Source organism: Triticum aestivum, chromosome 2A (assembly GCF_018294505.1).
Source record: "Triticum aestivum cultivar Chinese Spring chromosome 2A, IWGSC CS RefSeq v2.1, whole genome shotgun sequence".
NCBI lineage: Eukaryota > Viridiplantae > Streptophyta > Magnoliopsida > Poales > Poaceae > Triticum > Triticum aestivum.
Window position 1 is genome coordinate 339,978,782 of NC_057797.1, and position 144,179 is coordinate 340,122,960.

Here is a 144,179-nt window from a genome sequence, read left to right on the forward strand (position 1 = left end):
CCGCAAGCTCCTGGAGTTCTACGGCCTCCAGCTGCATAACTTTACTCCCACCTCCACATTACACATCGCTGGCTACGTTTCCCTTTGCGAGCTGTTTTTCGGCTGCGAAGCTCATTTCGAGCTATGGAAGAGGCTATTCTGCCTCGTACCCCGTACACGGGAGGGGTCAATATATCAAGTGGGCGGAGCCGAGATATGGCGCATCGCCGGGACCAGATACCTGTCCAGTACTCCGAAGAAGACATCCAAAGACTGGCCTTCGGAGTGGTTTTATATGGAGGACGTCCCCCTTCCGGACCCTATTCGGATGGGCCTTCCTGAGTTCGATAACGCCCCTTTGAAGAAACGCCGCAGCTGGTGCCCTCGGAGCCCCCAGGAGGAAGATAACAAGGAGGTCCTTTACCTGATGCACCGGATAAAAACGCTGGCCAAATCAGGATTGACAATAATCGAGGTTATGTAAATATGTATAATGCGGGGGGTGCAGCCACTTCAATATCGGGGACAACCCATGTGACACTTTAATGGAGAAGACGATGCCACCCGCTGCGGTCGTAAGGGACCGGACTCCGTCACTGCTCTAGAGAAAATACTGTCTGATCTATATAAAGGAGAGGAAGAGGAGTTCATCCGCATTAAGCCACGGGATGGATTCTCCATGTACAACCCCCCAAACTGGGTGAGCTGCTACTTTCTACTCCAGACCTTCCCGCATTCTTCGTCATAAGTATTTACCTTTCCATTTCATAGCAGGAACTTCGAAAAGCTGTGAGGGAGGTCCACAGCCTGTCTTCACAACCAGAGGACCCTGACCGGGCCCTCGACCCCGGACTCAAAGAGGATCCGGACACATTTGTGGAGCTCATCGACAGGACGTTCTAGTCAGTTAAGCTGTGACGGTGCCTTGGTGGCCATCATAGCTGACTATCCTGGACTGCTCCCTGCATCGCATGTAAGTAAAATCGGAGTACCAACTTCCGAGAAGGATCCCTATTTTTCGCACTTCACCTACCGCACACATATGGTGTCTTACAGGGAAGGCCCTCGGGACGCCATGCCGAACCCGCAGTGACTCACCAACAAGGGGCACCGAAGCCGGGTAGGCTTAAAAGGAAGGCGGTTAGGACTGAGACGCCATCGGAGAGGTATGAAAAAGAACCCTGCTCCGTGGTTGTCGTCTTTTAAAATATAATAACGTCCATGGTTCCTGGTAGGAAAAACACTCGCCGGACCATATCCGGAGAGCCTGCTGGCCAAGCCTCCACCAGCCGGACTCCAGAGCCAGACTTAGATGCAGATGCTAACGTGGGGCCAACACCAGATGTTCCTCCTACAGAGGATGCTGATAGACTGTCCGCTACGAATTCCGAAGTGGAGAGTGCCATGAATCACAGGCGTCACCGGGCCGTACTCCGCGACGCTTGTTTCTCTCAAGAGGCGTTCGATGCCTTCAACTCAGGAGACGCGTACATCCGAGCTGCTCAAAATGGTCTTGCCCGAGCCACAGACCAGTATGTGAAGTATATACGGGTAAGAAAATCTAATAATTATGTATATCAGTAGCCCCTGAGACTTGAAACAGTTGGTACAACTGATTTAAGGATCATTGTTTCCGTAGGTTCTTACGGAGAAGAATACCCAGTTTTCTCAAGAGATGGAGGAGTGCAAAGCCCAGCTACGGGCCGCAGTTGCCGCAATGAAGGAGTCCGAGAAGGCCCCATATGGTAAAACTTGTTTCTATCTAAAAGATTGACGTGTACCAGTTAGTATTTGGCATGCATGCAAATCTAACAATAGATTCTGCAGATGATCCCAGAGTGAATCCGGAGGTCGCGCGAGGGGATGAGCAACATGCTCAATGATAGTTAAAGGCTGGCGAGCGCGTGCTTACGCAGGTTAGGCGGGAGAAAAATGATCTCCAAGATGTCACCCGGCTGGGCGTTGAACTGAAAGATGTTCGGGCCCAGCTTGCTGACTCTGTAAAGGAGAATAAGAGGCTGTGACGCGGCATTTTTAGTAAGTGCTTGAACGAACTTTTATAGAGTTCGACAAAGAAAACGGCTAACAGAGTTATATCTGTAGGTATGCTTACGGGTCGTCCCGTAGAGGAGATGCCCGGGTTTGCAGATGATCTTCTGCTAGAGCTCTCACAGCTGCACGAACAAGTTCGACAGGTGATGTAGGGCATTGCCCAAGCCTTGTGGCCATCCGCCTCCCTGCCAGGAGGCATAGGGGAGCTTGTAGAGATGCTCAAGGGGGCGCGGCGGCGCTTCCAATTATGGAAGATATCAGCCTGGTGACAAGGTGCAAGGGAAGCCTGGGTCATGGTGAAGACGCGATATACCAAGGCTGACCCAAACCACATGGCCGAGGTTGGACCTGTGGGGTCTGATGGGAAAGAGATCCTCGTCAGTTTGGTGTATGACCAGGTGAAATTAGCCGCAAAGTATTCCCAATAGGATTGTAGGCTAGACAGCCTGTTGGATGGTATAGAAGAAGAATTTAGTCAGTCTAAGTGACTGTGTACTTCAAGTGACATATATTGTCCGTAGCCGGATTGTAAATCATTTGTCATGGCGGACCTTTTCGCTTCAACCTCTAGACCCTACAGTCCAGAGTGTATCCGAATACCTGCTCAGTTATGTAAAAACCGGGGTACGCGTGGAAACCAGGCGTAGGGGTCACAAGTGCTTGAATAGACAAGTACCCAACTATCTATGTTATATTGCATGGATAGTAAGAAACATCTTCCAGGGAGAATATTTCCGTTAAGGGTTCCTTTCCCTGGGTACGCGTGCATTAATGTGCATGTCCAAACTGCGAGAAGAGACACATGATATAAACATCTGGGGTCATGTATTACAATAAATAAAAGTCATCTTTTGTTCACCGACCGAATATTCCCTTAAGAACGCTAGCTTTCGGCTTCACCTAGTCTGAGGTACACATCCGGCTGACCCGGCAGTAACAATCGTAGAGGTGCTCCCCTTATGCCCTAGCCGAATTAACGGGAATGTAGGGCATAAACACAAGAGCCAGGCAACCCAGCTTGGCCAAAACATAAGTCATATTGATGCATATAATGGCGAAGAAAAGGTACATGTGGAAAAATAACACATGTGCGAGGGGCATAGAGCCCGGAACATAGTTATATTAAGCTTCTGTATAAGAAGCCACCAGGTATAATGAGCATGCCTAGCGTGTCAAGATTGTGTAGTCAAGACACATTTTAACCTTTTAAGGCCGTGAGGAAACAGGGAAGAAGAAAAGAAATAAAAGATAGATAACAAATATATAAACAATTGACGGAGGTAAGGAGATGAACACAGAGTCCGGCACTAGGCGTAGAACCTTCGGAGTCTAGCTGCGTTCCACAGGTTTCGCTCGAGTCGATTGTCCGATGCATCCCGCAGACGGTACGCTCCATCGGTCAGAACTTTGTCAATAACGAAGGGACCTTCCCATTTGGGCTTGAGCTTGTCCTTTTTCTTCTCCAGTAGGCGTAGAACAAGTTTGCCAACGTTATAAGTTTTGGCCCGTACTTCTCTGCTTTTATACCGCCGAGCCTGTTGCTGATAGAATGCGGAGCGGGCTTTTGCCACGTCACGCTCCTCCTCCAGGACGTCCAAACTATCCTGCCGATCAAGCTCGGCTTCTTTCTCTTCGTACATGCGCACTCGAGGTGAGTCATGAATGATGTCACAGGGAAGTACCGCCTCTGCGCCATACACCATAAAGAACGGTGTGTATCCGGCAGTGCGATTCGACGTGGTCCGCAACCCCCATAGTATGGAGTCAAGCTCCTCCACCCAGTGCGTATCTGATTCCTTCAAGGATCGCACTAATATGGGTTTAATCCCGCTCATGATAAGACCATTTGCTCACTCGACTTGACAGTTAGTTTGCGGGTGATAGACAGAGGCATAATCGAGCTTAATGCCCATGTTGCTACACCAAGTTTTTACATCGTCGGCTGTAAAGTTCGAGCCATTATCGGTGATGATGCTCTGAGGGACGCTGTAACGGTGTACAACCCCGGATATGAAGTATACACTGGTTCGGACTCGGCCATTTTAACTGGTCTGGCTTCTATCCATTTGGTGAATTTATCCACCATGACCAATAGATATTTTTTCTTATGGCTTCCCCCTTGTGACGCCCCAAGACCGGAGCTTCAGATGCCTTCCTTGATTTCCGGGTTTCGTCGTGTGATTTGTTTGGTTCATTGCATTCGTCATTGCATCATGTCATCATGCCATCATGTCATTTTTTTAACTCAACTAAATAAATGGCATGGATCCTTGATCCATTTAAACCGAGGGAAATGCACATGATGATTCTCTTTATAACATATCCTCCCGATATTAGGGAGCTATATTGAATATTCCATTTTCGGAATCACCCATGAACACACTTGCAAATAATCACATGTCTTTTCTGCTTCGAGTTTGCTCCACAAACTTCGCCCATAAATTCTTTTATCTTTTTCCGGAGGTCTACCAAAAATCTCAACATTTTTGGGACCTTTCTAACGCCCACTTCTTTTTCGAACTCATTTGAATTTAATTCAAACGAGTTCCAATCCAAACTTTGTACACATGCCCATTTATATTTTTCTTGGATCGAGATCATTTTTGTGAGTTTGGGAAAATTATCCCCATGCCCAAATTGTTGTCCACTCATTTATTTTTCTCTCCCTTTCTTTCTTTCTTTGCTTTTTTGCTTTTAAAAGAGAGTAGCGGAGGGAAAGAGAGGCCCAGCCTAGCCTGCCACTTAGGCCCATCCAGCCGGCCCACCTAACTGATCTAAACCTAGCCCGACTCCCCCATCTCCCTCGCAGCCTCGCTCCCTCTTTTCCTCGTTCCCATCGCCGCCGCCAGAAGCCATGGCCCTTGATCCCCTCCTTCTTCCTTGCATCGCCAGGGGGAGGAGCGAGGCCCCGCACCCGCAGTCGTCGTCCTCCCTGGTCCACGGCGCAACTACCTCTTTCCCTCTCCCTCTCGTCCTCCCTACCTGCCCTCCTTTCTCCAACCCGGTCACCTCGAGCTCCCGATCAGCAGGCCTGCGACGCCTCCCCACCATCCTCCGCGACCCGGACGACCGGCCAGAGCAGCCCATCTCCCTGTGCTCGTCTCCCTTTCCTTCCTTGCAGGCTCCCTTTGTCGCCTTGCCTCGTCGCCGGCCCTTGCCCCACCTCATCACGCCACTCTGCCCTTCGCCCGAGCCTCCCGACCGCAGCTCCCTCACCCCACTCGATCTGGACGCGGGATCCCGAGCCCTACTGCCGCTGCCCCATCTGCAACGCCGCCGTCTGCGACCAGCAGGAGGCCGCCGCTCGTGTCGCAGCCCCTGCTACCGGCGACCTCGCCTTGACCCGGCAAGTTCACCGGAGTCCCTCTGCTGCAGCCCCGCGTCGACTTCCGCTGCTCAGTAGCAACTCGTCATCTCCAGCGCTGCCCCTGCCCGAGTCAAGTACCACCGCCCCGAGTGTTTTCCTTGCTTCGTTTTGGATTGAAGACCGAGACGAGACTGCCAAGATGCATCTTCGTGTCACCGAAGACACGTGAACATCTACACGACGGCCGCCGAGTACCTCTTCGCGAGTACCACTACCATCGCGTGGATCTGCCAAGACCGTGAAGTAAACAAACAAGTACCCTTACGCGTGAAGACACCAAGACCATTTCGGGATTCACCAAGTACCACTATGGCCGGAGACCTCGACGCCCGACGCCTAAAACGATCACCGAACCGGAAATAACGCCAAGTACTAGGACGTCGAGGACCCACCAAGTTCATCTACGTGCGTGTACGACTACTTCCGTCTCCGAAGAACCGGGTAACGGAACTGTCAAGTTCGTCTACCGCCTACATGTACAACTACCCTCGCCGTGGTCCAATTGTACAACTACTTCCTCTACTTCCCTCGACGAACCCGAACCATCCCGATTGCATGCTTCGAAGGTATAACCCCGAGACGACGTCCATGAACGAATGCTTGTGATGTTTGGGATGCTCATGTTTGCACCATGTCCAAATTGTCACTCATTTCCTTGTCGCCACCTCGTGGGACACCCGGAACCCGGGATTGCCCCACCATATTTTGCACGCATCCGCACACTTCCCCTTTGCATCGGTATCTCAAAAGTACCAGAACCGGAATGTTGCCGTGGCACCGTTATTGTTATCGTTGTCATGGCACCCCTTTTTCTTTCTACCACGGTGACAAATGCTTCATAATGCTCTTGTCAAGTTTTAATAAAAATTGCATAAACTTGTTCATGTCATCCGCACCATGATAACAACAATTAAAATGTTTAAATTGTTGTTGCAATAAATTACTAAGGCATATGGGGATTTACCGGATTTGTTGTTTGTTATATCCGGCCCCATTTAAAATTGTTTAGATAGATAATTCCTTTATGTTTCACCTCTTGACATGCTTAACAACATTTAATATTGTTGGGTACATAACTGAGAGAGAACTAAATAAGTCATGTGGTGTTCCGTCAATATGCAACTCGTTGCATGTTGAGCTGCACTTAATTTGTAGTATTGTTTGTGCACTTTGCCATGCCATGCATATTTAAACCGGACATGCATCATACTTGTTTGTGCATCATGCCATGTTATGTGATGGTTGTTTACTATGTTGTGTGTTTCTTTCTGGTGTTGCTTCTTAGGGTTGGTTCCGATAACGTCACGTTTGTGAGGACCCGTTCTTCTACGTCTGTTTGTTTTCTTCATGGACTCGTTCTTCTTCCTTGCGGGATTTCAGGCAAGATGACCATACCCTCGAAATCACTTCTATCTTTGCTTGCTAGATGCTCGCTCTTTTGCTATGCCTATGCTGCGATGCCTACCACTTGCTTATCAGGCCTCCTATACTGTTGAACCAAGCCTCTAACCCACCTTGTCCTAGCAAACTGTTGATTGGCTATGTTACCGCTTTGCTCAGCCCCTCTTATAGCATTGTTAGTTGCAGGTGAAGATTGAAGTTTGTTCCTTGTTGGAACATGGAGATGTTGTTCCTTGTTGGAACATGTTTACTTGTTGGGATATCACAATATATCTTATTTAATTAATGCATCTATATACTTGGTAAAGGGTGGAAGGCTCGGCCTTATGCCTGGTGTTTTGTTCCACTCTTGCCGCCCTAGTTTCCGTCATATCGATGTTATGTTCTCGGATTTTGCGTTCCTTATGCGGTTGGGCTATAATGGGAACCCCTTGATAGTTCGTCTTGAATAAAACTCCTCCAGCAATGCCCAACATTGGTTTTACCATTCGCCACCTAGCCTCTTTTTCCCTTGGGTTTCGCGGACTCAAGGGTCATCTTTATTTTAACCCCCCGGACCAGTGCTCCTCTGAGTGTTGGTCCGAACTGAGCTGCCTGCGGGGCCACCTCGGGGCAACTTGAGGTTTGGTTTTACTCATAGCTAGTCTCATCTGAGTGTGCCCTGAGAACGAGATATGTGCAGCTCCTATCGGGATTTGTCGGCACAATCGGGCGGTGTTGTTGGATTTGTTTTAACTTGTCGAAGTTGTCTTGTAGAACCGGGATACCGAGTCTGATCGGAATGTCTCGGGAGAAGGTATATCCTTCATTGACCGTGAGAGCTTGTGATGGGCTAAGTTGGGACACCCCTGCAGGGATTTGAACTTTCGAAAGCCGTGCCCGCGGTTATGGGCAGATGAGAATTTGTTAACATCCGGTTGTAGAAAACCTGAAGTTGACCTTAACTAAAATACATCAACCGCATGTGTTACCATGATGGTGTCTTCTCGGCGGGGTCCGGGAAGTGAACACGGTGTTGGAGTTATGCTTGACGTAGGTTGTTCTAGGATCACTTCTTGATCATACTTTTATCGACCGTGCTTTGCCTTCTCTTCTCACTCTCATTTGCGTATGTTAGCCACCATATATGCTAGTCGCTTGCTGCAGCTCCACCTCATACCTTTTACCCTTCCTATAAGCTTAAATAGTCCTGATCGCGAGGGTGTGAGATTGCTGAGTCCCCGTGACACACAGATACTTCCAAAACCAGCTTGCAGGTGCCGTTGAACCGGGCAGATGATGCAACCGAGCTCAAGGAGGAGCTCAATGAAGATCTTGTCCTTTGTGTTGTTTCATTCTAGTTGATCAATAGTGGAGCCCAGTCGGGACGATCGGGGATCTGTGTAGCATTTGGGGTAGTCTTCTTTTATTTTGGTTCCGTAGTCGGACCTTGTGTGTATCTGGATGATGTAATGATTTATTCATGTATTGTGTGAAGTGGCGATTGTAAGCCAACTATGTATCTCTTTCCCTTATGTGTTACATGGGTTGTGTGAAGATTACCTCACTTGCGACATTGCTTTCAATGCGGTTATGCCTCTAAGTCATGCTTTGACACGTGGGAGATATAGCTGCATCGAGGGCGTTACAAGTTGGTAATCAGAGCCTTCCCCGACCTTAGGAGCCCCATTGCTTGATCGAATTAGCGGACGAGTTGAGTCTAGAAAAATGTTTTGAGTCATTTAGGAATTATATATCGGAGAGTTTAGGAATTCTTTTTACTCCCAGTCCCTTCATCGCTCTGGTAAGGAATCCTGACGTAGAGTTTTGACTCTTCTCTTCTCAAATTTCACTATTTTTTTAGGATCACACGGGTATCTTGGAATCGTTCCGATCGATTTGTGACGAGAACATTGTTCTTGGTGCCTCCTGTCATTTAGGGGTTGTGGCAGTGTCCCGGGGAGTTGAGCTCCGAGGTGTTGTCGTCACAATTTTATCGTTGCAGTTCTGGAATACCTGAGTTTAGTTCGCCGACATCGAAAATCTCTTTTATGCAGTTGTTGGTGAGATAACCTCGAGGCCACCAAGTACCGGGGCGGGAGTTCGGGAGTATTGCCATAACTCGTATAACGGTTGCTTTTCAAAGGTTGAGGTAGATGATTTCCGAAGGTTTCTTGGTTATGTGTTGAAGGATGGATACAGCTGGATGTAGGATTTGTTAGTTTGGGTGAGATATTATGCTTCCCCTCTATCCCCAACACCTGATTGCATAACTGGGAAAATTTCGGGAGTTTATAAGTGGGAATTCAAGTAGCTCTTAAGATATCTTTCTGTCAGATGTATGATATGAAATTGGGGTTTGACGTCTAGTGGTCCGCCTATTCACGATTGGTTTTACAGTGGTCTCGTTGTGTCTTAAAGAGTTCTTGGCTATGCCGACTCGGGGACGCTTCATATGTCATGTGCACTGCCTTGTACATGATGGTGTTGTACGATCGAGCCCGTGTAGGCCCCACCACGAAAACTTCGGACGAAATCTCTATCATATGTTTGTTCCGGCTTATTTTCCAAGCCAATCCTTTGTTTTTTTTTCAGTTGTGGTATTCGAGTTGCTTCGGAGTCAAGAGTTGATTCCATACCTTTCCTAAGTGGTGTACTCATACTCCTATGTGAATACTAAACCTTCTTGATAATCGAGATTGTCATATCAATCCTTTTCAACTGGTGTGTTTATCTCTTCAAACGGATTCGTTCATTTTCAACATCCGCAAGTTTCAATCTCAGCTTTCTCAACGGTGTTCGTTTCATCCATCCCAAGTTGTCTTTGTTGTCCCTCCCACCCAACCCTTGTTTCTTCAAGGACTCAGATTTCTTAATCAAGTATCCATTTTATACATGTGAAGTCTCTTCTTTCTTTTCTTTCAATATTCTTATCCGGTGATTCTCATGAAGATTCTAACGGAGCTTCTAGTTCATCATTCTTCGTTCTTTTTCTTCTCCGGTGGTTTCAATTCAATCTTTTGGTATCGATCATATCTTTTCCTTGTTTCAATGCTTACTTATGCCAGTGCACCTCTTAATCTTCCCCGCTTTCCATTCAATTGTTACGGAGTGCTCAAGATATCTCGAAGATTCGTGTTTCCACTCTGCTTTCGTAATCCTTTCAAGCTCTTTCGAGGTTGTTATCTCATACTGGCCATTTAATTCAACCGGTGCTTTCTCTCTTTTAAATCATTCTATGGTGTATCTTTTCAGTGGGCCCTAACCCATAGGTCTTTTCCCAGGATCTTACCTGACTCTTCTTATTTTCCCGGAGCTATCCTCAAATTTCTTTTTGAAGTTTGACGTAAGTATGATTTATCATCAGTCAAATGTGTTTTTCCTCCAAGATCTTTCAAATTCTTTTCATCATTGTTTCAACTTTTCCAATTTTTATTCCGGAGTACCTCTATAATTCATGGTGGTGTTTCTCTTTGCCATTCTCAACTTTTGAAGACCGAAGAAGAATTTTTCCTCCATATCTTGTTCCATTCTCTTCAAGATTCGTGATTCTAGCTTGGTGTCATCCTCCCATAATTGTTTCATCTATGAGAATTTCTTTTCACCCATCCGGAGTAATTCAGAGTATTTTCAGTTTGATTCTCCGAAGGCCATCATCTCGGGATTATTCATTCTAGCCTTCAGCTCTCATCCTTCTAATTTTAACGGTGCATCGATCAAATATCCTCTAATCAGTGCATGATCTCTTCGTTCTCTCATATATAAATTCTCTCAAGCATCTTCTTTCATTTGCTAATTCTTCCCGGTGTTTCTTTATCTTCACTTTGTTCATTTCCAATTCTTACGGTGGTTCATTCAAGAGTTCTCTTCCTTGGTTATCATATCAATTCATTCGTGCTTTTCCAAATGCTAACGGTGGTTCGTTGAAGTCTTTTCTCAAGTTTGTGCTATATCTATCTTAATCCTTTCTACGAGAATAAGTAGTATGCCAAATCTGCTGCTTGTCATCAATTTAAATTGGTGAAGGATGAGCATAACATAATTCTTATTCTTGATTCACCCAAATGATTAATTCCCTATTCTGGTGGCTCATCAAATTCTTGGGTTCAATAGCTCATCTTTCTTTTCCGGAGTTCCAAGCTCTAATTATCATGGAGATCCATCTAAATCATTGCAAGGTTTCACCTTGTGTTTTCAATTTCTCTTTCTTTTCATTCCTTTGTTACCGGAGTTCTTCATGGAGGCTCGACATGATGGTTCACCAAGGATTAAATTCCTTCTCAAAGTACTCATCAAGATTATTTTCAGAGGAGCTCAAGTTTTCTTCATCTTGCAATCCGGAGTGCAATTCTTTCTAACTTATCTTTTGAGATGGTGTTATGTCACTCTTGACAATTTCCCTTCGTGTTTCACTTTTCACAAATTGTCCGGAATGACATATGTTAAACCCATCTTTTAAATTTTGTTCATAAGATCCTTTGCAATCCATCAATCTCTTCATTGGAGTTATCTTGGGTCATATTTCACCTAAAGCCTTCCATTGGGAATGTTGCTCTTTGTGGTGATTACCTATGATCCAAGTTTTATCCTTATCACCTCGGTGGAAGAAGCTTTCTATTCTTTTCTAGCTCTCAATCAAATCTATTGTATCCGCTAGTGGCGGAATTTCACCTCATAGTTTTGAGATGTTCTCCATAAGCCCACTACAAGCTTACTCTTTTTGTTGTTGGTTTTCCAACAACTACGTTCGACCCTATTCCTAAAGATGCCTTTTCAAGCTCTTTTGTGGCAGAGGTTGGCCTTTTCTTCTCCATTCTCCTATTTCAATTATCTATCTTCTATTCTTTTGTTCCGGAGGCATTGTCATGTTGCTCTTTTCAACCCATCATCTCGTTTTGTCAAAGATCATGTTCATGCCTATCCATTTAACCGGAGGGTTGTGCCTTTTGCTCAAGTGCTTTTCACCTTATCAAGCCTTGCATCTCTTTTCAACCGGAGTGCTGTCTGAGACCTTTCTTACCCCTTGCTCCATTCATTCAATAGTTCCGGAGGCAGTGTGCTGTCATTTCATCAAGCATCTTCTCACCTTACCAAGTCTTATTCAATTCCTTTTTCTTTTCAATCGGAGTGCTGCCCGAAGTTGTTCTTCCTTGTCCCTCTTTTCTAACGGAGTGTTTTCTAATTTTTCATCTTCGTTATTCTTTTCTCGAAATGGCTTAACCTTTTCAAGGTTCTTTGGTCTCACTCGTTAAAGAAGCAACTTAGTTTTACCTCTTCTCTTTCTCTTCCATTTTTCCCTCCGGTGCCATTCTAGATCTCGGGACGAGATCCTCTCGTAGTGGTGGAGTGTTGTGACACCCCAAGACCGGAGCTTCAGATGCCTTCCTTGATTTCCGGGTTTCGTCGTGTGATTTGTTTGGTTCATTGCATTCATCATTGCATCATGTCATCATGCCATCATGTCATTTTTTACTCAACTAAATAAATGGCATGGATCCTTGATCCATTTAAACCGAGGGAAATGCACATGATGATTCTCTTTATAACATATCCTCCCGATATTAGGGAGCTATATTGAATATTCCATTTTTGGAATCACCCATGAACACACTTGCAAATAATCACATGTCTTTTCTGCTTCAAGTTTGCTCCTCAAACTTCGCCCATAAATTCTTTTATCTTTTTCCGGAGGTCTACCAAAAATCTCAACATTTTTGGGACCTTTCTAACACCCACTTCTTTTTCGAACTCATTTGAATTTAATTCAAACGAGTTCCAATCCAAACTTTGTACACATGTCCATTTATATTTTTCTTGGATCAAGATCATTTTTGTGAGTTCGGGAAAATTATCCCCATGCCCAAATTGTTGTCCACTCATTTATTTTTCTGTCCCTTTCTCTCTTTGCTTTTCTGCTTTTAAAAGAGAGTAGCGGAGGGAAAAGAGAGGCCCAGCCTAGCCGGCCACTTAGGCCCATCCAGCCGGCCCACCTAACTGATCTAAACCTAGCCCGACTCCCCCATCTCCCTCGCAGCCTCACTCCCTCTTTTCCTCGTTCCCATCGCCGCCACCAGAAGCCATCGCCCTCGATCCCCTCCTTCTTCCTTGCATCGCCAGGGGGAGGAGCGAGGCCCCACGCCCGCAGTCGTCGTCCTCCCTGGTCCACAGCGTAGCTACCTCTTTCCCTCTCCCCCTCGTCCTCCCTACCTGGCCTCCTTTCTCCAACCTGGTCACCTCGAGCTCCCGATCAGCAGGCCTGCGACGCCTCCCCACCGTCCTCCGCGACCCGAACGACCGGCCAGAGCCGCCCATCTCCTTGTGCTCGTCTGCCTTTCCTTCCTCGCAGGCTCCCATCGTCGCCTTTCCTCACGCCGGCCCTTTCCCCGCCTTGTCACGCCTCTCTGCCCTTCGCCCGAGCCTCCCGACCGCAGCCCCCTCACGCCGCTCGATCTGGACGCGGGATCCCGAGCCCTGCTGCTGCTGCCCCTTCTGCAACGCCGCCATCCGTGACCCGCAGGAGGCCGCCACTCGTGTCGCAGCCCCTGCTGCCGGCGACCTTGCCTTGACCCGGCAAGTTCACCGGAGTCCCTCTGCTGCAGCCCCGCGTCGACTTCCCCTGCTCAGCAGCAACTCGTCATCTCCAGCGCTGCCCCTGCCCGAGTCAAGTACCACCACCCCGAGTTTTTGCCTTGCTTTGTTTTGGATTGAAGACCAAGACGAGACCGCCAAGATGCATCTTGGTGTCGCCGAAGACACGTGAACATCTACACAATGACCGCCGAGTACCTCTTCGCGAGTACCACTACCATCGTGTGGATCTGCCAAGACTGTGAAGTAAACGAACAAGTACCCCTATGCGCGAAGACGCCAAGACCGTTTCGGGATTCACCAAGTACCACTACGGCCGGAGACCTCGACGCCCGACGCCTAAAACGATCACCGAACCGGAAATAACGCCAAGTACTAGGACGTCGAGGACCTGCCAAGTTCATCTACGTGCGTGTACGAATACTTCCATCTCCGAAGAACCGGGTAACGGAACCGTCAAGTTCGTCTACCACCTACATGTACAACTACCCTCGCCGTGGTCCAATTGTACAACTACTTCCTCTACTTCCCTCGACGAACCCGAACCATCCCGATTGCACGCTTCGAAGGTATAACCCCGAGACGACGTCCGTGAACGAATGCTTGCGATGTTTGGGATGCTCATGTTTGCACCGTGTCCAAATTGTCACTCATTTCCTTGTCGCCACCTCATGGGACACCCAGAACCCGGGAGCGCCCCACCATATTTTGCACGCATCCGCATACTTCCCCTTTTTATCGGTATCTCAATCAAGTACCGGAACCGAAACGTTGTCGTGGCACCGTTATTGTTATCGTTGTCGTGGCACCCCTTTTTATTTCCACCACGGTGACAAATGCTTCATAATGCTCTTGTCAAGTTTTAATAAAAATAGCATAAACTTGTTCATGTCATCCACATCATGATAACAACAATTAAGATGTTTAAATTGTTGTTGCAATAAATTACTAAGGCATATGGGGATTTACCGGATTTTTGTTTGTTATATCCGGCCCCATTTAAAATTGTTTAGATAGATAATTCCTTTATGTTTCACCTCTTGACATGCTTAACAACATTTAATATTGTTGGGTACATAACTGAGAGAGAACTAAATAAGTCATGTGGTGTTCCGTCAATATGCAACTCGTTGCATGTTGAGCTCCACTTAATTTGTAGTATTGTTTGTGTACTTTGCCATGCCATGCATATTTAAACCGGACATGCATCATACTTGTTTGCGCATCATGCCATGTTATGTGATGGTTGTTTACTATGTTGTGTGTTTTTTCCGGTGTCGCTTCTTCGGGTTGGTTCCGATAACGTCGCGTTTGTGAGGACCCGTTCGTCTACGTCCGTTTGTTTTCTTCATGGACTCGTTCTTTATCCTTGCGGGATTTCAGGCAAGATGACCATACCCTCGAAATCACTTCTATCTTCGCTTGCTAGATGCTAGCTCTTTTGCTATGCCTATTGTAGGATCTAGAAGTAGATGTGTCTAGAGGGGGGTGATTAGACACTTAATGCTAAAGTTGCAATTTTTAAGCTTTTTCGGTTTGAGTGGAGTTTAGGCACAATTTCAACACACACAATACATATCAAGCAAGCATGCAAAGAGTATATGAGCAGCGGAATGTAAAGCATGCAACTTGCAAGAATGTAAAGGGAAGGGTTTGGAGAAATCAAATGCAATTGGAGACACGGATGTGTTTCCCGTGGTTCGGATAGGTGGTGCTATCCTACATCCACGTTGATGGAGACTTCAACCCACAAAGGGTAACGGTTGCGAGAGTCCACACAGGGCTCCACCCACAAAGGGTAAAGGTTGCGCGAGTCCACACAGGGCTCCACCCACGAAGGGTCCACGAAGAAGCAACCACCCACAAAGGGTCCACGAAGAAGCAACCACCCACAAAGGGTCCACCAAGAAGCAACCTTGTCTATCCCACCATGGCCATCACCCACACAGGACTTGCCTCACTAGCGGTAGATCTTCACGAAGTAGGCGATCTCCTTGCCCTTACAAACTCCTTGGTTCAACTCCACAATCTTGTCGGAGGCTCCCAAGTGACACCTAGCCAATCTAGGAGACACCACTCTCCAAGAAGTAACAAATGGTGTGTAGGTAATGAACTCCTTGCTCTTGTGCTTCAGATGATAGTCTCCCCAACACTCAACTCTCTCTCATAGGATTTGGATTTTGTGGAAAGAAGATTTGAGTGGAAAGCAACTTGGAGAGGCTAGAGATCAAGATTCATATGGTAGGAATGGAATATCTTGGTCTCAACACATGAGTAGGTGGTTCTCTCTCAGAACATATGAGTTGGAATGGTGTATGCGTTCTGATGGCTCTCTCTTCGAATGAAGAGGAGGTGGAGGGGTATATATAGCCTCCACACAAAATCCAACCGTTACACACAGTTTTCCAATCTCGGTGGGACCGAATCAACAAACTCGGTCGGACCGAAAATGTAAACCTAGTGACCGTTAGAGATTTTCGGTGGGACTGACATGCAACTCGGTAGGACCGATATGGTTAGGGTTTGGGCATAACGTAATCTCGGTGAGACCGATTACACAACCTTGGTGAGACCGAATTTGGTAATTAGCTAACCAGAGAGTTGGTCAGGCAAACTCGGTGGGACCGATTTGCTCTTTCGGTGAGACCGAAAAGTTACAAAGGGGAAACACTGAATTTACATTGCAATCTCGGTGGGACCGATTCGCTCTTTCGGTGAGACCGAAAAGTTATGAAAGGGAAACAGAGAGTTTGCAATCCCATCCCGGTGAGACCGAGATCCCAATCGGTAGAACCGAATTGCTAGGGTTTGGCAGTGGCTTATGACAAGTGAAACTCGGTGGCGCCGAATAGGAAGAATCGGTAGGACCGAGTTTGGCTTAGGGTTTAGGTCATATGTGGAAGTGGGAAAGTAGCTGAGGGTTTTGGAGCATATCACTAAGCACATGAAGCAAGAGGCTCATTAAGCAACACCTCATCCCTCCTTGATAGTATTGGCTTTTCCTAAAGACTCAATGTGATCTTGGATCACTAAAATGTAAAATGAGGAGTCTTGATCTTGAAGCTTTAGCCAATCCTTTGTCCTTAGCACCTTGAAGGAGTTCCCACAACCTTTAGTCCATGCCACTCCATTGTTGAACTTATCTGAAACATGCTAGATCGAAATGTTAGTCCAACAAGAGATATGTTGTCATCAATTATCAAAACCACCTAGGGAGCACTTGTGCTTTAAATCTCCCCCTTTTTGGTAATTGATGGCAAAATACATCAAAGCTTTAGATAAAGATATAAAGAGCAGCAAGTAAAGCTTTGGAAGGACATGTAACAAGCATAGGCTCCCCCTACATGTATGCACTCATGTAAATATGAAATATAGAGGCATGTGAGAGCATAACCATGATAGAGTAGGCAATGAGTTACATGCATCTTGGCCATATGCATCAAAACAAAAGATTATCAAGGAAAATACCTTCATGCTCATGAGTCCTTCTTGCAAACAGTATGTACATAAGCAAGAACTCCTCATACTCATGATTTTGATGCATATACTTACCTTGTGGTCTTGAGTTGGCTTAGGATGGAATGAACCTGCACAAACAAGGTTAGATAACACAGGTACATCCACTAGCCAGAGCAAACAAAAGAAACCACAGGAATACCAAGACTGGGATGACATGTAGAGAGTGAGTACAATGTACCACATTGAATTCAACATGTCCCCAAAAATAAAGATATGCAATGAATTTGACTGATTTCTTTCCCTTAGGTGTCTTGCTCCCCCTGAATCTTACATGGGATATTGGGAGAAGATAGGGAACAGAAAATCAGAGCTGAAAGATACAAGTGGAACTTAATTCAAATGAGTACTTATGAACATGTCTTTCCCCCAAAAGGACATGTGGTATCTCTCCTCTTGAACATCAAGCATCTGGGATCCTTGAGTATTCTCTCCCCCTGGAGATTTCTCTCTCTCTCTTAATAATATCTGGGATCCTTGAGACTTTCTCTCCCCCTTGAGCTTTGATGTGATCTCTTTCTCCCCCTTTGACATCAATTTCCAAGAAGGTTTTTCCTGGAATCCGTCGACTAGGTTTGGTCCTTGAGATTCAGCACAAAGCAGAGGATAAAATTGTGATGCTTGTAGAAGACAAGATTCATTGAGTGGAGCTGGATCAGAAGAAATGTAGAACAAGTGGCAATCTGTTTTTCTGATTGCAAAGTCGGTGGCACCGAGTGGCACATTTCGGTGGTACCGAAAAGATTCGGTTGGACCGAAAATTGCAAGTCGGTGAAACCGAGTTTACACAGAGAAAAACACTTGTCACCTCAGCTCACTAGACATGTAGGATCTCACAAAGATTTGCAATGAATTTCCTGAAGGATTTGCAAGGAATTCAGTGCAGAAAATGCAGAACAAAAACAAAGAGAAAAGAGAAGAAACTTAAGGATCTAGATGAAGTTCTTTTTGAAAAAGGAGAGTGGAAATAAACATGCATGAGACAAATGCAATAACACAATGAAAGAACACAAGAGAGCTTCATCTAGAGTTGGGCGGTGACATAGTCACCTATGTTAGAGTATATTGACTTAGGAGTCAAGTGGGAACACTTGATCATAGGTCATACTCATCGTTTAAGCTCAAAATGGGGTTACCATCTTTCGTTTAAGCATCTTTATGTATTCACATCTTGTTGAGTTGCTTTGACTCATGTCTTGGAGTAAAGCTTCTCTAAGATGGAATAACATACCTTGGGTGGTGGTGTGGTTCTTGCTCATGTAGTTGAACTTGTGTGGGTGCTCAAGGTTGATGTAGCTCATCAAGAGTTGGGAGCACCACTTGGAGTTTGAGTTCATCTACCTACATGGGTTAGTTCTTGCAAGGAAGAGCACTTGTGTATCCAAAAATGACAATCATGAAGCTTAACATAGAATTTGTCAAAGGATATGTTTGAATGGTTTTGTGCTTCCTTGTCTTCAACCACTATTGTGTAGAGTCTTGGTCTTGTAGAGATTGCTCAAGATGTGAGTGAGTCGCAATCTCATGGAATTAGATTCAACCAAGCACCTACATGGGTTAGACAACATGCAAGGTGCAAATATATCCAAGACATAAGATAGTTGTCATAAGAGATATATCATGGATTAGTCATAAGCTCATGTGTTGCATGTATCCAATGGAGTTTCTACTCCAAGTTCGAAGCATCAATGATGTTCAATTCTCCTCTCAACCTGCAAAACACTTTCTCATCAAGTGGTTTAGTGAATATATCTGCTAATTGCTTATCGGTGCGAACATGCTTAAGATTGATGTCACCCTTAGCAACATGATCTCGAATGAAATGATGACGAACTTCAATATGCTTAGTTTGAGAATGTTGTATAGGATTATGACCAATTTTGATAGCACTTTCATTGTCACAAAGCAGTGGAACATGTTTCACATAAATCCCATAATCTTTAAGAGTTTGGGTCATCCAAAGTAATTGAGCACAACATGAACCAGCGGCAATGTATTCCGCTTCGGCGGTGGATAAGGATACCGAGTTTTGTTTCTTGGAAGACCAAGACACAAGAGATCTACCAAGAAATTGACAAATACCTGAAGTGGACTTTCTATCAACCTTGTCTCCGGCATAATCCGAGTCAGAATAGCCAACAAGATCAAAAGAAGACCTCTTAGGATACCAAATGCCAAAATTTGGTGTATGGATTAAATATCTCACTATCCTTTTCACAGCCTTAAGATGACAATCTTTAGGAGCAGCTTGATATCGTGCACACATGCACACACTTAGCATAATATCGGGACGTGAAGAACATAGGTATAACAATGAACCAATCATAGAGCGATAAACCTTTTGATCAACCGGTTCACCATCTTTGGTTAAATCATTATGTCCACTAGTAGGCATGGGTGTAGACATACCTTTGCATTCTTGCATATTGAACTTCTTGAATAAGTCCTTGGTGTACTTTGTTTGAGAGACAAATGTACCTTCTTTAGTTTGCTTGATTTGCAACCCGAGAAAGAATTTGAGTTCACTCATCATAGACATCTCAAACTTCTCTGACATTAGCTTTCCAAACTTTTCACTGAAGAGAGGGTTAGTTGAACCAAATATGATATCATCAACATAAATTTGGCATACAAATAGTTCTCCATTAACCTTTTTAGTAAAAAGAGTAGAATCGATTTTACCGATTTCAAAACCACTTGTAGTAAGGAACTTGGTCAAGCATTTATACCATGCTCTAGGAGCTTGTTTAAGACCATAAAGAGCTTTGTGAAGTTTGTAAACATGATTTGGTTTCTTAGGATTAATAAAGCCGGGAGGTTGTTTGACATAAACTTCCTCCTCTATTTCACCATTTAGAAAAGCACTTTTAATGTCCATTTGGTACAAGGTGATATTATGGTGATTAGCATAGGCAAGTAAGATGCAAATGGACTCAATTCTAGCAACGGGAGCATACGTCTCACCATAGTCCATACCTTCGACTTGTGTGTACCCTTGGGCGATGAGACATGCTTTGTTGCGAACCACTTGTCCATCTTCATCTTGCTTGTTGCGAAACACCCATTTGGTACCAATGATGTTGTGGTTGTTGTCGGGCTTCTCGACCAATGTCCAAACTTGGTTTCTCTCAAAATTATGTAGCTCTTCATGCATAGCGTTTATCCAATCCGGATCTTCCAATGCTTCTTCAACCTTCATGGGTTCAATGCTAGAGATGAATGAATAGTTTTCACAAAAGTTAGCAAAACAAGTTTTTGAGCGAGTGATTCTCCCGGTTTGTATATCATTGAGGATTTTCTCGACGGGATGATCTTTGGCAATTCTTGCTCGAACTCGTGAGAGCTTTTGCTTGGGTCTTCGTTGAACATCTTCTTCATCTTGTTCTTCTTCTTGGCCTTCTTCATTGTTGACGTCTTCGTTCTCTTGTCGTGGTGGAGAAGGAGGTTGTTGATGTTCGTCTTGACGTATTTCCTTGTTTTCTTCATCTTGGTGTGTCCCACTTGTGGATGCTTCCGTGTCAATTCTTGGTTCACCTTGTCGTGAAGTAGAAGCTTCCACTTGGACAGATGAAGTACTCTCCTTCACCTCCGTTGGGCGAATTTTACCAATGGACAAGTCCTGAATTGCTTCTGAAGGGTCTTTGTCTCCTACATCAATTGGCAATTGCTCTACTTGCGAGCCATTAGATTCATCAAACTTCACATCTACCGTCTCTTCAACCTTTCAGGTGAAATTGTTGTAGACATGGTAAGTGTGAGAGTTTGAGCCATAACCAAGTAGAAAACCTTCATGAGATTTAGGAGCAAACTTTGAACGACGATGCTTGTCAAGAATGTAGCACTTTGAGACGAATACTCGAAAGTATCCAACTTGGGGTTTGTTACTGGTGAGAAGCTCGTATGCCGTCTTGCCGAGTAGCTTGTGAAGATATAAGCAATTTGTTGCGTGACAAATTGTCTCAACCGCTTCTGCCCAAAAGTGCTTTGGCGTCTTGTATTCATCAAGCATCGTTCTTGCCATTTCGATGAGCGTCCGGTTCTTTCTCTCAACAACTCCATTTTGTTGAGGTGTGTACGTAGCCGAGAACTCGTGTGAAATCCCTTCTTCGTCAAGAAAGGTGTCCACATTTGCGTTCTTGAACTCCGTTCCGTTGTCACTCCGAACCTTCTTGATCTTCACATCAAACTGATTTTGGGCCTTCCTAGCGAAGTTTCTGAAGATCTTCTGGACCTGTGACTTGTCATTAAGAAAGAACACCCACGTAAATCTTGAAAAATCATCAACTATAACTAGACCAAAAGAATTTCCACCGAGACTCTTGTAGGCGTTGGGACCAAAAAGATCCATATGTGGTAGCTCGAGTGGCCTCCTTGTGGTCATGATGTTCTTCACGGGATGTCTTCCTCCAACCTATTTACCTGCTTGACAAGCACTGCAAAGTCTATCCTTATCAAATATGACATCGTTAACTCCAAGGATATGATTTCCTTTAATAAGCTTGTCAAGGTTTCTCATGCCAACGTGACCTAGTCGTCTATGCCACAACCAACCTTTTGAGGATTTAGCAACAAAGCAAGTTTTAGGTTGTGCCTTTTTAGAGAAATAGACAATGTAAAGATCACCTCTACGCATACCCGTAAAGACCATTTTATGATTGTCTCGATGAAATACTTGGCAATCTACCTCAGTAAATAGGACATTCAAACCGAAATCAGCAAGTCTAGATACTGAAAGTAAGTTGTAGCCAAGAGATTCAATGAGCATGACATTTTGAATGGAACTATCATGTGAGATGGCCACCTTACCAAGGCCAACCACTTTACCCTTTGAATTATCACCAAAGGTGACATATTTTCGAGGGTCGTCATTTTCAGCAAGCTCACGAAACATCTCTTCATCTCCGGTCATATGATCAGTACATCCACTATCAAGAACCCATTCCTTTCCTCCTGATTCATATCCCCGAAGATTTGCCATAAGACCAAAATTTCTCATTGCATCATCAAGATCGAAGTCACTATCATCATCATCATCATATTCATGTTCATCATGATCTTGTGACTCATCATTTCCCAGAGAGGGTAATTCATTAGATAAATGATCATCAAAGTGGTCACTTTTATGAATTCTTATAGCTTTGAATATGATATCATTAATGATTCCAACATCTCCTTTAGCATGCTTAAGATTGGTAAGTTCAAATAGACAATTACCAAAACTAGGATCACTAGAGTTCATCTTACTCAAAGCAATAGATTTATGGAGAATTTCATCCAAAGTTTTCAAGGAATGATCGGTAAATCGTTCCTCAAGAAATTTCCATATAGTATAGGCACAATTTTGAGTAGGCAAACTAGCAATCAAGTTTTTGGGCAATCCTCTAATGATGAGCTCAATAGTTCTAAGATTGCGAATCATGTCAATATCTTCATCTAGGGTAGGATGCAAAGGATCAATATGAGGTGCACAAGGGCTAGCAATATACTTGTCCAAATGATATTGATTGAAGATTACAAGCATCTCATTTTTCCACTCATGAAAATACTCTCCATCAAGAATAGGCACTCTATGTCTAAGACTCCCTACTGTAGACACATCCATCTTCCTCCAATGGTGATGAAACCAAGGCAATGGAGACCAAAGCTCTGATACCACTTGTAGGATCTAGAAGTAGATGTGTCTAGAGGGGGGTGATTAGACACTTAATGCTAAAGTTGCAATTTTTAAGCCTTTTCGGTTTGAGTGGAGTTTAGGCACAATTTCAACACACACAATACATATCAAGCAAGCATGCAAAGAGTATATGAGCAGTGGAATGTAAAGCATGCAACTTGCAAGAATGTAAAGGGAAGGGTTTGGAGAAATCAAACGCAATTGGAGACACGGATGTTTTTCCCGTGGTTCGGATAGGTGGTGCTATCCTACATCCACGTTGATGGAGACTTCAACCCACAAAGGGTAACGGTTGCGAGAGTCCACACAGGGCTCCACCCACAAAGGGTAAAGGTTGCGCGAGTCCACACAGGGCTCCACCCACGAAGGGTCCACGAAGAAGCAACCACCCACAAAGGGTCCACGAAGAAGCAACCACCCACAAAGGGTCCACGAAGAAGCAACCTTGTCTATCCCACCATGGCCATCGCCCACACAGGACTTGCCTCACTAGCAGTAGATCTTCACGAAGTAGGCGATCTCCTTGCCCTTACAAACTCCTTGGTTCAACTCCACAATCTTGTCGGAGGCTCCCAAGTGACACCTAGCGAATCTAGGAGACACCACTCTCCAAGAAGTAACAAATGGTGTGTAGGTAATGAACTCCTTGCTCTTGTGCTTCAAATGATAGTCTCCCCAACACTCAACTCTCTCTCATAGGATTTGGATTTTGTGGAAAGAAGATTTGAGTGCAAAGAAACTTGGAGAGGCTAGAGATCAAGATTCATATGGTAGGAATGGAGTATCTTGGTCTCAACACATGAGTAGGTGGTTCTCTCTCAGAACATATGAGTTGGAATGGTGTATGCGTTCTGATGGCTCTCTCTTCGAATGAAGAGGAGGTGGAGGGGTATATATAGCCTCCACACAAAATCCAACCGTTACACATAGTTTTCCAATCTCGGTGGGACCGAATCAACAAACTCGGTCGGACCGAAAATGTAAACCTAGTGACCGTTAGAGATTTTCGGTGGGACTGACATGCAACTCGGTAGGACCGATATGGTTAGGGTTTGGGCGTAACGTAATCTCGGTGAGACCGATTCCACAAACTCAGTGAGACCGAATTTGGTAATTAGCTAACCAGAGAGTTGGTCAGGCAAACTCGGTGGGACCGATTTTCTCTTTCAGTGAGACCGAAAAGTTACAAAGGGGAAACACTGAATTTACATTGCAATCTCGGTGGGACCGATTCGCTCTTTCGGTGTGACCAAAAAGTTATGAAAGGGAAACAGAGAGTTTGCAATCCCATCTCGGTGAGACCGAGATCCCTATCGGTAGAACCGAATTGCTAGGGTTTGGCAGTGGCTTATGACAAGTGAAACTCGGTGGCGCCGGATAGGAAGAATCGGTAGGACCGAGTTTGGCTTAGGGTTTAGGTCATATGTGGAAGTGGGAAAGTAGCTGAGGGTTTTGGAGCATATCACTAAGCACAAGAAGCAAGAGGCTTATTAAGCAACACCTCATCCCTCCTTGATAGTATTGGCTTTTCCTAAAGACTCAATGTGATCTTGGATCACTAAAATGTAAAATGAGGAGTCTTGAGCTTGAAGCTTTAGCCAATCCTTTGTCCTTAGCACCTTGAAGGAGTTCCCACAACCTTTAGTCCATGCCACTCCATTGCTGAACTTATCTGAAACATGCTAGATCGAAATGTTAGTCCAACAAGAGATATGTTGTCATCAATTATCAAAACCGCCTAGGGAGCACTTGTGCTTTCAATCTCCCCCTTTTTGGTAATTGATGGCAACATACATCAAAGCTTTAGATAAAGATATAAAGAGCAGCAAGTAAAGCTTTGGAAGGACATGTAACAAGCATAGGCTCCCCCTACATGTATGCACTCATGTAAATATGAAATATAGAGGCATGTGAGAGCATAACCATGACAGAGTAGGCAATGTGTTACATGCATCTTGGCCATATGCATCAGAGCAAAAGATTATCAAGGAAAATACCTTCATGCTCATGAGTCCTTCTTGCAAACAGTATGTACATAAGCAAGAACTCCTCATACTCATGATTTTGATGCATATACTTACCTTGTGGTCTTGAGTTGGCTTAGGATTGAATGAACCTGCACAAACAAGGTTAGATAACACAGGTACATCCACTAGCCAGAGCAAACAAAAGAAACCACCAGAATACCAAGACTGGGATGACATGTAGAGAGTGAGTACAATGTACCACATTGAATTCAACATGTCCCCAAAAATAAAGATATGCAATGAATTTGACTGATTTCTTTCCCTTAAGTGTCTTGCTCCCCCTGAATCTTACATGGGATATTGGGAGAAGATTGGGAACACAAAATCAGAGCTGAAAGATACAAATGGAACTTAATTCAAATGAGTACATATGAACATGTATTTCCCCCAAAAGGACATGTGGTATCTCTCCTCTTGAACATCAAGCATCTGGGATCCTTGAGTATTCTCTCCCCCTGGAGATTTCTCTCTCTCTCTCTTAATAATATCTGGGATCCTTGAGACTTTCTCTCCCCCTTGAGCTTTGATGTGATCTCTTTCTCCCCCTTTGACATCAATTTCCAAGAAGGTTTTTCCTGGAATCCGTCGACTAGGTTTGGTCCTTGAGATTCAGCACAAAGCAGAGGATAAAATTGTGTTGCTTGTAGAGGACAAGATTCATTGAGTGGAGCTGTATCAGAAGAAATGTAGAACAAGTGGCAATCTATTTTTCTGATTGCAAAGTCGGTGGCACCGAGTGGCACATTTCGGTGGTACCGAAAAGATTCAGTTGGACCAAAAATTGCAAGTCGGTGAAACCGAGTTTACACAGAGAAAAACACTTGTCACCTCAGCTCACTAGACATGTAGGATCTCATAAAGATTTGCAATGAATTTCCTGAAGGATTTGCAAGGAATTAGGTGCAGAAAATGCAGAACAAAAACAAAGAGAAAAGAGAAGAAACTGAAGGATCTAGATGAAGTTTTTTTTTGAAAAGGGAGAGAGGAAATAAACATGCATGAGACAAATGCAATAACACAATGAAAGAACACAAGAGAGCTTCATCTAGAGTTGGGCGGTGACATAGTCACCTATGTTAGAGTATATTGACTTAGGAGTCAAGTGGGAACACTTGATCATAGGTCATACTCATCGTTTAAGCTCAAAATGGGGTTACCATCTTTCGTTTAAGCATCTTGATGTATTCACATCTTGTTGAGTTGCTTTGACTCATGTCTTGGAGTATAGCTTGTCTAAGATGGAATAACATACCTTCGGTGGTGGTGTGGTTCTTGCTCATGTAGTTGAACTTGTGTGGGTGCTCAAGGTTGATGTAGCTCATCAAGAGTTGGGAGCACCACTTGGAGTTTGAGTTCATCTACCTACATGGGTTAGTTCTTGCAAGGAAGAGCACTTGTGTATCCAAAAATGACAATCATGAAGCTTAACATAGAATTTGTCAAAGGATATGTTTGAATGGTTTTGTGCTTCCTTGTCTTCAACCACTATTGTGTAGAGTCTTGGTCTTGTAGAGATTGCTCAAGATGTAAGTGAGTCGCAATCTCATGGAATTAGATTCAAACAAGCACCTACATGGGTTAGACAACATGCAAGGTGCAAATATATCCAAGACATAAGATAGTTGTCATAAGAGATATATCATGGATTAGTCATAAGCTCATGTCTTGCATGTATCCAATGGAGTTTCTACTCCAAGTTTGAAGCATCAATGATGTTCAATTCTCCTCTCAACCTGCAAAACACTTTCTCATCAAGTGGTTTAGTGAATATATCCGCTAATTGCTTATCGGTGCGAACATGCTTAAGATTGATGTCACCCTTAGCAACATGATCTTGAATGAAATGATGACAAACTTCAATATGCTTAGTTCAAGAATGTTGTACAGGATTATGGCCAATTTTGATAGCACTTTCATTGTCACAAAGCAGTGGAACATTCTTCGCATAAATCCGATAATCTTTAAGACTTTGGGTCATCCAAAGTAATTGAGCACAACATGAACCAGCGGCAATGTATTCCGCTTCGGCGGTGGATAAGGATACCGAGTTTTGTTTCTTGGAAGACCAAGACACAAGAGATCTACCAAGAAATTGACAAGTACCCGAAGTGGACTTTCTATCAACCTTGTCTCCGGCATAATCCGAGTCAGAATAGCCAACAAGATCAAAAGAAGACCTCTTAGGATACCAAATGCGAAAATTTGGTGTATGGATTAAATATCTCACTATCCTTTTCACAGCCTTAAGATGACAATCTTTAGGAGCAGCTTGATATCGTGCACACATGCACACACTTAGCATAATATCGGGACGTGAAGCACATAGGTATAACAATGAACCAATCATTGAGCGATAAACCTTTTGATCAACCGGTTCACCATCTTTGGTTAAATCATTATGTCCACTAGTAGGCATGGGTGTAGACATACCTTTGCATTCTTGCATATTGAACTTCTTTAATAAGTCCTTGGTGTACTTTGTTTGAGAGACAAATGTACCTTCTTTAGTTTGCTTGATTTGCAACCCGAGAAAGAATTTGAGTTCACTCATCATAGACATCTCAAACTTCTCTGACATTAGCTTTCCAAACTTTTCACTGAAGAGAGGGTTAGTTGAACCAAATATGATATCATCAACATAAATTTGGCATACAAATAGTTCTCCATTAACCTTTTCAGTAAAAAGAGTAGTATCAATTTTACCGATTTCAAAACCACTTGTAGTAAGGAACTTGGTCAAGCATTTATACCATGCTCTAGGAGCTTGTTTAAGACCATAAAGAGCTTTGTGAAGTTTGTAAACATGATTTGGTTTCTTAGGATTGATAAAGCCGGGAGGTTCTTTGACATAAACTTCCTCCTCTATTTCACCATTTAGAAAAGCACTTTTAATGTCCATTTGGTACAAGGTGATATTATGGTGATTAGCATAGGCAAGTAAGATGAGAATGGACTCAATTCTAGCAACGGGAGCATACGTCTCACCATAGTCCATACCTTCGACTTGTGTGTACCCTTGGGCGACGAGACGTGCTTTGTTGCGAACCACTTGTCCATCTTCATCTTGCTTGTTGCGAAACACCCATTTGGTACCAATGATGTTGTGGTTGTTGTCGGGCTTCTCGACCAATGTCCAAACTTGGTTTCTCTCAAAATTATGGAGCTCTTCATGCATAGCGTTTATCCAATCCGGATCTTCCAATGCTTCTTCAACCTTCATGGGTTCAATGCTAGAGATGAATGAATAGTTTTCACAAAAGTTAGCAAAACAAGTTTTTGAGCGAGTGATTCTCCCGGTTTGTATATCATTGAGGATTTTCTCGACGGGATGATCTTTGGCAATTCTTGCTCGAACTCGTGAGAGCTTTTGCTTGGGTCTTCGTTGAACATCTTCTTCATCTTGTTCTTCTTCTTGGCCTTCTTCATTGTTGACGTCTTCGTTCTCTTGTCGTGGTGGAGAAGGAGGTTGTTGATGTTCGTCTTGACGTATTTCCTTGTTTTCTTCATCTTGGTGTGTCCCACTTGTGGATGCTTCCGTGTCAATTCTTGGTTCACCTTGTCGTGAAGTAGAAGCTTCCACTTGGACAGATGAAGTACTCTCCTTCACCTCCATTGGGCGAATTTTACCAATGGACAAGTCCTGAATTGCTTCTGAAGGGTCTTTGTCTCCTACATCAATTGGCAATTGCTCTACTTGCGAGCCATTAGATTCATCAAACTTCACATCTACCGTCTCTTCAACCTTTCGGGTGAAATTGTTGTAGACACGGTAAGTGTGAGAGTTTGAGCCATAACCAAGTAGAAAACCTTCATGAGATTTAGGAGCAAACTTTGAACGACGATGCTTGTCAAGAATGTAGCACTTTGAGCCGAATACTCGAAAGTATCCAACTTGGGGTTTGTTACTGGTGAGAAGCTCGTATGCCGTCTTGCCGAGTAGCTTGTGAAGATATAAGTGATTTGTTGCGTGACAAGCTGTCTCAACCGCTTCTGCCCAAAAGTGCTTTGGCGTCTTGTATTCATCAAGCATCGTTCTTGCCATTTCGATGAGCATCCGGTTCTTTCTCTCAACAACTCCATTTTGTTGAGGTGTGTACGTAGCCGAGAACTCGTGTGAAATCCCTTCTTCGTCAAGAAAGGTGTCCACATTTGCGTTCTTGAACTCCGTTCCGTTGTCACTCCGAACCTTCTTGATCTTCACATCAAACTGATTTTGGGCCTTCCTAGCGAAGTTTCTGAAGATCTTCTGGACCTGCGACTTGTCATTAAGAAAGAACACCCATGTAAATCTTGAAAAATCATCAACTATAACTAGACCAAAAGAATTTCCACCGAGACTCTTGTAGGCGTTGGGACCAAAAAGATCCATGTGTAGTAGCTCGAGTGGCCTCCTTGTGGTCATGATGTTCTTCACGGGATGTCTTCCTCCAACCTGTTTACCTGCTTGACAAGCACTGCAAAGTCTATCCTTATCAAATATGACATCGTTAACTCCATGGATATGATTTCCTTTAATAAGCTTGTCAAGGTTTCTCATGCCAACGTGACCTAGTCGTCTATGCCACAACCAACCTTTTGTTGATTTAGCAACAAAGCAAGTTTTAGGTTGTGCCTTTTTATAGAAATCGACAATGTAAAGATCACCTCTACGCATACCCGTAAAGACCATTTTATGATTGTCTCGACGAAATACTTGGCAATCTACCTCAGTAAATAGGACATTCAAGCCGAAATCAGCAAGTCTAGATACTGAAAGTAAGTTGTAGCCAAGAGATTCAATGAGCATGACATTTTGAATGGAACTATCATGTGAGATGGCCACCTTACCAAGGCCAACCACTTTACCCTTTGAATTATCACCAAAGGTGACATATTTTCGAGGGTCGTCATTTTCAGCAAGCTCACGAAACATCTCTTCATCTCCGGTCATATGATCAGTACATCCACTATCAAGAACCCATTCCTTTCCTCCTGATTCATATCCCCGAAGATTTGCCATAAGACCAAAATTTCTCATTGCATCATCAAGATCGAAGTCACTATCATCATCATCATCATATTCATGTTCATCATGATCTTGTGACTCATCATTTCCCAGAGAGGGTAATTCATTAGATAAATGATCATCAAAGTGGTCACTTTTATGAATTCTTATAGCTTTGAATATGATATCATTAATGATTCCAACATCTCCTTTAGCATGCTTAAGATTGGTAAGTTCAAATAGACAATTACCAAAACTAGGATCACTAGAGTTCATCTTACTCAAAGCAATAGATTTATGGAGAATTTCATCCAAAGTTTTCAAGGAATGATCGGTAAATCGTTCCTCAAGAAATTTCCATATAGTATAGGCACAATTTTGAGTAGGCAAACTAGCAATCAAGTTTTTGGGCAATCCTCTAATGATGAGCTCAATAGTTCTAAGATTGCGAATCATGTCAATATCTTCATCTAGGGTAGGATGCAAAGGATCAATATGAGGTGCACAAGGGCTAGCAATATACTTGTCCAAATGATATTGATTGAAGATTACAAGCATCTCATTTTTCCACTCATGAAAATACTCTCCATCAAGAATAGGCACTCTATGTCTAAGACTCCCTAATGTAGACACATCCATCTTCCTCCAATGGTGATGAAACCAAGGCAATGGAGACCAAAGCTCTGATACCACTTGTAGGATCTAGAAGTAGATGTGTCTAGAGGGGGTTGATTAGACACTTAATGCTAAAGTTGCAATTTTTAAGCTTTTTCGGTTTGAGTGGAGTTTAGGCACAATTTCAACACACACAATACATATCAAGCAAGCATGCAAAGAGTATATGAGCAGCGGAATGTAAAGCATGCAACTTGCAAGAATGTAAAGGGAAGGGTTTGGAGAAATCAAATGCAATTGGAGACACGGATGTGTTTCCCGTGGTTCGGATAGGTGGTGCTATCCTACATCCACGTTGATGGAGACTTCAACCCACAAAGGGTAACGGTTGCGAGAGTCCACACAGGGCTCCACCCACAAAGGGTAAAGGTTGCGCGAGTCCACACAGGGCTCCACCCACGAAGGGTCCACGAAGAAGCAACCACCCACAAAGGGTCCACGAAGAAGCAACCACCCACAAAGGGTCCACGAAGAAGCAACCTTGTCTATCCCACCATGGCCATCGCCCACACAGGACTTGCCTCACTAGCGGTAGATCTTCACGAAGTAGGCGATCTCCTTGCCCTTACAAACTCCTTGGTTCAACTCCACAATCTTGTCGGAGGCTCCCAAGTGAAACCTAGCCAATCTAGGAGACACCACTCTCCAAGAAGTAACAAATGGTGTGTAGGTAATGAACTCCTTGCTCTTGTGCTTCAAATGATAGTCTCCCCAACACTCAACTCTCTCTCGTAGGATTTGGATTTTGTGGAAAGAAGATTTGAGTGCAAAGCAACTTGGAGAGGCTAGAGATCAAGATTCCTATGGTAGGAATGGAATATCTTGGTCTCAACACACGAGTAGGTGGTTCTCTCTCAGAACATATGAGTTGGAATGGTGTATGCGTTCTGATGGCTCTCTCTTCGAATGAAGAGGAGGTGGAGGGGTATATATAGCCTCCACACAAAATCCAACCATTACACACAGTTTTCCAATCTCGGTGGGACCGAATCAACAAACTCGGTCGGACCGAAAATGTAAACCTAGTGACCGTTAGAGATTTTCGGTGGGACTGACATGCAACTCGGTAGGACCGATATGGTTAGGGTTTGGGCGTAACGTAATCTCGGTGAGACCGATTCCACAAACTCAGTGAGACCGAATTTGGTAATTAGCTAACCAGAGAGTTGGTCAGGCAAACTCGGTGGGACCGATTTTCTCTTTCAGTGAGACCGAAAAGTTACAAAGGGGAAACACTGAATTTACATTGCAATCTCGGTGGGACCGATTCGCTCTTTCGGTGTGACCAAAAAGTTACGAAAGGGAAACAGAGAGTTTGCAATCCCATCTCGGTGAGACCGAGATCCCTATCGATAGAACCGAATTGCTAGGGTTTGGCAGTGGCTTATGACAAGTGAAACTCGGTGGCGCCGGATAGGATGAATCGATAGGACCGAGTTTGGCTTAGGGTGTAGGTCATATGTGGAAGTGGGAAAGTAGCTGAGGGTTTTGGAGCATATCACTAAGCACATGAAGCAAGATGCTCATTAAGCAACACCTCATCCCTCCTTGATAGTATTGGATTTTCCTAAAGACTCAATGTGATCTTGGATCACTAAAATGTAAAATGAGGAGTCTTGAGCTTGAAGCTTTAGCCAATCCTTTGTCCTTAGCACCTTGAAGGAGTTCCCACAACCTTTAGTCCATGCCACTCCATTGTTGAACTTATCTGAAACATGCTAGATCGAAATGTTAGTCCAACAAGAGATATGTTGTCATCAATTATCGAAACCACCTAGGGAGCACTTGTGCTTTCAATCTCCCCCTTTTTGGTAATTGATGGCAACATACATCAAAGCTTTAGATAAAGATATAAAGAGCAGCAAGTAAAGCTTTGGAAGGACATGTAACAAGCATAGGCTCCCCCTACATGTATGCACTCATGTAAATATGAAATATAGAGGCATGTGAGAGCATAACCATGACAGAGTAGGCAATGTGTTACATGCATCTTGGCCATATGCATCAGAGCAAAAGATTATCAAGGAAAATACCTTCATGCTCATGAGTCCTTCTTGCAAACAGTATGTACATAAGCAAGAACTCCTCATACTCATGATTTTGATGCATATACTTACCTTGTGGTCTTGAGTTGGCTTAGGATTGAATGAACCTGCACAAACAAGGTTAGATAACACAGGTACATCCACTAGCCAGAGCAAACAAAAGAAACCACCAGAATATCAAGACTGGGATGACATGTAGAGAGTGAGTACAATGTACCACATTGAATTCAACATGTCCCCAAAAATAAAGATATGCAATGAATTTGACTGATTTCTTTCCCTTAGGTGTCTTGCTCCCCCTGAATCTTACATGGGATATTGGGAGAAGATAGGGAACAGAAAATTAGAGCTGAAAGATACAAATGGAACTTAATTCAAATGAGTACATATGAACATGTCTTTCCCCCAAAAGGACATGTGGTATCTCTCCTCTTGAACATCAAGCATCTGGGATCCTTGAGTATTCTCTCCCCCTGGAGATTTCTCTCTCTCTCTTAATAATATCTGGGATCCTTGAGACTTTCTCTCCCCCTTGAGCTTTGATGTGATCTCTTTCTCCCCCTTTGACATCAATTTCCAAGAAGGTTTTTCCTGGAATCCGTCGACTAGGTTTGGTCCTTGAGATTCAGCACAAAGCAGAGGATAAAATTGTGATGCTTGTAGAGGACAAGATTCATTGAGTGGAGTTGTATCAGAAGAAATGTCGAACAAGTGGCAATCTATTTTTCTGATTGCAAAGTCGGTGGCACCGAGTGGCACATTTCGGTGGTACCGAAAAGATTCGGTTGGACCGAAAATTGCAAGTCGGTGAAACCGAGTTTACACAGAGAAAAACACTTGTCACCTCAGCTCACTAGACATGTAGGATCTCACAAAGATTTGCAATGAATTTCCTGAAGGATTTGCAAGGAATTAAGTGCAGAAAATGCAGAACAAAAACAAAGAGAAAAGAGAAGAAACTGAAGGATCTAGATGAAGTTTTTTTTTGAAAAAGGAGAGAGGAAATAAACATGCATGAGAGAAATGCAATAACACAATGAAAGAACACAAGAGAGCTTCATCTAGAGTTGGGCGGTGACATAGTCACCTATGTTAGAGTATATTGACATAGGAGTCAAGTGGGAACACTTGATCATAGGTCATACTGATCGTTTAAGCTCAAAATGGGGTTACCATCTTTCGTTTAAGCATCTTGATGTATTCACATCTTGTTGAGTTGCTTTGACTCATGTCTTGAAGTAAAGCTTCTCTAAGATGGAATAACATACCTTGGGTGGTGGTGTGGTTCTTGCTCATGTAGTTGAACTTGTGTGGGTGCTCAAGGTTGATGTAGCTCATCAAGAGTTGGGAGCACCACTTGGAGTTTGAGTTCATCTACCTACATGGGTTAATTCTTGCAAGGAAGAGCACTTGTGTATCCAAAAATGACAATCATGAAGCTTAACATAGAATTTGTCAAAGGATATGTTTGAATGGTTTTGTGCTTCCTTGTCTTCAACCACTATTGTGTAGAGTCTTGGTCTTGTAGAGATTGCTCAAGATGTGAGTGAGTCGCAATCTCATGGAATTAGATTCAACCAAGCATCCTACATGGGTTAGACAACATGCAAGGTCCAAATATATCCAAGACATAAGATAGTTGTCACAAGAGATATATCATGGATTAGTCATAAGCTCATGTGTTGCATGTATCCAATGGAGTTTCTACTCCAAGTTCGAAGCATCAATGATGTTCAATTCTCCTCTCAACCTGCAAAACACTTTCTCATCAAGTGGTTTAGTGAATATATCTGCTAATTGCTTATCGGTGCGAACATGCTTAAGATTGATGTCACCCTTAGCAACATGATCTCGAATGAAATGATGACGAACTTCAATATGCTTAGTTTGAGAATGTTGTATAGGATTATGACCAATTTTGATAGCACTTTCATTGTCACAAAGCAGTGGAACATGTTTCACATAAATCCCATAATCTTTAAGAGTTTGGTTCATCCAAAGTAATTGAGCACAACATGAACCAGCGGCAATGTATTCCGCTTCGGCGGTGGATAAGGATACCGAGTTTTGTTTCTTGGAAGACCAAGACACAAGAGATCTACCAAGAAATTGACAAATACCTGAAGTGGACTTTCTATCAACCTTGTCTCCGGCATAATCCGAGTCAGAATAGCCAACAAGATCAAAAGAAGACCTCTTAGGATACCAAATGCCAAAATTTGGTGTATGGATTAAATATCTCACTATCCTTTTCACAGCCTTAAGATGACAATCTTTAGGAGCAGCTTGATATCGTGCACACATGCACACACTTAGCATAATATCGGGACGTGAAGCACATAGGTATAACAATGAACGAATCATAGAGCGATAAACCTTTTGATCAACCGGTTCACCATCTTTGGTTAAATCATTATGTCCACCAGTAGGCATGGGTGTAGACATACCTTTGCATTCTTGCATATTGAACTTCTTGAATAAGTCCTTGGTGTACTTTGTTTGAGAGACAAATGTACCTTCTTTAGTTTGCTTGATTTACAACCCGAGAAAGAATTTGAGTTCACTCATCATAGACATCTCAAACTTCTCTGACATTAGCCTTCCAAACTTTTCAATGAAGAGAGGGTTAGTTGAACCAAATATGATATCATCAACATAAATTTGGCATACAAATAGTTCTCCATTAACCTTTTTAGTAAAAAGAGTAGAATCAATTTTACCGATTTCAAAACCACTTGTAGTAAGGAACTTGGTCAAGCATTTATACCATGCTCTAGGAGCTTGTTTAAGACCATAAAGAGCTTTGTGAAGTTTGTAAACATGATTTGGTTTCTTAGGATTGATAAAGCCGGGAGGTTCTTTGACATAAACTTCCTCCTCTATTTCACCATTTAGAAAAGCACTTTTAATGTCCATTTGGTACAAGGTGATATTATGGTGATTAGCATAGGCAAGTAAGATGCGAATGGACTCAAGTCTAGCAACGGGAGCATACGTCTCACCATAGTCCATACCTTCGAATTGTGTGTACCCTTGGGCGATGAGACGTGCTTTATTGCGAACCACTTGTCCATCTTCATCTTGCTTGTTGGGAAACACCCATTTGGTACCAATGATGTTGTGGTTGTTGTCGGGCTTCTCGACCAATGTCCAAACTTGGTTTCTCCCAAAATTATGTAGCTCTTCATGCATAGCGTTTATCCAATCCGGATCTTCCAATGCTTCTTCAACATTCATGGGTTTAATGCTAGAGATGAATGAATAGTTTTCACAAAAGTTAGCTAAACGAGTTTTTGAGCGAGTGATTCTCCCGGTTTGTATATCATTGAGGATTTGCTCGACGGGATGATCTTTGGCAATTCTTGCTCGAACTCGTGAGAGCTTTTGCTTGGGTCTTCGTTGAACATATTCTTCATCTTGTTCTTCTTCTTGGCCTTCTTAATTGTTGACGTCGGCGTTCTCTTGTCGTGGTGGAGAAGGAGGTTGTTGATGTTCGTCTTGACGTATTTCCTTGTTTTCTTCATCTTGGTGTGTCCCACTTGTGGATGCTTCCGTGTCGATTCTTGGTTCACCTTGTCGTGAAGTAGAAGCTTCCACTTGGACGGATGAAGTACTCTCCTTCACCTCCGTTGGGCGAATTTTACTAATGGACAAGTCCTGAATTGCTTCTGAAGGGTCTTTGTCTCCTACATCAATTGGCAATTGCTCTACTTGCGAGCCATTAGATTCATCAAACTTCACATCTACCGTCTCTTCAACCTTTCGGGTGAAATTGTTGTAGATACGGTAAGTGTGAGAGTTTGAGCCATAACCAAGTAGAAAACCTTCATGAGATTTAGGAGCAAACTTTGAACGAGGATGCTTGTCAAGAATGTAGCACTTTGAGCCGAATACTCGAAAGTATCCAACTTGGGGTTTGTTACCGGTGAGAAGCTCGTATGCCGTCTTGCTGAGTAGCTTGTGAAGATATAAGCGATTTGTTGCGTGACAAGCTGTCTCAACCGCTTCTGCCCAAAAGTGCTTTGGCGTCTTGTATTCATCAAGCATCGTTCTTGCCATTTCGATGAGCGTCCGGTTCTTTCTCTCAACAACTCCATTTTGTTGAGGTGTGTACGTAGCCGAGAACTCGTGTGAAATCCCTTCTTCGTCAAGAAAGGTGTCCACATTTGCGTTCTTGAACTCCGTTCCGTTGTCACTCCGAACCTTCTTGATCTTCACATCAAACTGATTTTGGGCCTTCCTAGCGAAGTTTCTGAAGATCTTCTAGACCTGCGACTTGTCATTAAGAAAGAACACCCACGTAAATCTTGAAAAATCATCAACTATAACTAGACCAAAAGAATTTCCACCGAGACTCTTGTAGGCGTTGGGACCAAAAAGATCCATGTGTAGTAGCTCGAGTGGCCTCCTTGTGGTCATGATGTTCTTCACGGGCTGTCTTCTTCCAACCTGTTTACCTGCTTGACAAGCACTTCAAAGTCTATCCTTATCAAATATGACATCGTTAACTCCAAGGATATGATTTCCTTTAATAAGCTTGTCAAGGTTTCTCATGCCAACGTGACCTAGTCGTCTATGCCACAACCAACCTTTTGAGGATTTAGCAACAAAGCAAGTTTTAGGTTGTGCCTTCTTAGAGAAATCGACAATGTGAAGATCACCTCTACGCATACCCGTAAAGACCATTTTATGATTGTCTCGACGAAATACTTGGCAATCTACCTCAGTAAATAGGACATTCAAACCGAAATCAGCAAGTCTAGATACTGAAAGTAAGTTGTAGCCAAGAGATTCAATGATCATGACATTTTGAATGGAACTATCATGTGAGATGGCCACCTTACCAAGGCCAACCACTTTACCCTTTGAATTATCACCAAAGGTGACATATTTTTGAGGGTCGTCATTTTCAGCAAGCTCACGAAACATCTCTTCATCTCCGGTCATATGATCAGTACATCCACTATCAAGAACCCATTCCTTTCCTCCTGATTCATATCCCCGAAGATTTGCCATAAGACCAAAATGTCTCATTGCATCATCAAGATCGAAGTCACTATCATCATCATCATAATATTCATGTTCATCATGATCTTGTGACTCATCATTTCCTAGAGAGGGTAATTCATTAGATAAATGATCATCAAAGTGGTCACTTTTATGAATTCTTATAGCTTTGAGTATGATATCATTAATGATTCCAACATCTCCATTAGCATCCTTAAGATTGGTAAGTTCAAATAGACAATTAGCAAAACTAGGATCACTAGAGTTCATCTTACTCAAGGCAATAGATTTATGGAGAATTTCATCCAAAGTTTTCAAGGAATGATCGGAAAATCGTTCCTCAAGAAATTTCCATATAGTATAGGCACAATTTTGAGTAGGCAAACTAGCAATCAAATTTTTGGGCAATCCTCTAATGTAGAGCTCAATAGTTCTAAGATTGCGAATCATGTCAATATCTTCATCTAGGGTAGGATGCAAAGGATCAATATGAGGTGCACAAGGGCTAGCAATATACTTGTTCAAATGATATTGATTGAAGATTACAAGCATCTCATTTTTCCACTCATGAAAATACTCTCCATCAAGAATAGGCACTCTATGTCTAAGACTCCCTAATGTAGACACATCCATCTTCCTCCAATGGTGATGAAACCAAGGCAATGGAGACCAAAGCTCTGATACCACTTGTAGGATCTAGAAGTAGATGTGTCAAGAGGGGGGTGATTAGACACTTAATGCTAAAGTTGCAATTTTTAAGCTTTTTCGGTTTGAGTGGAGTTTAGGCACAATTTCAACACACACAATACATATCAAGCAAGCATGCAAAGAGTATATGAGCAGCGGAATGTAAAGCATGCAACTTGCAAGAATGTAAAGGGAAGGGTTTGGAGAAATCAAACGCAATTGGAGACACGGATGTTTTTCCCGTGGTTCGGATAGGTGGTGCTATCCTACATCCACGTTGATGGAGACTTCAACCCACAAAGGGTAACGGTTGCGAGAGTCCACACAGGGCTCCACCCACAAAGGGAAAAGGTTGCGCGAGTCCACACAGGGCTCCACCCATGAAGGGTCCACGAAGAAGCAACCACCCACAAAGGGTCCACGAAGAAGCAACCACCCACAAAGGGTCCACGAAGAAGCAACCTTGTCTATCCCACCATGGCCATCGCCCACACAGGACTTGCCTCACTAGCGGTAGATCTTCACGAAGTAGGCGATCTCCTTGCCCTTACAAACTCCTTGGTTCAACTCCACAATCTTGTCGGAGGCTCCCAAGTGACACCTAGCCAATCTAGGAGACACCACTCTCCAAGAAGTAACAAATGGTGTGTAGGTAATGAACTCCTTGCTCTTGTGCTTCAAATGATAGTCTCCCCAACACTCAACTCTCTGTCAAAGGATTTGGATTTTGTGGAAAGAAGATTTGAGTGGAAAGCAACTTGGAGAGGCTAGAGATCAAGATTCATATGGTAGGAATGGAATATCTTAGTCTCAACACATGAGTAGATGGTTCTCTCTCAGAACATATGAGTTGGAATGGTGTATGCGTTCTGATGGCTCTCTCTTCGAATGAAGAGGAGGTGGAGGGGTATATATAGCCTCCACACAAAATCCAACCGTTACACACAGTTTTCCAATCTCGGTGGGACCGAATCAACAAACTCGGTCGGACCGAAAATGTAAACCTAGTGACCATTAGAGATTTTCGGTGGGACTGACATGCAACTCGGTAGGACCGATATGGTTAGGGTTTGGGCATAACGTAATCTCGGTGAGACCGATTACACAAACTCGGTGAGACCAAATTTGGAGCTAACCAGAGAGTTGGTTAGGCAAACTCGGTGGGACCGATTTGCTCTTTCGGTGAGACCGAAAAGTTACAAAGGGGAAACACTGAATTTACATTGCAATCTCGGTGGGACCATTCGCTCTTTCGATGAGACCGAAAAGTTACGAAAGGGAAACAGAGAGTTTGCAATCCCATCTCGGTGAGACCGAGATCCCTATCGGTAGAACCGAATTGCTAAGGTTTGGCAGTGGCTTATGACAAGTGAAACTCGGTGGCGCCGGATAGGAAGAATCGGTAGGACCGAGTTTGGCTTAGGGTCCAACCATGTCAAGCCCCCAGACCGCAAAGGGCCAAGTAATGGGGATTGTTTGGAGAGCGGTAGGTGGCATATGGCTTTGGTTTGCAAAAAAACTGGCAACCGACGCAACATTGGACGAGGTCCTGTGCGTCTGCTCGGGCCGTTGGCTAGTAAAAACCTGTACGAAAGGCCTTACTTACAAGGGCCCGAGCTGCGGCGTGGTGGCTGCCAAGTCCAGCATGAATTTCTGCCAAAAGTTGACGTCCTTCCTCTTCGGAGATGCACCTTTGAAGTACTTCGGTAGCGCTTTTCTTATAAATCTCTCCCTCGTGGACCTTGTAGGCTTTAGACCACCGCACAATGCAGCATGCCTCGTTTGGGTCATCAGGGAGTTCTTGCCTCGTTAGGTAAGCCAAGAAGGGTTCTGTCCACGGGGCGATGACAGCCATAATCACGTGAGCCGAAGATGTTTTTCGGTGGCAGAGCCTCCAATTACGCCAGAGTGTTCGGGGTCTGGTGTTGTGACCGGATCCAGACTATTTTTGCCAGTCTCCCCTTCCCACACGACGGATGGCTTAAACAGCCTTTCCAAGAAGATATTAGGTGGGACAGGGTCGCGCTTAGCACCGATGCGGGCGAGGATATCCGCCGCTTGATTGTTTTCTCGGACCACATGGTGGAATTCGAGGCCCTCGAACCGAGCTGACATTTTGAGGACGGCGTTGCGGTAAGCCGCCATTTTTGGGTCCTTGGCGTCAAAGTCCCCATTTATTTGTGATATTGCGAGGTTCAGATCCCCCCGCACCTCTAGGCATTGAATGCCATGGAAACTGCCATCCGGAGACCATGCAACAGGGCCTCATACTCTGCTTCATTGTTGGAGTCTGTGTGTAGTATTTGGAGTACGTATTGGACTGAATCTCCGGTGGGGGATGTCAGGATGACGCCCGCACCCAGACCAGCCAACATCTTAGAGCCGTCAAAGTGCATGATCCAATTGGAGTACGCGCTGTACTCTTTAGGGAGTTCGGTTTCCGTCCATTCGGCATGAAATCAACCAGTACTTGCGACTTAATGACTCGTCGTGGTTTATATGTTATGTCGAACGGGAGGAGCTCGATAGCCCATTTAGCAATCCGGCCCGTGGCATCGCGATTATTTATTATGTCGTTGGTGGTACTTCGGAGGACACCGTAATTGAACACTCTTGAAAGTAGTGGCGTAGTTTCCGGGATGCCATGAAGACCGCGTATGCTATCTTTTGATAATGTGGGTCCCGTGATTTGCATGGAGTGAGGACGGTGGATACATAGTATACCGGCTTTTGAAGAGGGAACTTATGTCCGTCCGTCTCTCATTCGACGGCGAGCACTGCGCTTACAACTTCGTGTGTTGCCGCTATATATAACAGCATTGGTTCGCCGACATTTGGCGCGACCAAGATTGGGTTGGTGGCCAATAGAGCCTTTATTTCTTCCAATCCGGCCGTGGCCGCATCGGTCCACTTGAAGTGTTCGGTGCGTCGAAGAAGGCGATAAAGAGGTGGTGCCTTTTCTCCTAATCGGTAGATAAAGCGGCTTAAGGCAGCCACACATCCAGTTAACTTCTTGATTTGCTTGAGGTCTGTTGGGATAGCCAACTGTGACAAAGCTCGGATTTTAGCCGGATTTGATTCAATTCCTCTATTGGAGATGATGAAGCCCAAGAGCTTTCCGGCGGGCACACCGAAAACGCATTTTTCCGGATTGAGCTTGATGTCATATGTTCGGAGATTGTCGAACGTGAGCCTCAAGTCGTCTATTAAGGATTCGACGTGTCTTGTTTTAATGACCACATCGTCTATGTATGCCTCCACTGTTTTGCCGAATTGTGTTTCCAGGCATGTCTGAATCATGCGTTGATAGGTTGCAACGGCGTTTTTGAGCCCGAAAGGCATGGTGTTAAAACAGAAGGGGCCGTATGGAGTGATGGATGCCGTTGCGGCTTGATCGGGCTCCGCCGTCTTAATTTTATGGTATCCGGAGTATGCATCGAGGAAGCACAATGAGTCGTGTCCTGCTGTAGCGTCGATAATTCGATCGATGCGGGGGAGGGGGAAGGGATCCTTGGGGCAAGCCTTGTTGAGGTCCTTGAAATCGACACATAGGCGCCAGGATTTGTCCTTCTTTGGTACAAACACCAGGTTTGCTAGCCAGTCCGGATGTTTTATTTCTCTAATGAATCCGGCCTCGAGTAACTTGGCTAGCTCTTCTCCCATGGCTTGTCGCTTAGGCTCAATGAAACGCCGAACAGTCTGTTTGACCGGCTTGAACCCCTTTAGAATGCTAAAGCTATGCTCGGCCAGCCTGCTTGGGATTCCTGGCATGTCTGAAGGATGCCAGGCGAAGATGTCCCAATTCTCGCGCAAGAACTCCCGCAGTGCGGCGTCTGTTGTGGGGTTCAGTTGTGCCCCGATGGATGCTGTTTTTGTAGGGTCCGTTGGGTGGACCTGGAATTTGACTATTTCGTCCGCTGGTTTAGAAGAGGTGGACTTGGGTCTTTTGTCGAGTATCACGTCGTCCCTGTCCACCATGGAGCGCACTGCAGTTAGTTCTTCGGCCGCAAGGGCTTCAGATAACGCCTTGAGGGCTAGTGCGGCGGTTTTATTTTTGGCGCGGAGTGCTATGTCCGGATCACTAGGCAGAGTGATGATTCCATTGGGCCCAGGCATTTTGAGCTTCATCTACCCGTAATGGGGTATAGCTTGGAAGATCGTGAATGCCTCCCGCCCTAAAAGGGCGTGGTATCCACTACTGAACGGGGCCACTTGGAATGTGATTTCTTCGGACCTATAATTCTCCGGCGTGCCGAATACCACATCTAGTGTGATTTTTCCCGCACATCATGCCTCCCAACTAGGGATGATTCCTCTGAAGGTCGTGCTACTTTGCTCAATGCGGCTCTTGTCTATTTCCATTTTGTTGAGAGTTTCCTCGTAGATGAGGTTTAATCCGCTGCCACCGTCCATGAGCACTTTAGTAAGCCGGAAGCCGTCCACAATTGTACTAAGGACCAAAGCGGCTGGTGCTCGGGCTGTTCGGAATTGAGGTTCGTCACTGGCATTGAAGGTTATGGCCGTGTCATTCCATGGATTTATTGCTGCAACATGGCAGGCTTCGGCAAGGCTGCAGAGTGTTTGTTTGCGCCTATTATTTGAGGCAAAGGTCTCGAAGACTGTCAATACTGTATTGTTATTTTCCGCGGGATGGTACTTTGTTGTATTGTTGATGAGGATATCCTCGTCGCTCTTGGCCACCTGTCGGAGTATCCAACATGCTCTAAGGCTATGTGTTGGCATGGTATCCACTGTACTGTGAATTTTGCATGGCCCATTGAGCCATCCCTCCAATATAGTTCTATGCCCTGTAGTGGGCTTTTGTTTCTTTGTAATTGGATCGGGTGACTTACGAGAGTACACCCTTTTAGTTCAGACGGGGGGTTTAGTGAGAGCCGGAGGGTCCCAGAATTTGGTTTGGGTTTTCCAGGTGCTTTCCATCGCACAATACTTCTGTACTATGGCCACTAAGTCAGCAAAGTGTGCTTTGTCACGGCGACTTATGGCGTTGAGGATTCCCTTGTCCGTGCAATTTTTGCAAAAGAATGAAATTGCATCCTCCTCGCGACAGTCCTTGACCTTGCTCATTACAAGGAGGAATCTGGCCCAATAGTGATGTACTGTCTCTTGGGGCTCTTGTCTAATGTGGGAAAAATCACATGAATCTGGGTGGGTGGGTAGATTTAGGTCCAAACCCTGACCCGATCTGAGACCCAGGGGCGGAGGAGTTTCCGAGCTTGACAGTTCGGACTCCGGGATGTTGCCCAATAGTTCTGGCCCGCTGTTTGATTCTAGGTTCGAAGCTTGGGCCATGTCCTCTCGTGGACGGTTATCCGGCTCGGAGAGCTCGGGAATCCGGACATAGTTTGTCCTCAAAATAGAGGAAGAATTGCTACATTGCTCCTCCACCACCGCTATTTGATGGGTGACCGGCGGAGAGTTAATCTCCCTTTGGTCGGGTTTAAGTCCGACCAGATCATAGTCCATTGCGACTCCCAGGGCGGCGATGCGATCCAAGAGCTTGTTCAGAGAAGAGATCTCTATTGGATCCATCTTCTCGGAGAATCCCGAGCCGATATGGAGGCTGTATTTGATGACCCGAGAAGTCATCGTCGGCGCGACGACCAAACGGGCGGTCATGACGAAGCCGCCTAGTCGGAGAGTTTGGCCTACAGCCAGGGATCCCCCCGAGGTAATGTTGTCCTTGACAACAAGATGAGCCATCATGCCTTATCGTGGCGGCACAGTGGAGCTCTCAATGAAAGCACCAATGTCGGTGTCAAAACCGGCAGATCTCGGGTAGGGGGTCCCGAACTGTGCGTCTAAGGCGGATGGTAACATGAGGTAGGGGACACAATGTTTACCCAGGTTCGGGCCCTCTCGATGGAGGTAATACCCTACTTCCTGCTTGATTGATCTTGATGATATGAGTATTACAAGAGTTGATCTACCACGTGATCATAGAGGCTAAATCCTAGAAGCTAGCCTATGATTATGATTGTTGTTGTCCTACGGACTAAACCCTCCGGTTTATATAGACACCGGAGGGGGCTAGGGTTACACAGAGTCGGTTACAAGGGAGGAGATCTACATATCTGAATTACCAAGCTTGCCTTCCACGCAAAGGAGAGTCCCACCCGGACACGGGACGATGTCTTCAATTTTGTATCTTCATAACCCAACAGTCCGGCCGAAGGATATAGTCCGGCTATCCGAGGACCCCCTAATCCAGGACTCCCTCAACAAGCGCGCACTAAGGGACGTTTATGTGATAGAGCCAGTCGCCCCAAAATTCAATCCATGGTCATCATGCCCAATCACTTTTGATCGTCGAGATCATCCGACCAGTATCCGGCATGGCGGATCAGCCGCACTAGTCCTGGACCCAATCATTGATGGATTCCACCTAACGCGACTCCTCATGGACGGTGGTAGTAGCCTCAATCTACTCTATCAAGACACAGTGCACAAAATGGACATTAATCCATCAAGGATCAAGCCAACGAAGACTACCTTCAAAGGAGTCATACCAGGTGTAGAGGCCCGCTGTACGGGCTTAATCACAATAGAGGTTGTCTTTGGATCTCCCGACAACTTCCGAAGCGAGGAGTTAATCTTCGACATCGTCCCATTCCACAGTGGGTATCATGCACTGCTTGGACGGACTGCATTCGCTCGGTTCAATGCGGTCCCGCACTATGCTTATCTTAAGCTTAAGATGCCTGGTCCACGCGGCGTCATAACGGTCAACGGAAACACGGAATGCTCCCTCCGCACAGAGGAGCACACAACCGCCCTAGCATCAGAAGTACAGAGCCGCCTTCTCAAGAAGAACCGTAATCCGACTGCCGAGCCCCTGGACATCATAAAGAGGGTCCGGACTACGCTGCAACAGGATAGCTCGGCTCATCAAGAGCTTGATTAGCAATTGGCCTCCATCCAAGCCCCGATCAGGTAGTGGCATTCATACCACGCGTGCATAATTACACACTAGAAATCCCATGGGCATCGACGAAGGCACAGTTAGGTTGTGATCCACAGTTCGGCTCGACCGATCCCGGACACACATATACTCTCACTATTTCCTTTTTCCTTTTTCGGGTTTATTTTACATAGGCCTTCTTTGACGGCCCGACTACCGGTCCTGTCAAAGGATAAAAATACCAGGATGGCAAGAAGCACATACGTATAGGGGAAGCTCTAGAGGTCAATTCAATGACCACCCTACCTGTTGTCAGGACCCACACGCAGCTCGCCTTTGGTCATGGCGTGTTAAATAGCCGGTCGCTTGTCGCACTATTTGTATTAATGCGCTTTCACGCATTAACCCAATTATAATGGAAGCAGTTTGTGGCCCAAGTTTAAGGGCCCCACATATTACCTTTGCTCTCTTTCTGTTTTCCTTTCCCCATTGATAACTTATGTTCTAGCACTCGTACACTTTGGTACATTTCATATTTGCCAGGGGCTCCCCAGCACCCCACAATATGGCAACAAAGTCCGAACACTTTTTATAGTATAGTTCGGCACCCCGAATTTAGCATTATATGCATTGGCTCTGAATCATGTCTTTGGTCAATAGTTGGGTTGCCCGACTCCTATGCTTTCTACCTTAGGTTCCGCTATATCGGCTAAGGTAGTAAAGGGAGAACTACTACGATTGTGCCTTGGTTTATCCAAACGAGCACCTTAGTAGAGAAAGCTGAAAACTGACTATCATGATGCGGTGAGAGCCGGTCAGCTGTTCGAAGGTTGCAAATCGTTAGAGATTTCTTCTGCATTACGTGAAGGATTAGTACTTCCCGGTCAAATGCTTATAGCACTCTAGTTCGGATACTAGGGGCTGCGCCCATGTTTTTATTGTCGAACTCCTATGGCTAAGTGAGGGCGCTACAGCCGCATAGTGTGGTTTCCTGGTTCGTTGCGCTAAACAACTCCTTCAAGGACCATCTAATTGGATCAAGATTGTTTAGATTCCATCTCGAACACCCCCGTACTACCTACGTGGGGGCAGAAGCCGACGACTGGTTAACCCTCAGATTTCATACAACACGGCCGCACATGAAGTAGAAATTTAAAAACATAACAAGCATTATATTGCACAATCACTTTGTTTTATCATACAAGGTAGAGGGAGCTCGAATACATTCATTCAAAGATAGTGTCTTTCGCACAATGATCCGCAACAATGCGGGACCCCTCCAAGACATCGCTGAAGTATCGCTCGGGTGTGCGGTGCTCCCTGCCCTCCGGTGGCCCCTCAGTCGCTAACTTGACAGCGTCCAGCTTCACCTACCAAACCTTGCAATAGGAGAAGGCCAGACGCGCGCCCTCGATGCAGACAGACCGCTTGATGACGTCCAGACGAGGACAGGCATCCACCAGCTTCATCACGAGGCCGAAATAGCTGCTGGGTATAGCTTCGGATTGCCACAACCGGATTATCATATCCTTCATGGCCAGTTTGGCCGCCCTGTGCAGTTCGACCAGCTGTTTCAGCTGATAGCCGAAGCGCACCGGATGTTCTGGTGCGAGATATTGCGACCAGAATAGCTTCTCTGTGGAACTCCCTTCTTTGGCTCGGAAGAACTCGGCGGCGTCGGTGACACTGCATGGCAGATCAACAAAAGCCCGTGGAGAACTCCGAATACGGGTTAGTAAAAGATATTTTCTCTTCACATTCTTGCTTTGCATACTGAATGCCTTACCCGCAACGATCTTCGTGGCCTCTTGGATCTCCTGGAGGGCGCCCTAGGCCTCAATCTGGGCTGTCTCCGCACTCTGACGAGCCTTGGCGAGTTCGGTCTCTTGAACCGACGCATCACGCTCCAAGGTCTCACACTTCTTCACCGCGTCCTGGGGCTCCTGTTGGACCTCATTGACCCGGGCCTTGAGCTTCTTCCGGGTAGCCTGCTCCTTGACAGCCTTCCCCTCGGCTTCGGCCAGGGCCTTTCTCAGGGCCTCGACCTCGGTTGTCGCTTCTGTACATATCATGACACTTTGGTCAAATGCATCTCATTTTTTCTTTTTCCAAATACATACAACAGGTTATTACATACCTTGTTTTTCTTGGAGCTGCCTCTTCAACTGGCCAAGCTCCTCCTTGGCCTCCGCCAGTCTCTGCTTCAGTCCGGAGACTTCGGCAGCATGCGAGGCCGCGGCCAACAGCGACGCCTGTGTATTCATTTTAGACAAAATTAGTTAGCTTCCTGCAATAAAGGATTGATCCTCTGTCCGGCTTTTTCTTTCCGAACACCGGACAGTGTCTCAGGGGCTACTGGTCATATGGGGATTTTCTCCTTTTGTCCATCGCTTACCTCAAAACCCGTCAGCAGGCTGCTGCAAGCTTCGATTAGTCCGCTCTTGGCAGACTGAACCCTTTCAATTACCGTGCCCATAAGAGCACGGTGCTCATCCATAATGGTAGCGCCTCGCAGCGCTTCGAGCAGATTATCCGGTGCCCTTGGTTGGAAAGGGGTCACCGGCGGAATAGGCATACCCCCTTCTTTTGAAAAAGGTTGCATGCCGGATTCCGGAGCCGCATCGGTCTCCGGAATCGAGTCCGGCTGAGGGCCGAACTGAATACGGCCCTCCTCACCATCAATCTCCATGGAGATCAGCTCCCCCTGGTGTCCGACGACGGAGGCATCGCCTTCTGGCGCCTCCTGAGCCTCTCCCCAGCCTGGGAAAGTCCTTCGGGAGATCACCTCCACGTCGTCCTTGGCCTTGGGGGAGTGAGCGGCCGGCGGTAACTCGCTGGCCATCGCCTTTGACTCCAACGAACCTCCTAACGAGGATCGCTGGGGGCGGTCGTGGGCCGGACTGTAGTAACATAACCAATCATGTCAGTACAATGAGGAGGTGAGACTTGATTTATAGGCAGACAAGAGGCTTAGCTCTTACGATGCAGCCCGAGGCTTAGTGTGGGGGTGTTGCCGGACTGCTCTCGACGTCCCAGGCAGAGCTGCCCATGAGTGGCCCTTTCCCCTTCTTGGGCGCCTCCGCCTCCAGAATTGTGGAGGCCGCCCTCTTCTTCATCCCCCCATCAGGGGGAGAATCGCTTTCCTCGCCCTCCTCATCATCGTCGTCTTCGGCGACGGAGGAGTGGGTCTTGTCTTCGGACGTCATGTTCGAAGCACCCTTACAGCGGGGGCCACTCCGGACCCCCTTGGCCTTTCCCGTGGCCTTCTTCTCTGGCGCCTTATAGGGCGCCGGCTCCGGCATCTTCGCTAAACACGGGGTGACTGGTTCTTCAGGCAGCGGAGCCAGACATCGGATCTGCTTCGCCCTCTTCAGCCAGTTCTGAAGAAGCAACGATAATAAAAGCTTAGATATCATCCTTGAAACAAGCAAGTAGGGGATGTGTTGAAGATAACATACCTCGTTGGGGAGGTGGTTAATGTCGTGCCCGCGGTCCGAATCCGTGGCCGGCGGTATCTTGTTGCCCTTGAAGAGCAACCTCTAGGCATCTTCATGAGTCGTTTCGAAGAGCCTCTCCAGGGTATGGTGCTTCTTCGGATTGAACTCCCATAGAGGGCGGCTCTAGTTTTGGTAGGGGAGGATCCGGCGCACCAGCATCACTTGGATTACGTCGACGAGCTTGATGGAGTGGAAACCCTAGCCCACGGAGGAAATGAGGGATGAATACTACCCTCTCGTTGGGCTTCGGCGTGGGGACGATTTGTCCCTGGGCTGGAAGGCGGTGGGCGATTTCCTTCACCAAGTAACCGGCCGCCCGAAGCTCGGCAATGTCCTCCTCTATCACAGCCATCCACTTGCCTTGACCTCTAGATCCGGACATGGTTGAGGCTTGCTCGAGTGTGAAATAGATGGGAACTTGGGCGCTGGAGCTCAAGAGTGGAAAGGCAGAGGAAGAGAGAATGTGTGGGAGAAGAAAGGGGAATCTTGTCTCCTTATAAGGGCAGTGAATATTCAACGCCTCCCCACTCGCCTTAAAATTCGCATACTCCCAAGGGTTGTGTAAATGGCACGGTTGGGTTACCCACGCCCGTATTGATGAGAATCCCGCAATAAGGGGACACGATCTTTGCTTCGACAAGACATGCCAATAGCAACCGCGCCTCGAGACGTGGGGCAGCAGACGAAAAATGGTTTGAAATTATGACCGGACAGACGTGATGTCATGTTGTAAAAAGTTGTCAGCGGATTGGACTCGTGGATTATTATATTCTCTCTGCGGTTGTGTGTGGGGTGTGTGTTACAGGTCCGGACACGAGCAATACGTCTGAAGACTATCTTGGAGTTTGGAAGGAGGAACCCGCCTTGCAATGCCGAAGACAGATCTACGCGCCGGATACCTTGTCATTGAAGCCAGGTTCAGGGGCTACTGAGGGTGTCCTGGACTAAGGGGTCCTCGGGCGTCCGGCCTGTTAGCCATGGACCGGACTGATGGGCTATGAAGATACGAAGACCGAGGACTCACCCTGTATGGATGGGACTCTCCTTGGCGTGGAAGGCAAGCTTGGCGACCGGATATGTAGATTCCTTTCTTTGTAACCGACCTTGTGTAACCCTAGATCCTCCTGGTGCTTATATAAAGCAGAGGACTTAGTCCGGAGGGAGAGATACTCATTGCCATAGCCATACAGGCTAGACTTCTAGGGTTTAGCCATTACGGTCTCGTGGTAGATCAACTCTTGTAATACTCGTATCCATCAAGATCAATCAAGCAGGAAGTAGGGTATTACCTCCATAGAGGGGGCCCGAACCTGGATAAACATCGTGTCCCCTGTCTCCTGTTACCATCGATCTTAGACGCATAGTTCGGGACCCCTACCCAAGATCCGCCGGTTTTGACATCGACATCTACCTACATGGGTTAGTCTTGCAAGGAAGAGCACTTGTGTATCCAATTTGACAATCATGAATTCGATACCAAATGAAATTTGATATATAGAAGTAGTCACAGGATATGTTGAAAGGTTTCGTCCTTCCTTGTCTACAACCACCATATTGTAGAGACTTGGTGATGTAGAGATTGCTCAATATGTGAGTGAGTTCCAATCTCATGGATTTAGATTCATCCAAGTACAAATGTATCCAAGACATATGATCATGATCATAAGAGAAGAAGTCAAGGATTAGTCAAAGGCTTATGACTTGCATGTATCCAAATGGAGTTCCAACTCCAAGTTTGAAGTCTCAATGATGTTCAATTCACCTCTCAAACGGCAAAAGACTTTCTCATCAAGCGGTTTGGTGAATATATCCGCCAATTGATTATCGGTACGAACATGCTTAAGATCAATGTCCCCTTTAGCAACATGATCTCAAATGAAATGATGACGAACTTCAATATGCTTAGTTCGAGAATGTTGCACGAGATTGTGAGCAATCTTAATAGCACTCTCATTGTCACAAAGCAATAGAACATGTTTCACATAGGTCCCATAATCCTTAAGAGGGTCATCCAAAGTAATTGAGCACAACATGAACCGGCAGCAATGTATTCCGCTTCAACGGTGGATAAGGATACCAAGTTTTGTTTCTTGGAGGACCAAGATACAAGATATCTACCAAGAAATTGACAAGTACCCGAAGTGGACTTTCTATCAACCTTGTCTCCGGCGTAGTCCGAATCGGAGTAGCCAACAAGATCAAAATAAGACCTCTTAGGATACCAAATGCCAAAATTTGGTGTATGTATTAAGTATCTCACTATCCTTTTCACAACCTTAAGATGACATTCTTTGGGGGCTGCTAGATATTGTGCAGACATGCACATACTTAGCATAATGTCGGGATAGGAGGCACATAGATATAAAAATGATCCAATCATTAATCGGTAAACCTTTTGGTCAACCGATTTTCCATCCTTGGTCAAGTCAAGATGTCCACTTGTAGGCATGGGAGTTTTCATACCTTTGCTTTCTTGCATGTTGAACTTCTTGAATAAGTCCTTGGTGTACTTTGTTTGAGAAACGATGGTGCCTTCCTTAGTTTGCTTGATTTGCAAACCAAGAAAGAACTTGAGTTCACTCATCATAGACATCTCGAATTTCTTCGACATTAGCTTTCCAAACTTTTCACTAAAATGAGGGTTAGTCGAACCAAATATGATATCATCAACATAAATTTGGCACACAAATAATTCACCATTAACCCTTTTAGTAAAAAGAGTAGAATCTATTTTTCTAATCTCAAAGCCTTTCTCAATAAGGAACTTGGTCAAGCATTTATACCACGCTCTAGGAGCTTGTTTAAGACCATAAATAGCTTTGTGAAGTTTGTAAACATGGTCAGGTTTCTTAGGATTGACAAAGCCGGGAGGTTGTTTAACATAAACTTCCTCCTCAATTTCACCATTTAGAAAAGCACTTTTAATATCCATTTGGTACAAGGAGATATCATGGTGATTAGCATACACAAGTAAGATGTGGATGGACTCAAGTCTAGCAACGGGGACATATGTCTCACCGTAGTCCATACCTTCAACTTGAGTGTAGCCTTGGGCAACGAGACGTGCTTTGTTGCGGACGACTTGACCATCTTCATCTTGCTTGTTGCGAAACACCCATTTGGTACCAATGATGTTGTGGTTGTTGTCGGGCTTCTCGACCAATGTCCACACTTGGTTTCTCTCAAAGTTGTGTAGCTCTTCGTGCATGGCATTTATCCAATCCGGATCTTCCAATGCTTCTTCAACCTTCATAGGTTCAATGCTAGAGATGAATGAATAATGTTCACAAAAATTAGCCAAACGAGTTTTAGAGCGAGTGATTCTCCTAGTTTGAATATCATTGAAGATTGGTTCAATGGGATGGTCTCGTGAAACTCTTGCTCGAACTCGTGGGAGCTTTTGTTTGGATCGGGGTGGAGCATCTTCTTCATCATCTCGTTCTTCTTCTTGGCCTTCTTCATTGTTGGCTTTGTTGTTCTCTTGTCTTGGTGGAGAAGGAGATTGATGAGGTTCATCTTGGTGTACTTGCTCGTTTTCTTCATCTTGGCGTGTCCCACTAGTGGATGCTTCCATGTTAACTCTTGGTTCACCTTGTCGTGAGGTAGAAGCTTCCAGTTGGACGGGTGAGGTACTCTCCTTCACCTCCATTGGACGAATCTTTCCAATAGACAAGTCTTGGATTGCTTCCGAAGGGTCTTTGTGTCCTACATCAATTGGCAATTGCTCTACTTGCGAGCTGTTAGATTCATCAAACTTCACATCTACCGTCTCTTCAACCTTTCGGGTGAAATTGTTGTAGACATGATAAGTGTGAGAGTTTGAGCCATAACCGAGTAGGAAACCCTCATGAGATTTAGGAGCAAATTTAGAACGACGATGCTTATCAAGAAGGAAATACTTTGAGACAAACACTCGAAAGTATCCAACTTGGGGTTTGTTACCGATGAGAAGCTCCTATGCCATCTTGCCGAGTAGCTTGTGAAGGTACACGCGATTTTTTGCATGACAAGCTCTCTCAAACGCTTCCACCCAAAAGTGTTTTGGCGTCTTGTACTCATCAAGCATTGTTCTCGCCATCTCAATAAGAGTTCAGTTCTTCCTCTCAACAACTCCATTTTGTTGAGGCGTGTACGTAGCCGAGAACTCGTGTGAAATCCCTTCTTCGTCGAGAAAGGTATCCACATTTGCGTTCTTGAACTCCGTTCCATTGTCGCAGCGAACCCTCTTGTTCTTCACTTCAAATTGATTTTGGGCCTTCCTAACGAAGTTTTGGAAGATCTTTTGGACATGCGATTTATCATCAAGAAAGAACACCCACATAAATCTTGAAAAATCATCGACTATAACTAGACCAAATGAGTTTCCACTGAGACTTTTGTAGGCACTGGGACCAAAGAGATCCATGTGAAGTAGCTCGAGGTGGCTTCACGGGGTGGCTTCCTCCAACTTGTTTTCCTGCTTGACAAGCACTGCACAATCTATCCTTGTCAAATATAACATATTTTACTCCAAGGATGTGATCACCTTTAATAAGCTTATCAAGATTTCGCATGCCCACATGACCTAATATCCTATGCCACAACCAACCTTTAGAAGACTTAGCAATTCAGCAAGTTCTAGGTTGAGCCTTTTTAGTGCAATCAACAATATATAGATCACCTCTATGTATACCAGTAAAGACCATTTTATGATTATCTCTACGAAACACTTGGCAATCTACTTCAGTAAATAGGACATTGAAACCAAAGTCAGCAAGCCTAGATACAGAAAGTAAATTGTAGCCAAGAGATTCAACGAGCATAACATTTTGTATGGAGCTATCATGTGAGATGGCCACCTTACCAAGGCCAACCAACTTACCCTTTGAGTTATCACCAAAAGTGATGTACTTCCGAGGGCCGTCGTTTTCAGCAAGCTCACGAAACATATCCTTGTCTCCGGTCATGTGATCGGTACACCCACTATCAAGAACCCATTCCTTTCCTCCAGCCATGTAGCCGTGAAGATTTTCCATAAGACCAAAGTGTCTCATAGACTCGTCGAGATCAAAGTCACTATCATCATTCTCATCATAGTACCCATGTTCAACATCGTCTTGTGATGGATCAATTCCTAGAGGGGGCAATTCATTGGATAAATGGTCATCACAATAGTCATCTTTATGAATTCTAATGGCTTCGGAGATAATATTGCTAATGATTCCAACATCTCCTTTGGCAATCGTAAGATTAGTAAGCTCAAACAGACAATCACCAAATTTGGGATCATTGGAACTCATCTTACTCAAGGCAATAGACTTATGAAGAATTTCATATAATTTTTGCAAGTAATAGTTTGGATATCGTTCCTCAAGAAATCTCCATATGGTGTAGGCACAATCAAGAGCAGGCAAGCTAGCAAGCAGGTTTCTAGGAAAACCTCTAGTGATTAAATTGGCAATTCTAAGATTACGGATCATGTCAATAGACTCATCAAGGGTAGGATGCAAAGGATCAACATGTGGTGCACAAGGGCTAGTAATGTACTTGTTCAAATGATATTCATTGAAAATCTCAAGCATCACAATTTTCCACTCATGAAAGAACTCACCATCAAGTATAGGCACTCTACATCTAAGACTCCCCAATGTAGACTCATCCATCTTCCTCCAAAGGTGTTTAAACCAAAGCAATGGAGACCAATGCTCTAATACCAATTGAAAGGATCGAGAAGAGGTGTCTAGAGGGGGGTGAATAGACTCCTAATAAAGAAAAGTTGTAGTTTTTACTTTCTTCAATTTAACGTAGAGTTTTAGCACAAGTTTAAACATCCACAATACACTCAAGCAAGCATGGCAAGAGTATATGAGCAGCGGAAAGTAAAGCATGTAGTTTGCAAGAAAGTAAAGGGATGGGATTGGAGTGTGCAAACGCAATTGGAGACACGGAGATTTTTGGCGTGGTTCCGATAGGTGGTGCTATCGTACATCCACGTTGATGGAGACTTCAACCCACAAATGTTAACGGTTGCGCGGGTCCGTGGAGGGCTCCACCCACGAAGGGTCCACGAAGAAGCAACCTTGTCTATCCCACCATGGCTATCGCCCATGAAGGACTTGCCTCACTATGGTAGATCTTCACAAAGTAGGCGATCTCCTTGCCTATACAAACTCCTTGGTTCAACTCCACAATCTCGGCGGAGGCTCCCAAGTGACACCTAACCAATCTAGGAGACACCACTCTCCAAAAGGTAATAGACAGTGTGTTGATGATGAACTCCTTGCTCTTGTGCTTCAAATGATAGTCTCCCCAACACTCAACTCTCTCTCACAGATTTGGATTTGGCGGAAAGATGATTTGAGTGGAAAGCAAGTTGGAGAAGGCTAGAGATCAAGATTCATATGGTTGGAATGGAATATCTTGACCTCAACACATGAGTAGGTGGTTCTCTCTCACAAAATGTATGCTGGAAGTGTAGGCATGTTCTGATGGCTCTCTGCTTGAATGAAGAGTGGGTGGAGGGGTATATGTAGCCTCCACACAAAATCTAACCGTTACACACGAATCACAAAACCCGGTGGGATCGAATAATGAAACTCGGTTGGACCGATTTAGTTCAAAATGTGACCGTTATACATTTCGGTGGGACCGATATGATCAACTCGGTGGGAGCGATGTGCTAGGGTTAGGGTAAAATCTCATCTTGGTTTGACCGATTACACAAATTCGGTGAGACCGATTTTGGTAATAAGCAAAAGAGAGAGTTGGTAAAGTAAACTCGGTGGGACCGAAATTATTGCAATAGGTAACAGAGAGTTTGCTAGCCCATCTCGGTGAGACCGAGATCCCATCGGTGAGACCGAATTGATTAGGGTTTGTGGCAGTGGCTATGTCAATAAAACTCGGTGGCACCGGATAGAAAGTTTCGGTGGGGCCGAGTTTGAATTTTTAGTTTGGGACATATGTGGATATGGGAAAGTGGTTGAGGGTTTTGGAGCATATCACTAAGCATTTTGAGCAAGCAAGCCATTAAGCAACACCTCACCCCCTTTTAATAGTATGGGCTTTCCTATGGACTCAATGTGATCTTGAATCACTAAAAGTAAAATGTAGAGTCTTGAGCTTTTGAGCTTGAGCCAATCCTTTGTCCTTAGCATCTTGAAAGGGTTCCATATCCTCTTGTCCACGCCACTCCATCTTTTGAACTTGTCTGAAATATACTAGATGAAAACATTAGTCCAACAAGAGATATGTTGACATTAATTACCAAAACCACCCAGGGAGCACTTGTGCTTTAAGCTCCATCTCAATAAGAGGAGGATGATGAGGACATCAATGCCATTGTTACAACCATAGCCCCTGCTGCTATACATACCGTACCAATTACTAGAGCTCGTGCACGCCAATTGAATTACCAGGTACTTTCGTTTCTTGGTAAAGATTCTGCTGTTCATGAGAATATGATGTTGCCTAAATTGGATACATTTGTTTTTCTTACAAATCGAGGGCCTAGCTTGGATAAGAAAGATGAACCTTGGAGCAAGTTCAAGCATGGAGATGATGGTATGCGCAAGGGGAACAAGAACTGAGTTACAAGTGATGATTCCAGGGCTTTGAAGCCACCATAATGAGTGCCTAAAGCCTTGGACGAAATATACAAGATACCACTTCATAAATTTCATCCAGAGGCTATTCCTGGTGCCGCATCACCTTATTTTTGGGCCAGGCCCATGTAATTTCGAAATACTTGATTATAGGTTGTTTTTAGAGTCAGTATGTGTGGGGAAACAAGTATTAGGGTTGGTTTTGGACCCCTCCTCCAAGGGCCACGAAATTCCCCCATATCTCCTCCATATATACAGCCCTTAGGGCATTGTTTAGACTTTGAGTTTTGTTTAGATTACAAGTTCGCCATAGCTGCAACTTCGCGTACTTCGTTTGTGTTCAACGACCAGACAAAGGCGTCATAGAACCCCACCTTCATTAATAAAGCTTTCCTTATATTCGCAATATCCATATTGCAATCTCTGATTTTTGCTTGTTCTTCGTTTGCTCGCAGGAAACAAACCCTCGTGGTCAGGTTGATCGTGCTACGGTGTGGTCAGTAACGCCTCAGAAGTTCGTTTAGCGATTGCTAAGGCGCGCCGTCTCGCACGTTCGTAGTCGGATCGTCAAGGTCGACTCCCACAGAAAACAATAGCCACCATCTCATCGAAACATCGGGACACCTTCGCCTCTATCACAAGCCCGACGAGGTGCCACCTAAACGCCGACGTCATCGGCGCCGCTCACGATCTCGTCGGGAAAATGATAGCAATATTGGCACCGGAGATAACAACACCCCGGATGATGCCGAAGACCCCGACCACCCCGTCGAGCCTGCGTCCGAGTAGGATGAGTGGGAGGAGGGACAAGTTAACCCCAACGAACATGCTGATCATGAGGATTCAGAAGATGGTAATTATCTACCAGCCTCTGAGGAGGACGTTAGCCTCGGTAACAAAGATTTCATCGTGCCAGAGGAACCCCTCGAATAAGAACGCTTTAAGCGACAACTCATCGCCACTACGAGGAGTCGGAAAAAGAAACACCAACAGCTTCAAGCCGAACAAGGTACACTCAACGACAGATGGACTAAGGTCCTGGCTGTCGAAGAATACGTCCTTGAACGCCCAATAAAGAGCTCCCCAAAGCGCAGGCTGCTACTACAATTCGACGACGAGGCCCTTGAGCCAATTCCGTCAAGATACAATGAAAGGATCGAGAAGAGGTGTCTAGAGGGGGGGTGATTAGACCCTCAACAAAGAAAAGTAGTAGTTTTTAAGTTCTTTAAGTTAAGGTGGAGTTTTAGCACAAGTTTAAGCATTCACAATACATTTTGAGCAAGCAAGGCAAGAGTATATGCGCAGCGGAAAGTAAAGCATGCAAGTTCCAAGAACGTAAAGGGATGGGATTGGAGTGTGCAAACGCAACTGGAGACACGGAGATTTTTGGTGTGGTTCTGATAGGTGGTGCTATCATACATTCACGTTGATGGAGACTTCAACCCACGAAGGGTAACAGTTGCGCATGTCCATGGAGGGATCCACCCACGAAGGGTCCACGAAGAAGCAACCTTGTAAATCCCACCATGGACATCGCCCATGAAGGACTTGTCTCACTTGGTTAGATCTTCACGAAGTAGGCGATCTCCTTGCCCTTACAAACTGCTTGGTTTAACTCCACAATCTTGACAGAGGCCCCCAAGTGATACCTAACCAATCTAGGAGACACCGCTCGCCAAAATGTAATAGACAGTGTGTTGATGATGAACTCCTTGCTCTTGTGCTTCAAATGATAGTCTCCCCAACACTCAAATCTCTCTCACAGATTTGGATTTGGTGGAAAGATGATTTGAGTGGAAAGCAAGTTGGAGAAGGCTAGAGATCAAGATTCATATGGTTGGAATAGAATATCTTGACCTCAACACATGAGTAGGTGGTTCTCTCTCAGAAAATGTATGCTGGAAGTGTAGGCTTGTTCTGAAGGCTCTCTGCTTGAATGCAGAGTGGATGGAGGGGTATATATAGCCTCCGCACAAAATATAACCATTACACACAAATCACCAAACTCGGTGGGACCGAATAATGAAACTCGGTTGGACCGATTTAGTTCAAAATGTGACCGTTAGACATTTCAGCGGGATCGATATCATCAAATCGGTGGGACCGATGTGCTAGGGTTAGGGTAAAATCTCGTCTCGGTTTGACCGAGTACACAAATTCGGTGAGACCGATTTTGGTAATAAAGCAAAACAGAGAGTTGGTCAAGCAAACTTGGTGGGACCAAAATTATTGCAATAGGTAACAGAGAGTTTGCAAGCCCATCTCGGTGAGACCGAATTGATTAGGGTTTGTGGCAGTGGCTATGTCAAGAAAACTCGGTGGCGCCGGATAGAAAGTTTCGGTGGGGCCGAGTTTGACTTTTTTGTTTGGGAGATATGTGGATATGGGAAAGTGGTTGAGGGTTTTGGAGCATATCACTAAGCATTTTGAGCAAGCAAGCCATTAAGCAACACCTCATCCCCTTTTAATAGTATTGGCTTTCCTATGGACTCAATGTGATCTTGGATCACTAAAAGTAAAATGTAGAATCTTGAGATTTTGAGCTTGAGCCAATCCTTTGTCCTTAGCATCTTGAGAGGGTTCCATATCGTCTTGTCCATGCCACTCCATCTGTTGAACTCGTCTGAAATATACTAGATGAAAACATTAGTCCAACAAGAGATATGTTGACATTAATTGCCAAAAACACCCAGGGAGTACTTGTTCTTTCAGCTTCCGTCGAGGACGACTTCATTTCAAGAAGGGGAGGACGACGAGGACATCAATACCATTGTTACACCAACAGTCCCTGCTGCTATACATACTGGACCAATTACTAGAGCTCACGCACGCCAATTGAATTACCAGGTAACGATTCTAATGTTCATGAGAATATGATGCTGCCTAAATTGGATACATTTGTTTTCCTTACAAATGGAGGGCCTAGCTTGGACAAGAAAGATGAACCTTGGAGCAAGTTCAAGCATGGAGATGATGGTATATGCAAGGGGAACAAGAAGTGAGTTACAAGTGATTTTTCCAGGTGTTTGAAGCCATCATAATGAGTGCCTAAAGCCTTGGACGAAATATACAAGATGCCACTTTATAAATTTCGTCCAGAGGCTATGCTAGGTGCCGCATCACCTTATTTTTGGGCCAGGCCCATGTAATTTCGAAATACTTGATTATAGGTTGTTTTTAGAGTCTGTATGTGTGGGGAAGCAAGAGTTAGGGTTGGTTTTGGACCCCTCCTCCAAGGGCCACGAAATTCCCCCCTCTCTCCTCCATATATACAGCCCTTAGTGCATCGTTTAGACTTTGGGTTTTGTTTAGATTATAAGTTCACCATAGCTGCAACTTCGCGTACTTCGTTTGTGTTCAACGACCAGACAAAGGCGTCACATAACTCCACCTTCATTAATAAAGCTTTCCTTATATTCGCAATATCCAGATTGCAATCTCTTTTTTCTTCTTGTTCTTTGTTTGCTCGCAGGAAACAAACCCTTGTGGTCAGGTTGATCGTGCTCTGGTGTGGTCAGTAACCCCTCGGAATTTGGTTTAGCGATTGCTATGGCGCGACGTCTTGCACGTTCGTACTCGGATCGTCAAGGTCGACTCCCAAAGAAAACGATAGCCACCATCTCATTGAAACATCAGGACACCTTCGCCTCTATCACAAGCCCGATGAGGCGCCACCTAAACGCCGACGTCAGCGGCGCTGCTCACGATCTTGTCGGGAAAATGATAGCAATATTGGCACCAGAGATAACAACACCCCAGATGATGCCGATGACCCAGACTACCCCGTCGAGCCTGCGTCCGAGTAGGATGAGTGGGAGGAGGGAAAAGTTAACCCCAATGAACTTGCTGATCATGAGGATTCAGAAGATGGTAATTATCTACCAACCTTCGAGGAGGACGTTAGCCTCGGTAACGAAGATTTCATCGTGCCAGAGGAACCCCTAGAATAAGAACGTTTTAAGGGACAACTGATCGCCACTGCGAGGAGTCTGAAAAAGAAACAACAACAGCTTCAAGCCGAACATGATACGCTCAACGACAGATGGACTAAGGTCTTTGATGAGGACATCAATACAATTGTTACACCCACAGCCCCTGCTGCTATACATACTGGACCAATTACTAGAGCTCGTGCACGCCAACTAAATTACCAGGTACTTTCGTTTCTTGGTAATGATTCTAATGTTCATGAGAATATGATGCTGCCTAAATTGGATACATTTGTTTTGCTTACAAATGAAGGGCCTAGCTTGGAGAAGGATGAACATTGGAGCAAGAACAAGCATGGAGATGCTGCCATGCGCAAGGGGAACAAGAACGGAGTTACAAGTGATGATTTCAGGACTTTGAAGCCACCATAATGGGTGCATGAAGCCTTGGACGAAATATACAAGATGCCACTTCATAAATTTCGTCCCGAGGCTATTTTAGGTGCTGCGTCGCCTTATTATTGGGCCAGGCCCATGTAATTTCGAAATACATAAGTATAGGCTATTTTTAGAGTCCGTATGTGTGGGGAAACAAGAGATAGGGTTGATTTCGGACCCCTCCACCAAGGGCCACGAAATCCCCCCCTCTTCCTCCATATATACAGCCCTTAGGGCATCGTTTAGACTTTGGGTTTTGTTTAGATTAAAAGTTCGCCATAGCTGCAACTTCGCGTACTTCGTATGTGTTCAATGACCAGACAAAGGCGTCACAGAACCCCACCTTGATCAATAAAGCTTTCATCTTATATTCGCAATATCCAGATTGCAATCTTAGTTTCTTGCTTGTTCTTCGTTTGCTCGCAGGAAACAGACCCTCGTGGTCAGGTTGATCGTGCTCCGGCGTGGTCAATAACCTCTCGGAGTTGGTTTAGCGATTGCTAAGGCGCGACGTCCTCGCACGTTCGTAGTCGGATCGTCAAAGTCGACTTCCACCAAAGCGATATCCATCATCTCATCGAAAGACGGGACACCTTTGCCTCTATCAAGTGGTATCAGATTTCCAGGTTGCTCGGTGAGATTTTACAGTTTTTCGTAGTTTAGATCGAGTCTGTTTTTCATACCTACAGTCCACGAAAAAGCCACAAAAAAATTAGGGTTAGTTCATCATATCCGAACCAATCTGAGCCTTTGCATGATCTTTTTAGGGTTTTGCTTTGTTGAATTTGCGGTTGCATCGTCGGTCTAGTTGCTGGTCTTAGAGTCTAGTCTTTTAGAGTTTCGAGTTCTGGTCATAAGTTGTCACGCCGCCGCCGCACCATCATCATCGCCCTTGCCATCTACCACCACCGCTCTGAATCCGTATCCATATACCACCACCAATCCGTGTCCATATACCACCACCGATCCATATCCATATACTACCACCGCTACCACCACCGCTGCCATATACCACCACCATATATCCACCACCAATCCGAGTTCCTTGCTTATTAGGTTTGTTTTCGAGATCCATCTAGTTTCCGATTCGTGTTTCCTTGCCGGAGTAGGTTTCGGAAAAAAAAAGAGTCGGGTAGCCACGCTCCGTTTAGGCCCAAAACTTTTCGAAAACGCATTTTTCAAAAAAATTTCTGGCTATCCTATTTTTAGGTGTTTCTGAGTGTTTTGAGACAGGTGCCATTATAGGAAGTTTTTTTTGACCCGTTTCCAGTTTTTGGGTCCGGGCAGTCGAAAAAAAAAATTGGTCGAAAAAAAAAATTTCGTGCCCATCCTGTCAGTTTGACCTAGGAAGAGTTTTGAGACACTCGCCATTATAGTGATTTTTCGCAAAAAAAGAACGATTTTTTTTCAGAGTGTGCTTTTCCCTTGTTTACGTGCCGCGCCGTGATTTTGTTGGTGTTCTAGGCTCGCGTCTCTAGCACAGTCTAGCCTAGGACCAGCACAGTACCGTCGTTGAGCGTTTATTCAACTTTGCATCTCTGAATTGATTATTGCTGACCCTTTTTGCTACCATACTATAAGCCTTCCCAGCTCCACATACATCTACGTCATGTGTTTGACTCTCCCTGGTAATCGCTCTATCCAAGCTTTGAGAGTTTTTGACTACAACGGTTGCCGATCACCGCCTGCTGCTGGGTAAGAACTAGTAAGAATTTGAGATTTGCTTGACGGATTTGTGATATACCACCACCACTTCTTAGTAGTCTGTAGGATCATATTCTTGTGTGTTTCTATTGCTGCTAACCATGCCAGGATCACAAGCCGACGAGATTGACTGGGAGAACTTATCGAACAAGGAGCTTCATGATAAGTTTCAGCAAATGATGACTGAACAGGTACAAGATGTGCTGAACATTTTTGAAGAGGCCATGGAGAAGATCACTGGCCTTGAGAAGACGTTCGAAACAAAGCTCGATAACAGATTTAATGAACTGCTTGCGCGTCTTCCACCACCCGCTGCACCTGTCGCACCTCTGCAACAACAAAAACTACGCCCCCTTCCGAATCAGTATGGACGAGCACAGCGTGTTCCTATTGAGCCAGGACAAAATTCTGGTGCCGCTGCTACTGCTGTTGGTGCTTCTTTGGCTCCTGCTACTGCTGCTGCTGGTACCCAGGAGGATGATGAGTATGCGGGCGATTATGAGGATGAGGTTGATCAAAATCAGATCTACGAGCAGCCACCAGCACCACCACCGGCAGGTCGACCTCAGGTATATATTCGTAATGGTAGGCCTGCACCACCACCTCAGGTACGAGATGATGTCCATATTCCTAAACTGAAATTGAATATTCCACCATTTGAGGGTAGATATGTTCCTGATATATATCTTACTTGGGAGTTAGAAACTGAACAACGTTTTACATGTTTACAATATCCTGAGGAGAGACGAGTTGCTGCTGCTGTTTGTGCTTTCACTAGTTTTGCATGTGTATGGTGGTCTGAACATTGTAGATTATATCCTATTCCAACTACTTGGGATGCTTTGAAAACTGCTATGCGTACGCGTTGGGTTCCACCATATTATCAATGTGAATTGCTTCAAAAATTGCAGCGTTTAAGACAAGGGAAAAATTCTGTAGAAGAATATTATCAGGAATTACAAACTGGCATGATTAGATGTGGTATTGTTGAGGAGAATGAAGCTATGCTTGCACGTTTTCTGGGTGGATTAAATAGAGTGATTCAGACCATTCTAGACTATAAGGAGTATACTAATATCACTCATTTATTCCATCTTGCTTGTAAAGCTGAACGTGAAGTGCAGGATCGACAAGCATTGGGGCGAACTAACTTTTCTGCAGGCCGACCTTCATCATGGACACCACGTGCATCTTCTACTTCAACTGCACCAGCACCTCCATCCGGTGCCACCTCCAGCCATGATACAAGAAAACAGGCACAACCACCATTATCTGCCAAGAGCGCACCTGCGGGGCCTGCACCGCGTTCTTCTTCTTCCATGGCATCAACAGGGCACACAAGTGATATTATTTGTCGTCGTTGTAAGGGAGGAGGTCATTATGCGAGGGAATGCAAATCTCCGCGTGTGATGATTGCTACCGCGGATGGTGGATATGAGTCCGCTAGTGACTATGATGAGGAGACATTGGCTCTTATTACACGTGAAGAACATGGTGGAGATGATTCTGATCATGAGACGCAATACATGGCTCCTGAAGACGCTGGCAGGTATGAATGTTTAGTTGCTCAACGTGTTTTGAGTGTGCAGGTCACACAAGCTGAGCAAAATCAGAGGCACAATTTGTTCCATACCAAGGGAGTTGTGAAAGAACGTTCTGTGCGCGTCATCATAGATGGAGGGAGCTGCAACAACTTGGCTAGCATGGAGATGGTGGAGAAGCTTTCTCTCACCACAAGACCACATCCACATCCTTACTACATCCAATGGTTCAACAACAGCGGCAAGGTTAAGGTAACACGTACTGTTCGTGTGCATTTTAGTATCTCTACATATGCTGATTATGTTGATTGTGATGTGGTACCTATGCAAGCATGTTCCTTATTACTTGGTAGACCATGGCAATTTGATAAAAATTCTGTACACCATGGTAGAAACAATCACTATACTCTTGTTCATAAGGATAAAAATATTACTTTGCTTCCTATGACTCCTGATTCCATTTTGAAAGATGATACTAATAGAGCTAATAAAGCAAAACAGGAGACGAATAAGAGTGAAAATCAGATTGTGGCAAAAGAATTTGAGCAACAAATGAAGCCTAATAATAAACCATCTAGTGTTGCTTCTGAAATTAAATTGAAAAGTGCATGTTTATTTGCCACCAAATCTGATATTGATGAGCTAGATTTCAGCAAATCTGTTTGCTATGCTTTTGTGTGCAAAGAGGCATTATTTTCATTCGAGGACGTGCCTTCCTCTTTGCCTCCTGCTGTCATTAACATTTTGCAGGAGTTCGCTGACGTCTTTCCACAAGACGTGCCACCGGGATTACCGCCTATTCGAGGGATTGAGCATCAGATTGACTTAATTCCCGGTGCTTCACTGCCAAACCGTGCACCATACCGTACCAATCCAGAGGAGACGAAGGAGATTATGCGTCAAGTACAAGAGCTTCTCGACAAAGGTTATATACGCGAATCCCTTAGTGATGAGGACATCAATACAATTCTTACACCCACAGCCCCTACTGCTATACATACTGGACCAATTACTAGAGCTCGTGCACGCCAACTAAATTACCAGGTACTTTCGTTTCTTGGTAATGATTCTAATGTTCATGAGAATATGATGCTGCCTAAATGAAGGGCCTAGCTTGGAGAAGGATGAACATTGGAGCAAGAACAAGCATGGAGATGATGGCATGCGCAAGGGGAACAAGAACGGAGTTACAAGTGATGATTTCAGGACTTTGAAGCCACCATAATGGGTGCATGCAGCCTTGGACGAAATATACAAGATGCCACTTCATAAATTTCGTCCCGAGGCTATTTTAGGTGCTGCGTCACCTTATTATTGGGCCAGGCCCATGTAATTTCGAAATACATAAGTATAGGCTATTTTTAGAGTCCGTATGTGTGGGGAAACAAGAGATAGGGTTGATTTCGGACCCCTCCACCAAGGGCCACGAAATTCCCCCCTCTTCCTCCATATATACAGCCCTTAGGGCATCGTTTAGACTTTGGGTTTTGTTTAGATTAGAAGTTCGCCATAGCTGCAACTTCGCGTACTTCGTTTGTGTTCAACGACCAGACAAAGGCGTCACAGAACCCCACCTTGATCAATAAAGCTTTCATCTTATATTCGCAATATCCAGATTGCAATCTCAGTTTCTTGCTTGTTCTTCGTTTGCTCGCAGGAAACAGACCCTCGTGGTCAGGTTGATCGTGCTCCGGCGTGGTCAATAACCTCTCGGAGTTGGTTTAGCGATTGCTAAGGCGCGACGTCCTCGCACGTTCGTAGTCGGATCGTCAAAGTCGACTTCCACCAAAGCGAAATCCACTATCTCATCGAAAGACGGGACACCTTTGCCTCTATCAAGAAGCTTTCTCTCACCACAAGACCACATCCACATCCTTACTACATCCAATGGTTCAACAACAGCGGCAAGGTTAAGGTAACACGTACTGTTCGTGTGCATTTTAGTATCTCTACATATGCTGATTATGTTGATTGTGATGTGGTACCTATGCAAGCATGTTCCTTATTACTTGGTAGACCATGGCAATTTGATAAAAATTCTGTACACCATGGTAGAAACAATCACTATACTCTTGTTCATAGGGATAAAAATATTACTTTGCTTCCTATGACTCCTGATTCCATTTTGAAAGATGATATTAATAGAGCTAATAAAGCAAAACAGGAGACGAATAAGAGTGAAAATCAGATTGTGGCAAAAGAATTTGAGCAACAAATGAAGCCTAATAATAAACCATCTAGTGTTGCTTCTGAAATTAAATTGAAAAGTGCATGTTTATTTGCCACCAAATCTGATATTGATGAGCTAGATTTCAGCAAATCTGTTTGCTATGCTTTTGTGTGCAAAGAGGCATTATTTTTATTCGAGGATGTGCCTTCCTCTTTGCCTCCTGCTGTCACTAACATTTTGCAGGAGTTCGCTGACGTCTTTCCACAAGACGTGCCACCGGGATTACCGCCTATTCGAGGGATTGAGCATCAGATTGACTTAATTTCTGGTGCTTCACTGCCAAACCGTGCAGCATACCGTACCAATCCAGATGAGACGAAGGAGATTATGCGTCAAGTACAAGAGCTTCTCGACAAAGGTTATATACGAGAATCCCTTAGTCCTTGTGCTGTTCCTATTATTCTAGTGCCGAAAAAGGATGGTACATCACGTATGTGTGTTGATTGTAGAGGCATTAATAATATTACTATTCATTATCGTCATCCTATTCCTAGGCTAGATGATATGCTTGATGAATTGAGTGGCTCTACAATATTCTCCAAAGTTGATTTGCGTAGTGGATACCATCAAATTCGTATGAAATTGGGAGATGAATGGAAAACAGCATTTAAAACTAAGTTTGGATTATATGAGTGGTTAGTCATGCCTTTTGGGTTAACTAATGCACCTAGTACTTTCATGAGATTAATGAACGAAGTTTTACGTGCTTTCATTGGATGATTTGTGGTAGTTTACTTTGATGATATATTGATTTATAGCAGATCTTTGGAAGAACATTTGGAACATTTACGTGCTGTTTTTATTGCTTTACGTGATGCACGTTTGTTTGGTAACCTTGGGAAGTGCACCTTTTGCACCGACCGAGTATCTTTTCTTGGCTATGTTGTTACTCCACAGGGAATTGAAGTTGATAAAGCCAAGATTGAAGCTATTGAGAGTTGGCCGCAGCCCAAAACGGTCACACACGTGAGGAGTTTTCTTGCCCTCGCTGGATTCTATAGGCGTTTTGTGAGAGATTTCAGCACCATTGCTGCACCTCTCAATGAGCTTACAAAGAAAGATGTGCCTTTTCTTTGGGGTACCGCACAGGAAGAAGCCTTCTCGGTATTGAAAGATAAGTTGACACATGCTCCTTTACTCCAACTTCCTGATTTTAATAAGACTTTTGAGCTTGAATGTGATGCTAGTGGAATTGGATTAGGAGGTGTGTTATTACAAGATGGCAAACCTGTTGCATACTTTTCTGAAAAATTGAGTGGGCCTAGTCTGAATTATTCTACTTATGATAAAGAATTATATGCTCTTGTTCGGACTTTAGAAACATGGCAACATTATTTATGGCCCAAAGAATTTGTTATACATTCTGATCATGAATCTTTGAAACATATTAAAAGTCAAGCTAAACTGAATCGTAGACATGCTAAATGGGTTGAATTCATTGAGACTTTCCCTTATGTCATTAAACACAAGAAGGGAAAAGAAAATGTTATTGCTGATGCATTGTCTCGTCGCTATACTATGTGATGAGGACATCAATACAATTGTTACACCCACAGCCCCTGCTGCTATACATACTGGACCAATTACTAGAGCTCGTGCACGCCAACTAAATTACCAGGTACTTTCGTTTCTTGGTAATGATTATAATGTTCATGAGAATATGATGCTGCCTAAATTGGATACATTTGTTTTGCTTACAAATGAAGGGCCTAGCTTGGAGAAGGATGAACATTGGAGCAAGAACAAGCATGGAGATGATGGCATGCGCAAGGGAAACAAGAACGGAGTTACAAGTGATGATTTCAGGACTTTGAAGCCACCATAATGGGTGCATGAAGCCTTGGACGAAATATACAAGACGCCACTTCATAAATTTCGTCCCGAGGCTATTTTAGGTGCTGCGTCACCTTATTATTGGGCCAGGCCCATGTAATTTCGAAATACATAAGTATAGGCTATTTTTAGAGTCCGTATGTGTGGGGAAACAAGAGATAGGGTTGATTTCGGACCCCTCCACCAAGGGCCACGAAATTCTCCCCCTCTTCCTCCATATATACAGCCCTTAGGGCATCGTTTAGACTTTGGGTTTTGTTTAGATTAAAAGTTCACCATAGCTGCAACTTCGCGTACTTCGTTTGTGTTCAACGACCAGACAAAGGCGTCACAGAACCCCACCTTGATCAATAAAGCTTTCATCTTATATTCGCAATATCCAGATTGCAATCTTAGTTTCTTGCTTGTTCTTCGTTTGCTCGCAGGAAACAGACCCTCGTGGTCAGGTTGATCGTGCTCCGGCGTGGTCAATAACCTCTCGGAGTTGGTTTAGCGATTGCTAAGGCGCGACGTCCTCGCACGTTCGTAGTCGGATCGTCAAAGTCGACTTCCACCAAAGCGAAATCCACCATCTCATCGAAAGACGGGACACCTTTGCCTCTATCACTCTTTGCCTCCTGCTGTCACTAACATTTTGCAGGAGTTCGCTGACGTTTTTCCACAAGACGTGCCACCGGGATTACCGCCTATTCGAGGGATTGAGCATCAGATTGACTTAATTCCCGGTGCTTCACTGCCAAACCGTGCACCATACCATACCAATCCAGAGGAGACGAAGGAGATTATGCGTCAAGTACAAGAGCTTCTCGACAAAGGTTATATACGCGAATCCCTTAGTCCTTGTGCTGTTCCTATTATTCTAGTGCCGAAAAAGGATGGTACATCACGTATGTGTGTTGATTGTAGAGGCATTAATAATATTACTATTCGTTATCGTCATCCTATTCCTAGGCTAGATGATATGCTTGATGAATTGAGTGGCTCTACAATATTCTCCAAAGTTGATTTGCGTAGTGGCTACCATCAAATTCGTATGAAATTGGGAGATGAATGGAAAACAGCATTTAAAACTAAGTTTGGATTATATGAGTGGTTAGTCATGCCTTTTGGGTTAACTAATGCACCTAGTACTTTCATGAGATTAATGAACGAAGTTTTACGTGCTTTCATTGGACGATTTGTGGTAGTTTACTTTGATGACATACTGATTTATAGCAGATCTTTGGAAAAACATTTGGAACATTTACGTGCTGTTTTTATTGCTCTACGTGATGCACGTTTGTTTGGTAACCTTGGGAAGTGCACCTTTTGCACCGACCGAGTATCTTTTCTTGGCTATGTTGTTACTCCACAGGGAATTGAAGTTGACAAAGCCAAGATTGAAGCTATTGAGAGTTGGCCGCAGCCCAAAACGGTCACACAAGTGAGGAGTTTTCTTGGCCTCGCTGGATTCTATAGGCGTTTTGTGAGAGATTTCAGCACCATTGCTGCACCTCTCAACGAGCTTACAAAGAAGGATGTGCCTTTTGTTTGGGGTACCGCACAGGAAGAAGCCTTCACGGTATTGAAAGATAAGTTGACACATGCTCCTTTACTCCAACTTCCTGATTTTAATAAGACTTTTGAGCTTGAATGTGATGCGAGTGGAATTGGATTAGGAGGTGTGTTATTACAAGATGGCAAACCTGTTGCATACTTTTCTGAAAAATTGAGTGGGCCTAGTCTGAATTATTCTACTTATGATAAAGAATTATATGCTCTTGTTCGGACTTTAGAAACATGGCAACATTATTTATGGCCCAAAGAATTTGTTATACATTCTGATCATGAATCTTTGAAACATATTAAAAGTCAAGCTAAACTGAATCGTAGACATGCTAAATGGGTTGAATTCATTGAGACTTTCCCTTATGTCATTAAACACAAGAAGGGAAAAGAAAATGTTATTGCTGATGCATTGTCTCGTCACTATACTATGCTTTCACAACTTGACTTCAAAATATTTGGTTTGGAGACCATCAAAGATCAATATGTGCATGATGCTGATTTTAAAGATGTAATGCAGAATTACAAAGAAGGAAGAATGTGGAACAAGTTTGTCGTTAACGATGGATTTGTGTTTCGTGCTAACAAGCTATGCATTCCAGCTAGCTCCGTTCGTCTTTTGTTGTTGCAGGAGGCGCATGGAGGAGGATTAATGGGACACTTTGGCGTGAAGAAGATGGAGGACGTACTTGCTACACATTTCTTTTGGCCAAAGATGAGACGGGATGTTGAGCGTTTTATTGCTCGCTGCACTACATGTCAAAAAGCTAAGTCACGACTCAATCCTCATGGTTTATATATGCCTTTGCCTGTACCTAGTATTCCTTGGGAGGATATATCTATGGACTTTGTTTTAGGTTTACCTCGAACAAAGAAGGGGAGGGATAGCATATTTGTTGTCGTGGATAGATTCTCGAAAATGGCACACTTTATACCATGTCATAAAAGCGATGATGCTGTTAATGTTGCTGATTTGTTCTTTCGTGAAATTATTCGTTTGCATGGTGTGCCAAATACTATTGTTTCAGATCGTGATACTAAATTTCTTAGCCACTTTTGGAGATGTTTATGGGCTAAGTTGGGGACTAAACTGCTTTTTAGTACTACTTGTCATCCCCAAACTGATGGACAAACTGAAGTAGTCAATAGAACGTTGTCTACTATGCTTAGGGCTGTTTTGAAGAATAATAAGAAAATGTGGGAGGAATGCTTGCCTCATATTGAATTTTCTTATAATCGTTCATTGCATTCTACTACTAAGATGTGCCCTTTTGAAGTTGTGTATGGTTTCCTACCTCGTGCACCTATTGATTTGTTGCCTCTTCCATCTTCGGAGAAGGTTAATTTTGATGCTAAACAACGTGCTGAATTGATTTTAAAAATGCATGAGTTAACTAAGGAAAACATTGAGCGCATGAATGCTAAATATAAACTTGCTGGAGATAAGGGTAGAAAACATGTTGTGTTTGCACCTGGAGATCTTGTTTGGTTACATTTGCGTAAGGATAGATTTCCTGATTTGCGCAAATCAAAGTTAATGCCACGTGCTGATGGTCCCTTTAAGGTGTTAGAGAAAATAAATGATAATGCATATAAACTTGAGCTGCCTGCAGATTTTGGGGTTAGTCCTACTTTTAACATTGCAGATTTGAAGCCTTATTTGGGTGAGGAAGATGAACTTCCGTCGAGGACGACTTCATTTCAAGAAGGGGAGGATGATGAGAACATCAATACAATTGTTACACCCACAGCCCCTGCTGCTATACATACTGGACCAACTACTAGAGCTCGTGCACGCCAACTAAATTACCAGGTACTTTCGTTTCTTGGTAATGATTCTAATGTTCATGAGAATATGATGCTTCCTAAATTGGATACATTTGTTTTGCTTACAAATGAAGGGCCTAGCTTGGAGAAGGATGAACATTGGAGCAAGAACAAGCATGGAGATGATGCCATGCGCAAGGGGAACAAGAACGGAGTTACAAGTGATGATTTCAGGACTTTGAAGCCACCATAATGGGTGCATGAAGCCTTGGACGAAATATACAAGATGCCACTTCATAAATTTCGTCCCGAGGCTATTTTAGGTGCTGCGTCACCTTATTATTGGGCCAGGCCCATGTAATTTCGAAATACATAAGTATAGGCTATTTTTAGAGTCCGTATGTGTGGGAAAACAAGAGATAGGGTTGATTTCGGACCCCTCCACCAAGGGCCACGAAATTCCCCCCTCTTCCTCCATATATACAGCCCTTAGGGCATCGTTTAGACTTTGGGTTTTGTTTACATTAAAAGTTCGCCATAGCTGCAACTTCGCGTACTTCGTTTGTGTTCAACGACCAGACAAAGGCGTCACAGAACCCCACCTTGATCAATAAAGCTTTCATCTTATATTCGCAATATCTAGATTGCAATCTTAGTTTCTTGCTTGTTCTTCGTTTGCTCGCAGGAAACAGACCCTCGTGGTCAGGTTGATCGTGCTCCAGCGTGGTCAATAACCTCTCGGAGTTGGTTTGGCGATTGCTAAGGCGCGACGTCCTCGCACGTTCGTAATCGGATCGTCAAAGTCGACTTCCACCAAAGCGATATCCATCATCTCATCGAAAGACGGGACACCTTTGCCTCTATCAGTCTTGGTTGTCGAAGAGTACGGCCTTGAACGCCCTATAAAGAGCTACAGAAAGCGCAAGCTGCTACCACAATTCGATGACGAGGCCCTTGAGCCAATTCCGTCAAGATACAATGAAAGGATCGAGAAGAGGTGTCTAGAGGGGGTGATTAGACCCTCAACAAAGAAAAGTAGTAGTTTTTAAGTTCTTTCAGTTAAGGTGGAGTTTTAGCACAAGTTTAAGCATTCACAATACATTTCGAGCAAGCATGCCAAGAGTATATGAGCAGCAGAAAGTAAAGTATGCAAGTTGCAAGAAAGTAAAGGGATGGGATTGGAGTTTGCAAACGCAATTGGAGACATGGAGTTTTTTGGTGTGGTTCTGATAGGTGATGCTATCATACATTCACGTTGATGGAGACTTCAACACATGAAGGGTAACAGTTGCGCAAGTCCATGGAGGGCTCCACCCACGAAGGGTCCATGAAGAAGCAACCTTGTCTATCCCACCATGGCCATCACCCATGAAGAACTTGTCTCACTTGGGTAGATCTTCATGAAGTAGGCGATCTCCTTGCCCATACAAACTCCTTGGTTCAACTCCACAATCTTGACGAAGGCTCCCAAGTGACACCTAACCAATCTAGGAGACACCACTCTCCAAAAGGTAATAGATGGTGTGTTGATGATGAACTCCTTACTCTCGTGCTTCAAATGATAGTCTCCCCAACACTCAACTCTCTCTCTAACAGATTTGGATATGGTGGAAAGATGATTTGAGTGGAAAGCAACTTGGGGAAGGCTAGAGATCAAGATTCTTGTGGTTGGATTGGAATGTCTTGGTCTCAACACATGAGTAGGTGATTCTTTGTCAAGAAATGAAAGCTGGAAGTGTAGGCACGTTCTGATAGCTCTCTCTATGAATGGAGATGGGGGTGGAGGGGTATATATAGCCTCCACACAAAATCTAACCGTTACACACAATTTACCAAACTCGGTGGGACCGAATAGTGAAACTCAGCCAGACCGACTTGGTTCAAAATGTGAATATTAGGCTTTTCGGTGGGACCGATATGATCAACTTAGTGGGGCCGACTTGCAAGGGTTAGGGTAAAACCTCAACTCGGTTTGATGGATTACACAAACTCGGTGGGACGGATTTTGGTAATAGGAAAACAGAGAGTTGGCCAGGCAAACTCGGTGAGACCGACTGCGTATCTTGATGAGACCGAAATAATTGCAACAAGCAACAGAGAGTTTGCAAGCCCATCTCGGTGAGACCGAGATCCCATCGGTGAGACTGAATTGATTATGGTTTGTGGCAGTGGCTATGTCAAGAAAACTCGGTGGCGCCGGATAGAAAGTTTTGGTGGGGCCGAGTTTGACTTTTTGGTTTGGGACATATGTGTATATGGGAAAATGGTTGAGGGATTTTTGAGCATATCACTAAGCATTTTGAGCAAGCAAGCCATTAAGCAACACCTCGTCCCCTTTTAATAGTATTGGCTTTTACTATGGACTCAATGTGATCTTGGATCACTAAAATGAAAATGTAGAGTCTTGAGCTTTTGCCCATCTTTGTCCTTAGCTTCTTGAAGGGGTTCCACATCCTCTTGTCCATGCCATGCCTTTGTTGAACTTTTATAAAATATACTAGATAAAAATATTAGTCCGACAAGAGATATGTCGACATTAATTACCAAAATCACCCAGGGAGCACTTATGCTTTCAATCTCCCCCTCTTTGGTAATTGATGACAACATACATCAACGCTTTAGATAAAGATATGAAGAATAACAAGTAAAGCTTTGGAAGGACATGTAACATGCATAGGCTCCCCCTACATGTATGCAATCTTGTGAATATGGAATATAAGAGCATGTGAATGCATAAGCATGCCAGAGCAAGCAATGAGTTACATGTATCTTGGCTATATGCATCAGAGCAAATGATGTAATTAGGAAATGTACCTCCATGTTCATGATTCCTTCTTGCAAACAATATGTACAGTAGCAAGAAATCATCATGCACATGAATGTGATGCATGTACTTACCTTCTTGTCTTGAGCTGGCTTTGGAAGAGATGAACCTGAGAAAACAAGGTTAGATAACACATGAACACCTACTAGACAAAGTAAGAACAAGAAACCACAAGAGTACCAAGATTGGGATGACATGTAGAGAGTGAGTACTTAGTACTCTATTTGGATATAGACATGTCCCCAAAGAGTAAAGATATGAAACAAATTCGAAGATTTCCTTTCGTTATATGTCTCTCCTGCCCCCTGGATCGTATATTGGATAATGGGAGAAGGTAGGGCAAAAGTAAATCAGAGCAAAATCAATCATAATAAACATAACACAAACTAACATGTCTTTCCCCTCTTGAAGACATGTGACTTCTCTCCTCTATGGACAATAAGCATCTAGAGAAGCTTAAGGTGTGCATTCTCTCTTCTGTGATAAGCTTTGATGTTCTCTCTCTCTCTCTCTACCTCTTTGACAGCAATTTCCAAGAAGGGATCTTCTGGAGCATGAGTCAAGTAGGTTTGGTCCTTTAGTCACATTACAAAGTAACATGTAATAAGAGATGCTGGTAGAGGACAATAATCATCGAGTGGAGCTGGAACAAATATGCAGGATGCAAATGGCAAAGTGTTTTCTCAACATTGAGACCGGTAACACCGAGTCTCTCTCTTCGGTGGCACAGAATTGTTTCGGTTTAGCCGAAAGAAATAAACCGGTGAGGGCGAATTCAACACAGAGAGAAAACAACTGTCATCTCATCTCACTAGGAAAATAAGATCTCACAAAGATTTGCAGGGAATTTATTGAAAGATTTGCAATTAATTGGATGGAGGGTATGTAGAACATAATAGAAAAGAAAGGAAATCTAGATGAAGTGAAAGGGAAACATGCTAGGCACAAATGCAAGAACACAAAACAAAGGAACTTCATCTAGAATTGGTCAGCGACAAAGTCACCTATGTTAGAGTATATTGATTGAGGAGTCAAGTGAGAACACTTGATCGTAGGTCATGCTCATCGTTTAAGCTCAAAATGGGGTTACCATTTTTCGTTTATGCATTTTGATGTATTCACATCTTGTTGAGCTGCTTTGACCCATGACTTGGGGTAAATCTTCAATAAGATGGAATGACATAACTTGGGTGGTGGTGTTCAACTTGATCATGTAGTTGAACTTGTGTGGGATGCCCAAGGTTGATGTAGCTCATCAAGAGTTTGGAGCACCACTTGCAGTTTTGAGTTCATCTACCTACATGGATTAGTCTTGCAAGGAAGAGCACTTGTGTATCCAAAGTGACAATCATGAATATGATACCAAATGAAATTTTATATATTGAAATTGTCAAAGGATATGTTGAAAGGATTTATGCTCCCTTGTCTTCAACCACCATATTGTAGAGACTTGGTGATGTAGAGATTGCTCAAGATGTGAGTGAGTTGCAATATCATAGATTTATATTCATCCAAGTACCTACAAGGGTTAGATATCATGCAAGGATACAAGTAGAGATCCAAGACATATGATCATCATCATAAGAGAAATATCAAGGATTAGTCAAAGGTTCATGCCTTGCATGCATCCAAATGGAGTGTCTACTCCAAATTTGAGGCATCAATGTTGTTCAATTAACCTCTCAAACGGCAAAATAATTTCTCATCAAGTGGTTTGGTGAAAATATCTGCATATTGCTTACCGGTATGAACATGCTTAAGATCAATGTCTCCTTTAGCAACATGATCTCGAATGAAATGATGACGAACTTCAATATGCTTAGTTCGAGAATGTTGCACGGGATTGTGAGCAATCTTAATAGCACTTTCATTGTCACAAAGCAATGGAACATGCTTCACATATATGCCATAATCTTTAAGAGTTTGGGTCATCCAAAGTAATTGTAACACCCACAAAGCGGCTATACCTCCCACGTGTCGGGGCATGACTTAGAGGCATAGCCGCATGGTAGGCTTGTCGCAAGAGGGGTAATCTTCACACATCACATGTACTGAATAAGAAAGGGATAAAGAGTTGGCTTAAAATCGCCACTTCACATAATACATAAATAATCCATACATCATCCAAGGTACAATCAAAGGTCCGACTACGGAACCAAAATAAAGAAAGACAACCCCAAATGCTAGATCCCCGATCGTCCCAACTGGGCTGGACTATTGATCATCAGGAAAGGAAACGTAATAACAACCCAGATCCTCGTCAAACTCCCACTTGAGTTCGGTAGCATTGCCTGCACTAGCATCATCGACAACTGGAACTGTTTGGAAGTATCTGTGAGTCATGAGGACTCAGCAATCTCACACCCACGAGATCAAGACTATTTAAGCTTATGATGTAGGGTAGAACCCTAATCGCCCGATCTTTCACGAAAGGAGCGGATCCCGCGAAGAACACGAGGAACACGAGGGGAAAACGAGGGGAAAATGAGGGAAATCACGGGGGGGGGGGCACGAGAGAATCACTGAACTAACAAGAAATAGTCACACATGTGCTCGATCCTCGAATACATAAGAGAAGATACACGATCCACAGACAACTAAGGATGATACAAGGGTAACCGGTCTTCTCCGTGAGGAGGTCTTGAATCCACGGGGGGATCTTCCCTTAGAAAGGGGGCTTGAATCCAAAGGGATCTTCTCCGAAGAGGCCGCGGTCTCTCGCAAGGAGGAGATCCGATATGGATGAGCGTAGCTCTATCTCTCAAATGAGCTATCACAACGCTAACCCTCAAATGGTGGAGGTGGAGGAGTATATATAGTCTAGTGCCACGAAGGGGTAAATGAGGGCGAAGGGATACATGGGCTTGGCCCGATACATTGTGCATAGACAGGCGTCGGACGTCCGGTGGCTCACGAGGGTCCGGTCGTCCGGTACTTGTCTGAAGTCCAGCGTTTTGGCTCGGTTGACGTGGCGCCGGATTTCCTGAGACGGTCAGATGTCCGGTCGCTGGAGTGTGTCGAACGTCCGGGACATGTTGGACATCCGCTCGTTTGGCTTGGGTGCGGAATTGCCGGTCGTCCGGTCCGGGCTGGTCGTCCGGTGGGTCTTCAGGCGTCGGACGTCCGGTCCCGACCGGTCGTCCGGTGGTTGGAGCTTCTTCTGTAGCTCTTCTTCTCGTTCCTCGCGCTTGGTGTCCTCGCCTTCTTGTCCATGGTCTTCCTCTTGGTTCCTGGTCATGCATAGCACACATGTTTGAGGTAGTAGCCTTGTCTCATGTATGGAAAGTGATGGTTCGAAGAGGAGCGAGTTCACCTTGTGTCGAATGGTGTATAGATGAGGTCTCGTCTTATGTTCTCTTAGGGCTTGGAGAGTAGTCGGAGTGTACATGGGGATGAACGTGGGATGCTCCGCATCATCTCCCCCCCCTTGGGAAAGATCCGACCTCGGATCGTGATCCTCATCACCATGGAAACGGTAGTCGTGGACGGACTTGTAGTTGGACGGAGTTGAAGACATTGCGCAATCCAAGTACTCCAAGGTGTCGCCGGAGTGGTATACATGCTAGAAGAGCAAACACAAATGACACTCGGAAATACAATTGTTAACGCACACAAGGTGTCCATCAAATAAACATGAGTTGAAGACATTGTTCATGAAAATGCATGAGATGCTTATCCAAATGATGTAAAATGACATGTAAAGCATTCATGGAAGCAAAATCATTCATTGTGCACACAAATGTATTGTGGATGTGATCAATGCAACCACGGTGCAAAATGATGTCATAGTGAGACGGTTTATCAATAGCATGAATATGGTAATGGATGCTCAATGTGATGTGATCATGCAATTGATGGTAGGCAATAAGATCATGATGTATGAATATGCCATCAAGGTATATCACAACAAATTTGCTAATGAAATGCACAAGCTCATATATCATGGATGACATGGGAATACAAGATGCAACAAGGCAATCATGATGTGAGTCAATCCATGCATAAGATGCAAATTTGTCATGTGTATGATATGTCCATCGAGCATGACATGTGTGAACACAATCAACAAATATGGAGGTGTTGGTATACCAATGCTCGATGTCGTGGCATGAGTGGAGGTTCGAAGGTGCATCCAATAAATCCGAGCGCTCCTCAACTTGAAGGTCCATGGGTTCCATCTCCAATGTCGGTCCTCCATCCAATAGATGTAACATGTAGACAAGAAGAAGGAAACAACAATGAAAGAGTGACCCATCCAATATGCATATTTGAGGATGGCTCAAAGGGAAGGAGTTCACCTTTAGGAGATTCTCGCAAATGTTGGTGTTGCACATCGTGTATGCCTTCACATGACCAAATTGTGTCATGACGGTATCGCCTTGTGAATCCTTCAACATGAAAGAACATGACAAACACTCGGAAAAACAAATGAGGTTAGCGGAAAACCTATCATTCGTGCGGTAAAATACCCAACAAGTGGATGCATCATGCTCATCATAAGAAAGGACAAGGGAGCATTTCATAGTACGGAGGCATATGATGTGAGAACAACCAAATAGAATAGGCGCAAGCAAGCAAGCATGCATCACAAGATGTATCATGTGAGAGGCATGAACATATACGTCATCAACCCAAGAAAGCAAGTAATAATGGAACATGGGTGATGCGACAAAGCAAGCAATCATATGAATCAAGGCAAGCAAGCTAGTAGTGCGAAGATGCAACGTACTAGAAGGAATCATGTTAAGTATGTCATGTGTGCAAATGGTAGTCATGAATAATGCACAAGACACATCACAAGCATGAAGGCAAGATATGAGCAAAATAGCATCAATAGCATGAGGCACATGATAAACATGGCAATAGCAACAAGGATCTCCACCAAGCATGCAAATACACATAGAAGTAGCATAATGGTGAATCATGGGTAGATGCAAGCAAGGGTCACAATTGCATGGCAAAGGCATAGAAGCAAGCATAGCATGCAAAGTGAACACGGTAAAATGAGTAAGAAGCGAGAAGCAGTATATAGCCCATAGCCGTGTGAGATCCAAGTGAGAGAGATGCGCGTAGTCGTTGCGCGAAGAGAGCGGTGGGAAGGGTAGTTCACAGGATCCCAAGTCATCTATGCTCTCAAGAGCTCGTTTCGTCAACTCTTGGGATTGAGAGGTTGACGAGTATACGTGAGTACCTACACAAAACAAAGACAAAGGGAAAATTGTGTGTGCGTGGTAGATGTACACATCATCCATCATGATGCGCACATGCTTGTGTTGGTTAGCACAAAATAGCCAATGCTCAAATAAATGAGATGCGTGATATAGAAACATGTCATCCATCATAATAGGTTTGTTGTTATGTATAGCATAATGGAGACTCAAATTGTGTAATGCATCACAAGAAATATGTAGAGCATTGTTATTCATGGAATGCATATGGTGCAAGCAATTATGGGAATCATGCAATGTATGGAATGCATCAAAATCTCCTAATACGCATGAGGAAACTATGGGGGTCTCCTCATGATCATTAGTGGAAACATCACACGGAGAATATTGACAACATCCAAAACAATGCATATTTGGAACAATGTGATCATGGCATGGCATAGTAGATGAATTGCGCAAATCATGTAAAGGAAGCATGGCAATATCATCACAGAAAAACAAAAGCCAATGACCATCATCTCGTCATCTATGCCATAAGTGCAAATGGGATTTATGTGAATGGGGCATGCATAGTCACTATGTTGAGATTGAAATGATGCAATATGGGATATCTCACTCATAGCATATGACAAGGTTAATGGATTGTCAAACATGATGTGACCAATAGAATTTTCACATGATATCCTATGGAGCATAGCATCACAACTAGGCAAATCAACATGCTCATCATCATATTTATCATAAATAGGTGAGTCATGACATGAAGAAGTCGCACTAGCATGAAGCATGGGAATAGGTGGATCAACATCATGCAAGCAATCATTGGTGAGATAGTCCACTAGTGGGACAAGAGAAGCACCATCACATATGTTACCTATGGAGCATCGCTCATGTGTTGTAGGTGAGGTGTCGAAGACCAAGTCGTGGTCATCTTCATCGTGATGGAACCATGTGGGTGGTGCATCTTCTTCCACCATGGCCATCGTTGTCTCCATTGGAGGTATGGACTCATCGAGGATAGGCGTGTCGTCATGTAGGAGACCTAGCACCAAAGAAGAAAACACACTAGGAGTAGAGGTTAAGTCGTTAGAAATCAAAGTGGCCTCACATGCCGTGTCAACTACCTCGCTCACTAAGTGTTGTGGCTCACTCACTCCCTCTCGGATGCTCTCACTCATATGGTTGGTGGAGTCACTCAAATGGCTCTCAACCTCACATAGGATGTGTGGCATGCTCTCAAGTGTGGGGCTAGTGGTGGTTACACTCATCCTCTCATAGGAAATGCTCTCAATGTCACGTGTGGTGGAGTCACTCATGTCACTCATGTGGTGGTGGCTCTCCTCACATGGCAATTGGGGCATCTCGTCACATGTCGTTGTCGGAGAGATGTTGGTGCAAATGTCTCCATGCTGAATCATGTCGTGGTCGTAGCCGTGGATGAAGGCCGAAGATGGCACATCATCACTCTCCTCGAAGACCAAAGATAAGGTCTCATGAGCGGTCTCGTAGCTTGACTCGGAGTATGAGTCCAATATGGGCGCCGTCTTCACGTTCTTGAAGAGGTTCGTGCTCGTCGCCGTGGTCGAAGAGGATGGCCCTTGCTCGACCTTCTTGTCGCCGTCTTGTTGTTGGAGGCCCATATGATGTGGCACCTCGTAGCTCGTCTCCATGACCGAAGGGAAATTCCCATGCTCGGCCATCTTCCTTGGGGGAATTCCGAAGATGGAAGTGTCACCCTCGCTCGTAGGTGGTCGCCTCGTTGTTGAAGATGTCGATGTGGGCGAACTCAAGGGGAGTAGGCGAAAATGTCGTACGTCCAAAGGCGAAGATTCCTTGATAGCACTTGGCAAAGATGCCGAAGTGGTTGGTGTAGCCGTAGCTCTGTCTTGGTGGTGCTCGTCTCGTGGTCTTTTCTTGTGCTCATGAAGTTTGGACTTGGCGTGAAGAAGGGCTTGTTGGGACTTGTAGGAAGGCGCATCTCGAGCATCTTCATGTTGATGGTGGCGTTGTCGCACTTGAGCTCGTAGTAGATGTCGTTCATCGTCGTCGTGCACATGTTGCTTGGAGGTGACTTGCCCTTCATGATGAGGTGGATCACGAACGTGATGGTGGTCGCCATGGAGATGTGGACGTGGACGTCTTGCGCTTGTGTCGCTTGGGCGCTCCGAAGAGGATCGATGTGCTTGCCGCCGCCTTGAAGATGACGAAGGGGAAGTAGACTTGATCAAGGCCCGAATCTCCTCCATCCTTGCATCTTGCTCCTCCTTTTGTGCGGAAAGCTTGTTGTCGATGTAGTCCCTTTTCCTCGCTTCGGAGTGACGAATGTCGATGGAGAGGTTCTCGATGCGCTCTCGCAGTCTTGATTGTGCGCCTTGCATTTGTCGTTGTAGATCGAAGATTGACGCTTTGGTGATGTAGTTGTTCACGCCGTCGTTGTTGTGGAAGACCGGAGATGAAATGCCTTGCCTATCCATCACAAGATTCGAGCCAATATGAGTGGAGAAAGAGAAGAACGAATACCAAATGTACCTTGACCGAAGTTGAAAGTGGATCAATGATCACTCCAATGTGGACAAGGAAATAGCACAATTGGTACCAATTCTTGTCGGTTTCTCACACCTACACAAGTAAGGCTTATGGTGGAGCTCGGTGAGGATAGTGGCACAAAAATTTAATGCAAAATGTTAGCAAGAGTCAATAATGTTGAAAGAGATTCACAAATTGGCAAGTGTAACAAGTAGACCAATAGCAATATTTGGCACATGGAAACACACACACGGATAGATAAATGGGGTCGTGCAACCAAGGATGAGCACAAAATGTGGAATCCACGGAAAACGCTCGTGTTGCATAACTCAAGAGAGACGCTAGGACGATTGCTCACTAGGCGGATACGACACTTGTGCACAACCTATAAGGTGCAAAATGGATAAACTTCTATCCCAAGTATGCTATGTATGTATGGTTCCCGGTGGTTTGATCCAAGATGATCGGATATGACAATCTTATGCAATGTGGTGGATGCTATGGCTATTACTTACAAGCTTCTTTGCTCTTTCTCTTTTGCTTAAAAGCTTATTCTTTTTTTGTATATGGCCACTTTGCGAAATGCACAAACCAAGATAGCAATTGTGTATATGCAGGAACAAACTTGAGGCACATGGGATGATATGATACCAATATGATATGGTATGTATGCAATGTATGGTGTAGATCACTAATGTGCACAAGTAACGTTGCTGGCAATACTCAAATGGCTAGTCTCCATAGGCAAGTGACGCAAAATGGGCTAGGGGTTATCAATGCAATGGCAAGGGAATAAACAATGGAGGGATACCACGATACCAAGATGATATGGAGGTTACCGTCCGCGGTGATGATGAGTGGCGGTGATCTTGATGGAGATACCAAGATGATGGTGACTCGTCCCTAAGTAGCCGAAACACCTTAGGAAACGGAAAAACCACAACTCAAAATCTCAAGGACAAAAGTCAAATGGTGGTAGCAGAATGCGGTGGTGTTGCACTAGGCAATGCGGAAGTGGAGGTTATGGTGGTGGACTATACACGGTGTCGGAGTTGAAAGCATGGTCCCTAAGTAGCCGAAACACCTTAGGAGACACAACTCACAACACAAACAAAATTGGGTTAAGTTGGGGTGGTGGAAGTGTATGGTGGGCAAGGTTATGCGGAAGTGGTGGTGTTGGTTGATGTAGAAGCAATCGTCCCTAAGTAGTCTAGACACCTTACAAGACTCGAATCACTCCTCAAGCAACCACTAATGCTACGGGGATCAATACGGGTTAGGTTACGGAGGTCGGTGGTGGTGTAGCAGATGATGTGGTGTAAGCACTAGGCAAAGATGTCAAAGTTCCAAAACTTTGATGGAGTAAAATGATTTTGGTGGTATTTTTGTGGGAAGGGGGAAGTCAAGAGCTTTTCAATGAGCTAAAGAACGCGAAAATCGGAGTTCGGATGAATTAGTTATGGCCGAAACAAAAATCAGCCGAAGGTGATATCTACAGGTAGCGGACGTCCGGAAAAAACGGTCGTCCGGTCGCCGGACGTCCGGTCGGGTCGGAAATCTGCTGATTCTGCTCGGGTTAGGGGGTTCCGATCGTCTGGTAAGGTCGGCTGTCCGGTGGTTCCTGCGGCTCCGGACGTGCGGTAAGGTGACGGTCGTCCGGTGTATTGGGGTCAACTCCAGATCCGAGATTCGGGACGCGATTTTGGGCGGAATTTGGGGATTTTGGGGTCAAAATTGATGAGATTTCATGGATGAAAGATGGGGAAACTTGGGGAGATGCTAGATCCACTTGAAACCAAGCAAATCCATGGATCAAAATCAACAAAACATCATCAAACCAACAAATCACAAAAAAAAGGGGCTATTTTTGGTGGGGATTTTCGAATTTAGGACAAAATCAAGCAAAAGAAGGCTAGAAAACAGTGGGGGAGGCTCTGAAATCGTGATCGACGTGGCTCATGATACCAAGATGTTGTAGGGTAGAACCCTAATCTCCCGATCTTTCATGAAAGGAGCGGATCCTGCGAAGAACACGAGGAACACGAGGGGAAAACGAGGGAAATCACGGGGGGGGGGGGGACACGAGAGAATCACTCAACCAACAAGAAATAGTCACACATGTGCTAGATCCTGGAATACATAAGAGAAGATACACGATCCACGGACAACTAAGGACGATACAAGGGTAGTTGGTCTTCTCCGTGAGGAGGTCTTGAATCCACGGGGGGATCTTCCCTTAGAAAGGGGGCTTGAATCCAAAGGGATCTTCTCCGAAGAGGCCGCGGTCTCTCGCAAGGAGGAGATCCGATCTGGATGAGCGTAGCTCTATCTCTCAAATGATCTATCACAACGCTAACCCTCAAATGGTGGTGGTGGAGGAGTATATATAGTCTAGTGCCACGAAGGGGTAAGTGAGGGCGAAGGGATACATGGGCTCGGCCCGATACACTGTGCACAGACAGGCGTCGGACGTCCGACGGGTACCGGACGTCCGGTGGCTCACGAGGGTCCGGTCGTCCGGTATTTGTTGGACGTCCGGCGTTTTGGCTCGGTTGACGTGGCGCCGGATTTCCGGGGACGGTCGGACGCCCGGTCGCTGGAGTGTGTCGAACGTCTGGGACTTGTCGGACGTCCGCTCGTTTGGCTCGGGTGCAGGATTGCCGGTTGTCCGGTCCGGGCCGTTCGTCCGATGGGTCTTCAGGCGCCGGACGTCCGGTCCCGACCGGTCGTCCGGTGGCTGGAGCTTCTTCCGTAGCTCTTCTTCTTGTTCCTCGCGCTTGGTGTCCTCGCCTTCTTGTCCATGGTATTCCTCTTGGTTCCTGGTCATGCATAGCACACATGTTTGAGGTAGTAGCCATGTCTCACGTATGGAAAGTGATGGTTCAAAGAGGAGCGAGTTCACCTTGTGTCCAATGGTGTATAGATGAGGTCTCGTCTTATGTTCTCTTAGGGCTTGGAGAGTAGTCCGGAGTGTACATGGGGGTGAACGTGGGATGCTCCGCATCAGCTTATGGGTAGGAAAAGATAGTGAGGTGGAGCTGCAGCAAGCACTAAGCATATATGGTGGCTATCGTACGCAAAAGAGAGCGAAAAGAGAAGCAATGCACGGTCCAGAAGCTATAAGTGATCAACAAGTGATCCTGAAGCTACTTACAGTTCAAGCATAACACAAGACCGTGTTCTCTTCCCGGACTTCGCCGAAAAGAGACCATCACGGCTACACACGCGGTTGATTCATTTAATTAAGTTAAGAGTCAAATTCTCTACAACCGGATATTAACAAATTCCCATCTGCCACATAACCGTGGGCACGACTCTCGAAAGTTTATACCCTGCATGGGTGTCCCAATTTATCCCATCACAAGCTCTCACGGTCAACGAAGGATATTCCTTCTCGCGGAAAGACCCGATCAGTCTCGAAATCCTGGTTACAAGACATTTCGACAATGGTAAAACAAGACCAGCAAAGCCACCTGATGTGCCGACAAATCCCGATAGGAGTCGCACGTATCTCGTTCTCAGGGCTCACCGGATGAACACTACGTACGGCAACCGAAGATACCCCAAGTTTCCTAGGGGCGGCACCGCAAGTGGCTCTGTTTTGGACCAACACTCGGAGGAGCACTAGCCCGGGGGTTTAAAATAAAGATGACCCTTGAGTCCGCGGAACCCAAGGGAAAAGGCTTAGGTGGAAAATGTTAAAACCAAGGTTGGGCCTTGCTGGAGGAGTTTTATTCAAAGCGAACTATCAAGGGGTTCCCATAACACCCAACCGCGCAAGGAACGCAAAATCAAGGAACATAACACCGGTATGACGGAAACTAGGGCAGCAAGAGTGGAACAAAACACCAGGCAAAAAGGCCAAGCCTTCCACCCTTTACCAAGTATATAGGTGCATTAAATTAAATAATATATAATAATGATATCCCACATATCCATGTTCCAACATGGAACAAACTTCAACTTCATCTGCAACTAGCAACGCTATAAGAGGGGCTGAGCAAAAGCGGTAACATAGCCAAACAACGGTTTGCTAGGAAGGTGGGTTAGAGGCTTGACATGGGATTATGGGAGGCATGATATAGCAAGTGGTAGGTAGCGCGACATAGCGATAGAATGAACAACTAGCAAGCAAAGATAGAAGTGATTTCGAGGGTATGGTCATCTTGCCTGCAAAGTTCTCAGAGTCGTCGAAAGCTTGATCTTCGATTGCATACTCAACAGGTTCCTCGTTCACATACTCGTCTCCCGGGTCTACCCAAAGCAAGAACACAATCAAAGGAAGAACAATCAATCACGGTGCAATGCACAAGCAACATGATGCAATACATGGCATGATATGCAAGATGTGATATGCAATGCATATGCATGCTATGGAAGGGAAAGAATGAACAAGGCATCAACTTGGCAAACCAAGTGTGCCGCTGGAAAGATGAGATGATTTCGGATGAAATCAATATAAAGATCACTGGAAATAGATGCACGGTTTGCAAATGGCAAGCATCACAAGAATGACACAAAACTGCGATTAACAGCACGATGGCACTTAGAATGCAACAAGAAACTAAGCTATTGCACTCCAACATATCAACAAGGCACATGGCAGTGATGTACAAGAGATTCTTGAAAAACCATGAACACTGAGCTACGGCTAAATCACACCAGACAGGTTCAAACAAGCATGGAAAAAGTGCAAAAGATATTAGCATCACAGACTTTGTGAAAATACAACATGTCAAAAACAACATCAGGAAGCACTGTTTAGAGCTAGCAAAAAACATGCTATAGGAATATATCATAGCAAACCAAGGCATGGCATGATTCTACTATATGCATAGATCAAAAGTCCCTTATTGAATATGAGGTAAAAAGGAACAGAAGATATGATGGCACCCATGTAAATATAGCAACTTTTATTAACAGTTTCAGACTTAGCAGAAAAGAGAGCATGGCATAAACAGAATTATGATAGCAACTTTGCGATCTCATACCACTCACCACAAAGCATTGCATGACAATATAATCATACCAATAGCAAGATGACATGTTCAGGAAGCTAACCATGGCAAGAACAACTTAAAAGGATGCATGGATCACTAGCAACAACCATGGTATAATTGATTAACATGTTAACATTCTGCCAGGAACATTTTATAACAAAAGTAGAGAAATAAAATGACATGCTAGGCAACTCCATAATTGCAAACAGGGACATGGATGGATAGATCATAACCACATGTTTAAAACATCCTTACAGAAGTATCTCGATATAAGCATGGATCTCACTGTAGCATCAAGCTTAGATTGCATCAAAATAACAGCAGGAAAAGGACTTAGTAAAATACTAAGTCCATGAAAATAGCAACATCACGAAGCCTAGTTTGCATGCTTGTTCTAGTCACCACATATATCACAAAAATACAAGACAAGCACCCCTGTAAAGATGGCATGGTGTACTTTAAAACACATGTAGACCTCAAGCTCATACGATTAACACATCAAATGCAACAAAAACGACAAAACCTCATAAACTAATAAGTACCAGCAGTTAACATTTTATAGCACTCTTGCATCAATGGAAAAGGCATCATAATGAACATGAACATGCATGGAAATGCTTCTAGCATGGAGAGATCAACGAGACAAACAATTCGACATATCATATCCAAGGTAATAGACAGTGTGTTGATGATGAACTCCTTTGTCTTGTGCTTCAAATGATAGTCTCCACAACACTCAATCTCTCTCACAGATTTGGATTTGGTGGAAAGATGATTTGAGTGGAAAGCAAGTTGGAGAAGGCTAGAGATCAAGATTCATATGGTTGGAATGGAATATCTTGACCTCAACACATGAGTAGGTGGTTCTCTCTCAGAAAATGTATGCTGGAAGTGTAGGCATGTTCTGATGGCTCTCTACTAGAATGAAGAGTGGCTGGAGGGGTATATATAGCCTCCACACAAAATCTAACCGTTACACACAAATCACCAAACTCGGTGGACCGAATAATGAAACTCGGTTGGGCCGATTTAGTTCAAAATATGACCGTTAGACATTTCGGTGGGACCGATATGATCAACTCGGTGGGACCGATGTGCTAGGGTTAGGGTAAAATCTTGTCTCGGTATGACCGATTACACAAACTCAGTGAGACCGATTTTGGTAATAAGCAAAACAGAGAGTTGGTCAAGCAAACTCGGTGGGACCGATTGCATATCTTCGTGGGACCGAAATTATTGCAATAGGTAACAGAGAGTTTGCAAGCCCATCTCGGTGAGATCGAGATCCCATCGGTGAGACCGAATTGATTAGTGTTTGTGGTAGTGGCTATGTCATGAAAACTCGGTGGCGCCGGATTAAAAGTTTCGGTGGGGCCGAGTTTGACTTTTTGGTTTGGGACATATGTGGATATGGGAAAGTGGTTGAGGGTTTTGGAGCATATCACTAAGCATTTTGAGCAAGCAAGCCATTAAGCAACACCTCATCCCCTTTTAATAGTATTGGCTTTCCTATTGACTCAATGTGATCTTGAATCACTAAAAGTAAAACGTAGAGTCTTGAGATTTTGAGCTTGAGCCAAACCTTTGTCCTTAGCATCTTGAGAGGGTTCCATATCCTCTTGTCCACGCCACTCCATCTGTTGAACTTGTCTAAAATATACTACATGAAAACATTAGGCCAACAAGAGATATGTTGTCATTAATTACCAAAAACACCCAGGTTGCACTTGTGCTTTCAGCTTCCGTCGAGGACGACTTCATTTCAAGAAGGGGAGGATGACGAGGACATCAATCCCATTGTTACACCAACTGTCCCTGCTGCTATACATATTGGACGAATTACTAAAGCTCGCGCACGCCAATTGAATTACCAGGTAGTTCCGTTTCTTGGTAACGATTCTAATGTTCATGAGAATATGGTGCTTCCTAAATTGGATACATTTGTTTTCCTTACAAATGGAGGGCCTAGCTTGGACAAGAAAGATGAACCTTGGAGCAAGTTCAAGCATGGAGATGATGGTATGCGCAAGGGGAACAAGAACTGAGTTACAAGTGATGATTCCAGGTCTTTGAAGCCACCATAATGAGTGCCTAAAGACTTGGACGAAATATACAAGATGCCACTTCATAAATGTCATCCAGAGGCTATTCTAGGTGCCGCATCACCTTATTTTTGGGCCAGGCCCATGTAATTTCGAAATACTTGATTATAGGTTATTTTTAGAGTCCGTATGTGTGGGGAAACAAGAGTCAGGGTTGGTTTTGGACCCCTCCTCCAAGGGCCATGAAATTCCCCCCTCTCTCCTCCATATATACAGCCCTTGGGGCATCGTTTAGACTTTGGGATTCGTTTAGATTATAAGTTCGCCATAGCTGCAACTTCGCGTACTTCGTTTGTGTTCAACGACCAGACAAAGGCGTCACAGAACCCCACCTTCATTAATAAAGCTTTCTTTATATTCGCAATATCCATATTGCAATATCTTATTTTTGCTTGTTCTTCGAATTTCTCGCAGGAAACAAACCCTCGTGGTCAGGTTGATCGTGCTCCGGTGTGGTCAGTAACCCCTCGGAAGTTGGTTTAGCGATTGCTAAGGCGCGACATCTCGCATGTTCGTAGTCGGATCGTCAAGGTCGACTCCCACAGAAAACGGTAGCCGCCATCTCATCAAAACATCGGGACACCTTCGCCTCTATCACAAGCCCGACGAGGCTCCACCTAAACACCGACGTCAGTGGTGCCGCTCACGATCTCGTCAGGAAAATGATAGCAATATTGGCACCGGAGATAACAACACCCCGGATGATGCCGAAGACCCCGACCACTCCGTCGAGCCTGCATCCGAGTAGGTTGAGTGGGAGGAGGGACAAGTTAACCCCAACGAATTTGCTGATCATGAGGATTCGGAAGATGGTAATTATCTAGCATCCTCCGAGGAGGACGTTAGCCTCGGTAACGAAGATTTCATCGTGCCAGAGGAACCCCTAGAATAAGAACGCTTTAAGCGACAACTCATCGCCACTGCGAGGAGTCTGAAAAAGAAACAACAATAGCTTCAAGCCGAACATGATACGCTCAATGAAAGATGGACTAAGGTCCTGGCTGTCTAAGAATACGGCCTTGAACTCCCAATAAAGAGGTACCCAAAGCGCAAGCTGCTACCACAATTCGACGATGAGGCCCTTGCGCCAATTCCGTCAAGATACAATGAAAGGATCGAGAAGAGGTGTCTAGAGGGGGGTGATTAGACCCTCAACAAAGAAAAGTAGTAGTTTTTAAGTTCTTTAAGTTAAGGTGGAGTTTTAGCACAAGTTCAAGTATTCACAATACTTTTCAAGCATGCATGGCAAGAGTATATGAGCAGCGGAAAGTAAAGTATGCAAGTTGCAAGAAAGTAAATGGATGGGATTGGAGTGTGCAAACGCAATTGCAGACACAGAGATTTTTGGCATGGTTCTAGTAGGTGGTGCTATCTTACATTCACGTTGATGGAGACTTCAACCCACGAAGGGTAACAGTTGCGCAAGTCCACGGAGGGCTCCACCCACGAAGGGTCCACGAAGAAGCAACCTTGTTTATCCCACCATGGCCATCGCCCATGAAGGACTTGTCTCACTTGGGTAGATCTTCACGAAGTAGGCGATCTCCTTGCCCTTACAAACTCCTTGGTTCAACTCCACAATCTTGACGAAGGCTCCCAAGTGACACCTAACCAATCTAGGAGACACCACTCTCCAAAAGGTAATAGATGGTGTGTTGATGATGAACTCCTTGCTCTTGTGCTTCAAATGATAGTCTCCCCAACACTCAACTCTCTCTCACAGATTTGGATATGGTGGAAAGATGATTTGAGTGGAAAGCAACTTGGGGAAGGCTACAGATCAAGATTCTTGTGGTTGGATTGGAATGTCTTAGTCTCAACAAATGAGTAGGTAATTCTTCGTCAGGAAATGAATGCTAGAAGTGTAGGCATGTTCTGATAACTCTCTCCATGAATGGGGAAGGGGGGTGGGTGGAGGGGTATATATAGCCTCCACACAAAATCTAGCCGTTACACACAATTTAACAAACTCGGTGGGACCGAATAGTGAAACTCGGCCAGACCGACTTGGTTCAAAATGTGAACATTAGGCTTTTTGTTGGGACCGATATGATCAAATTAGTGGGACCGATGTGCTAGGGTTAGGGTAAAACCTCAACTCGGTTTGATCGATTACAAAAACCCGGTGGGACTGATTTTGGTAATAGGAAAACAGAAAGTTGGCCAGGCAAACTCGGTGAGACCGACTGCGTATCTCGATGAGATGAAAATAATTGCAACAGGCAACAGAGAGTTTGCAAGCCCATTTTGGTGAGACTGAGATCCCATCAGTGAGACCGAATTGATTATGGTTTGTGGTAGTGGCTATGTCAAGAAAACTCGGTGGCGCCGGATAGAAAGTTTCGGTGGGGCCGAGTTTGACTTTTTGGTTTGGGACATATGTGTATATGGGAAAGTGGTTGAGGGCTTTTTGAGCATATCACTAAGCATTTTGAGCAAGCAAGCCATTAAGCAACACCTCATCCCCTTCTAATAGTATTGGCTTTTACTATGGACTCAATGTGATCTTGGATCACTAAAATGAAAATGTAGAGTCTTGAGCTTTTGCCAATCTTTGTCCTTAGCTTCTTGAAGGGGTTCCACATCCTCTTGTCCATGCCACGCCTTTGTTGAACTTTTCTAAAATATACTAGATAAAAATATTAGTCCGACAAGAGATATGTCGACATTAATTACCAAAATCACCCGGGGAGCACTTATGCTTTCAATCTCCCCATTTTTTGGTAATTGATGACAACATACATCAACGCATTAGATAAAGATATGAAGAATAACAAGTAAAGCTTTGGAAGGACATGTAACATGCATAGGCTCCCCCTACATGTATGCAATCATGTGAATATGGAATATAAGAGCATGTGAATGCATAAGCATGCCAGAGCAAGCAATGAGTTACATGTATCTTGGCTATATGCATCAGAGCAAATGATGTAATTAGGAAATGTACCTCCATGTTCATGATTCCTTCTTGCAAACAATATGTATAGTAGCAAGAAATCATCATGCACATGAATGTTATGCATATACTTACCTTGTGGTCTTGAGCTGGCTTTGGAAGAGAATAACCTGAGAAAACAAGGTTAGATAACACACGAACACCTACTAGACAAAGTAAGAACAGGAAACCACAAGAGTACCAAGATTGGAATGACATGTAGAGAGTGAGTACTTAGTACTCTATTTGGATATAGACATGTCCCCAAAGAGTAACGATGTGCAACGAATTCAAAGATTTCCTTTCCTTATATGTCTCTCTCCTCCTGAATCTTACATTGGATAATGGGAGAAGGTAGGGCAAAAGAAAATCAGAGCAAAGTCAATCATAATAAACATAACACAAACTAACATGTCTTGCCCCTCTTGAAGACATGTGACTTCTCTCCTCTATGGATAATAAGCATCTAGAGAAGCTTAAGGTGTCTATTCTCTCTTCTGTGATAAGCTTTGATGTGCTCTCTCTCCCCCTTTGACAACCATTTCTAAGAAGGGATATTCTGGAGCATTAGTCAAGCAGTTTTGGTCCTTGAGTCACATTACAAAGCAACATGTAATATAAGATGCTGGTAGATGACAAGAATCATCGAGTGGAGCTGGAACAAATATGCAGGATGCAAATGGCAATGTGTTTTCTCAGCATTGAGAAGCAACGCACGGTCGAGAAGCTATAAGTGATCAACAAGTGATCCTGAAGCTACTTACATTCAAGCATAACACAAGACCGTGTTCTCTTCCCGGACTCCACCGAAAAGAGACCATCACGGCTGCACACGCGGTTGATTCATTTAATTAAGTTAAGTGTCAAGTTCTCTACAACCGGATATTAACAAATTCCCATCTGCCACATAAACATGGGCACGACTCTTGGAAGTTTATACCCTGCAGGGGTGTCCCAATTTAGCCCATCACAAGCTCTCACGGTCAACGAAGGATATTCCTTCTCCCGGAAAGACCCGATCAGTCTCGAATCCCGGTTACAAGACATTTCGACAATGGTAAAACAAGACCAGCAAAGCTGCCCGATGTGCCAACAAATCCCGATAGGAGTCGCACGTATCTCGTTCTCAGGGCACACCGGATGAACACTACGTACGGCAACCGAAGATACCCCAAGTTGCCTAGGGGCAGCACCGCAAGTGGCTCTGTTTTGGACCAACACTCAGAGGAGCACTGGCCCGGGGGTTTAAAATAAAGATGACCCTTGAGTCCACGGAACCCAAGGGAAAAGGCTTAGGTGGCAAATGTTAAAACCAAGGTTGGGCCTTGCTGGAGGAGTTTTATTCAAAGCGAACTGTCAAGGGGTTCCCATAACACCCAACCGCGCAAGGAACGCAAAATCAAGGAACATAACACCAGTATGACCGAAATTAGGGCGGCAAGAGTGGCACAAAACACCAGGCAAAAGGCCAAGCCTTCCACCCTTTACCAAGTATATAGGTGCATTAAATTAAATAATATAGAATAATGATATCCCACATATCCATGTTCCAACATCGAACAAACTTCAACTTCATGTGCAACTAGCAACACTATAAGAGGGCTGAGCAAAAGCAGTAACATAGCCAAACAACGGTTTGCTAGGAAGGTGGGTTAGAGGCTTGACATGGAATTATGGGAGGCATGATATAGCAAGTGGTAGGTAGCGTGACATAGCTATAGAATGAACAACTAGCAAGCAAAGATAGAAGTGATTTTGAGGGTATGGTCATCTTGCCTGCAAAGTTCTCAGAGTCGTCGAAAGCTTGATCCTCGATAGCTGTAACACCCTCGATGCGGCTATATCTCCCACGTGTCGAAGCACGACTTAGAGGCATAACCGCATTGAAAGCAATGTCGCAAGTGAGGTAATCTTCGCAAACAACCCATGTAATACAAAAGGGAAAGAGATACATAGTTGGCTTACAATCGCCACTTCACACAATTACATGAATAAAGCATTACAACACCCAAAACAATCAAGGTCCGACTACTGAACCAAAATAAAAGAAGAACCCCAAATGCGACAAGGTCCCCGATCGAACCCAACTGGGCTCCACTACTGATCAACTAGAACGCAAGCTAGTTTTTGAAGTAATCTGTGAGCCACGGGGACTCAGCAATCTCGCACCCTCGTGATCAAGACTATTTAAGCTTATAGGTAGGGTAAAAGGTATGAGGTGGAGCTGCAGCAAGCAACTAGCATATATGGTGGCTAAACATACGCAAATGAGAGCGAGAAGAGAAGGCAAAGCACGATCGTGAAACTATGATCAGGAAGTTGATGAGGACATCAATACCATTGTTACACCCACAGCCCCTACTGCTACATATACGGGACCAATTACTAGAGCTCGCGCACGCCAATTAAATTATCAGGTACTTTCGTTTCTTGGTAATGATTCTAATGTTCATGAGAATATGATGCTGCCTAAATTGGATACATTTGTTTTGCTTACAAATGAAGGGCCTAGCTTGGAGAAGGATGAACATTGGAGCAAGAACAAGCATGGAGATGATGCCATGCGCAAGGGGAACAAGAACGGAGTTACAAGTGATGATTTCAGGACTTTGAAGCCACCATAATGGGTGCATGAAGCCTTGGACGAAATATACAAGATGCCACTTCATCAATTTCATCCCGAGGCTATTATAGGTGCTGCGTCACCTTTTTATTGGGCCAGGCCCATGTAATTTCGAAATACATAAGTATATGCTATTTCTAGAGTCCGTATGTGTGGGGAAACAAGAGATAGGGTTGATTTCGGACCCCTCCACCAAGGGCCACGAAGTTCCCCTCTCTTCCTCCATATATACAGCCCTTAGGGCACCGTTTAGACTTTGGGTTTTGTTTAGATTAAAAGTTCGCCATAGCTGCAACTTCGCGTACTTCGTTTGTGTTCAACGACCAGACAAAGGCGTCACAGAACCCCACCTTGATCAATAAAGCTTTCATCTTATATTCGCAATATCCAGATTGCAATCTCAGTTTCTTGCTTGTTCTTCGTTTGCTCGCAGGAAACAGACCCTCGTGGTCAGGTTGATCGTGCTCCGGCGTGGTCAATAACCTCTCGGAGTTGGTTTAGCGATTGCTAAGGCGCGACATCCACGCACGTTCGTAGTCGGATCGTCAAAGTCGACTGCCACCAAAGCGATATCCATCATCTCATCGAAAGACGGGACACCTTTGCCTCTATCAAGTGGTATCAGATTTCCAGGTTGCTCGGTGAGATTTTACAGTTTTTCGTAGTTTAGATCGAGTCTGTTCTTCATACCTACAGTCCACGAAAAATCCAAAAAAAATTAGGGTTAGTTCATCATATCCGAACCAATCTGAGCCTTTGCATAATCTTTTTAGGGTTTTGCTTTGTTGAATTTGCGGTTGCATCATCGTGTCTAGTTGTCGGTCTTAGCGTCTAGTATTTTAGAGTGTCGAGTTCTTGTCATAAGTTGTCACGCCGCCACCGCACCATCATCATCGCCCCTGCCACCTACCACCACCACTCCGAATCCGTATCCATATACCACCACCAATCCGTGCCATATACCACCACCGATCCATATCCATATACTACCACCGCTACCACCACCGCTGCCATATACCACCACCATATATCCACCACCAATCCGAATTCTTGTCCTATTAGGTTTGTTTTCGAGATCCATCTAGATTCCGGTTCGTGTTTCCTTGCCGGAGTAGGTTTCGGAAAAAAAAGAGTCCGGAAACCACCCTCCGTTTAGGCCCAAAATTTTTCGAAAACGCACTTGTCGAAAAATTTTCTGGCTATCCTATTTTTAGGTGTTTCTAAGCGTATTGAGACAGTCGTCGTTATAGAAAGCTTTTTTTGACCCGTTTCCAGTTTTTGGGTCCGGGCAGTCGAAAAAAAAAATTGTCAACAAAAATTTCGTGCCCATCCTGTCAGTTTGACCTGGGAAGAGTTTTGAGACACTCGCCATTATAGTGATTTTTCGCAAAAAAAAGCAGCGCAAAAAAGCAGCGCAAAAAAAAGAGCGAAAAAAATTCCAGAGTTTCTTTTCCCTTGTTTACGTGCCGCGCCGTGATTTTGTTAGTGTTCTAGGCTCGCGTCTCTAGCACAGTCTAGCCTAGGACCAGCACAGTACCGTCGTTGAGCGTTTATTCAACTTTGCATCTCTGAATTGATTATTGCTGACCCCTTTTGCTACCATATTATAAGCCTTCCCAGCTCCACATACATCTACGTCGTGCGTTTGACTCTCCCTGGTAATCCCTCTATCCAAGCTTTGAGAGTTTTTGACTACAACGGTTGCCGATCACCGCCTGCTGCTGGGTAAGAACTGGTAAGAATTTGAGATTTGCTTGACGGATTTGTGACACCCACCACAACCTCTTGTTAGTAGTCTGTAGGATCATATTCTTGTGTGTTTCTATTGCTGCTAACCATGCCAGGATCACAAGCCGACGAGACTGACTGGGAGAACTTGACGAACAAGGAGCTTCATGATACGTTTCAGCAAATGATGAGTGTACAGGTGCAAGATGTGATAAACAGATTTGAAGAGGCCATGGAGAAGATAGATGGCATGGAGAAGACGTTTGAAACAAAGCTCGATAACAAGTTTGCTGAATTGCTTTCGCGTTTTCCACCACCACCACCGGCTGCTCCTGCCGCACCTCTGCAACAACAGCAACAACACCGACTACCTCCACATCGGGAAACAGCCCTCCGCCGAGCGAGCCGTGTCCCTCTTCAGTCGGGCCAAACTACTGGTGCTGCTATTGATACTTCTGTGGCTCCTGCTGCTGATGCGGAGGAGGATGATTATGTGGGAGATTACGAGGATGAGGTTGCTCAAAATCACCTGCACCACAACCACCAGGTCATCCACATGCAAATAATCACAATGGTAGGGCTTTCCCTCAGGTACGAGATCATGACCATCTTCCTAAACTGAAATTGAATATTCCACCTTTCGAGGGTAGATATGTTCCTGATATATATCTTACTTGGGAGTTAGAAACTGAACAACGATTTACATGTTTACAATATCCCGAGGAGAGACGGGTTGCTGCTGCTGTTTGTGCTTTCACTAGTTTTGCATGTGTATGGTGGTCTGAACATTGTAGATTATATCCTATTCCAACTACTTGGGCTGCTTTCAAAACTGCTATGCGTACTCGTTGGGTTCCACCATATTATCAACGTGAATTGCTTCAGAGATTACAGCGCTTAAGACAAGGAAAAAATTATGTAGAAGAATATTATCAGGAATTACAAACTGGCATGATTAGATGTGGTATTGTTGAGGACAATGAAGCTATGCTTGCACGTTTTCTGGGTGGATTAAATAGAGAGATTCAGACCATTCTAGACTATAAGGAGTATACTAATATCACTCGTTTATTCCATCTTGCTTGTAAAGCTGAACGTGAAGTGCAGGATCGACAAGCATTGGCGCGAACTAACTTTTCTGCAGGCCGACCTTCATCATGGACACCGCGTGCATCTTCTACTTCAACTGCACCAGCACCTCAATCACGTGCCTCCTCCAGTCGTGATACAAGAAAACAGGCACAACCACCATTATCTGCCAAGAGCGCACCTGCTGGGCCTGCACAGAGTTCTTCTTCTTCCATGGCATCAACAGGGCACACAAGTGATATTATTTGTCGTTGTTGTAAGGGAGGAGGTCATTATGCGCGAGAATGCAAATCTCCACGTGTGATGATTGCTACCGCGGATGGTGGATATGAGTCCGCTAGTGACTATGATGAGGAGACTTTGGCTCTTATTACACGTGAAGAACATGGTGGAGATGATTCTGATCATGAGACGCAATACATGGCTCCTGAAGACGCTGGCAGGTATGAATGTTTAGTTGCTCAACGTGTTTTGAGTGTGCAGGTCACACAAGCTGAGCAAAATCAGAGGCACAATTTGTTCCATACCAAGGGAGTTGTGAAAGAACGTTCTGTGCGCGTCATCATAGATGGAGGGAGCTGCAACAACTTGGCTAGCATGGAGATGGTGGAGAAGCTTTCTCTCACCACAAGACCACATCCACATCCTTACTACATCCAATGGTTCAACAACAGCGGCAAGGTTAAGGTAACACGTACTGTTCGTGTGCATTTTAGTATCTCTACATATGTTGATTATGTTGATTGTGATGTGGTACCTATGCAAGCATGTTCCTTATTACTTGGTAGACCATGGCAATTTGATAAAAATTCTGTACACCATGGTAGAAACAATCACTATACTCTTGTTCATAGGGATAAAAATATTACTTTGCTTCCTATGACTCCTGATTCCATTTTGAAAGATGATATTAATAGAGCTAATAAAGCAAAACAGGAGACGAATAAGAGTGAAAATCAGATTGTGGCAAAAGAATTTGAGCAACAAATGAAGCCTAATAATAAACCATCTAGTGTTGCTTCTGAAATTAAATTGAAAAGTGCATGTTTATTTGCCACCAAATCTGATATTGATGAGCTAGATTTCAGCAAATCTGTTTGCTATGCTTTTGTGTGCAAAGAGGCATTATTTTTATTCGAGGATGTGCCTTCCTCTTTGCCTCCTGCTGTCACTAACATTTTGCAGGAGTTCGCTGACGTCTTTCCACAAGACGTGCCACCGGGATTACCGCCTATTCGAGGGATTGAGCATCAGATTGACTTAATTTCTGGTGCTTCACTGCCAAACCGTGCAGCATACCGTACCAATCCAGAGGAGACGAAGCAGATTATGCGTCAAGTACAAGAGCTTCTCGACAAAGGTTATATACGAGAATCCCTTAGTCCTTGTGCTGTTCCTATTATTCTAGTGCCGAAAAAGGATGGTACATCACGTATGTGTGTTGATTGTAGAGGCATTAATAATATTACTATTCGTTATCATCATCCTATTCCTAGGCTAGATGATATGCTTGATGAATTGAGTGGCTCTATGTGACGCCCGGATAATCAAGCTACAGTAACCTCTGCTAATGACACCACATCACCTCCGTTACTGTCGCTAATCTCGCGTTAGTTCGAAAACAATTCAAATTCAAATTTGAGATTTAGGCGAACAACAAAAGTTTTCAAACATTAAAACTAAAATGTCCAAAATGTGTCAAATAAATCATGGGTAATACTAGTGGAGAAATCACAAATTTTATAAAATGTTTAAAGGCTCTAAACTAATTAAAATAGCAGCTATAACAATTAATTAAATGCCTTTTAAAAATAATAATAATACAAACTATTTTAATTAGGTGTCAAACTTTTGGGGCAGTTGAATAAATTATAACATTAAATTAGGAGTTGTACTTATATTTTATAAAACAGAAATTAAAAGAAAATAGATAAAGAAAAGAAAACAGAAAACAAAGCTAAAAAAAGGAGAAAGCAAACCCCCCCCCCACTGGGCTTCGGCCCAGCAGGCCACAACCCCCCACTGGGCCAACCCACCACGCCGGCCCACCCAACTCCCCATAACCCCCCTCGACCGAAACCCTAAATCCCCACACCCCCACTCCTCTCTCCCCCTTCCCACGACCCCTCGTCCCTTCCCCGATCCAGATCGGGATCGGGACGAACCCCCACCCCCCCGACGCTCGAAACCCCCTCGCCCGCGACCGCGCGAGCCCCGCCGTGGCCGCGCACGCCGGCGCCCCTCCTCCCGGACTCGTCCGCGCTCCTCCTCTCCCTTGCGCGGCGCCCACCTAAAGCCGTGCCCTCGTCCCCGTCGCCTCAACCACGCCTCCCTCGCCGGACCACCTCAATGGCCTACCTCCTCGCCGCCCCGTCATCGCCGCCTCCACCCCGACTCCGTCGCCCGAAGCCGTCCCGGAGCGCCTTCACTGGACCTCCCTGCCGGAATGCCTCCCCACCGTCGCTCGTCCCCATCCTCCTCCTCGCCGGACGCCATCGAGCCACGCCGCCCCTTCCCTGCATCGAACGTGAGCACCGCCCCATGCTCCCTCTCCCCCCGTACTGAACGCGTCGCACTCGTCGTGGCCCTACTCGGCGTCCTTGCCTCCACCCACGCCCACGAGCGCTCGCGCTCGTCGCGCTCACCGCGGCCTTGTCCCGCCCGCGCCCATACATCGCGCCTACACGCCGCTCACCTGCGTGTGCGCGGCCTCGCCTCACCGGCGATGCAGCCTCGCTGGTCCGCGCCCCCTGACCACCAGTCGCGCTGGCCCCCTTCCTTCCCCACTGGCCGCGTCGGGCGCCGGCGCCCACGCGCCCGCTCCGGCCCCATTCCGGCCTTGCCTCGTTACCGGGCAGGGCTGCGGCTTCGCCCGCACCCGCCTGCCTGTATGCCCGTTAAGGCCCTGTGCCTATGACCAGTGGGCCCCAGTCCCAGAACGTTTTGTTAAAAAAAAGTAATTAAAAATAATATATAAAATAAATAAAATAAATAAATAGATAATAATAATTTAATTAATTAATTAATTAAGGAATAAATTAAGTTAATTAATCATAATTACGTTAACCTAACTAACTAATTAGTTTAATTAAACAGTAGTTAGATTAGTTAAACACTAATTAGACTAAACAGTCAATGACTAGTAGGACCCACACGTCAGTTGACCAGTCAACACCTCTGTTGACTGCTGACGTCATGATGACGTCAGCAAATACTGTTTTGGATAATGTTGAATTTAAATAATTAATTAAATTCCAGAAATTAATAAAATCTTTAGAAAATCATATCTTTTAATCCGTAACTTGGATTAAAATATTTTCAACATGAAAGTTGCTCAGAACGATGAGACGATTCCGGATACGCAGTCCGTTCGTCAGTCTGCCTTGCTATACTATCGGGCCGTGATCACTTGGGAGGTGATCACGGGTATATACTATACATACATACATACTATACAGATGGTGACTAAAGTCGGGTCAGCTCATTGAGTACCCGCAAGTGATTCTGACGAGGGGGCTGAAAGGACAGGTGGCTCCATCCCGGTAGAGGTGGGCCTGGGTTCCCGACGGCCCTCGACTGTTACTTTGTGGCGGAGCGACAGGGCAGGTTGAGACCACCTAGGAGACAGGTGGGCCTGGCCCTGTTCGGCGTTCGCGGATACTTAACACGCTTAACGAGATCTTGGTATTTGATCTGAGTCGGCTACGAGCCTATACGCACTAACCATCTACGTAGGAGTAGTGATGGGTATCCCGACGTCGTGGTATCAGCCGAAGCACTTCAGACGTCAGCGACGGAGCGGCGCGCGCCGGATTGGACTGGAACGCCTGCTAGGCTAGGTCTGCTTCCGGCCGCCCACGCAACGTGCAGGTGTGCTCAGGGTGATGGGCCCAGACCCCTGCGCGCTTAGGTTTAGACCGGCGTGCTGGCCTCTCTGTTGTGCCTAGGTGGGGCTGCGACGTGTTGATCTTTCACGGCCAGGCATGACCCAGGAAAGTGTGTCCGGCCAAATGGGATCAAGCGTGTTGGGTTATGTGGTGCACCCCTGCAGGGAAGTTAATCTATTCGAATAGTCGTGATCTTCGGTAACAGGACGACTGGGAGTTGTACCTTGACCTTATGACAACTAGAACCGGATACTTAATAAAACACACCCTTCCAAGTTCCACAGACAACCCGGTGATCGCTTTTCCACAGGGTTACGAGGAGAGGATCGCCGGGTAGGATTATGCTACTGCGATGCTACTGGAGATGCTATTTGGAGATGCTACTTGGAGATGCTACTTGGAGGACTTTCAATCTACTCTCTTCTACTTGATGCAAGACGGTGGCTGCGAGAAGCGTAGTCTTCGACAGGATTAGTTACCCCCCTCTTATTCTGGCATTCTGCAGTTCAGTCCACTGATATGGCCTCTTTACACATATACCCATGCATATGTAGTGTAGCTCCTTGCTTGCGAGTACTTTGGATGAGTACTCACGGTTGCTTTCTCCCCCCCTTTTTCCCCTTTCCTTTCTTTCTGGTTGTTGCAACCAGATGCTGGAGTCCAGGAGCCAGGAGCCAGCGTCGACGACGACTACTACATTGGAGGTGCCTACTACTATGTGCAGGTTGACGACGACGACCAGGAGTAGTTAGGAGGATCCCAGACAGGAGGCCTGCGCCTCTTTCGATCTGTATCCCAGTTTGTGCTAGCCATCTTATGGCAACTTGTTTAACTTATGTCTGTACTCAGATATTGTTGCTTCCGCTGACTCGTCTATGATCGAGCACTTGTATTCGAGCCCTCGAGGCCCCTGGCTTGTATTATGATGCTTGTATGACTTATTTTATTTGTAGAGTTGTGTTGTGATATCTTCCCGTGAGTCCCTGATCTTGATCGTACACATTTGCGTGCATGATTAGTGTACGATTGAATCGGGGGCGTCACAAGTTGGTATCAGAGCCGACTGCCTGTAGGAATCCCCCTTTCCAACTCCTTGGCCGAAGTCGAGTCTAGTCGTTGAAAAACTTTTACTAACATGGCTGTGTGGCCCATGGGCCCACGTCGCCATCGGGAGGTATTAGGATCTTTTATTCCTTGACCTTTACTCTGGGATTCTGAACCCTCTTCTATTCGGGTTAAACGATTTTTACTAAAAACTAACTTTAGGTTCTTGAAAATACTTTCTCCCGGAGAGCCCCTTCAGTCCAGATGGTCACCGACTGCACCAGAAGATTTCGGAGATACTCTTTGATATTCTCTCGAGACTTTGTGCCCATCACTTTTGCTATTCCCGACCACCGATAAATCCTTATGGATAACTACTTACACTTGCCATTCTTACGATCATTCCCCATTGTTCTTGTTATTACAAGATATCCGAAGTTTTCTCTATTGTTCCGAGAATACTTCGTGCCTACTGCCTAGCAGTTCTTTGCCACATGAATACCCCTTCAAATAAATCGCCGCACTTGTCAAGTATCCGCTCATCCCCAGTTGTTCATGAGTTTCACAAAAGTCTTCAAAATACTATTCGATCTTCCAAAATCCTCTGGAGCCTTTGGCTCTTGAGATTCTTGTTTGCTCGCATTATGGTTAATCCCATAAGTCTCGTAGTCTTAATGACATTCCTTGTCATTATCATTTTGAGTCTGTTGACTCAATATATTTGCGAATGCACGCAATCATCATTGATCCTTATAAATTACTTCTCCGGCTAAGCTGCCATTCTTTTAACTGGAATTGGTTCTCGACCAATCCAATTGTCATTGATTGTACCCTAAGGCTATTCAACTTATCCATCCCTACTCAGAGCATTGCTTCTGATCCCTTGATTTGGAAATCATAATTCCTTTGCAGTTGACAATTGAGTTAGTCAGTTGTTTCTATAATCTGATCTCCTTGCAATCTTCTTCCTCTATTTGAGTACCAATGCTCATGTCAGATCCCTTGTGGACCACCAGATCCTTTGTTGGATTTTATCTGACAACGCCCTTCATATTCAATAACCTTGTGAGCCTTTCCTCTGATACATAATGCCTTTGGTAGATTGTATCCTCTGCTTTCTCAACCATGCTCTGCCTTTGAGCTTGAGTTAATTACTTCTGAAGATTTGGTATATGATTTTAAGATGCCCCAATGGGTTGAACCTATGCCTTCCTTAATAGGTGTGAACTCGAAAGTTTTCACGAGTCGTACTCTTCTGGTATTTTGCCAGATAAAATTTCAAAACTCCAACTTCATTGAGCGCGAGAAGTGAATGAAAGGTTGTGCATTGGAGAAGTGGGAGTCGACCTTGAACTTTGCGTTCATGCCCATGGACACGATGTACATCTTCTCATCGAAGCTTCTTTTAAAATCAATTATTCCCTTGGTATAAGTTCATCTTATATCTGAGATCTGGCCTTTTTGCAATCGTGGTTCTGACCATGTTCTCCTTTAAATATCATGTCCCGTGCAAGTTTAAGCACTTGTCTTCTATAGAGCAATACCCCAGTTCAACTTCTAGTTTGATCTGTCGTCGAGTATTACCACCTGGTATCTCGAGATTATCTTGGAACTGCATAATTTCTTATGAGTTCTTCATCAAGTACTACATACTCACCGATTACAATTTTTCATGGGCTCGGAGTTATTGAACACTCAAAGACACCGATAACTGAACCGAGTCCGCTCTACGGTTCAACAACTCTTCAGTAAGCTTCTATAAGTACGAGTTTGTACCCGATCACGCCATTCCTAGCCTGTTTGGCTATATCATTGTCGTGACGATTCTAACGGTGCTACCTGGTCCTTATTCTCGGAGCACCAATTTTCGACGATGAACTAACCTTACGTCGATTTTCCTCGTCATACCCTTTCACCTTAAACAACAAGCTTGAGTTCGAGTTTGTGTCGTAACTGTGGTTCCAATAACCTCTTGCTTCATCATTCCTTTGACTTGATGTCGTCGCTGATTGACTACATCTGCATGAAATCTCTCGACAATTGTGTCGTGATCATCATCAACCTTATGAGCTCTTCCAGGAATTCAATTGAATTCATGATGGGTAATACCATCCTTGCCCCTCGATGATTCCTGTTCTCATCGACCACTTTATTGCCTTCCGTTCAACACAACTTGTTCGTGTTTTGTGTAAACCTTGAGATCACTGCTACCCAGCAGTTGATCTTCCTTACCTCGGAAGTATTACCATCTCTTTTTGTCAAGAATGTGGTGAGAATTTCACCACCTCTTAATAATTCTTGATATCATAATACTTCTTGCCATCTTCGTTCATTCCTTGGTCCCCGTATTGTTTTCAACCGGAATACCGACAATGGAGCTATGACGTGTGAATTCAAAACTTCTAGCAACCCTATTGCTTTGAAGTGAATGGGCGATAGTTCATTCTAAGTCCTTCGCTAATTGAATCACCATTCTGACATTGGTCGTGCAACCCAACCCATATTTCGGGCGCACCTTTCAACCAATGTTTAATTGTGTATGTTTTCCTCGAGCATACTTCCCTATATCATTTGATCTGACAAATGTTATCTCCTTGTTCACTTAATGGTGGAAATCCATCTTTTGGGAATCTCGGTGAATTGCCGTTGAGTTCACCAGACACCTCCTTGTCCTCTCCTTGGGTTAATGATGAACTCTTGTTAACGGAAGTCACTTCATAGTTCATTTCCCGAGAATCTTTCAGTGTCATCCCGTCAATTGGTGTTGCACCTTTCTTCTCAGGCATCCTGAGCCTGAGGTATCTTGACACCAATCATACCTGAATCTCCGTCAGATATGATGGTTAGGACAACTTTCCAAGAGTTATGATATTGATCCTTTGATGACCCAGTAACATGATGTCATGCCTAGAACCCCCCCCCCTGGCTGGAGGACCTATCATTATAGATTCCTTTTCAGCAAGGTTATCCATTCACCCATGAGGAAATTGTAAGACTTATTCTACAAGTTGTTCCTGATGGATCCTTCGTGTTTCCAGAGTCTGATCTTCACATGAAGACCATGTCAATGCTATCTCGAAGCATGTCTATGGTACTCCAATTTTCAACAAGAACATTTGAAACCCAATGTTAAATGTTTCCTGCCCAATTATCCAAACACCGTTGAATGGGTAATGTCATGAAAATTTCTCTTCCCTTTCCTAAAGGGGTTTTCTATGCTATATCCCGTCATGAATATCATGCGTTGCTTGCCCTTGGGAAGGATATACCCCCTGATATATGTGTTTAAACACATTTTCCTTTTCATTGTTTTGTTTAATCTGATAATCTTATTTTCCTTTCCATTGGTTGGTTTAACCTTTCTTGAGGTCTATATAATCTAAGCAGTATTATTCTCCTGCTTATGTAAACACCTCGGTGTACAACTCTGTTAGTAAGGCCCTGTTGAAATTGTCGATAGCATTCCGGTCACCACCGATGGACGAGAACTCTGCCTATTGGTCCGCCTCGTTCAACGAGCAGGAAAATGGTTCTCTTCGTCCCTCGCCGCTGGTACCGACATTGTGCCGACATAACTGATAGGCTACCCTCTGACATGCCTTGCTATTGTGACCGTGCGAGATGTCACCGCTCCTATTTTTAACCCACATGGTGGGCCCATAACCCACAGTTCCACAGGATCGAAACCTGACTCTCCTGTACACCCCCTGTTCCCAAAGTTATTCCTCACGCGTGGCCTCGTGTGTAATTCACGAGCCACCTTCTGATGAGATCATCAATTTGGTATCAGACGCAATACTTATTCCCATTGCTCTGAACCCCTTTCACACTTCGCTTCAGGCAACGAACGATTACCTATGCGCTTGAAACTTCTATTTTGCACCTTCTTGCTATGCTCTCGATATTGTCTTAAATTTCAATTCGAGAGTTACTTTCCGCCACCTTCCTCGTTGTTGTCTACCAGATAATCTACCCTGCAGAGATCCATTCTTCGGTATACCCCCTTAATCTTTCGTTAGTACGATGAAATTTCCGAAGAAAGGATGATGACTTCATCATGATGACCTGAAGCAGAGAAAGGAAGACATCAATATAATGGGTCGACCTCTTCGAGAAGAGCAACCAAGACTGAGAAGATCCGTTAGCATTTCGTAATTAGATCCCTCCCCCCTTACTCCTGCTCCTAAATCTCGGGACGAGATTTCTTGTAGTGGAGGAGAATTGTGACGCCCGGATAATCAAGCTACAGTAACCTCTGCTAATGACACCACATCACCTCCATTACTGTCGCTAATCTCGCGTTAGTTCGAAAACGATTCAAATTCAAATTTGAGGTTTAGGCGAACAACAAAAGTTTTCAAACATTAAAACTAAAATGTCCAAAATGTGTCAAATAAATCATGGGTAATACTAGTGGAGAAATCACAAATTTTATAAAATGTTTAAAGGCTCTAAACTAATGAAGGGGGCCAGCGCGACTGGTGGTGAGGTGGAGCTGCAGCAAGCACTAAGCATATATGGTGGCTATCATACGCAAAAGAGAGCGAGAAGATAAGCAACGCACGGTCGAGAAGCTATAAGTGATCAACAAGTGATCCTGAAGCTACTTACGTTCAAGCTTAACACAAGACCGTGTTCTCTTCCCGGACTCTGCCAGAAAGAGACCATCACGGCTACACATGCGGTTGATTCATTTTAATTAAGTTAAGTGTCAAGTTCTCTACAACCGGATATTAACAAATTCCCATCTTCCACATAACCGCGGGCACGGCTCTCGAAAGTTTATACCCTGCAGGGGTGTCCCAATTTAGCCCATCACAAGCTCTCACAGTCAACGAAGGATATTCCTTCTCCCGGAAAGACCCGATCAGCCTCGGAATCCCGGTTACAAGGCATTTCGACAATGGTAAAACAAGACCAGCAAAGCCGCCCGATGTGTCGACAAATCCCGATAGGAGTCGCACGTATCTCGTTCTCAGGGCACACCGGATGAACACTACGTATGGCAACCGAAGATACCCCAAGTTTCCTAGGGGCGGCACCTCAAGTGGCTCTGTTTTGGACCAACACTCATAGGAGCACTAGCCCGGGGGTTTAAAATAAGGATGACCCTTGAGTCCGCGGAACCCAAGGGAAAATGCTTAGGTGGGAAATGTTAAAACCAAGGTTGGGCCTTGCTGGAGGAGTTTTATTCAAAGCAAACTGTCAAGGGGTTCCCATAACACCCAACCGCGTAAGGAACGCAAAATCAAGGAACATAACACCGGTGTGACGGAAGCTAGGGCGGCAAGAGTGGAACAAAACACTAGGCAAAAGGTCGAGCCTTCCACCCTTTCCCCAGTATATAGGTGCATTAAAGTAAATAAGATATAATGATGATAACCCACATATAGATGTTCCAACATGGAACAAACTTCAACTTCATCTGCAACTAGCAACACTATAAGAGGGGCTGAGCAAAAGCTGTAACATAGCCAAACAATGGTTTTCTAGGAAGGCGGGTTAGAGGCTTGACATGGCAATATGGGAGGCATGATATAGCAAGTGTTAGGTAGCGCGACATAGCGATAGACCGAACAACTAGCAAGCAAAGATAGAAGTGATTTCGAGGGTATGGTCATCTTGCCTGCAAAGTTCTCATAGTCGTCGAAAGCTTGATCCTCGGTAGCGTACTCAACAGGTTCCTCGTTCACGTACTCGTCTCCCGGCTCTACCCAAAGCAAGAACACAAGCAAAGGACCAACAATCAATCACGATGCAATGCACAAGCAACATGATGCAATACATGGCATGATATGCAAAATGTGATATGCAATGCATATGCGTGCTCCGGAAGGCAAACCAAGTGTGTCGCTGGAAAGATGAGATGATTTTGGGTGAAATCGATATAAAGATCACCGAAAACGGATGCACGGTTTGCAAATGGCAAGCATCACAAGAATGACTCAAAACTGCGATTAACAGCACGGTGGCACTTAGAATGCAACAAGAATCTAAGCTACTGCACTCCAACATATCAACAAGGCTCATGGCAGTGATGTACAAGAGATACTTGAAAAAACATGAACACTGAGCTACGGCTAAATCACACCAGAGCAGGTTCAAACAAGCATGGCAAAAGTGCAAAAGATATTAGCATCATAGACTTTTTGAAAATACTAACATGTCAAAAACAACATCAGGAAGCACTCTTTAGAGCAAGCAAAAAACATGCTACAGGAATATATCATAGCAAATCAAGGCATGGCATTATTCTACTATATGCATAGATCAAAAGTCCCTTATTGAATATGAGCTAAAAAAAGAGCAGAATATATGATGGCACCCATGTAACCATAGCAAGTTTTATTAACAATTTCAGAATTAGCAGAAAACCAGAGCATGGCATAAACAGAATTATGATAGCAACTTTGCGATCTCATACCACTCACCACAAAGCATTTTATGACAATATAAGCATACCAATAGCAAGATGACATGTTCAGGAAGCTAACCATGGCAAGAACAACTTAAAAGGATGCATGGATCACTAGCAACAACCATGGTAATATTGATTAACATGTTAACATTCTGGCAGGAACATTTTATAGCAAAAGTAGAGCAATAAAATGACATGCTAGGCAACTCCATAACTGCAAACAGGGACATGGATGGATAGGTCATAACTACATGTTCAAAACATCCTTACAGAAGTATCTCGAAATAAGCATGGATCTCACTGTAGCATCAAGTTTAGATGGCATCAAAATAACAGCAGGAAAAGGACTTAGTAAAATCCTAAGTCTGTGAAAACAACAACATCACGAAGCCTAGTTTGCATGCTTGTTCTAGTCACCACATATATCACAAAAATACAAGACAAGCACCCCTGTAAAGATGGCATGATGTAGTTCAAACCACATGTAGACCTCAAGCTCATACGATTAACACATCAAATGCAACAAAAATGACAAAACCTCATAAACTGATAAGTACCAGCAATTAACATTTTATAGCACTCTTGCAATAATGGAAAAGGCATCATAATGAACATGAACATGCATGGAAATGCTTTTAGCATCGAGAGCTCAACGAGACAAACAATTCGACATATCATATGCAAGATTTGGAGCACCGAGCACCGAGATACGACATGATGAACACGGGCATAAAACATACCAGGGGAAAAAGACTTGGGCGATTTTACCCTCCGGATTCCAGATCTAGGGTTCGTGCACACGACCCGAGGTTCGCCGGAGGAGCGGCCGGAGTTGACGGGGAAGGAGAGGAACGGCGGCCGGAGTTGGAGGCAGAGTCGCCGGAGGAGGGGTCGGCCGGATCTGGCCGGCGCCGGCGCTAGCGATGGGCGGCAGAGGGCGGCGGGCGCAGGCTCCGGGGTTGCGGGCGAGGCGAGGCGGCAGCGCTGGCCGGCGAGGCGGCGGGCGAGACAAGCTGGTGGCGCTGGGCGGCGAGGTGGTCGGCGGCGGCACGAAGGCGGTGGGCCTCGCGGGCCCGCTTCGGGCCCGGCGGGCCGGTGGCGGTGGGAGCAACGCGGAATTCGCCACGCGACAGCGGCGGACGTGTCCGGTGGCGGCGGGGATGCTTTTTTAGTGTTTGGACCGTGGATTTGGACGGGGTGCACATATTTATAGGTAGAGGGAGTTTGAAGTGTCCAAATGAGGTGTAGTTTTCGCCCACATGATCGTGATCCGACGACGGAGGACATGGAGATGGTTTAGATGGGTTATTGGGCCGTTTTGTAGGGGTGTTGGTCTGCAACACACAAGAGGCTTTTGCGGTTACCCGGTTAACCGTTGGGGTATCAAATGGACTCCAAATGGAACGAAATTTAATAGGCGGTCTACCGGTGGTGTACCAAGGCCACTTGACAAATCTCGGTCCATTCGGAGAATGTTTAACACCCTCTCACAAAAAGAGACAAGAGGGGTGCGCCGGTGCATGTGGGACTGTCGGATTCCGAAACGGACAGCGGGGAAAAAGCTCGGATGCATGAGACGAACACGAATGCAAATGCGATGCACAGGATGACATGATATGAAAAGCATGACATGACAAAATGCAAAACGAAAGACAAAACCCAAGCACGAAGGGAATCTCATAACTTAAGGCTGAAAATGGCAAGAGTCGGAGTTAAAAATATGGAAAGTTACATCCGGGGTGTTACAACACTCCACCACTACGAGAGGATCGCATCCCGAGATCTAGGACTGAAAGAACTCCGGATATTCGGAACGGAGGTGATCCTCGCGCTCCCAGGTGGCTTTTCGGTCGGAATGATGTGATCACTTCCTTTTAGGAATTTGATAGACTTGTTGCGAGTCTTGCGCTCTTTTCTTCAAGAATAGCAACGGGATGCTCATGATAAGACAAATCTTCTTGGAGATCAATCTCTTCTAAGTTGATGGTGCGCTCAGGAGTCCTGAACAACTTGTGAAGCTGTGACACGTGAAACACATCGTGCACATTTGCGAAGTTGGACGGAAGCTCAAGTTGATAGGCGAGGTTTCCTCTTTTGCCAATGATCTTGAAAGGACCCACGTATCTAGGGGCAAGCTTCCCTTTGATACCGAAGCGACGAGTACCTTTCATTGGAGAGACGCGGAGCTAGACATGGTCTCCGATCTCGAAAGCCAAGTGACGGTGCTTTCTATCATAGTAACTCTTCTGGCGCGATTGCACGGCTTTGAGACTTTCACGGATGACTTTACACATTTCTTTAGCTTCTGTGATTAAGTCATTGCCAAGAAGTTGGCGTTCACCAGTCTCTGACTAATTGAGAGGAGTACGACACTTTCTGCCATAGAGAATTTAGAATGGGGCCTTGCGCGAACTCACTTGGAAGCTGTTGTTGTAGGAGAACTCGGCATATGGAAGACAATCTTCCCACTTAATACCGAAGGAAAATGGCACAAGCCCTGAGCATATCTTCGAGAATTTGGTTGACTCGCTCGAATTGGCCACTAGTTTGAGGATGGAAAGCTGTGCTGAAGCGAATGTTGGTGCCCATGGCCTTCTGGAAGGAGTCCCAAAACTTGGAGGTGAAAATGCTTCCACGATCTAAAGATATCAATTGTGGAATACCGTGCAAAGAGACAATCCTAGAGGTGTATAGCTTTGCCAACTGAGCTGCTTTGATAGATTCTTTGATTGGAAGGAAATGAGCCACTTTAGTAAGCTTGTCGATGACAACAAAGATAGCATCATTTCCATGCATGGACTTGGGAAATCCAGTCACGAAGTCCATTTCAATATGGTCAAACTTCCATTCTGGAATAGCAAGATGTTGGAGGAGACCAGCTGGCCATTGGTGTTCTGCTTTCACCCTTCGGCAGACATCACATTCATTCACAAATTGAGCAATTTCTCGCTTCATTCGAGTCCACCAATACGACTGCTTGAGGTCATGGTACATCTTCGTGCTTCTAGGATGAATGGATAGGAGGGAATTGTGCACCTCGTTCATAATGACTTTCCTTAGATCACCTTTAGGAACCACAATCCGGTCCTCGAAGAATAGAGTGTCTTTGTCATCAATGCGATAGCACTTGTATTTGGGTTGGCTCCTGGCAATCCCATGTTTCACCTTCTTCACCATGGTATCCAAGAGTTGTGCCTCACGAATTTGATCTTCCAAAGTAGGAGAGACTTGAAGGTTGGCAAGAAAGCCTTGAGGAACAACTTGGAGGTTCAGTTTGCGGAAAGCTTCACAAAGGTCTGGTTGGAAGGGCTTGAGAGTTAAGCTGTTGCAGTAAGCCTTCCTTCTCAAAGCATCTGCAATGACATTGGCCTTGCCTGGAGTATATTTAATACTCGGATTGTATTCTTGAATCATTTCGACCCATCGAGTCTGTCTGAGGTTGAGGTTGGGTTGAGTGAAGATGTACTTGAGGCTTTTATGATCTATGAAGATGTCCACTTTCCTTCCCAACAAGAGATGTCTCCACGTTTATAGTGCATGAACAACTGCCGCCAACTCAAGATCTTGACTGGGGTAGTTCCTTTCGTTGGGCTTTAGCTGACGAGAGGTATAAGCCACAACTTTCTTCTCTTGCATTAACACAACACTGAGACCTTGTAAGGAGGCATCACAGAAAACTTCAAATGGCTTGGATTCATCAGGAGGAGTCAAGACAGGAGCTGTGACCAGCTTCTCTTTGAGGGTGTTGAAAGCAACGTCACATTCAGGCATCCAAGCATACTTGACATGCTTCTGGAGGAGGTTGGAAAGAGGCTTTCCAATCTTAGAGAAATTCGCAACGAATCTTCGACAGTAGCTTGGAAGCCCAAGAAAACTGCGGAGCTTCTTGACATTCTGAGGAGGTTCCCAATTCACAATTGCAGACACCTTCTCGGGATTAACAGCGATGCCTTTGGCGGAGATGATATGACCAAGGTAGAGAACCTCATTAAGCCAGATCTCAACTTGGAAAACTTCGCATAGAATTGATGCTCTCTGAGTTTGTCGAGTACCAATCTGAAATGCTTGGCATGATCCTGCTTATTCTTGGAAAAGACCAAGATATCATCGAGATACACCAGGACGAAATCATTTGTGTAAGGGTTGAAGATGAAGTTCATCATGCGAGAGAATGTTGGAGGAGCATTGACAAGGCCGAAAGACATGACAGTATATTCATAAGAACCATAGCCTGTTCTGAACGCTGTCTTGGGGATATTTTGTTCACGAATGCGAATCTGTTGATAACCCATACAGAGGTCAAGCTTGGAGAATACTTTGGCACCTTTAAGTTGCTCGAAAAGCTCATTGATGTTGGGAAGTGGATACTTGTTCTTAATTGTCTTCTTGTTCAATGGACGGTAGTCGACGTAGAGTCGTTCCGTTCCATCCTTCTTCTTGACAAAAGAACACCACAACCCCATGGAGATGAACTCGGTCTGATCAGACCCATACGCTCTTGTTCATCGAGTTGTTTCTTCAACTCCTTCAACTCCTCTGGTCCAAGATTGTAAGGACGCTTGCAAATAGGTTCTGTGCCAGGCTCAAGATCGATAATGAATTCAACTGGCCAATGAGGAGGCATTCCTGGAAGCTCTTCAGGAAAGACGTCTTGGTATTCACAAACGACTGGAATCTGAGAGATGGCATTCAACTCGCCCTTCTCATTGAGAGAAAACAGTTGAATGGTTTCATCACAAGCGGCATAGATGATTCACATCCTCAGAAGAGTGTGTCAATTGAATCTGCGTGGCAGCACAATCAAGCTGAGCCTTGTGTTTAGCAAGCCAATCCATCCTGAGAATTAGATCAATATCTGAGTCACCAAGAACAATTGGAGAAGACAAAAATTTATAGTTGCCCATCTCAATAGACACATCTGGGCGCAATTATTAGATGTCATTTGCTTACCTGGGGACACAATCTTCAATGGGAAAGGAATCTTTTCGGTCACATACTCATGCTTGGCAACAAAAGGTCTTGAAATGAAAGAAAGCGATGCACCAATATCAAACAATACTTTTGCAGGAAAGGAGTTAACTGGAAGGTTACCCATGATCACTTCTGAAGAATCCTCTGCCTGAGCTGCGTTCATCATGTTCACCTTAGCATGCTTGGGATTATGCTTGACCACTGCATTGCTGGAAGATCTCATAAGAGGAGGAGGCGGAAGGTGCCTTTGGTTGAAGCACTTTTTTGGATAGTGCCCTTTCTACCAACACTTGTTGCAAGTAACCTCTGAGAGCGGACGGTGATAAGGAGCACTTGACCTTGGAATATGAGACTGAGCTTTGTTCTGATAGCCTGGGTTGGGTGGGTGGGAAGATCCATTGCCACCTTTGCTCTTTTGCTGGTAGGGCTGACGAAATGGAGGAGGAGGCAACCAGAACTTCTGTTGCTTAGCTGCCACTTGTGATGAACAAGAAGATTGAACTGCATCCCTGACTCTCTTCTTAGATGCCTCACACTTGAGCTGAGCAGCTTCTTGCTTTAGTGCCATGTTATAGAATTGATGCGGAGCATCCCAAGGTCATCCCCATGGACCTACCATCGTCTCATCAAGTGCCTAGTGGACCCATGACTCGATCATGTGCAAGAGCTCTTGAAACCGAGGTGACATCTCTCCTCTCACAATTCCACTTCGATGAACATAAAGCATGGCTACTACCTCATATGGACACTTTGTGCATACTCAGGCACCATGGAGAAGCTAAGGAGCAAGGACAAGAAGAAGAGGAAGATGGACGAGAAGACGGAGAAGAAGGAGGGCTGAAGGAAAAGTCCCAGCCACCGGACGACTGGCCGGGACCGGACGTCCGGCGCCTGAAGCCTCAGCCGAACCCCAGCGAGTGGACGTCCGGCCCAGACCGGACGACCGGTGCCCCTGCACCTGAAGCAAACGAGCGGACGTACGGTCCGAACCGGACGACTGGCGCACCAGCACCCGAGCCAACATCAGCGGAAGTCCGGAGCTACCGGACATCCGGCACCCCCATCACAGAGCAGAACTAGCGGATGACCGGAGGACACCGGACGTCCGGCAGCTCCTGAGACACCGGACGACCGGTCCCCAGCGGACGTCCGGTACCTGGCCGCGTCCAGATTCGGGCCCGAGGCCCATGTACCCCTACTTTCGCCCCCATTTGCACTTAGACTATAAATAGACCTCTCCCACCTCCTTTCTAGGGTTAGCATTGGTTTAGCTCATTTTAGAGATAGAGCATTGTTCATCCATATCGGATCTACTCCACGAGAGAGACTGCGGCCCCTGTACGGAGAAGATCCACCTTGGATTCAAGACCCCTTTACGGGAAGATCCCCTTGTGGATTCAAGACCTCCTCATGGAGAAGAACCGGTTACCGTGTATCGTCCCTAGTTGTCCGTGGATTCGTGTATCGTTCTATGTACTCGAGGATCTAGCCCATGTGTGACTTATTCATGTCGGTTTAGTGATTTCCTCTTGTGTTTTCCTTCCGTTCTTCCCCGTGTTCTTCGTGCTTTCCCCGGGATCCGCTCCTTTCATGAAAGATCGGGCGATTAGGGTCTCTACCCTACATCATCTTGGTATCTAGAGCAAGGTTGATCACGATTTCGGAGCCCCCCTCTTCATTTTTCTAGCTTGATTTTGTTGTTTTTTGTCCTAATCCGTAAATGCCCACAAAAATAGCCCGATTTTTTTTCTTGTGTTTTGTGAGTTTTGATGATGTTTTGTTGGTTTTGAACCGTGAATTTGTTGTGTTGCAAGTGGATCTAGCCTTCCCCCACTATCTCCACCTCGAAATCCATCCAAAATCCACGAAATCCTATCAATTTCGCATTGACCCCGACCCACTGGACGACCGCAACTTACCGGACGTCCGGCGACCCAGGAACCACCGGACGTCCGACCATTACCGGACGACCGGAACCTCTACACCGAGCTGAAATTAGCGGATTTCCGACCCTACTGGACGTTCGGCGACCGGACATTCGTCCATTTTTGGACGACCGCTACTCTGAAATTGATTTCGCTCAAATTTTGTTTCGGCTTCCACCACATCATCCGCTACACCACCACCGACTTCCGCAAACATTGCCAATATCCCATACCACCACTTACCCGCTACCTACTCCGACGATTTTGCTCGCACTTCGTTTTGAGAATTTGAGTTGCGGTACCGTATCCTTTTGTGTATCGGCTATCTAGGTACGGTTCGACATCGACATCACCGCCACTCATCTTCGCCACGGACGCGTCATCAACAACGACCACCTCGACTACGACTTGGTATTCGTGCCACCATTTTGACACCATACCGGAAGTAAGACCGGTAACCTCATCTTGGTATTGGTCATATCACTCTTGCCATTACATTGATAGCCACCTTAGCCTTACTCCTTTGCGTTGCTTACCCATTGAGACTAGCCATTGAGTATTGCCGGCAACGAGACTTGTGCACATTAGTGATCATACTTCCCATAGCATACATACATACATCACTGTTGCCTATATTGGTATCATCTCTTGTGTCACAAAGTTGTCATCGCATACTCACTTGCTATCTTGGTTCGTCAAGCATTGCATGAGAAAAGAGCTCACACATCAAAGAGCCAACCAAGCTTTTAAGCAAAGAGAAAAGATATGATGAGGACATCAATACCATTGTTACACCCACGGCCCCTACTGTTACATATACTGGACCAATTACTAGAGCTCGCGCACGCCAATTAAATTACCAGGTACTTCCGTTTCTTGGTAATGATTCTAATGTTCATGAGATTATGATGCTGCCTAAATTGGATACATTTGTTTTGCTTACAAATGAAGGTCCTAGCTTGGAGAAGGATGAACATTGGAGCAAGAACACGCATGGAGTTGATGGCATGCGCAAGGGGATCAAGAACGGATTTACAAGTGATGATTTCAGGACTTTGAAGCCGCCATAAGGAGTGCATGAAGCCTTGGGCGAAATATACAAGATGCCACTTCATAATATTCGTCCATAGGCTATTCTAGGTGCTGCGTCACCTTATTAATTGGCCAGGCCCATGTAATTTCGAAACACTTAAGTATAGGCTATTTTTAGAGTCCGTATGTGTGGGGAAACAAGAGTTAGGGTTGGTTTCGGACCCCACCCTCAAGGGCCACGAAATTCCCCCCTCTTCCTCCATATATACAGCCCTTAGGGCGTCGTTTAGACTTTGGGTTTTGTTTAGATTAAAAGTTCGCCATAGATGCAACTTCTCGTACTTCGTTTGTGTCCAACGACCAGACCAAGACGTCACAGAACCCCACCTTGATCAATAAAGCTTTCATCTTATATTCGCAATATCCAGATTGCAATCTCAGTTTCTTGCTTGTTCTTCGTTTGCTCGCAGGAAACAGACCCTCGTGGTCAGGTTGATCATGCTCCGGCGTGGTCAATAACCCCTCGGAAGTTGGTTTAGCGATTGCTAAGGCGCGACGTCTCGCACATTCGTAGTCGGATCGTCATGGTCGACTCCCACAGAAAACGATAGCCACCATCTCATCGAAACATCGGGACACCTTTGCCTCTATCAAGTGGTATCAGATTTCCAGGTTGCTCGGTGAGATTTTACAGTTTTTCGTAGAGTAGATCGAGCATGTTCTTCATACCTACAATCCACGAAAAAGCCGCAAAAAAATTAGGGTTAGTTCATCATATCCGAACCAATCTGAGCCTTTGCATAATCTTTTTAGGGTTTTTGCTTTGTTGAATTTGCGGTTGCATCGTCGTGTCAAGTTGCTGGTCTTAGAGTCTAGTCTTTTAGAGTTTCGAGTTCTGGTCATAAGTTGTCACGCCGCCGCCGCACCATCATCATCGCCCATCTACCACTTTTGCTTATCCGCCACCGCTCTGAATCCATATCCATATACCACCACCAATCCGTATCCATATACCACCACCAATCTGTATCCATATACCACCACCGCTACCATATACCACCACCGCTGCCATATACCACAACCATATATCCACCACCAATCCGAGTTCTTCTCATATTAGGTTTGTTCTTGAGATCAATCTAAATTCCGATTCGTGTTTCCTTGCCTGCGTAGGTCTCGGAAAAAAAAACAGGAGACCCCCGGGCAGTTTTTAGGCCAAAATTTTCATGGGAAAATTTTTTCCCTATCCTATTTTTAGGCTTTTCTGAGTCTTTTGAGCCACGTGCCATCATAGTGATTTTTTGTCGCACTTTTTCGTCGTCACTGCCCTGATTTCTAAAAAAAAGTGAAAAAAAATTTCGTGCCCATCCTGTCAGTTTGACGAGGGAAGAGTTTTGAGACACTCGCCATTATAGTGATTTTTCGCAAAAAAAAGAGCGTAAAAAAAGGAGCGCAAAAAAAAGAGCGGAAAAAAAGAGAGTTCCAGAGTGTGCTTTTCCCTTATTTACGTGCAGCGCCGTGATTTTGTTAGTGTTCTAGGCTCGCGTCTCTAGCACGGTCTAGCCTAGGACCAGCACAGTACCGTCGTTGAGCGTTTATTCAACTTTGCATCTCTGAATTGATTATTGCTGACCCTTTTTGCTACCATACTATAAGCCTTCCCAGCTCCACATACATCTACGTCGTGCGTTTGACTCTCCCTGGCAATCGCTCTATCCAAGCTTTTGAGAGTTTTGACTACAACGGTTGCCGATCACCTCCTGCTGCTGGGTAAGAACTGGTAAGAATTTGAGATTTGCTTGACGGATTTGTAACACCCGCCACCACCACCACCACTTGTTAGTAGTCTGTAGGATCATATTCTTGTGTGTTTCTATTGCTGCTAACCATGCCAGGATCATAAGCCGACGAGACTGACTGGGAGAACTTGACAAACAAGGAGCTTCATGATACGTTTCAGCAAATGATGAGTGGACAGGTGCAAGATGTGCTAAACAGATTTGAAGAGGCCATGGAGAAGATAGATGGCATTGAGAACACATTTGAAACAAAGCTCGATAAATTTTTTGCTGAATTGCTTTCGCGTTTTCCACCACCACCACCGGCTGCTCCTGCCGCACCTCTGCAACAACAGCAACAACACCAACTACCTCCACGTCGGGAAACAGCCCTCCGCCGAGCGAGCCGTGTTCCTCTTCAGTCGGGCCAAACTGCTGGTGCTGCTGTTGATACTTCTGCGGCTCCTACTGCTGATGTGGAGGAGGATGATTATGTGGGAGATTATGAGGATGAGGTTGATCAAAATCAGAACTACGTGCCACCACCAGCACAGCAACCACCAGGCCGTCCACATGCAAATAATGGCAATGGTAGGGCTCACCCTCAGGTACGAGATCATGACCATCTCCCTAAACTAAAATTGAATATTCCACCATTTGAGGGTAGATATGTTCCTGATATATATCTTACTTGGGAGTTAGAAACTGAACAACGATTTACATGTTTACAATATCCCGAGGAGAGACGTGTTCCTGCTGTTGTTTGTGCATTCACTAGTTTTGCATGTGTTTGGTGGTCTGAGCATTGTAGATTATATCCTATTCCGGCTACTTGGGCTGCTTTGAAAATTGCTATGCGTACTCGTTGGGTTCCACCATATTATCAACGTGAAGTACTTCAAAAATTGCAGCGCTTAAGACAGGGAGAAAATTATGTAGAAGAATATTATCAGGAATTACAAACTGGCATGATTAGATGTGGTATTGTTGAGGAGAATGAATCTATGCTTGCACGTTTTATGGGTGGATTAAATAGAGAGATTCAGACGATTCTAGAGTATAAGGAGTATACTAATGTCACTCGTTTATTCCATCTTGCTTGTAAAGCTGAACGTGAAGTGCAGGATCGACAGGCATTGGCGCGGACTAACTTTTCTGCAGGTCGACCTTCATCATGGACACCATGTGCATCATCTACTTCCACACGTTCTACTACACCGGCGCCTCCGTCGGCTGCCACCTCCAACCGTGATACAATAAAGCAGGCACAATCACCACTATTTGCCAAGAGCACACCTTCTGGGCCTGCAAAGAGCTCTTCTTCATCCATGGCATCAACAAGGCAAACACATGATATTATTTGTTGATTTTGCAAGGGTGGAGGTCATTATGCGAGAGAATGCCCATCTAAGCGTGTGATGATTGTTACTGAGGATGGTAGGTATGAGTCTGCTAGTGACTATGATGAGGAGACTTTGGCTCTTATTACACGTGGCGAACACGGTGGAGACGATTCTGATCATGAGACGCAATACATGGCTCCTGAAGATGCTGACAGGTATGAATGTTTAGTTGCTCAACGTGTTTTGAGTGTGCAGGTTACACAAGCTGAGCAAAATCAGAGGCATAATTTGTTCCATACAAAGGGAGTTGTGAAGGAATGTTCTGTTCGCGTGATCATAGATGGAGGGAGTTGTAACAACTTGGCTAGCATGGAGATGGTGGAGAAGCTATCTCTCACCACAAGACCACATCCACATCCTTACTACATCCAATGGTTCAACAAGAGCGGCAAGGTTAAGGTAACATGTATTGTTCGTGTGCATTTTAGTATCTCTACATATGCTGATTATGTTGATTGTGATGTGGTACCTATGCAAGCATGTTCGTTATTACTTGGTAGACCATGGCAATTTGATAAAAATTCTGTACCCCATGGTAGAAACAATCAGTATACTCTTGTTCATAACGATAAAAATATTACTTTGCTTCCTATGACTCCTGATTCTATTTTGAAAGATGATATTAATAGAGCTAATAAAGCAAAACAGGAGACAAATAAGAGTGAAAATCAGATTGTGGCAAAAGAATTTGAGCACCAAATGAAGCCTAGTAATAAACCATCTACTGTTGTTTCTGAAATTAAATTGAAAAGTGCATGTTTACTTGCCACCAAATCTGATATTGATGAGCTAGATTTTAGCAAATCTGTTTGCTATGCTTTTGTGTGCAAAGATGCATTATTTTCATTCGAGGACGTGCCTTCCTCTTTGCCCCCTGCTGTCACTAACATTTTGCAGGAGTTGGCTGACGTCTTTCCACAAGACGTGCCACCGGGATTACCACCTATTCGAGGGATTGAGCATCAAATTGACTTAATTCCCGGTGCTTCGCTACCCAACCGTGCACCATACCGTACCAATCCAGAGGAGACGAAGGAGATTATGCGTCAAGTACAGGAGCTGCTCGACAAAGGTTATATACGCGAATCTCTTAGTCCTTGTGTTGTTCCTATTATACTAGTGCCTAAAAAGGATGGTACGTCGCGTATGTGTGTTTATTGTAGAGGCATTAATAATATTACTATTCGTTATCGTCATCCTATTCCTAGGCTTGATGATATGCTTGATGAATTGAGTGGCTCTACAATATTCTCCAAAGTTGATTTGCGTAGTGGATACCATCAAATTCGTATGAAATTGGGAGATGAATGGAAAACAACATTTAAAACTAAGTTTGGTTTATATGAGTGGTTAGTCATGCCTTTTGGGTTAACTAATGCGCCTAGTACTTTTATGAGATTAATGAATGAAGTTTTACGTGCTTTCATTGGATGATTTGTGGTAGTCTATTTTGATGATATACTGATTTATAGCAAATCTTTGGAAGCACATTTGGAACATTTACGTGCTGTTTTTATCGCTCTACGTGATGCATGTTTGTTTGGTAACATTGGGAAGTGCACCTTTTGCACCGATCGAGTATCTTTGCTTGGCTATGTTGTTACTCCACGGGGAATTGAAGTTGATAAAGCCAAGATTGAAGCTATTGAGAGTTGGCCGCAGCCCAAAACGGTCACACAAGTGAGGAGTTTCCTTGGCCTCGCTGGTTTCTATAGGCGTTTTGTGAGAGATTTTAGCACCATTGCTGCACCTCTCAACGAGCTTACAAAGAAGGATGTGCCTTTTGTTTGGGCTACCGCACAGGAAGACGCCTTCACGGTATTGAAAGATAAGTTAACACATGCTCCTTTACTCCAACTTCCTGATTTTAATAAGACTTCTGAGCTTGAATGTGATGCTAGTGGAATTGGATTAGGAGGTGTGTTATTACAAGATGGCAAACCTGTTGCATACTTTTCTGAAAAATTGAGTGGGCCTAGTCTGAACTATTCTACTTATGATAAAGAATTATATGCTCTTGTTTGGACTTTAGAAACATGGCAACATTATTTGTGGCCCAAAGAATTTGTTATACATTCTGATCATGAATCATTGAAACACATTAAAAGTCAAGCAAAACTGAACGGTAGACATGCTAAATGGGTTGAATTCATTGAGACTTTCCCTTATGTCATTAAACACAAGAAGGGTAAAGAAAATGTTATTGTTGATGCATTGTCTCGTCGTTATACTATGCTTTCACAACTTGACTTTAAAATATTTGGTTTGGAGACCATCAAAGATCAATATGTGCATGATGCTGAATTTAAAGATATATTGCAGAATTGTAAAGGAAGGTAGAACATGGAACAAGTTCGTCTTAATGATGGATTTGTGTTTCGTGCTAACAAGCTATGCATTCCAGCTAGCTCCGTTCGTCTTTTGTTGTTGCAGGAGGCGCATGGAGGAGGACTAATGGGACACTTTGGCATGAAGAAGACGGAGGATATACTTGCTACACATTTCTTTTGGCCAAAGATGAGACAGGATGTTGAGTGTTTTGTTGCTCGCTGCACTACATGTCAAAAGCTAAGTCACGACTCAATCCTCATGGTTTATATATGCCTTTGCCTGTACCTAGTGTTCCTTGGGAGGATATATCTATGGACTTTGTTTTTGGTTTACCTCAAACAAAGAAGGGGAGGGATAGCATATTTGTTGTCGTGGATAGATTCTCGAAAATGGCACACTTTATACCATGTCATAAAAGCGATGATGCTGTTAATGTTGCTGATTTGTTCTTTCGTGAAATTATTCGCTTGCATGGTGTGCCAAATACTATTGTTTCAGATCATGATACTAAATTTCTTAGCCACTTTTGGAGATGTTTATGGGCTAAGTTGGGGACTAAACTGCTTTTTAGTACTACTTGTCACCCCCAAACTGATGGACAAACTGAAGTAGTCAATAGAACATTGTCTACTCTGCTTAGGGCTGTTTTGAAGAATAATAAGAAAATGTGGGAAGAATGCTTGCCTCATATTGAATTTGCTTATAATCGTTCATTGCATTCTACTACTAAGATGTGCCCTTTTGAAATTGTGTATGGTTTCCTACCTCGTGCACCTATTGATTTGTTGCCTCTTCCATCTTCAGAGAAGGTTAATTTTGATGCTAAAGAACGTTCTGAATTGATTTTAAAAATGCATTAGTTAACTAAGGAAAATATTGAGCGTATGAATGCTAAATATAAACTTGCTGGAGATAAGGGTAGAAAACATGTTGTGTTTGCGCCTGGAGATCTTGTTTGGTTACATTTGCGTAAAGATAGATTTCCTAATCTGCGCAAATCAAAGCTAATGGCATGTGTTGATGGTCCTTTTAAGGTGTTAGAGAAAATAAATGATAATGCATATAAACTTGAGCTACTTGCAGATTTTGGGGTTAGTCCCACTTTTAGCATTGCAGATTTGAAGCCTTATTTGGGTGAGGAAGATGAGCTTCCGTCGAGGACGACTTCATTTCAAGAAGGGGAGGATGATGAGGACATCAATACCATTGTTACACCCACAGCCCCTACTGTTACATATACTGGACCAATTACTAGAGCTCGCGCACGCCAATTAAATTACCAGGTACTTTCGTTTCTTGGTAATGATTCTAATGTTCATGAGATTATGATGCTGCCTAAATTGGATACATTTGTTTTGCTTACAAATGAAGGGCCTAGCTTGGAGAAGGATGAACATTGGAGCAAGAACACGCATGGAGTTGATGGCATGCGCAAGGGGATCAAGAACGGAGTTACAAGTGATGATTTCAGGACTTTGAAGCCGCCATAGGAGTGCATGAAGCCTTGGACGAAATATACAAGATGCCACTTCATAATATTCGTCCATAGGCTATTCTAGGTGCTGCGTCACCTTATTAATGGGCCAGGCCCATGTAATTTCGAAATACTTAAGTATAGGCTATTTTTAGAGTGTGTATGTGTGGGGAAACAAGAGTTAGGGTTGGTTTCGGACCCCACCCTAAAGGGCCACGAAATTCCCCCCTCTTCCTCCATATATACAGCCCTTAGGGCGTCGTTTAGACTTTGGGTTTTATTTAGATTAAAAGTTCGCCATAGCTGCAACTTCTCGTACTTCATTTGTTTCCAACGACCAGACCAAGTCGTCACAGAACCCCACCTTGATCAATAAAGCTTTCATCTTATATTCGCAATATCCAGATTGCAATCTCAGTTTCTTGCTTATTCTTCGTTTGCTCGCAGGAAACAGACCCTCGTGGTCAGGTTGATCGTGCTCCGGCGTGGTCAATAACCCCTCGGAAGTTGGTTTAGCGATTGCTAAGGCGCGACGTCTCGCACGTTCGTAGTCGGATCGTCAAGGTCGACTCCCACAGAAAACGATAGCCACCTTCTCATCGAAACATCGGGACACCTTTGCCTCTATCAAGATAAGCAAAGAGCTTTTAAGCAAGAACCATAGCATCATACAACATTAAGATTGTCATACTCGATCATCTTGGATCATATCATAGCAACACCTTGCATAGAATATCTTTGGGATAGAAGTCGTTGCATTTTTGCTAAGTAGGTTGTGCACAAGTTCTTGTATCCGCCTATCGTGCAATCGTGCTAGCGTCTCTCTAGTGTTGTGCAACAAGAGCATTTTTGTGGATTCCACATTTTGGCTCACCCTTAGTTGCACAACCCCACTTATCTATTTGCACGTGTGTTTCCGTGTACCGTATATGCTTGGTCTACTTGTTACATTGCATCTTGCGAATCTTCTCCAACATTATTGAATCTTGCTTACATTCGCATTAAAAATTGTGCCACCATCCTAACCAAGCTCCACCATAAGCTTTTACTTGTGTAGGTGTGAGAAACCGACGAGAATTCATACCAATTGGGCTATTTTCTTGTCCTACATTGGAGTGATCATCGATTCACTTTCAACTTCGGTCAAGGTACATTTGGTATTCGTTCTTCTCTTTCTACCACTCACATTTGTCTTGGAATGATGGATAGGCCAAGTACTTCTACCAACCCACTCTTCATGGAGTAAGACGACGACATGAACTCCTCCATCACCAAGAGTCACCTCTTTGGTGCACGACGTGCTTTGCATCAAGAGCAACAAGCTATGAGTGAACGCATCGACAACCTTGCCGCCGACTTAAGACTTTCCGAGCAACGTACAAGGGACTACTTTGACCACAAGCTCGACGATCACAAGCAAGATAATGATGCAAGGATGGATGAGATTCGTGCTTTGTTGCTCAACCGCTCTTCTTCCACTTCAAGAAGGAGCCGTTCAAGTCGCCATTCCGACTTTACCCTCTCTGGCTCAAGTACACCGACATCGAACACTCTTCGTCGAGCCGCGCGCACCGGCCGTAAGCAAACCTTAATCCACTTCGAGACACCGACTCTCAAGAGCGCCGACGAGGTCAAGCCGAAGAAGCCTTTGCGGTAGCTTGAGAACGACAACAACAACGCCAATATGAAGAGGAAGAATGCGCGCGTCTACACCAAAATGCACAAGATGCCGAGGCTCAATGTCAAGAACAACAACTCAGTGATGCTCAAGCACTTGAGGCGCAACAAGATCTACGCGATGCGAGTCGAGCCGTTGCCGACCGAGGCCGACAAGCCCGTGAAGAAGCGGAAGCACTTCGTGAAGAAATTCACGAACGACGATTTCAAGATCGCATGCATCGTCTAGTTCCTCCTCGAGCTCGACGCGCTCCTCCACAAGCTCGCCAAGACCATCAAGTTCATCAAGAGCATGAAGACAATGGGAATCCTCCGCGACAAGGGCAACACGAGGTTGACAACCCTTCACGTCAAGAACACCATGAGTTGAACAATCATCTACAACATGGGCGTCATCATCCCCGACCCCAACACAATGAAGAACAACGCTACGGCAAGCTCAAGTTCACCATGCCCAAGTTCAACGGAAGCAACGATCCCGAAGAATACCTTTCATGGGCATTGAAAGTTGACAAGATCTTACGTTTGCATAATTATGAAGAAGAGAAGAAGATCGCTATGGCATCCCTTGAGTTCCAAGACTTTGTCCTCATTTGGTGGGAACAAATCATAGATCGCCGTGAGCCAAGAGGTGAACCACCCATCACTACTTGGGCACAAATGAAGGATGTCATGAGAGCACGCTTCGTACCTACCTACTACAACTGCGACCTCTTCAAGAAACTCCAACAACTCAAGCAAGGAACCAAGAGCGTTGAAGAATACTACAAGGAGATGGAGATTGCAATGATAAGAGCCAATGTCACGGAAGACGATGAACAAACAATGGCATGCTTCTTGAATGGCCTCAACCATCCCATCAAGAAGATCTACGACTTACAACCCTACTCAAACCTCATCGAGCTAGTACACCAAGCCATCAAAGCGGAACGCCAAGTGCAAGATGATTTCAAGTATGCCAAGTTTTCGTCCAAGACCTACGGCTCCTCTTATCAAGCTCCCGCGACTTCGGCAACTCCTACCTCAACAAGAGAATCACCAAGTACCAGCGACAAGTCAAGTTCCAAGAAAGCTTCGTCAACTACAAGCCATCCTCCTACGAGCAACTTCAAGCCGAGAGCTTCTTCATCATCTACCCCGATCGATGAGACCGTCAAGACGAGTTCCTTCAAGTGTTTCACTTGCGGAGGCCGAGGCCACAAGTCCTACGAGTGCACCAACAAGCGAACCATGGTCTTCAACGACGATGGCACTTATGACTCCATGAGCGAAGGCGAAATGGAAGCCCTCGAGGAAGTCGCCATGCATCCCCAAGTGAACAATAAAGAAGAACATGTCTTTTGTGATGAAGACTCAAGTCCCGCACTTGTTGTCTCCAAAGTCTTGACCCTCGAACATCACCAAGAAGAAGACCAAAGATGCAACATATTCCACACCAAGGCTAGCATCAATGGACGATCCGTCAAGGTCATCATCGATGGAGGAAGTTGTCATAATCTCGTAAGTGAAGAACTTTGCTCCAAGCTCCAATTGCCAAAGACGAAGCATCCACATCCATACAAAGTGCAATGGCTTAGCGACTCCGGCACTATCCAAGTCGAGCACCGAGTACAAGTCTCCTTCAAGATCGGCGCCTATGAAGACACCTTGGAGTGTGACATTGTTCCAATGACCGTTTGTCATCTTCTCCTTGGACGGCCATGGTAATTTGATAGAGGAGTCGTACACAACGGCCTAACGAACCACCACATCTTCAAGATGAAGGGCAAGGAGTACGTCCTCCGTCCAATGTCGCCAAGTCAAGTGATCGCCGAGAAGCACGCCACCCATCGTGGAGATCATAGTGAGGGAGCGAGCCACCAAAAAGAGAGTGAGCGCCACAAGCCAAAATCGAGTGCCTCCACGATGAGCGAAAACAAGAACCTAGTTCTATTTGCCACCAAATGTGAGATGAGAGAAGTGTGTGAGAACCCATCTAGTGTCCTACACTACATCCTCGTGTGCAAGGACAATGCACCACAAACTAACACTTCTTACACTCTTCCTCTAGTGTTGTCTTCTCTTTTGCAGGAATTCCAAGATGTTTTCCCCGACGAGCTACCTCCAGGACTACCTCCACTACGAGGCATTGAGCACCACATCGACATCATCCCCGGAGCACCGCTTCCAAACAACGCTCCCTACCGCATCAAGTTCTTGAGTTACTTTTGGAAGACCTTATGCGCCAAGCTCGGAATCAAGTTACTCTTCTCCACGGCGTACCACCCTCAAACCGACGGCCAAATGAACATGACGAACCGTACACTCTCCACTCTACTACGAGTCTTAATCAAGAAGAACATCAAGGAGAGGGAGGAGTGCCTACCCATCGCCGAGTACGCCTACAACCGCGCAAGACACTCAACAACCGGCAAGTCTCCTTTCGAGGTCGTTTACGGATTCAACCCATTGTCACCATTGGACATTCTTCCTCTCCCACTCCAAGAGCGCATCAATTTGGACGCAAGTGCGCGTGTGACACATCTCAAGACGGTGCATGAAGATACAAGAAACACCATCGAGCGCCAAGTTCAACGCCTTGCGACCAAGCTCAACTTCAACAAGCAACCTATGTTCTTCAACATTGGTGATCGAGTGTGGCTACACCTTCGCAAGGACCGCTTCCCACAAGAACTCAAATCCAAGCTTCGACCACGAGCGGATGGACCCTTCAAGGTGCTTGCACGCTACAACGACAACACTTACAAGATCGACCTCCTGCACCTTAGGAGCATTTGAGTGTTGGTGTTGGTGGCTGCCATGACAACTTGGCATGCCTCCAGAGGTGGAGGTGGTGGCAGAGGGTTCGACTGATCTCCATCATTGCGGTCCGGATTCTAGCGCATTGGAGGAGCCATCCTGAAGAGGGTGACATCCGTTAGAATCTTGAAAGACAGATATTCAAGCGGAATCAATGGATCGAAATTGCAACATGCAGTCTTACAATAAACATTCGAACAAGGATGAATGAATGAATTCCAAAGTAAATCATCACACGTCCATAAGGGTGAGAAGCCACTTAGATAAAGGTAGATGAATAAATCAACAAGGTACGAACATGAACAAATAAGTTGTAAGGATTACCCAATAACAAACCAAATATCTGCGGGAAGAAATACCAGAGCTACATGAATTCCCACCTATAGAACTCCCGAAATTTTCTGGTTATGCAATCAGGTGTTGGGGATACAGGGGAAGCATAATATCTCACCCAAACTAACAAATCCTACATCCAGCTGTATCCATCATTCAACACATAACCAAGAAACCTTCGGAAATCATGTACCTCAACCTTCGAAAAGCATCCTTTATATGAGTTATGGCAATACTCCCGAACTCCCGCCCCAGTACTGGGTGGCGTCGAGGTTATCTCACCAATAACTGCATAAAAGATATTTTCGATGTCGGCGAACTCAGGTATTCTAGAATTGCAACGATAAAATTGTGACGACAACACCTCGGAGCTCAACTCCCCGGGACACTGCCACAACCCCTAAATGTCAGGAGGCACCAAGAACAATGTTATCGTCACAAAACTATCGGATCGATTCCAAGATACCCGCGTGATCCTAAAATTTTTTTAGTGAAATTTTAGGCGAGAAGAGTCAAAAACTTCTACACCAGGAGGCCGCACCAGAGCGACGAAGGGACTGAGGAGTAAAAAGAATCCTACTCTCTAATATATATAATCCTAAGGCTGAAAACATTTTGTTCTAGAATCAACAATGTCAACGATTCGATCAAGAAGGGGGCTCCTAAGTCGGGGATGGCTCTAATACCAACTGGTAACACCCATAATGCGGCTATATCTCCCACGTATCGGGGCACGACTTAGAGGCATAGCCGCATGGTAGGCTTGTCGCAAGAGGGGTAATCTTCACACATCCCATGTACTACATAAGAAAGGGATAAAGAGTTGGCTTACAATCGCCACTTCACACAATACATAAATAATCCAGACATCATCGAAGGTACAATCAATGGTCTGACTACGGAACTAAAATAAAGAAAGACAACCCCAAATGCTAGATCCCCGATAGTCCCAACTGGGTTCCACTACTGATCATCAAGAAACAAAATGTAATAACGACCCAGATCCTCGTCGAACTCCCACTTGAGTTCGGTAGCATCGCCTGCACTGGCATCATCGACACCTGCAACTGTTTGGAAGTATCCGTGAGTCACGAGGACTCAGCAATCTCGCACCCGCGCGATCAAGACTATTTAAGCTTATGGGTAGGAAAAGGTAGTGAGGTGGAGCTGCAGCAAGCACTAAGCATATATGTTGGCTATCATACGCAAAAGAGAGCGAGAAGAGAAGCAACGCACGGTCGAGAAGCTATAAGTGATCAAGAAGTGATCCTGAAGCTACTTACGTTCAAGCATAACACAAGACCGTGTTCTCTTCCCGGACTTTGCCGAAAAGAGACCATCACGGCTACACACACGGTTGATTCATTTTAATTAAGTTAAGTGTCAAGTTCTCTACAACAGGATATTAACAAATTCCCATCTGCCACATAACCACGGGCACGGCTCTCGAAAGTTTATACCCTGCAGGGGTGTCCCAACTTAGCCCATCACAAGCTCTCACAGTCAACGAAGGATATTCCTTCTCCTGGAAAGACCCGATCAGTCTCGGAATCCCTGTTACAAGACATTTAGACAATGGTAAAACAAGACCAACAAAGCCACCCGATGTGCCAACAAATCCCGATAAGTGTCACACGTATCTCATTCTCAGGGCACACCAGATGAACACTACGTACGACAACCAAAGATACCCCAAGTTGCCTAGGGGCGGCACCGCAAGTGGCTCTGTTTTGGACCAACACTCAGAGGAGCACTGGCCCGGGGGTTTAAAATAAAGATGACCCTTGAGTCCGCGGAACCCAAGGGAAAAGGCTTAGGTGGAAAATGTTAAAACCAAGGTTGGGCCTTGCTAGAGGAGTTTTATTCAAAGCGAACTGTCAAGGGGTTTCCATAACACCCAACCGCGTAAGGAACGCAAAATCAAGGAACATAACACCAGTATGACGGAAACTAGGGTGGCAAGAGTGGAACAAAACACCAGGAAAAAGGCCGAGCCTTCCACCCTTTACCAATTATATAGGCGCATTAAAGTAAATAAGATATAATAATGATACCCACATATCCATGTTCCAACATGGAACAAACTTCAACTTCATCTACAACTAGCAACGCTATAAGAGGGGCTGAGCAAAAGCGACAACATAGCCAAACAACGGTTTACTAGGAAGGTGGGTTAGAGGCTTGACATGGCAATATGGGAAGCATGATATAGCAAGTGGTAGGTAGCGAGACATAGCGATAGAACGAACAACTAGCAAGCAAAGATAGAAGTGATTTCAAGGGTATGGTCATCTTGCCTGCAAAGTTCTCAAAATCGTCGAAAGATGCATCCTCGATAGCGTACTCAATAGGTTCCTCGTTCACGTACTCGTCTCCCGGCTCCACCCAAAGCAAGAACACAAGCAAAGGACCAACAATCAATCACGGTGCAATGCACAAGCAACATGATGCAATACATGGCATGGTATGCAAGATGTTATATGCAATGCATACGCGTGCTCCGGAAGGGAAAGAATGAACAAGGCGTCAACTTGGCAAACCAAGTGTGCGGCTGGAAAGATGAGATGATTTCGGGTGAAATCGATATAAAGATCACCGGAAACGGATGCACGGTTTGCAAATGGCAAGCATCACAAGAATGACACAAAACTGTGATTAACAGCACGATGGCACTTAGAATGCAACAAGAAACTAAGCTACTGCACTCCAACATATCAACAACGCAAATGGCAGTGATCTACAAGAGATGCTTGACAAAACATGAACACTGACCTACGGCTAAATCACACCCGAGCAGGTTCAAACAAGCATGGCAAAAGTGCAAAAGATATCAGCATCACAGACTTAGTGAAAATACTAACATGTCAAAAACAACACCAGGAAGCACTGTTTAGAGAAAGCAAACAACATGCTACAGAAATATACCGTAGAAAACCAAGGCATGGCATGATTCTACTAAAGGCACAGATCAAAAGTCGCTTATTGAATATGAGCTAAAAAGGCACATAAGATATGATGGCACCCATGTAAACATAGCAAATTTTATTAAGAAATCTTATTACATTTTTACCCCTAGTTGGTTCCTACCCACGGGTTTTGCCCTTACTTTTTGAGCTTGCTCAGTTTTGCCCTTACTTTTTCCATCAAGGTCCCTCGAATGCCCTTTGACCGTTTGACCAAAACTTTGAAAATTCATAACTAATTCATACGAAGTCAGAAAAATGCAAATAAGATATCAAAATGTTCAGATAAACATTACCTTTATGGGCAGATCATTTGCATTCAGGACAAAAGCATCGTATAAACTACCTGAGGTAATTAATGTTATTAACATTATTAAAAATAAATAGGTATAAACAATATTTTTTTCATGAATAAAAATTACATGCAAATGTAGGTGATGTTTTCTTAACATCCTGATAACTTATTTGAATTTTTCTGAGTTTGTATCAACTTGTTATGAATGTTCTAACGACTTTGACCATTATTTGGAAACTTCATAACAAGTTGATATGAACTCAAGAAAATGCAAATAAGGTATCAGGATGTTCAGAAACATCACCTACATTTGCATGTAATTTTTATTCATGAAAAAAGTATTGTTTATACCTATTTATTTTTAATAATGTTAATAACATTAATTACTTCGGGTAGTTTAAACAATGTTTTTGTCCTGAATGCAAATGATATGCTCATAAAGGTAATGTTTATCTGAACATTTTGATATCTTATTTGCATTTTTGTGAGTTCATATGAATTAGTTATGAATTTTCAAAGTTTTGGTCAAACGGTCAAAGGGCATTCGAGGGACCTCGATGGAAAAAATAAGGGCAAAACTGAGCAAGCTCGAAAAGTAAGGGCAAAACCCGTGGGTAGGAACCAACTAGGGGTAAAAATGCAATTGTCCCTAGAAGAAAAACAGAGCATGGCGTAAACAGAATTATGATAGCAACTTTGTGAGCTCATACCACTCACCACAAAGCATCGCATGACAATATAAGCATACCAATAGCAAGATGACATGTTCAGGAAGCTAACCATGGCAAGAACAAGTTAAAAGGATGCATGCATCACTAGCAACAACCATGGCAATATTGATTAACATGTTAACATTCTGGCAGGAACATTTTATAGCAAACGTAGAGCAAGAAAATGACATGCTAAGAAACTCCATAATTGCAAACAGGGGGGTGGATGGATAGAGCATAACCACATTTCCAAAACATCCTTAATGAAGTATCTCAAAATAATCATGGATCTCACTGTAGCATCAAGTTTACATGGCATTAAAATAACAACAGGAAAAGGACTTGTAAAATCCTAAGTCCCTGAAAACAACAACATCACGAAGCCTAGTTTGCATGCTTGTTCTAGTCACCACATAGATCACAAAAATACAAGACAAGCACCCCTGTAAAGATGGCATGATGTAGTTCAAAGCACGTGTAGACCTCAAGCTCATACGGTGCACACATCAAATGCAACAAAAATGACAAAACCTCATAAACTTATAAGTACCAATAGTTAACATTTTATAGCACTCTTGTATCAATGAAAAAGGCATCATAATGAACATGAACATGCATGGAAATGCTTATATCATGGAGAGATCAACGAGACGAACAATTCGACATATCGTATGCAAGATTTGGAGCACTGACCACCGAGATACGACATGATGAACAGGGGCATAAAACATATCAGGGGAAAAAGACAGGCGATTTTACCCTCCGGATTCCAGATCTAGGGTTCGTGCACGCGACCCGAGATTCACCAGAGGAGCGGCCGGAGTTGAAGGGGAAGGAGAGGAATGGCAGCCGGAGTTGGAGGTGGAGTCGCCGAAGGAGGACCCGGCTGGATCTGGCCGGCGCCGGTGCTGGCAACGGGCGGCGGAGGGCGGCGGGAGCGGGCTCCGGGGTTGCGGGCGAGGCAAGGCGGTGGCGCAGGGTGGTGAGGTGGTCGATGGCGGCGGCCGAGGCGCGGGCAACGGCGCAGAGGCGATGGGCCTCGCGGGCCTACTTCGGGCCCGGCGGGCCAGTGGCGCTGGGAGCGGCACGGGGACAGGTGGCGGCGCAGAATCCACCGGGCGACGGCGGCGGACGTGCCCGGCCGTCGCGGACGCATCCGGTAGTGGCGGGGATGATTTTTTTAGGGTTTGGACCGTGGATTTGGACGGGGTGCACATATTTATAGGTAGAGGGAGTTTGGAGTGTCCAAATGAGGTGTAGTTTTTGCCCACACGATCGTGATCCGACAATGGAGGACATGGAGATGGTTTAGATGGGTTATTGGGCCGTTTTCGAGGTGTGTTGGGCTGCAACACACAAGAGGATTTTGCGGTTACCCGGTTAACCGTTGGGGTATCAAACAGACTCCAAATGGAACGAAATTTGATAGGCGGTCTACCTGTGGTGTACCAAGGGCACTTGACAAATCTCGTTCCATGCCGAGAATGTTTAACACCCTCTCACAAAAAGAGACAAGAGGGGTGCGCCGGTGCATGTGGGAGTGTCGGATTGTGAAACGGACAGCGGGGAAAAAGCTCGGATGCATGAGACAAACACGAATGCAAATGCGATGCACAGGATGACATGATATGAAAAGCATGACATGAAAAAATAAAAAATGAAAGACAAAACCCAACCACAAAGGGAATCTCATAACTTAAGGCCGAAAATGGCAAGAGTCGGAGTTAGAAATATGGCAAGTTACATCCGGGGTGTTACTGTAATTGAGCACAACATGAACCGACGACAATGTATTCCGCTTCAGCGATGGAGAAGGATACCGAGTTTTGTTTCTTGGAGGACCAAGACACAAGAGGTCTATGATATGTCTCCAACATATCTACTCCATCCGTTACAAAATAAGTGACTCAACTTTGTACTAACACTGGTACGCGTCTGCTATACAAACGGTTTTTAACCCCTTTCAGCGATGGCATTTGGAACCGTCGTCTAGTGAGTGACGGCGATAGGGGGGACCTTCCCATTTGACCCAGAAACCGTCGGGGATAGGGTCCGTACAGTACTCCTACTCGTTTCTGCTTGCATTGCCATCATAGTCGGTATTCTATGGTGCTACGTTTATGATGCGCCGCCCATCATAAACGTTTCACTATTATAGAACGTGTATGATGCGCGGCCCATCACAAACGGTTCACTATTAATAAGATTAGCTAATCGTTGTACGAGTGTCGGACATGATTAGGAAACGTCGGACCGTCGTAACATCTCCGTACATGAAACTATCACACATGCTATTCTGTGGTGCAACATTTACGATGCATACTTCATCAGAAACAATTCATGGTTGTGAATCGTGTACGATAAGGCAACTAACACAAACGTTTAGTTTGGCCGCACCGTTTGTGATATTGTCTGACATCGCACACGCTTTGCAAACGGCAACTGTGTGCATGCTTGCACACATGTCCTCTCTGTGAACCGTCTCGGATTATGGTATTTAGCGCAAACGTTTGTGTTTTACCAACCGTGTGTGCTATAACGACCTGGAGGGCGTAATTTCGCCGTAATTTAATTGTTGCTATTTCAAATTGTACCAGTGCATTATTCATATCCATCAGGTTCAAACAAGCAATGCATTATTTGATTCATAGGCACATATGTTCAATAATTACATAAGAACCAAATAAAGAATGATGAACCACAGTTCTATACTTGTACTATTAAAGACGGTAAAGAAAGAGGCGAAATACATTCTGGTTGCTGAACAAGGTGAATCGGAATGCCTATATTGTGTCCTCCTCCATGCAGAAGGCACGCACGACTCTAGTCCAACCCCTTATGATGGCCGACCGCCCATCCTTCACGGTCTTCATGAAAACATCTAGATAATCATCATGTTCTAGTAGAAATACTTTAACCTTTGCATGCCCACCAATCATGTAGTTTGAGAGGTAATCTTGAGTAAACTGCTTTGGCAACCACTACAAAGGAAAAAGATTCAGACATTGTCATCTAACACAACTCATTATGGGTAGTAAAAAGAAGGCTGCAGAGTTCTTACTTACCATCCCACAGTTCGCTGTTGTCTTGGATAAAGTGTAAACAAATAGTTTAATTGCCATCTTTGGATCCATTTTACTAACAATCTTTATCATCTTCCTCACTTGATGTTGGTTCATCGATATCTCATTGCCCCATACGCAGAAAGGGTCGAAGCGCGGATCTTTACTAATGAGATATGTAACTAAAAGCACCAAGTTAATATTAGAAGCTAAACATCAATTGCACAATGATGTAGTACAACACTCTTTTATAATACTCCCTCCGTTCCTAATTATTTGTCTTTCTAGCGATTTCAGCAAGTGACTACATACGGAGCAAAATGAGTGAATCTACACTCTAAAATATGTCTATATACATCCATATGTGGTATTCCATTTGAAATCTCTAAAAAGATAAATATTTAGGAACGGAGGGAGTATCTTATAACATCCAATATACTCACATATTAGATGAATTAACATATTATATGATGAGCCGGAAGGAGTTTAGTGCATTCTTACAAATTATCGGCTGATTAACTGCTGCTGTATCCATGGGTTACAGTTAGTTTGAGCTAGTTCGGGCTCAAATAGCCCTAAAGTATATCTAAACATGAGGGCTAGTTTGAGATAGTTGCATCTATATGTTGGGGAACACATTAATTTCAAAAAAATTCCTACGCACACGCAAGATCTATCATGGTGATGCATAGCAACGAGAGGGGAAGAGTGTTTTCCACGTACCCTCGTAGACCGTAAGCGGAAGCGTTATGACAACACGGTTGATGTAGTTGTACGTCTTCATGATCCGACCGATCCTAGTATCGAATGTACGGCACCTCCGCGATCTGCACATGTTCGGCTCGGTGACGTCCCACGAACTCTCGATCCAGCTGAGTGTCGAGGGAGAGCTTCGTCGGCACGACGGTGTGATGACGGTCATGATGAAGCTACCGGCGCAGGTCTTCGCCTAAGCACTACAACGATATGACCGAGGTGGATTATGGTGCAAGGGGGCACTACACACGGCTAAGGGATCAATGATCAACCTGTGTGTCCTAGGGTGCCCCCTTGTAACGCCCGGATAATTCTACTACAGTAACCCTCTACTAATGTTGCCATGTCACCAATGTCACTGATGTTAACCCCCCATTAATCCGAAGCCGATTCAAATTCAAATTTGAAATAAAGGCAAACATCAAAAAATTTCAAATATTAAAAATCAAAATGTTCGGGTTGTGCCAGATTATGCATAGGTGATTATGATGAAGGATCCACATTTTTATATAATGTGTAAATGCACTAAAATAAATTAAATGGTAGCCAAAACATTATTTAAAGGCCTTTGGTATTTTATACAATACTAAACTATTTTATTTTGGGTTAAAACCTTTTGTGGTAGAGGGTTATTTTGAAACATTATTTTAGGAGCTATTGTCATATTTTACTAACTAAAGAAAATAATGTGGAACTAAAATTTAAAATAGGAAAGAAAAAGAAAACAATAGGAAACATAAATAAAACTAAAAATCGAATCAAGCACCCCCCTACTGGGCCTCAGCCCAGCCAGCGGCCTACCAGGTCGGCCCACCCCGCCCCCAATATGGCCTTCCCAGGCCAAAACCTAAACCACCGACACCACCTACTCTCCCCACACTCGCTCTCCCTCCCCCTGATCTAGATTGGATTGGGGCACAGGACGTCGCCGCCCAGAGACGCCACCCCGTCGCTGCTTCGAGCACTCCGTCGTCGACCTCGTTGCGCGTCCCCGTCCTCCTCCCCGAGCCCGGCTGCCGATTGCCCTACGCACCCGCGGTGAGGCCCCCAGCCTCGCTTCCTCTTCCCTTCCCCGTTCGGTCACCGCGACCACTACAGCCGCTCGCGCGCCTGACACCGTGCTCCCCGTGTCAGTCCCACGGTCGCCACGCCCCGACCACGCCCGATTTGCGCACCCCCGCCTCCGTGCACCATTGACCGAACCCAGCCGCCCGCGTCGGCCAAGCCCCGACTGGCGCCCTCGCTGTGTCTGCCTCCTCCTGCAGCCCCGCTGCTTTGCTCTGCTGCGCCGCCGCATGACTGTGTCGCCGCGCTCACCGCGCCCTGGTGCGTCACTCGCGCCCGCCGTCGACCGCGACTCCCGCTACCACCCCTACCTCCGCCGCTGGCCGCTCCCCGCCAGGCCACGCCCGACCTCCCGGCCGTGCGCCCACGCACCGACCTCGCTCGCCTGCTATCGCCACCCACGTCCCGACTCGGCTCCTTGTCACTTGCTAGCGCGCCGCCGCCCTAGCACGGCTCCGCCGGCTCCTCTGGCCGCCGCCCCAGAACACCTCCATCGCTCGTCGCCGCCCACCTACCGCGCCGTCCTGCTTGGCCGCCGGCGCCGCGCCCCGCGACTGGCCTGGGCGAGCGCCGAATCGGCCTAGCGCCCAGCGCCCGTCGCCCGCTAGCCCGCAGCCCTGTTAGCCCGCGCTCGTTCAGGCCTCTGTGCCACTGAATAGAGGGGCCCACCCCTGGAACGATTTAAAAATAATAATTAAAATAAATAAATAAATAAAATATCAATAAATTAATTAATTAACTTCATTAACACTGTTTAGTTAACTAAATAAATCTAATTAGCTTGCTAATTAAATGTTAACAAATAGTTAGTCTTCAGCCTATGACATGTGGGACCCACATGTCACTTTGACTGGTCAACGGCCAGAGTTGACCGCCGATGTCATGCTGACGTCATACTGATACAATAAATGATTCTCGAATTAAGTTAATCTATTAATTCTAGAAAATGAATTACAACTTTGAAAATTAATATAAAATAACACGTAACTCGGATGAAAATACCTTATACATGAAAGTTGCTCAGAACGACGAGACGAATCTGAATACGCAGCCCGTTCGTCCGCCACACATCCCTAGCATAGCAAAGAGGCAACTTTCACCTCCGGTTCATCTGTCCGAAAACGCGAAACACCGGGGATATTTTCCCAGATGTTTCCCCCGTTCGTCGGTATCACCTCCTATTGGGTTAGGGCATTGCTAGCACCGTTACTTGTCATGTCATGCATCGATATGCATCTGTTTGCATTATATTCATTGTTTCTTCCCCCTCTTCTCTCCGGTAGATTACGAGACTGACGCCGCTGCTAGTTCCCCGATCGACTAGGTTGTTGACGACCCCTACTTGCCAGAGCAACCAGGCAGGCCCCCCCTTGATCACTAGAAATGATCTATTCTTCTCTCTGCTGCTTGCATTAGAGTAGTGTAGCATGTTACTGCTTTCCAATAATCCTACTCTGATGCATAGCCTGTCTTTGCTACTACTGTTGTTACCTTTACCTGCAATCCTAAATGCTTAGTATAGGATGCTAGTATTCCATTAGTGGCCCTACATTCTTGTCTGTCTTCCATGCTATACTATCGGGCCGTGATCACTTGGGAGGTCATCACGGGTATATACTTATATACATAATATGTGATACATGTGGTGACTAAAGTCGGGTCGGCTCGTAGAGTACCCACAAGTGATTCCGATGTGGGGCTGAAGGGGCAGGTGGCTCCATCCAGGTAGTGGTGGGCCTGAGTTCTCGACGGCCCCCAACTATTACTTTGTGGCGGAGCGAGAGGGCAGGTTGAGACCACCTAGGAGAGAGGTGGGCCTGGCCCTGGTCGGCATTCGCGGTTACATGAATTAACACGCTTAACGAGATCTTGGTATTTGATCTGATTCTGGCCACTGGCCTATAAGCACTAACTAACTATGTGGGAACAGTTATGGGCACTCGACGCCATGGTATCAGCCGAGGCCTCCTAGACGTCAGCGACTGAGCGGCGCGCGCCGGGTTGGACCGCGTAAACAAACTTCCTTTGTAATGGAGGTTGCTAGGTCTGCTCACCGGTCGCGTACGCAACATGAAGGTGTGCAATGGGTGATGGGCCCAGACCCCTACGCGCATAGGATTTAGACCGGCGTGCTGACATCTCTGTTAGGCCTAGGTGGGGCTGCGACGTGTTGATCTTCCAAGGCCGGGCATGACCCAGGAAAGTGTGTCCGGCCAAAGGGGATCGAGCGTGCTGGGAAATGTGGTGCACCCTTGCAAGGAAGTTTATCTATTCAAATAGCCGTGTCCCTCGGTAAAAGTACGACCTAGAGTTGTACCTTGACCTTATGATAACTAGAAGAGGATACTTAATAAAACACACCCTTTCAAGTGCCAGATACAACCCGGTGAGCGTTCTCTCACAGGGCGACGAGGGGAGGATCGTCAGGTAGGTTTATGCTATGCGATGATACTTCGTTAACTTGCCATCTACTCTCTCCTACTTCTTCAAAATGGAGGCTACCAGAAGCGTAGTCTTCGATAGGACTAGCTATCCCCCTCTTATTCTGGCATTCTGCAGTTCAGTCCACAGATACTACCCATTTCATTGATACCAATGCATATGCAGTGTAGCTCCTTGCTTGCGAGTACTTTGGATGAGTACTCACGGTTGCTTTGCTCCCCCTTATTCCCCTTTCTATACCCGGTTGTTGCGACCAGATGATGGAGTCCAGGAGCCAGAGGATCCCAATGATGATTATACATGGAGTTCGGCTTCACGGAGTAGTTAGGAGGTCTCAAGCAAGTTGCCTTGCCTTTTTGATTGTTGCTACTTTTGTGCTAGCCTTCTTAAGGTAAACTTGTTTAACTTATGTCTGTACTCAGATATTATTGCTTCCGCTGACTCTTGTGTCTTCGATGATATGTATTCGAGCCTTCGAGGCCCCTGGCTTGTAAAATAAAGCTTGTATTATTTTATTTGTGTCTAGAGTTGTTTTGTGATATCTTCCCGTCAGTCCCTGATCTTGACCGTACATATTTGCGTGTATGATTAGTGTATGGTCAAATCGGGGGCATCACAAGTTGGTATCAGAGCCGACTGCCTGTAGGAATCCCCTTTACAAACTCCTTGGCCGAAGTCGAGTCTAGTCATTGAAAAAAAAACTTTTACTAACATGGTTGTGTGTCTTACGGGCCCACATCGCCATTGGGTGGTATTAGGATCTTTTATCCCTCGGCCTATACTCTGGGACTCTGATCTCTCTTCTACTCGGGTTAAATGATTTTTCTAACTCTGACTCTAGGTTCTCGTATTCCACCCGGAGAGCCGCTTCATTCCAGATGATGGCTTGATTCATCAGTAGACCTCGAAGATACTCTCCAATGTCATCCCGAGGACCTGTACTCATGCATGTGCAATTCCCTTCCACCATCAACCCCAATAGATAACTACATGCCCTTGCCATTCTTACATTCATCCCCAGTTGCTCTTTTTATTACAAGATGCATCAAATTATTCTTCGACTTTTAAGAATCTCTTGAGACACTGCCTAACAGATCTTTGCCGCATGAATACCCCTATGGATAATTCCTCGCACTTATCGAGTATCCGATCATTCCTAGTTGTACATGTGTTTCACAAAAGACTTTGAAATCTTATTAGCATTCCTTGTCTTTATCATTTTAAGTCCGTTGATTCAATATGTTGAGGATGCTCGCATTCCTCAGTCAGATCCTAGAATTCATCCTCCCGGCTCAGACGTCATTTCAAACGTGAGCTGGACCTCGACCAATCTAATTTCCATTGCTTCTGATACCTTGTCTTGGAATTCATAATTCCTTTGCATTGAGATTTGATTTAGTCAGTTGTTTCTATAATCTGATCTCCTTGCATTCTTTCTTCCTCTGGTCGAGTACAGATGCTCACATTAGATCCCTTGTGGACCACCAAACCCTTTGTCGGATCTTATCCGACAACGTCCTTCATATTCAATAAGCTTGTGAGCCTTTCCTCGGATATATAATGCCCTTGGTAAAGTGTTTCCTCCGCTTTCTCAAGCATGCTCTGCTATCGAGCTTCTGTTATTTCTTCTTGAAATTTGTGGTATATGCTCCTAAGATGCCCCGGTGGGTTGAACCTATGCCTTCCCCAAACCGTATGAACCCAAAAGTTTTCGCAAGTCATACTCTTTTGTTGCTACGCCAAATAAAATTTCAACACTACAACTTTTTCGAAAAATGACAAGTGAATGAAAGGTTATGCATTGGAGAAGTGGGAGTCGACCTTCAAACTTTGTGTTCATGCCCACGGACATGATGTGGAACTTATCATGAAAGCTTCTTGCTAGAATATTTAATCATTTGAATAATTCTTTTGGTATCGTAAAATTGGATCCCTTGTAGTTATGGTTCGGACCAAGCTAGCCTTATTCAATATATCTGAAAGGAAACCATTCCATTCGCTAGTCTATTCTGACAAGATTAAATGATGTGGAGCATCCTATGGACATCACCATGTCAAGAGTCCATTTGGCAAGTGATACGTGCGACATCTACTTCACATGCATAAAGGTGAATCGTCTCCTTTACATGTGCTCACTTGATAAAGGTGAGGGTCTCCCGATTTTTTGATGCGATGATAACTATCAATTTGGTGGATACGACTTTGACGATCCGACTACAAATATGCACGACGTTGCGCCTTAGCAATCGCTAAACCAATCTCCTGAGGTTACTGACGATGCTGGAAGCACGGTCAGCGTGACCACGAAGGTCTATTCCTGCAAGCAATCGAAGAACGAGCAAGAATATGATAAAGCAATCTGAATATTGCAAATATATATGAAGTATTGATAATGGCGGGGATCCGGAAGCGGTCTTGGTCTGGTCGTTGGACACAAACGAAGTACACGAAGTTGCAATGGCTAACTTTTAACTAAACAAATCCCAAGCAAAAAGCTACTAGATGGATCTACTTATATAGGAGCAAGGGGTGGCGGCCAAGGAGGTGGGAGGACATCCCAAGGCAGCCTAAAACTAACCCTAGGTCGTACAAGGCTCACGGGCCCAAGTGGAGGTGATGCAACACCTTTGGGCTTGTAGTTTGACTCGGATTCTGCTGCAACGTCAGATTGTTTCGTCTATAACTCAACGCTCCGGACGAATTTGAAGGTGAATACAATTGGGTTGGAAGGAGCACGAAATCTATTTTCCAACAAAAAAAGAATCACCCAATTCGGAGTCCGTATGAAAAAGTTGTTCGCGTTTTGAGTCGGGTATGTATGTGCAGTCCGAATCTGAATCCAAAACATGAGAGACTTGGACTCTATCTTCTCTTGACCCAAAAATGACGTGAGAGGACTTTTTGAACAGAACCTAAACTTCTCCTTTTCCCTTATCTTCATATGTGGATTGTACAAATGTCCCATACACCTGCAATTACACAAAACACAAAAGTGTGTGAAGTATTTTTGTTCTAGATAACATAAATAGATTATTGAATAGTTTGCATTAGAAATCACCTGACAAATATGCATGTATGCAATATTTTTGGTCGTATCCAAGGTAGTCATGTCCTCATCATCCTCCCCTTTTTGAAAACAAAGCCGTCCTCGGTGTTGCTTAATCTGAAATATGGCTAACAAAAGAGACAAGGTGTACATGTTGTATATGTATATACCATCCATTTTAACTTCCCTTGATTTTTGCACATATGACACATGTATACATGAGAAACTTTCATAGTTCAAAAAATCTAAAGCCAAAAAATTATCAGAAGAAGTAGAAGGCATGAAAATATTGCAACTCAGTTTGCACATATAAGTGAAACTCTTATTCATTTCGAAAGATTGGCAATGTTCATCATTAAACCATCCCAACTTTGGTGAATAAACCTTACTTGCATCAAATTTACATGCTACAACATGCTTAAATAAGCAAACATGCAATAAGTCATTGGACACAGAAACATCACCAAGATTGGAGGTCATATCAAAATGATTAAACATTGGTTCTTTTGCATCAACAGTTAATTCAACGGGTGCACTCAAAATTGTTAATATTTCAGTTGTTTGATCACATGACGCATTCATGACAGTAACAAGATTCTATAAATAGATGGTGTGCTCAAATCAACAGGTAACTCAATACATGACGCATTCAAGTTAACTAGGCCTGCAGCATTCTCATGTGAAGTTATATCATCAATACCTTTACTGTTACCTTGTCGCAAAGATGTAGCTAATGTAGGTACGAACGTTGACAATGTACCATACCCTTGAGATGATGCCGCGCTCATAATCCAAGGTGCAACGGTGGAGGAACCAACCGGCGGTGGTGAGCATGAACTGGAATAGTAGTTGTTGTAGTCACCTAATGCATCCTCCTGTATCTGTCTCTCAAAGGTACAAGCACGGACATATATACCAGTAATGCAACGAGGAATATACTGAAATCTTGCCTGAATATCATGGTTCAAACCACCAAAGAATCTATTCATTGTATCATTCTCAGATTCTTCTATGTCATAATGATGCATATAAGATTTGAACTCTTGGTAGTAAGCATGAACAATGTTGTTGCCTTGTTTAAATTGTTCAAATTTGCGAAGCAATTCACGACAATAGTAAGGAGGGAAAAATTGTTGTCTCATTATAGCTTTCAAAACTTTCCAAGTTGTGGGTTGGTTATCAATGTTTTTCTTACAATGTACACTCCACCAAACATAAGCAAAACCAGTAAATGCTCTAGTGGCTGCTCGCACTCGCTCAAGTTCAGAAAAGTCATGGTGACTAAAAACTTGTTCTACTTCAAGCTCCCAAGCTAGATAAGTAGTAGGATTAAATCTACCCTCAAATGACGGTAAAAAGATAACCTGACCATGTGCTTGTGTGTGTTGTCCCAACTCTCGTGATGGTGAAGATGTGTCCTTCGTCCAAGAAATTCTATCTTCGGAACCTGTCATGATTAGTAGAAACAAGAAACAAAATTCAAGAATAATGTTCCTATGAACTACTAGGGTGTGGTGGTAAAGCGCTCACAGTAAAGCAAATATCAATATATTACAAGTTCTTACCAAGCAGCAGGTGGTGACAGGCAACCAGCGGTGTCAAATAACTCTGAAGATTGTGTAAAGCGATGGCCAGGGGAACGTATGTATACACGGTGTAGAAATATGTGGAGCTTGGTTGGCTATATATGGTAGAAAAAGGTTAGCAATAATCAATTCAGAGATGCAATGTTGAATAAATGCTCAACGACGGTACTGTGCTGGTCCTAGGCTAGACCGTACTGGAGACGTGAGCCTAGAACAC